The sequence below is a fragment of the Schistocerca serialis genome, chromosome 1 (genome assembly GCF_023864345.2).
Source record: "Schistocerca serialis cubense isolate TAMUIC-IGC-003099 chromosome 1, iqSchSeri2.2, whole genome shotgun sequence".
Lineage (NCBI taxonomy): Eukaryota > Metazoa > Arthropoda > Insecta > Orthoptera > Acrididae > Schistocerca > Schistocerca serialis.
This window is the reverse complement of record NC_064638.1, coordinates 185,077,335-185,221,513: the sequence shown is the minus strand read 5'-3', so window position 1 is coordinate 185,221,513 and position 144,179 is coordinate 185,077,335. Positions and strand designations below refer to the sequence as shown.

The following is a 144,179-nucleotide window of genomic DNA, read 5'->3' as shown; positions in this document are numbered from 1 at the left end:
TCTCTTTGCCCTTTTCTCCACTGCGACGTTTGAGACCTCTCTTCCTTCCTTTCCCTTTGTTTTTTCCCTTTCTCTTTTTTCCTTCCAGTGCGTGTCTGAAGGCCGACCCACGCGTTTCCATGCGTAGCCGGTGACGGGGTTACGCGTGATTCCCCGCCCCGGGTAGACAGGTAGGACACGTACATACCCCCTGGTAACGGCTAGGCCCAGGGAAGGGTGATTACCCGGGCTGATATCTTCCGAAAGTGCCGATTGGTCCCTCCGTCCGTTTCTCAGGAGGTGTGAACAATCACCTAAGGCGGGAGTGCCCTCAGAGAGGGCCCCCACAAGGGATGAGCGCGCCATCGGAGACGCCGGTAATCATAGGGGATACTTTCGCAATGGTTTACTCTTCTTCCACTATGTTTGCTCAAAAGCGTAAGTTCAATGAGTCTCAGCCACAGACAGTCCTTCCATCGTTGCCACAGTTCCTTGTTGTTTCTTGGTCTGATGAAGGTCACGACTTCTCCACGGTCAAACCTTTCATTATTCAGAAGGTGTCGACGCAATTGCAGGTCCTGTAAAGTCTTGTTCCAGATTAAGAAATGGCACCTTGTTGTTAGAAACAGTCAGTGCCCTCCAGGCACAAAAATTGCTGCATTCTTCACTGCTACACACCTTCCCTGTCCGGGTGGAACCGCATCGCACTTTAAATTCATCACGTGGGGTCGTTTATACACGCTCCCTCAACGGATTATCCGACGAGGAAATTCAACACTGTCAAATGTCAAGAAGACAGTACGGGTTGGAATGATGTTCGTGTCAACCCTTTTCATGATTCGAACAGCCGTTACACCCTGGTCAGACAGGTAAAGTTCAACTCCCATCGAAAACCAAAGCAGGCTATGAGATAATTTCCGTTCGCCCTTACATCCCAAAACCCTACGCGTTGCTATCGGTGTCAGCGGTTCAATCTCACCAGCCAGTCCTGTTCCAACCTGGCCAAATGTGTTACGTGTGGCAAGTGATGTGCTGGCAGAAGAGCCAACACCGTGTTGCTAGAGGAGGCCGAAATGCACGCGTTTAAGCTGACGCAGACTGGCGTGAGGTCTGGAACAATTAAAGGAGTTGAGTCTAATAAATAAAGTACGAAGCTCTTGGAATACTTAACTTTAATCCATAATTGGAGAACATCGCTCTTGTTTATACATGAATTACAATCTCAATATAAACTGGTAATGGCGCCTTGCTATGTCGTAGGAAATGACGTAGCTGAAGGCTATGCTAACTATCGTCTCGGGAAATGAGAGCGTATTTGTCAGTGATCCATCTCTGGCAAAGTGTGCTGTACAACTGGGGTCAGTGCTAGGACGTCTCTCTAGACCTGCCGTGTGGCGGCGCTCGATCTGCAATCTTGCAATCACTGACAGTGGCGACACGCGTGTCCGATGTATACTAATGGACCGCGGCCGATTTAAAGGCTACCACCTAGCAAGTGTGGTGTCTGGCGGTGACACCACAGCAAGGATGCCCATGAGGGTGCTTGTCCATCTCCATCCCCTCGTTGCATCAACTGTATGGGTGACCACGCTGCTTCCTCTCGAGATCGGCCCATTTTTAAAGACGAAAAGCTCATTCAGGAAATCAGAGTGAGAGAAAAGGTGTCGACCTTCGCTGCTCGAAAGTTATTCGCCAGTCGAAAGCCCACCGTGCCTAGGACAGGAAAATACAGCACTGTCCTTGCCTCTCCTCAGCCAACAAAGGAGGCGGCTATGCAGACTTGTGATCTCACCGTTAGTGACACGGTCGTCAGATCGGCCAGCGCAAAGATCGCCCGTTCAACCTCCCCATTTTCGCCTGCTCACTCTATAGCTCACCCCTCATCGGGTTCTGCTAAATCTCGAGCCCAAAAGTCAGACACTAGGATTTCGAAAAAAGACCATACTCGTGAAGATTTTTTACGTACCCCAACTTCACAACCATCGGTTCCTCCTTCCTCTAAACATCATACTTCCAACAAGGCTACAAAGAAACCCAGTTCCTCTCCTTCTCCGCCAAGGCGTGTCCCATCCACAGCACCACCTGGCGGTAATCGCCCTCGGCCGTCTTCTGTGTCGCCGAGGCGCACTGCTGGCGGCCGATCAACCGGTCGATTGCTTGTGGCAGAAGCTGTTCCTGAACAACCTATGGACCAGGATCTTCTGCCTTCGGCCGAATGCCACTCCATACTGTCGATCGCAAGCTCTGAGCAATGGTTGAGTTGACGGCTACCTTGGTCACATTCCTCCATTTTCTGTTCACCTTATGTTAATTATCCACTGAAATATCCGCGGCATTCGAGCCAATCGGGATGAATTGTCGATCCTCTTACGATCCTACTCGCCAGTCATCTTCTGTCTTCAGCAAACAAAGCTGCGTCCCCATGACCGCTTTGTTCTCCCCCATTTTCAGTCCGTCCGATTTGATTTTCCCATCTGTTGAAGGCACTCCAGCACGTTATTGTTACAGCTGCGGAACGTTCAATACCATGCACATCCGAATTGCCCCCCGGCGCCCCCCAGTTCCATGGTGGAACGAGGCATGCCGTGACCCAATACGTGAGCGGTGACGTGCTCTTCGCGTTTTCCGCCACCATCCTACTTCGGCCAACTGTATCCGCTATAAGCAGTTCCGTGCACGATGCCGTCGCGTCATCCGCGATAGCAAGAAGGCTAGCTGGGACTTCTTTACTAGCTCATTTAACACCTTCACTCCCTCCTCGGAAGTTTGGAGTCGGATTTGACGGTTATCAGGCGCGCCTAGTTTCTCCCCAGTCTCTGGGCTCACTGTCGCGCATGATACATTAGTGGAGCTCGTCGCAATTTCTAACTCATTGGGTCAACACTTTGCTGAGATCTCGAGCTCTTCAAATTACCCGCCAGCGTTTCTCCCGGAGAATCGTGCAGTGGAAGTGCAACCTCTTGCTTTCTCCTCTCAAAATCGCGAAAACTATAATATCGTTTTCTCCATGTGGGAACTCCAACATGCACTCTCTTCTTCTCGCTCCTCTGCCCCAGTACCGGATGGTATCCACATCCAAATGTTGCTGCATTTATCATACCAGAGTCTGTGTTACCTCCTTCGCCTTTATAATCGAATTTGGACCGACAGTACTTTTCCCAGACGATGTCGGGAAGCTATCGTCGTTCCTGTTCCGAAACCTGGAAAGGACAAACATCTCTTGGGGCTTTTGCGGTTAGTTGCCCCTTTTCCTTCGCGAATTTATGGCAGAGCGTACCTTCTCCCAAGAAAACGGTGTACCCCAGGGCTCCATGCTAAGTGTTGTACTGTTAGCCAGTGCCATAAATCCAATTATCGATTGTCTCCTTCCTGATGTCTCGGGCTCCCTCTTTGTTGACAATTTTGCGATCTACTACAGCTATCAACGGACAAGCCTTCTTGAACGACGTCTTCAAGGATGTCTCGATCGCCTCCACTCGTGGAGCATCGAAACCGGCTTCCGTTTCTCACCCAGTAAGACCGTTTGTGTTAATTTTTGGCGTCGTACGGAGTTTCTTCCACCTTCCTTACATCTGGGACCTGTCAACCTTCGGTTTTCTGACGTCGCTAAATTCTTGGGTCTTATGTTTGACAGAAAACTGTGCTGGTCCTCCCACGCTTCTTATCTTTCGGCTCGCTGTCTGCGATCCCTCAACACCCTCCGTGTCCCGAATGGTACCTCCTGGGGAGCGGGCCGAGTGGTCCTTCTCCGCCTCTATCGCGCCTTATTGCACTCGAAATTAGACTATGGAAGCATAGTTTACTCCTCCGCTCGGCCGTCTATTCTTCGGCGTCTCGACTCTATCCTCCACCGTGGATTACGTTTAGTGTCTGGAGCTTTTTACACCAGCCATGTGGAGAGCCTTTATGCTGAGACTGCTGAACCCCCGCTGTCCAATCGGCGAGCAGTCCTGAGTCGTTATGCTAGCCATCTGTCTTCCATTCCTGCTAATCCGGCCCATGACATTTTTTTCGACGCCTCATTGGATGTAGGATATGCAGGCCGCCCTTCCCTCTACTACCACCGGGAGTCCGCTTCCGTCATCTGCTCCATTATATTTCCATCCGCTTTCCTAAAACCCTCTTTACAACTTGGGGTACAGCACCGCCTTGGCTCCGTCCCCGGATCTGCCTGCCCCGTGACCTTTGTCAATTTCCCAAGGATGGTACCCCTTCACTTGCTTATCGTCGGGCATTTGCTGCTCTATGTGCACAAATGAAGGAAGCCACATTTATTTACACTGATGGCTCGAAAACATCGTTAGGTGTAGGGAGTGCCTATATTGTTGGCGATACCCCAAATCGATTTCGGCTTCCCGACCAGTGTTCGCTTTATACTGCGGAGCTTTACGCAGTTCTCCAGGCTGTCCAATACATACGTCGCCATTAGCGGATACAGTATGTTATTTGTTCAGATTCTGTCAGCTCTCTCCTCAGTCTCCAAGCTCTCTACCCTGTCCACCCATTGGTCTACCGGATTCAGGACTGTCTGTGCTTGCTCCATTTGGGGGGCGTCTCGGTGGCGTTCCTCTGGCTCCCGGGACACGTTGGTAGCTGTGGAAATGAGGCGGCCGATATAGCGGCCAATGCTGCAGTCTCTCTTCTTCGGCCAGCTATTCGATCGATTCCCTTCGCCGATGTACGGAATGTTTTATGTCGTCGTGTAGTTGTTTTATGGCACGCACATTGGTCGACACTTCCCCATAATAAATTGCGGGACGTGAATGCCCTTCCCTGTGCTTGGACCTCTTCCTCTCGAATGCGTCGTCGGGAGGAGGTAATTTTAACTAGACTCCGGATAGGGCACTGTCTTTTTAGCCATCGACATCTTTTAAGCGGCGATCCTCCCCCACTCTGTCCCCACTGCTCTCAGCTGTGGAAGGTAAGACACCTTTTAATTGAGTTCCCCCATTTTACTCCGTTACGCGCCCGTGTACAGCTGTCGCCTGATATATCGTCCATTTTAGCAGATGACACGCGCTCGGCCGATCGCGTTGTCGAGTTTATTACTGCCAGTGAAATGACGTCAGTCATTTGAAGCTCTTTTTGGGGACAACCGACCCCTTTCTGTAGTGGATTTTTAAGTTTTCCTTCTGCTTTTAGTTTCTGCAATTTTTTGAGTTTCGTTCCCGTTGCTGCTGGTTTCCATTTTCGTTTTTTACCGTTTCCTAAGTCACAGACCTGGCGCTAATGACCATAGCAGTTTTGCGCCCCAAAACGAAAACAAAAAGAACACCCAATGACCACGAAGTATCTAAACAAAAACTTATGGAATCTGAACCACTGTATTGGCTTGAGGGCTGGCATCTCTTCAATGGTGTAATGCTAATTTTTTTATAAAAATATTTTATGCGAAATGTAAGTGATAAGCAGGATAGCACAAAATAGTTAATGCAGTGACTATTTGTGACACGCATCCAGTCATGAAGAAATCAATGGGCGACTACGCGTCAGTAATATGGAGAACTTCTGATTAAAACTAGTGAAATATGTACGCATGAGGGGGTAGTTAATCCGTTCGAAACGTGTAACACATTTCCTTATTCAGTGTTGTCTAAACGAAGTGATATCTTCACCCATAATTCTATCGGTAAATACTGATAGGCGAATTTTTTATTCTCAGTTGCCAATAATTTGTTACATATTGCACGACTGGTTTCGAGGAATACAGACTTATCTTAAAATAAAATTACGTATGAGGACATACTTGTGTAGCGGTCACGCCAGTCAGTCATGGGGGCTTCGCCCACGGGAAACAAGAGCATCAGAACGTAGGACCAGCAACTGCGGCGCCCACATCGACACGGAAGAGTTTAGTGTCTCGATAGTTATTTGGTGTCACCCGAAAGTGAAGCTTTATTGTTTATCGCACGACCGGTTTCAAAACCTAAAGTACTGGCGACTGAACCGGATTTTTTTATTCTATCAATAAGTTCGAAAACTGCCCATGTCCGCCAGATCAGGTGTTTTGTATCTTCATTTCGCATTGTTCGTTACATGGTTAGGTTAGAAAGGGGTTTCTCATTTTCAGCGGATTAATACGTAGACGGATCTATAGCGCACAGCATGGCTGCAATTAGAAAATTCATACTACTAAACTTCGATGCGATTTCCATGCAATAAGGCATTCCTATTATTTACATGAAATATGCTAGTGCAATTCGCCTACTGCAAAACAAATACGTCATATTAAAAAATTTGCTGCTATTCTAGTATGCGGTGAAAAAGGTGTCAGGTATCAGAGAAAAGTATGTCTTAAAGAGCTCATATTAGGACGTAACAATAACACAGCTTTTTACCTAACGGGGTGGTAAAAAGATTTCTTGTCATAGCCGCAACCCATACACTTTACGTACTATTCACACACTAGCATTCTGTAGGTGACTGATTAAAACTGAGGCCAAGGAATTAGGAAACGAGGGTCCATAATTCGAGAGTGAGGGATAAACGGTTAACAAATAATAGCCTGTGTATTATTACAAAACTTATCTGTTGTAAAGTTGCTACATCTCGAGAAGACACAGAACGAACGGAGGACGAACAGGATTTACGTGGAATTGATAGGTATTCTGGCGTGGCGATGAAATTTCGTGCGGTGACGTGATAAGAGCTCAAGGTATGACATGCACGTTGCAACGTGATGAGAAAACAATAGGGATGTAAACGGTCATCCAGAGTGAGCAGCATTCGTTTCAATGAAATTCAATTACACTACTGGTCATTAAAATTGCGACACCACGAAGATGACGTGCTACAGACGCGAAATTTAACCGACAGGAAGAAGATGTGTGAATGCTCTGAAAAGGTAATCATTTGCAAATCACAGCAAGGTTAGCGCCGGGGGCGACACCTACAACGTGCTGACATGAGGGAAGTTTTCAACCGGTAACTCATACACAAACAGCAGTTGACCGGGCGTCGCCTGGTGAAACGCTGCTCTGATACCTCGTGTAAGGAGGAGAAATACGTACCATCACGTTTCCGACATTGATAGAGGTCGGATTGGAGTCTATCGCGATTGCGGTTAATCGCATCGCGACATTGCTGCTTGCGTTGGTCGAGATCCAATGACTGTTAGCAGAATATGGAATCGGTGGGTTCAGGAGGGTAATACGGACCGCCGTGCTGGATCCCAACGGCCTCTTATCACTAGCAGTCGAGATGACAGGTATCGAGATGTGGCTGCACGATCCGTTACAAACATGCAGATAAGATGCCTGAGTCAACAGATGGGGACGTTTGCAAGACAACAACCATCTGCACGAACAGTTCGACGACGTTTGCAGCAGCATGGACTAGCAGCGTCAAGGGTAACCGCAGCCATGGTCTCCGAGCTGAATCACAGACAGGAGCGCCTGCGATGGTGTACTCAACGACGAACCTGGGTGCACGAATGGCGAAACATCATTTTTTCGGATGAATCCAGGTTCTGTTTACAGCATCATGATCGTCGCATCCGTGTTTGGCGACATCGCGGTGAACGCACATTGGAAGCGTGTATTCGTCATCGCCATACTGGCGTATCACCCGCCATGATGGAATGCGGTGCCATTGGTTACACGTCTCGGTCACCTCTTGTTCGCATTGACGGCACTTTGAACAGTGGACGTTACATTCCAGATGTGTTACGACACGTGGCTCTACCCGTCATTCGATCCCTGCGAAACCCTACATTTCAGCAGGATAATGCACGACCGCATGTTGCATGTCCTGTACGGGCCTTTCTGGACACACAAAAGTTTCGACTGCTGCCCCAGCCAGCACATTCTCCAGATACAAATTGAAAACGTCTGGTCAATGGTGGCCGAGCAACTGGCTCGTCACATTACGCCAGTCGCTACTCTTGATGAAATGTGGTACTTTGTTGAGAATGCATGGGCAGCTGTACCTGTACACGCCATCCCATCCAAGCTCTGTTTGACTCAATGTTCAGGCGTATCAAGGCCGTTAGTACCTAAAAGAACCACCTTTGGCCGTAATGAGTTCTCAGGATCTATGCACCCGAATTGCGTGAAAATGTAATCACATGTCAGTTATAGTATAATATGTTTGTCCAATGAATATCCGCTTATCATCTGCATTTCTTCTTGGTGTAGCAGTTTTAATGGCCAGTAGTGTAAATTCAATTTGGTGGTCACTTCAGCAGCTCCATAGCGCTCTCCGAAGTGGGACAAGGGCTGGGACTGACGTTGGACGTCCACCAGGGCAAGGCAATGGAGGCCTTTCAGACGCGCTTTCTGCTGAGTTTTGAGTCACAGATTCAGCGACGGAGTTGTATGTTTCGTATAATTATGTACGCTGAAGAGACGGTAAACACCTTCAAGCCACATTTAAAACGTGTAGTGTACAATAGATTTTATGGTACGTGCAAGAATGAAAGTGAATATTTCGCACTTTGGCTGAGCAGCGGTGGTCTGTAAATAACATTGATTCCACCGCAATGAAAGCAACAACATCTTCAACGAATAAGAAAAACCAGAGGAGCCGAAAATAAAATAAGTATAGCTAAAGACAAATAGACAATAGTGCTAGCACGCTCCCACCCATGCACGCACGCACAGGCGCACATGCACGCACGCACACACACACACACACACACACACACACACACACACACAGGCGCGCGCAGTTGAAATTGATAACGTCCTAAAGAAACAACGAATAAAAGCAGTAATGACCCCTTTTAAAGCTGGAGGCTGACACTCACTGATTTTAAAAGCATCATCCATTATCCGGGTGGAAAATATGACATACGTTGTTTGTAGTAGAATACTAGTATGGGATAACCTTTCGGTTCAGTGTGAAAATACCACTTCCATTGTTGTGGTCCCACTCACATGTCGAAAGTACGGATCTATCGTCTTGATACAACGCACACCTCTATGCAGTATGTGATGTTCAAGTCACATACGTTAGAAGCTGTTGGAAATAAGTATATTAAGGACACAGCACATTAACAGTACACGTCTTTTCATATCCACAATATTTATAAAAACATTGGAAGTGTATGTACGAACCAGGAAAATTTACATAGAGTCGGTGCGTGCAAGTAGAAATCAGTCATGGCAGATATATTAAATGGAAATACAGATTTGTGCAGCAGGTGATTTTTGGGCAGTTTCAGTTATATATGAGGTGCTACTTTTACCATCGTGACATATAGCAATACCACAAAAGAAAATTAATGTGAACTACAATACAAACTAAGGTCACCAGACCGTTGTGCGCTTTTCTTATGTTTCCACTGTTTACTATTAAATCCAGCAGAGAATATGGGTTTGAGAAACGTAACTGATTCAGGGCTTGTAGAGGGCTGACGAGAGCAAATTTTGTGATACCTGTGTAAAAATGACTGAAGACTGCTAGTAGATTACCGAATAAAGAAAAATAAATAAAAAAACACAGAGTGCTATTTAAAAAAGACGAACTGTATATCTTCCTTATGAATAGCAACACAAAAATAATAATCGTCCTGTTAGTGTCCGTATCATAACCAAACATGACATATCTTTAATTATGCATGACACTAAATTCCAGCCACAAACAAATTTAGTGGAGGAATAGATGTATGACGCTAATGGGGGAGAAGGAGGGGGGGGGGGATGAAAGAATTTAAAGATTGGTGTCGTGGGTTCTTGGTTTACAACAAAAATAGAGATTTATGTTTCCAGTATAGTAGATAATGACTGCTTTCACCACTTACTTGTATCCTAGTTGACGTATTTCTTATTCATCGAAGATCTGCTATAACGGATGAAATAATCGAATGGTGCAAGTCCTTATCGGTGTCGATTGTAAAAACTTGCTAAGTGATTTAAGAATTTACTATTATGTCTATTGTTTGAACCCTGACATAGTTCTAATTCTTATCTCAGTTATATTATGCGTAAAATTTCGTATAATGCCGCCATCATGAGCAACGTGCTTACTTTAAACTGCCAAGGTTGTTTCTTCCTTCCTGCAGAACTCTAGTAGTTGTTTGATCAAGTAATGTAGTCTACTATCCAGGTTGTTCACCTGATACATTCATTTGGTAATTCTTCAATACAAACTATTCAAATACCAGATACTTTCAAAATGATGGTCAGAAACCCGTCAGACTGACCATTTTCTACAGCTTGTTCCTTGGCTCAGTTCAATATCTACAAAAAGTATTTATAAATATGAGGCAAGTGGATTCTATCTTTCCAGTTATCTCCAGGAATGACAGTTAAATTCAGCGTTCTGTTCTGCATTCATATCCTAACACGTTTGTTTAATCCAATTTTCACTGAAATCACACAGATCGACAGGTATTCAATACGAATATAAACAAAATAGAGTAACTGCATGTATGTGTGTATGCGAATACCCACACTACACGCTCCTCTCAAATGGTTCAAATAGCTCTGAGTACTGTGGGACTTACGTAGTTCTAAGGACATCACACACGACCATACACCAAGGGACGATTCGAACCAGCGACCGTAGCGGTCGCGCGGCTCCAGACTGAAGCGCCTAGATCCGCTCGGCCACACTGGCCGTCTACGCTCCTATCTTCGGAGTGCAAAGTATGGCAAAACACCACTCGTTTTCGCACTCGACTGTCAAATGCACCCGTGGTGTAGTCATTGCTGTGTTCCCTCAGAAACATGACCCCTTGTACAGGCAAATCACTAATCGCCCTCGAAAAACTTTTCTCAACTGCGCCACCCCGACTACCGTCGACCACATCTCCCACAGCATATCCCCGAAAAATCTGTCAGTTCCTCCCTCTTTACGACATTTTCGCGCCACTGCCGTTCATGAAACAACAGTAGTGTTACGCACGTGATTCTAGCCAATGAGGAGAATTTCTATTACAAAACATGCCACCAATGATCACGCGTCTCTGCTCAAATCCAGTTCTACAATTATATCGTCTACCACTACCAAAACGAAGGGAACATGTGCTGAATGTACTAACTTCACCATCTCTGCATCAATGGCTTCCTTTCGTTCGTTGAACTCTTTAGTCTCACGTCAGCAACCTTCCCTACAAGAGGTCAACGTTCTGGACCGAGGACCACCCAATTGTCTGCAAGCGCCTAAGTGCTTTATTTCCCCCAGAGATTTTTATCTGTCCTGCTATCTAGAAGTGAATTCAAGTGTCTCCCGTCGCGTCCCCGTGGCCTAAGGGCCGAGAAGTCGCCTCGCTTGATCGGTGCACAAAAGGTCGGGGGACGGTGCTTTTTCAAGCATGAGCTGCGTGTCCCTCTGCCTCCCAGAAAAGGCTCTTCGCTAACTCCGCATCGTAAAGTGGCTGCCAGACGGTTTTTCCGTTTCTTTCCCATGCAGGCAACACCAGCCTGGCTCTGTTGACACAAGTCAAATGCGGCGATATTCAGATTCTGCGTTTGCCATTATTGGCCGGGAGCCCCCTTTACGGGGCAGGTCCGGCCGCCTTGATGCAGATCTTATTACATTCGACGCCACTTTGGGCGACCTGCGCGCCGGATGGGGATGAACACCACGTAGTATGTAAATACGGAAAGGAGATGTTACTGACGAGTTCCTGATCCAACGTAAGCGCTGGTGTAACTGCAACTCGGTGACTTAACAGAGAGAAAAAATATCCATGAATTATATTTAAAAGTTTTGTTTTTCTTTCTAATATGAAGTAACTACGAAAGCCGGTTGCCAAAGGAATGTTCTACCGTATCTTCCTTCGCCGTCGGCGTTGTCGTGGTTACCGTGAGACACCGTTATACCAAGAGGAAAGGCGCGTCGATCTTAGAGCACGACATATGATGACCTTAAGCCATTGACAACTCACAACGGTCATGGTAGCACCTGATTCCAGAATAGCTGCAGTAGTTAAGATCTACGAACTATCCCCTGTTGACCAGGTCCCCAAAACTTAACTCGTAACGAGATCTCTTCAAAGCAAATTGTCATAACGAACGTCTATAAAGGCTTCGTACAACGAGAATAAATGTTACGGTCTATGGAATAAAAACAGATACGACCAAACTGTCTTGTCTCTTCTGCTTTATTTAACATTCACTACTCATTCATCGAAACCCTTTGATGAACAGTTTTGGTTGCTTAACGCCAACAGTCAATGATGATACAGCTTTTCTCCTTTTTATAAATTGAAGCCCGCTCTCCGTGATGTAATAAAAAAAAAAACGGTCTCAATACCGCGTCCCTCGTGAGATGCGAATAGAAATATCCCGGAATTGACCGCCCTGTAGGTGTACTCAATTTAATGACCACACTTCACTGTCCGCTATTTCGCGTAACTGAATGTCCATTTGTTAGTCTGATTATACACTGTAGCTATTTAAAATTCGCCCCTATATTTTTCACAATGCACAATTAGCACTTCATTACTTGTTTTCTTTTTTTTCTCTTCTAAGAGTAAACGGAAAAAAAGACGCCGTATCATCGGCTTAGTCGATATAAAGCAAAACACCTTAATATGCCCAATTTTACCTCTTCTTATAGGATCGGCTACCTTACTCATTAATTTATTACATACACTCCTGGAAATTGAAATAAGAACACCGTGAATTCATTGTCCCAGGAAGGGGAAACTTTATTGACACATTCCTGGGGTCAGATACATCACATGATCACACTGACAGAACCACAGGCACATAGACACAGGCAACAGAGCATGCACAATGTCGGCACTAGTACAGTGTATATCCACCTTTCGCAGCAATGCAGGCTGCTATTCTCCCATGGAGACGATCGTAGAGATGCTGGATGTAGTCCTGTGGAACGGCTTGCCATGCCATTTCCACCTGGCGCCTCAGTTGGACCAGCGTTCGTGATGGACGTGCAGACCGCGTGAGACGACGCTTCATCCAGTCCCAAACATGCTCAATGGGGGACAGATCCGGAGATCTTGTTGGCCAGGGTAGTTGACTTACACCTTCTAGAGCACGTTGGGTGGCACGGGATACATGCGGACGTGCGTTGTCCTGTTGGAACAGCAAGTTCCCTTGCCGGTCTAGGAATGGTAGAACGATGGGTTCGATGACGGTTTGGATGTACCGTGCACTATTCAGTGTCCCCTCGACGATCACCAGTGGTGTACGGCCAGTGTAGGAGATCGCTCCCCACACCATGATGCCAGGTGTTGGCCCTGTGTGCCTCGGTCGTATGCAGTCCTGATTGTGGCGCTCACCTGCACGGCGCCAAACACGCATACGACCATCATTGGCACCAAGGCAGAAGCGACTCTCATCGCTGAAGACGACACGTCTCCATTCGTCCCTCCATTCACGCCTGTCGCGACACCACTGGAGGCGGGCTGCACGATGTTGGGGCGTGAGCGGAAGACGGCCTAACGGTGTGCGGGACCGTAGCCCAGCTTCATGGAGACGGTTGCGAATGGTCCTCGCCGATACCCCAGGAGCAACAGTGTCCCTAATTTGCTGGGAAGTGGCGGTGCGGTCCCCTACGGCACTGCGTAGGATCCTACGGTCTTGGCGTGCATCCGTGCGTCGCTGCGGTCCGGTCCCTGGTCGACGGGCACGTGCACTTTCTGCCGACCACTGGCGACAACATCGATGTACTGTGGAGACCTCACGCCCCACGTGTTGAGCAATTCGGCGGTACGTCCACCCGGCCTCCCGCATGCCCACTATACGCCCTCGCTCAAAGTCCGTCAACTGCACATACGGTTCACGTCCACGCTGTCGCGGCATGCTACCAGTGTTAAAGACTGCGATGGAGCTCCGTATGCCACGGCAAACTGGCTGACACTGACGGCGGCGGTGCACAAATGCTGCGCAGCTAGCGCCATTCGACGGCCAACACCGCGGTTCCTGGTGTGTCCGCTGTGCCGTGCGTGTGATCATTGCTTGTACAGCCCTCTCGCAGTGTCCGGAGCAAGTATGGTGGGTCTGACACACCGGTGTCAATGTGTTCTTTTTTCCATTTCCAGGAGTGTATTATTTCCAATAACGCTAAACAGGTATCGCCGTTATATTTTAATTGTATTCAAAAGCATGTTACTACTATTATGACCGACCAAATCGTAACAAATCACGCGGCGTGCGTTTTTAACGATAACTTTACGCTATTCAAGTTCCGTTACAGCTGTCTTGAATCGTAATGTTACACGGCCCCCCAGACTGTGATGTCTTGAAGAGGGTTCCAGACAGAACAGGCTTTTTTTTTGTGTACTGTGACAGGAGAGGGTATTTGTTTCGGCGAATACACTCACTCTCAGATTCACTCAACAAGTCAGTACATATATTCTACCATATTTAAGTTGAGTTAATGGGCCTAGACAAAATGCCCTTAACTAAATTCCACATTTGTTTATAGGTTGTCTTAGAAACACTTCGCACTGATCACTTCATATTCATACCACATTTTTTTTCTTGGATGAAGCCCTCATTTCTTCAACCACCTGTGCAAGGCAGGGATCACAGCCGGGTTCGACGATTGGCATCCTAGGCCAAAACCCTTATCAGGCCACTTGTTTAACCAGAGAGGATTTGGTCCTTTTCTTTTCCTCTTAATTCCACTTTTAAATCATCCATCCTCGCTGTTCGGTGAGAGGATAAATCGTATTTCAGCGTCATCATTGTTGCTGATACCAAGAAGGTATCTCACGGAAGTCGTCGGTACATTCTTTAATTTTCTTTGTAAGTTAGTATAAGTACGTATTTAGCCATTGGTGCTTTTATTTAGTCCACTGAGTGTAGTCTTGGTATCATTCAGTGTTTCTTGAATCTATATTTTGCTCATTATTGATAATACTTCTTCAGGTCTATGTGAGGGAACAAGCCTTTAGTTACATCAGTATCACAATCTGCCAGGAGGTAGCTCCCTTCATGAGGTATTTTCATTATTTTATATGGACCTGTATATAAATATTGCCATTTCTTATTCAGTCTTTTCCTGGTTGATGCTTTTGGGTGATTTCTCAATAAAATTTCTTCCCCTACATCATATGTGACTACTTTCTTCACATTTTTATCAAAACGGGTTTTTCTCAATTGTGCTTGATGCTTCAGGTTTTCGTAGACCTTCTTCACCATATCTTCTTTCTTGGTAATCTTTTGTTCTATCGCAGGTAATTTCTTCATCCATTCTGGCACAATACTTTCATCAAATACTATTTGGTTAGGTGAATAACCTGTCGATAAGTGTGGTAAGTCATTATACACTTTCTCAAATTCATAAATCCAATCGATCCATTTATAATGTTGTTTGGGTATGTACGTCCGTAAAAATCGGTTCAACTCTCGGAAGATTCTTTCAACCGGATTTCCACAAGGGTAAAATCTTGAGATGTAAATGTGCTGGATTCCTTGTTCTTTCATAGTGTCTCTCCATACTTTGCTTGTATAATAAGCAGCGTTGTCTGTCAAGATCATTATAGGTTTGCCAAGCTCAGTTATATAGTTGTTGATAAATTTGCGTAACATGGGTCGAACGTGGAGATTTTTCAAAGGATATAATTTCACATATTTTGAAAAGAGATCATAGAAAGCCAATACATATTTGAACCGTCCACATGTCACGGGACATGGCCCATAGACATCACATGACACCAACATTAAAGGTTGTTGTGGGATGATAGGATGTGATTCTATCTTCCGACAATAGTTTATGGGTTATGCCTTCTGACATATTTTGCACTTCTTAATAATATTTGTAGCTATATGTCCCAAATTTGGATGATAGCAGTATTGTGCTATTTTGGCTGTACATTTAGCGGAACCAAAATGACCCCAATTCAAGTGAGTGTATCATACTAGTGATTCTAAATATTTATTTGGAACACAAACTTTCCAATCATCTTCTTCGTCCTTCCTCCGATACAATATTCCAGATTTTAATTGATACTGTTCTTGAGATTGACTTAGCGTTTTGCTTTCAACAGCATGCCTAATGGCTTTCCACAACTTATCATCTTCTTGCAGTTGTGGAAGACTTCGAGATAGCTGTGAAATCTGCCTCTCACAATATTGCCTTGATAAATTGATGACTTTGAAGTCAATAGTCCGTTCTTCACACTCGTCGTCATTCTTTCTTTTCGGTAGTCTTGAAAGAGCATCGGCTATGATGTTGTCTTTCCCTCTGATGTATTTGAGCGTAATATCATATTCTTGCAGTAGCAAGGCCCACCGGGTTAAACGTGAATGGAACATCCTTCCTGTTAAAAAAAAGATAAAGCTTTGTGGTCGCAGAATACAATGATCTTCTTTCCATATACAGAATAGCGAAACTTTCTAAGGGACCAGACCACGGCCAGTACTTCCAGTTCAGTAGTACAATATGCATTTCAGAAGCATCCGCAGCAATATAAAAATCTTAATCAAGTCTCGGATGATGTAACAGTGGAGCATTAGTCAAAGCATTGCGGATGTTATCAGAAGCTTGCGTGCATTCGGAATTCCAGTCCCACATGACATTTTTTCTTAACAGCCGTAACAAACAGTTTTGGCTTCCTAACTGATTACGTAAAAATCGTCGAAAAAATGAAACTAAGCCGATAAATGACTTTAATTCCGTTCTATTCTTTGGATAAGCACATCTGTTAATCGCATCCATCTTTTTAGGATTTGGTTTTATCCCTTCAGGAGTGATTATATGTCCAAGAAATTTCAATTGGTTATGAGCAAACTTGGATTTTCTCATATTTACAGTAACTCCGTATTCCAAAAATTTCGCAAAAACTCTTCTTAATAAGTCCAAATGTTCCTCCCAAGTTTCAGAAGCAATTAGCAAATCATCCACATATAAAGTAACTTCATTCAAAAGGTCTCTGCCCAGTAAGGTATCTAATGCCGATATGAAAACACCACCGCTTATTTTCAACCCAAATGGCATGACAGTAAACTGGTAACTTCGGCCCAGAAAAACGAATGCAGTATATTTTCTAGATTCTTTCGATATTCTAGTTTGCCAATATGAACTACGCATATCCAAAGAAGTTAAGAAGCGGGCACCATAAAACTTTTGTACTAACTCTTCTAGGTTCTCCGGTCGCGTTTGTACAGGTATAATGATCTTATTGATCTCTCTGGCATCCAACACCAATGTGATGTCACCATTGGGTTTAATTACCACCACAAGAGGGTTACAATATTCAGAATCTGAAGGCTCAGTAATACCCCATTGTAACGTTTTATTGATTTCCTTTCTGACTACTTCTTTCTTTGTCCATGGGATAGAATAGGAAGTACGACAAAAGGGTTTATGTGCATACGTCTTTATATGGTATTCAAAGTCTTTTATTACTCCCGGACGTTAATAAAAATTGACTGAAGTGCTTCCAACAAGTAGTACAGTTCATCCCTTTGGATAACAGATAAATATTCTGATTCTAACACCTTTTCCTGCAATGACATTTTATCCATCATTTCTTCAGAACATTCAATAAGGCATATATCATACACATTTTCATCATCAATACTGACATATTTTACCATTAGATTCACACACAATTGATTTGGAATTACTCGGCCCTTTCTCAGGGTGATTGTCAAAACATTACCATTTGAATTAAATATACATTCACCTTTCTCTAAATTAATGATTGCACCGGTCTCACATAAAAAATCCAAACCCCAGATACATGGTACTGTCATTTTAGGAACGACCAGGAATGTACTTTCTATTTGAGCCCCCTGTATTGTAACGTCAACACGTACCTGTTTCACAACTTTTTGCATTTTTGCGCTGAACGCGCCAGACACGGTACATCCTGTGATAGGAAAAGTGGGCATTTTTACCCCTCGGCTTATCTGTTTTAAACAGTCCAACGTCATGACACTAATAGTTGCTCCAGTATCAATTAATATTTCAACATCAACATTATTTATAGTTGTTGGAATTATTGCCTGTAAAATTTTTCCACATTTATTAGAAACTTCAGGTTTTTCTTCAATTAACTCATTCCTTACATCTTGATCATTATTGTACCTTAATACTCTCACTTCAAATTGATACCTGCCTTCCTTCTCCTTTCCAGTCATCCTAGGAAGGCATTTAAACTAATACCAGTCACCAATCTATCTCGTTGAGTCATCGGTGGGGGTTCATGAACTTCCACAATCCGTACAGTATGATCCGAGTTATGGTATTCACCCCGTCGAACATTGGAGGCTCCTTCGCCCATTGGTGTAACTCCTTGTGCTGGATGAGGACTCGAGGCATTTGTTCCATCCTGCCGATGAACATTATGCTTCGAATTATCTTCCCAAGGTCAAATACAATTGGGTTCATCACTTGGGTATCTGTTACTCTTATTAATATCAATACTATGCACATTCGCGTCACCATATCGCGGTTTACCTCTAGCGCAGTAAGTATCTCTTCTATATTTATTATAATCATTGTTTTTATTGCATCTATAGGATGGAGATTGTCCACGCTCCTGTGATGCGGGTTTGACCTGGTTTTCGGTATTATTATTATCATCATACATTAAATTATTATTATAATTATTCGTATTACTATGAGTGTGAGTCGACATTTGATTACTACTCATTTGTCTTGCGTCTTCCATAATCATATCCATAGAGTCCATCACCGACAAGAACTGTTCTACATCGTGGTCAGGAACATTTATTAACTTTTCACGTATATTTATGGGCAACCTTCCCTTCAAAATACTGATCACTTCCTTGTGAGAAATTGGATCACTCCAATAACGTGTCTTATTTATGTACTTTTCAAAATATTGCCTTAAAGTACTCCTTTTACTGTTAAAATACTCAGGTTGGTAAACCTCTTTTCTTAATTTCTCTTGTTTACTCGACGACCAGTATTTAGCCAAAAAAAGTTGTTCAAACTCAGCGCAAGTATGGCAGCTTTCACTTACTTCGGCGGCCCATAATGCGGCTTCTCCGGTAATTTTGGATACTATAAATTGAAGTCGGTCGTGTTCTTACCAGCTACGCGGAAATATTCTTTTGAAATTATTGATAAAGATTTTCGGATGCAGGTTGTTCTTTTCAGTGGAGAATGTTGGGAATTGTCTACTTTTAAAAATGCTGTTCTCCACCTTTAAAGAAGACAAATATCTTCGCTGACCTAAAGAATCATCATCTTTACCAACCGAATCATCAACTTCCCAATGCAAATTTTCACCACAATTGTACTTCGTATTATCACATGTTCGGTTGTTTTTCGACCTATTCTCCGAACGTTCGTCCTCTGTCAACAAATTTTGTGATGACTTTCGTTCTAACTCGGCCAATTTATGATTGGTTTCCTTTTGCCATTTAGGTAACTCATCAACTATTTTCTCTTTTATTTTCTGAATTTCGCTAGTGAAGAGCTTAATTAATTCATCATTTCTACTTAGGTGCTCATTGATATTTTCATTTGGCTGGGATCCAATAGTAGTCTTAACCTTGTCTACAATTTCATTTCCTTTTATTTCTATCCATTCAGATAGATCTTCGTTAAGTCTTTTAGTTTGATCTACTAAATACTTGTCAATCCCCTTACGAGCATCAGACTCAAACTCGACTATTTGTTTCGAAAGCTCTTCTATCTGTGCGCTAGCATTGAAACAGCTGCTTTCACACTTAGCCATCCTATTGGACAGGCCATCATAACTCTTCGAAACTACCTCGTATTTCTTTTCTACGTAATGAAGTTTTCCCATTAAATTATTATATGGCCTTTCTAAGGTGTTAGAAAAGTCTACATCTAGTTCTCCAAATTTCGCATTTAATTGAGTCTCCCAGTCGGCCTTTAATTCTTTCTTAGTATTTTCCAGTATATAATCAAAGGTGTTCAGTTTGCTTTCCAAAGAATCCATTTTAACTTCAAATGAACCAAATTTGGCCTCAAATTTTTCATTTAACTTTTGATTGTCCTCTTTTAATTGCTTATTATCTTTTTCTAGTGAACCAAGTCTTCCATTCATTACACCCATTTGAATATTTATTGATACCAGCATATCAAACATTTTTTGATTAATATTTCCATTTTGAGGATCAGCTTGCTGATCTACTTCCGAAACCTCAAGATCTTTATGTTCTCCCACGCTGCTTACCTTACTTATCATTGTATTTGAATCTCCTAACGGCTCTAAATCAATAACTGTATTATTATCTGTACATGTCTCCTATCCCACATTGAGCTCATGGGATGCATCATCCCTATCCTCTTCACTTTCCTCTCTCTCTCTCTCTCTACTCATTACTCTACTCAACTGCACATTATCATGTATTCTTTTCGTTCGTTTTGACGTGATTATTCACTACCAAGATATACACTTATTTTCACTATGTATTTATCTATTGAAATCACAAGTCTCAACTTCCTTTCTTTTATAATTATACAGTTATTTTAATCATACCTGGTAGTATCGCTCACTTTTAGCGATTATTGAAGAATACCTCTTTCATTGGACAGACTCACTGGCTGCTACAATATTTTCCAACTCTAGGATTCGTGAATCCGGAAGACACTCGACACGATGCAGCAATCCTCGATCGAGCCGCACGTTGTGGCGCCACATCTACCGTATCTTCCTTCGCTGTCGGCGTTGTCGTGGTTACCGTGAGACACCGTTATACCAAGAGGAAAGGCGCGTCGATCTTAGAGCACGACATATGATGACCTTAAGCCATTGACAACTCACAACGGTCATGGTAGCACCTGATTCCAGAATAGCTGCAGTAGTTAAGATCTACGAACTATCCCCTGTTGACCAGGTCCCCAAAACTTAACTCGTAACGAGATCTCTTCAAAGCAAATTGTCATAACGAACGTCTATAAAGGCTTCGTACAACGAGAATAAATGTTACGGTTTATGGAATAAAAACAGATACGACCAAACTGTCTTGTCTCTTCTGCTTTATTTAACATAACTTCGTTCACAGTTTCATTTCGCATTCACCACTCATTCACCGAAACCCTTTGATGAACAGTTTTGGTTGCTTAACGCCAACAGTCAATGATAATGATACAGCTTTTCTCCTTTTTATAAATTGAAGCCCGCTCTCCGTGATATAATAAAAAAAAAAGAAAAACGGTCTCAATACTGCGTACCTCGTGAGATGCGAATAGACATATCCCGGAATTGACCGCCCTGTAGGTGTACTCAATTTAATGACTACACTTCACTGTCCGCTATTTCGCGTAACTGAATGTCCATTTGTTAGTCTGATTATACACTGTAACTATTTAAAATTCGCACCTATTTTTTTCACAACGCACAATTAGCACTTCGTTACTTGTTTTCTTTTTTTTCTCTTCTAAGAGTAAACGGAAAAAAAGACGCCGTATCATCGGCTTAGTCGATATAAAGCAAAACACCTTAATATGACCAATTTTACCTCTTCTTATAGGATCGGCTACCTTACTCATTAATTTATTACATATTATTTCCAATAACGCTAAACAGGTATCGCCGTTATATTTTAATTGTATTCAAAAGCATGTTACTACTATTATGACCGACCAAATCGTAACAAATCGCGCGGCGTGCGTTTTTAACGATAACTTTACGCTATTCAAGTTCCGTTACAGCTGTCTTGACTCTTAATGTTACAATGTCACCCTCCAACAGTTCCCTCATTATCAATATTTTTATGTGCTCGAATAAAAGGGATATCGATCTTTATGAGCTTAAAATTTTTATGCATTAAAATCAGCGACTACACTAGTATTACAGATCGTAGTTATGATGAAAATAGTATTTATTCTGTATCCTTATGGACTGCAATAACATGTCACTGTTAGTACTAGGTACACAAACAAAAAAATAGCTACAGTAACGAACGTTGTAGACAAGCAGTCGCCGTACTCGAAGGCCCCGATGTAACGTACTCTACCATTTATATCACAGACACCACGCCACTGTTTAGAAACTCAAGTTCGTCCTCAATAGTGGACGCAAATCTTGCTGGTAGATGTGACTTCGCAGTTCTTCAAATAAACCGAGAGTGCAGCATCACATTTCTCTTCGGAACGTATTTCAGTCGATATGAAACAAAATTCGAAGTTTCTATAATCTCACAAGGATATCTCTGTTGTGTGATAAAAGATATGGAGATGTGGAATAGCCACAAACCAAATGGCATGCCAAGGCGTCAGGTGTACGAGAAAACAACATTACAATCAGTAGTTAAACTACGACAGCCATCTATTTGTCGATATCATATTACTTTGATTCATCTAGTATACGTCTGTCATGTGTATAGGTTAGATACGAAAGTAGGTCAACTATTAAAAATAAAAAATAATCCTCGCATAGTGACCACATAAAAATAAACAATAAATAATGAAAAATAAATGATACATCGTCCAAGGTACGACAGCACACAGCGATCGTAATGCGACTAACAGCAGAATCGTCCTGTCGGGTGTAAAATTGGGATATTACAGATGTACACACGTAGTCAGATGAAAATTATCGTGGAACCGTAATTGAGAAATAAAACTACGTTCACACAAAGGTCATACACCAGTTCTCATAACGAATCAGTAACAACTCACTGCTGCTGGAATACCAACATCACATGGCAGCTGTGCCAATATCTGTACCACTTCATACAGATTGTTACAGATAATGGATACTTCGATCAGAAAGCCAATTCAAATTGTAACGTACAAAGTGATAAATTTGTTGATGTTGTAGCGAGGTCAGTTGACACTAACCCACGCTCTTGAAGAAAATGTACGAAACTATCTTTGCAAATGAGGAGAGACGAAACATTCGAAGTTACACATTAAACTACGAAGTGCATGTATAGAAAAACGGCGTACATACAATCTATTCAGTAACTTTACGCTGTAAGAGGGAATGACATCAAATATCTATTCCTTCAATAGCATATGTGTTGTGTATTTTGTAACAGAATTCGTCAGGATCTGATAGCATCAAACACTTAGTATGGAAGAAACGTGTTAAAAACATACGCCGTTGTGCCGGACTCCCAAAGTTAGAAAAAATGAAAAAAATTAACTTAAACCTCGTACTTCAATGTTAACGGACAGATGTTTCCTTTTTAGTAACACAGTTCGGATTACCGGCATCATTCTCTTCAAGACTTACGTGAAACATCTCCAAAGGGGCTCCAAGAATCATGATGGAAAAGATCTCTACCAACAGATGCTCTGATGTTCTCCAATCACTGCTTTAAAACGAAGAATACTCTTCACAACGCAGTTTGATAAGGCCTGTGAGAGATCAAGTCTTGCTCCTACATGGAAGAATACTGGGGAACAGAGACACAATAGAAATAAATAATAATAATAATGAGTGTGTGTTGGAGTAACCTGTGGTGTCACCGCCAGACACCACACTTGCTAGGTGGTAGCTTAAATCGGCCGCGGTCCATTTAGTACATGTCGGACCCGCGTGTCGCCACTGTGTGATCGCAGACCTAGCGCCACCACAAGGCAGGTCTCGATATACGATAGAGCACTCGCCCCAGTTGTACGACGACATTGCTAGCGACAATACGGACGAAGCCTTCCTCTCATTTGCCGAGAGACAATTAGAATAGCCTTCTGCTAAGTCCATGGCTACGACCTAGCAAGGCGCCATTAGCCTTGCCTAGTTTGAGAGTTATCGTATAAATGTCTCAAGAAGAACGCTGTATTCATCAAAGAATAAAAGTTAAGTATAAAGCAGCTACGTACTTTTCTTGCTACCATTCAATAGTTATCCTGTTCCAGACTTGACACCAGTCGGCGTGTGTGTACGCGTGCCTTTCTTTCGGCTCCCTTCCCAGTGTGGCGTAGCAAGCTTGTTACGCCACAACAGATTGGCGACGAAGGAAAAGTGTTTTTTTCTGATTGCTTACATTTACTTGTGTCATGGCTTCGCCAGATGTACTGTCCGAATTTTATCGCTTGCAGAATCAGCAGACGCAGGCGTTATTGGATGCCCTTGGACAGCTCGTCCAGGGTCAATGTGCACTGCCACACGATGCGGCAGCCGCCGCTTCACCGCTACCGCAGCCACAACTCGCAGTTGCACCGCCTTTTATGCACTACGACCTGGCGCACGAATCGTGGACGGAATGGTCCCGCCAGTTTGCCTTTCATCTAGCCGCCTACAGAATTCAAGGTAATGAGCGGCAGCCGTTTTTGCTTTCTTGTGTCGGTATGTCCACCTACCGTGTGATAGTGAAATTGTTTCCCCGACGCGACGTAGCAACTCTGTCCTACAATGAGATTTTGTCTGCTTTAGATGCCTATTTCCAAGAAACAGTTAATGTGGTTGCCAAACGGTATACGTTTTTTTGTACGAAACGTACGGCCGGTCTAACTAATAGGGAGTGGGTTGCAACTTTGCAAGGACTTACTAGGGAGTGTGCCTTTGAATGTGACTGTGGCCTTTCTTATTCAGATACAATGGTGCATGATGCAATTGCACAGAACGTTTGTGATGTTCGCATACGGGAGCAAATTTTGAAACTAGTAAATCCCTCCCTTCAACAAGTGATAGACATATTGGATAGACAAGACAAACTTCACTGTGATCAGGAATCTTTTGAAACTTCGCCAGCTGTGTGTGACATTAACCGGCCCACCGGGCGCGCTCGCGCTACGTGGCCCGGTCAACTGCCCTCGTGCACACCAACGCAGCTGCCACCACACACTAAACCAGGTGTGCTGCGCCAGCACACAAATGCAGTGAAATCATGCCCGCGGTGTGCTACTAGACATTCGCGTGAACATTGCTCGTCACGCCAAGCTATTTGCTTTTTCTGTAATACGAAAGGACATGTTCAAAGTGTTTGCCAGAAAAAGCTCCGATCAGACAATCACAATCATTCCAGGCCCTTTGCTTCGCGCCGGAATCGAACCAAGGACACTCAGGATCGTGGACCTTCGCCCATGGACATTCATGTAGTTAATTCCGCTTCGTCCAGTGCCACTCTTTCTACCAGTGACTGTGTTCGTCCCGCAAAACGTGTGCGTCGACGTCGCCGGAAATCGCGTCAATTAGCAAGTGATTCTGTACCAGTGTCTGTTCAAATTGCCCAAAACAGTCGCTCTTGTCGTCAGAAGGACAATAAACTTTTTGTAGATTTGGACTTTAATGGCAAGGTCATACCATTCCAGCTCGATACCGGAGCTGCAGTTTCATTGCTCAATCACGACACGTACAAACAACTGGGCGCACCTCCGTTGCGTGCCGCAAATGTTAAGTTACATAGTTATTCAGGACAGAATATACCTGTGTTAGGACGGTGCACTCTTCTTGCAACATATAAAGGACAAACAAAACTTGTGTCATTTTACGTTCTTCGTTCTTCTACTGCAGTGAACTTGTTTGGTTTCGATATATTTCAGTTGTTTAACATGTCTATTGTAAATCAGGTCCTATCAGAGAATCAAACTGTGCCTTCAGACGGTGTTTCTCGTCTGTGTGACGAATTTGCAGACATTTTTGCACCGGGCTTAGGTTGCGCTACAACCTATGATGCACATTTGGAACAGAAAGTCAACGCGCAACCGAAATTTTTCAGAGTGCGCAATGTTCCCCACGCAATGCGTGATGAGATCGCAAGAACATTTAACGATTTAGCATCACAAGGTGTGAGTTAATGTGCGCAATGCCTCTTCCCTTTCAGCTCCGCTTCCTCGCTTACACTGTACCGGTGTTCCGTTTCTCTGGACGACGGAATGCGAACGCGCTGTTCGCCAGTTGAAATCGGCGTTGCTTTCTAATGCTTGCCTTACGCCATTCGATCCCCAGAAACCCCTTTTGTTGATGGTAGATGCATCGGATTTCGTGATCGGTGCTGTGCTTGCGCACAAAGTTGGCTCGCATGATCGCCCTATTGCCTTTGCGTCAAAATTGCTCTCGTCTGCGCAAAGAAATTACTCACAGATAGAGAAAGAAGCTTTGGCTCTCGTCTTTGGTGTTACTAAGTTCCATGATTTCTTGTATGGTCGTCACTTCACCATCATCACCGACCACAAACCTTTGACATCGCTTTTTAACCCGACCAAGCCTGTACCACCACGTACATCGCAGAAATTCATTCGCTGGTCTATTTTCCTCTCGCAGTACCGCTACGATATCTTGTATCGCTCCACTGCTAAGCACGGCAACGCTGATGCGTTGTCCCATTTGCCTGTTGCTGAGGATCAAGCATTCGATTCTTCCGAACTTGCTTGCCTGTTCATTGATTCGGAAACCGATGAAGTGGTCGAATCGTTTCCGATTGATTTTCGTCGTGTAGCTACAGCCACAGCTGCTGACCCTGTCCTTGCTACCGTTTTGCGTTTTGTTGCTACGCAATGGCCTTTGTCACAGTCTCAGATTGCGGATCAGTTGGTTCGCCGATTTTTTGCTCACAAGGAGAGACTTTTTGTTCGACGTGGTGTTTTGTTGTTGCGTTCTGATAATGATCAGTCCAGAGTAGTGGTCCCACGTTCGTTACAGTCCTCTGTTTTACGGCTTCTTCACCAAGGACATTGGGGTATAGTGCGAACGAAACAACTTGCTCGTCAGCACTGTACTTGGTTCGGAATCGATGCTGCGATTACGAATATGTGTTCTTCTTGCATGGCGTGTGCCGAACAACAATCCGCACCGCCGCGGAAAGTCTTTGCATGGCCAAAAGCCACTTTCCCTTGGCAACGCTTGCACGTCGATTTTGCTGGTCCATTCTGGAATGCTCGATGGTTGGTTCTGGTCGATGCCTTCAGTAATTTTCCTTTTGTTGTCCGGATGTCTTCCACGACGTCCTCCGCCACCATCCAAGCGTTGTCTGCTATCTTTTGCATTGAAGGTCTTCCGCAGACTATTGTTTCCGACAATGGCCCACAATTCATGTCCACAGAATTTCAGTCATTCTGCCAGGCCAATGGTATTCAACATCTGACATCCGCGCCGTTTTCGCCTCAGTCAAACGGTGCCGCTGAACGATTGGTCCGCACTTTCAAGTCACAGATGTTTAAATTGAAAGAGTCGCATTCTCAGGAGGACGCATTGTTGCTCTTTCTGTCTTCGTATCGCTCTCAGCCCCGAGATGGTCGCTCGCTGGCTAAGTTGCTCCACGGTCGTCCTCATCGAACCTTGATGTCTTTGCTGCACCCGCCGCATCAGGTTCATGTGCAGCGGCAGACTTCTGCTTTTGCTCCAGGCGACGTTGTATTTTATCGCAACTATCGAGGTTCACGGTGTTGGCTCGCAGGGCGCATCCTTCGCTGCCTCGGCCGCGCGATGTATTGGGTTTTGGGGGCCTCTGGTGAGGTGCGTCGGCATCTCAATCAGCTGCGCCTCTGTTGTCGCACGGGTTCTGCCGCTCCCCGTCTGCTTTCAGCGACGGTGCCGTCCGGTCAGCGCCCTGGGGACCCATCTACTGGCTCGCCTCTTCCCCAGGTGTTACCGACGATGCCTTCCATTTTGCCCCATGGCGACGCGCCGCCGCAGCAGCCGCCGCCGCCGCCGCCGCCGCCGCCGCCGCCGCCGCCTGTTCTCCCGCCGGCGCCGCCCGCATTCGATGCTTCGCTGCAGCCGCCGATCGCTTCCCGTGACCAGCCGTCCTCCGCCATGGACCTCTTGCCCGCTCCGGACCACATGGCGTCATCGCGCGTCGGGTACCCCGACGCAATGGAGGTCGACCCTTCGGCCCCTCCTGTACCTTTACGGGCGCATACACCGCATGTTGACGTGCACCCTGGACTAGGTTTTCAGGCGTTTCCTAGCTCCCCTCGGACCGAATGGCCGGGTGCGGGTGGCACAGCCTCGCCTGTTGTTAGGCTCCCCACCTCATCGCATACGTCAACATGGGATCCTCCCCACGGCGGGCGGAAGCCTTATAACACGACCGTTCGCCGATTTGCGGGGGAGGAATGTGGTGTCACCGCCAGACACCACACTTGCTAGGTGGTAGCTTAAATCGGCCGCGGTCCATTTAGTACATGTCGGACCCGCGTGTCGCCACTGTGTGATCGCAGACCTAGCGCCACCACAAGGCAGGTCTCGATATACGATAGAGCACTCGCCCCAGTTGTACGACGACATTGCTAGCGACAATACGGACGAAGCCTTCCTCTCATTTGCCGAGAGACAGTTAGAATAGCCTTCTGCTAAGTCCATGGCTACGACCTAGCAAGGCGCCATTAGCCTTACCTACTTTGAGAGTTATACTATAAATGTCTCAAGAAGAACGCTGTATTCATCAAAGAATAAAAGTTAAGTATAAAGCAGCTACGTACTTTTCTTGCTACCATTCAATAGTTATCCTGTTCCAGACTTGACGCCAGTCGGCGTGTGTGTACGCGTGCCTTTCTTTCGGCTCCCTTCCCAGTGTGGCGTAGCAAGCTTGTTACGCCACAACATAACCAACCCTAAATACACGGTTTCCCTTTAAAACAACAAGTGGATTCATCGAACTGATTTCAAACGACACATTTCACCATATAAGGTGACGTGATGCTGCAGTCACTGTAGTGAAATCTGATGAATGCCTATGAAGACTCGATCAGTAAGTGTAGGTGCGTTTTCTGCATCTGTTTCGTCAGTATGATTCATCGTGCTACATACATCGATCTACCTTTCTAAGACTCGATTTATCATATATTCAGTGATGTCACAGCTGATGTTCACTAAGGAAGATACTTTTATACTAGTTTTAAAAATGGTTCTAATGGATCTAAGCACTATGGGACTTGACGTTAAGTAACCTATGGGACTGATGACCTCAGACGTTAAGTAGTTCTAAGTCTAAGGACATCACACACATCTATGCCAGAGACAGGATTCAAACCTGCGACCTTAGCAGCAGCAGCGCAGTTCTGGAATGAAGCGCCTAGAAACGCTCGCCACAACCAGCTGGCAATACTCATTTGAACGGCCCAGCAATGATAATGAGAATCTGTAATACATTTGACTCAATGGGCTAAGATTCTCCATGGGAAGGCCAATAGATTCTAAGAAAAATTTCATACCCATCTTTCCCTGTAGTGTATGCTTTTAGTTTTGAAATTAGACTTCGACACAAAATTCAGTGATTTAGACACAGAACTGACTGTCAGTCAGAACGTTCATAATACGTACGAGTATATGATTATTGAGCTGTGGTAGGAAAACGCATGGATCTGAATTTGGTGTGGAGTTTGATGGAACATCCTTTCCGTTCTGATACCGATTTATATGGTCAATAGCATCCATCTAATGGTATGTCATTGCCGCATTGTGGTAAGAATTCTCAAAATCATAGTTTTCTCTATAAACCGGTAACGTGCCTGCTGTCTACAAAAACACCAACGAATGTTTAAATATGATGTATACGTGTGGCAATAGTCGAACTCCAATAGCACATTTAGTTTAAATGACAATGGTGGCAGTCAGAATAACCTAACTCCGTCGAGTCTGAGAAGATTCTCTGGCAGAATAATAGGCATAATCAAGATTATCGGCGGATATTGGTGTGGGTAATGTGTTTCCTTAAAAATCGCTCTCTGCTATAAACATATGCATGTAATTTTTCGTTGCAAGCTCCATTAAATGAAGTGCAGTTGTGTGTACATAACATTTTTGTATATGAATTGTCTATGGTGACTGTAGATATTGCTGCTTCAAATAAGTACCTATTCATTGTTAATTAAATATATCAACTTGGATTGATACTAAAGGGGTGAATAATTTATTTATGGAGATGCTGAATGTTGGCATTGGGGCTGGCTGTGGCAGTGGAGGGATGGTCGTCACGAGGGTGGAGGGGGACGGGCAAGGGGGGGGGGAGGAGGGGAGAGGAGGGGAGGGGAGGGGAGGCACGTCGCAGGAGCGACCTGCGCTGCTGGCGTCAAGGGGGCTGTGGGGATATATGGCAACTGAAAATTTATGTAATACGAAGTTTTGTTGCAACATTTTTCTTAAATAGGACGAATTTTTAAAGGATTTAAACATAGTGCAGTGGTTGACTACGCTTTTGGATATGGAGTTCGTAGCAAAGATATAGATATTTTAGCATTTATCCGTAGTCCAGATGCTATGTGACAGACATCACTCGTGCGAATTAGTTGAAAATTAAAAGTGAAGCCAGAAGACTCTGTATTTGTGTCCCTTCAAAGATGTGTAACTTACGGCAACTTGAAATCTTGTGACGTAATATGGTATGGTCTAGGATTGCACAAGGACATTTAGCCTTTTTACCTGTCTATGTCCTTGACTGCACGTGGAAGTAGGTGAGCCATGGTTGGCTCAAGTCATTCTTGTCTTGGTTTAAACCTGATCTGCAGGAGAAATAAAACCACAGGACTGCGACCATCACAATAATGTTGCTGTCCTCTCGGTGAGTGGCAGCAGCAACGTGTATCGATACTAGTACTGCTGTACTATCTTTGGTGTGGCGGATATAGTTTCCGGCTGGGCAGTGTGTGACAAGTCAGTCGGTTGGCGTGGAGTATCAAGGGAGTCACCATCGCGCCTGCTCTGGCCGTGGCTCCTGGCATTGTGCACGCGGGGTTGGAGTGCGAGGTGCTGCTTGCGAGTGCTACGACGTTCGTCACCCACCAAGCTTGGACATGAAAGTTGGGACCTCACTTAACCTACAATCGAGCCTCAACTGTTTACATTTCTTCGTTTGATCCTGGTTGTCGCTTTGGGACATTCCCGAGTGCAACAACTTGGCTAAGATTCCAGCCGTCTTCCTGTGGAGTTTAACTTAATTTATTCCCTGTTATTGCAGTTGACCAGCGGTATATCCTGCCTTGCGGCCGTTTATGTTCCGGTTACCTGCCCTCGTCGTTGACGTATTTTCGGCGGTGTATTATCCTCGTCGTGTTGTTGATGTCCAATGCGACGTGTAGTTCCAGAGCTAGGGTGTTGGTGGACGTTGAGGGAGCCAATATTCTGTGTGTCGTAGTATTGAAATCTTGTGGTAGTTTTGCTAGTTGCGTAGAGTGGAACTGATTCTGTTAATTGGTCGGTTGGCTGTCTGTCGTTTGGGTTACCTTCATATTAAGAAGTCGTTGGACAGGCTGCCTGTCTCACCTAATCGGGCATTAGTGTTACAGTCTCAGGCCAACCCTTGCAAACTTCTGTACGCTATCCCTTGTGTGTTACATAGTAATTTCCCTGTTGGGTTTTAGTTGTTTATATCGGCTGAAGTCTACACACTAGCCAAAGTTAATCAAAGGAGGTCAATTAAAGTTCTGAGTGTTTCGCATCCTTGTTGTAAAATTGTGTGTTGATGTACAACGTTTGTATGTTGAGTGCAACTGACAGGAACCTAGTTTGGCCCCTTTCCATAGCCTAATCCGCTCTGTCCTGCTAGCCCAGGCACTTCAGTAGGTCAGTGTAATGACTTTGGAATGCGCATCAACCGTCAATTGTCGCCAACCCCCCCCCCCCCCCACTACTACAAGCAGAAATATACAATGGAGTACAAGCCAATAAAATACGTGTTGAAATACAGAAAGAAATATTTATTCTTTCCTTTCCAACGGTATTAACAACATCCTGAAGCTTTTCTTAATAAGTTTCATCCATTAGTGTGAGATACTTACATATTCCATTCATTATTTCTACTTTCATTTGCCCTTGGCTGGCGTCAGTGACAGCCAGATTGGACGTCTGGTACAGCAGTGAAGTGAATGAAATGCAACATTACACACTTTTGTATTTACCTTGGGAACACACAGACGAGGAAGTATTTTGACAAAACTTGCAGAACAATAATCACATGAGTATTTCTGATCATTTCCGAGAAGAGGGAAAATATTTTCTGAGAATAGCACATACAGGTAATACGTACCGTTACAGTGCAGATCAGCTACGGTGACCATCTACCAATAAAAAACATAACTTGCAGGCTTTGTATGTAAAGAATCTCGTATTGTAATCCATTGTTTTTCTATTTGGCCATAACAGACATATTTTTCTGGTTAAAAATTTTGTTGTCTGTTGTATTATATGAAACTGTAGGTGTGACAGAATTCTGCTTTAAATGAATGATTAGCTTCCTACTCTAGGAAGGTCAATCTCCATCAGGATTGACTCTGTTTCACTGATATTACACACTCTGTCGTGGCATGTAATAGCTGCAAGAGTACTATTCGTTCGATAATGGCAAGGTTAAATATCTACACCAAATTGCTTTCGGTAGAGTAACGTTATGAGCCGTGGTGAATGACTAAACAGGCTACTCATGAACGCATCATTGCTTCTGTGGAGGAAAGGTATTTGACTGAATCACAGGCCGGAACACTGTGCGATGTTATTGAGATACTGGAGAATGCAGTAGGCGCTTGGCATCTACATTCTGGCATGTTAAGAAAACCTGTCCAGAGCAATGACCTTGTCAACACGTGACACCAGACCCCTTTTTACTTGAGGTGCTCTTGAAACTGCGTATCTCGGTCGGTGGACTCGGTTCCGATCCGTGATGATCATCGACTCTATGCTGGGCAAACGATAATCCATGAAGTCCATTGCAACTGGCAGATCGTAGTGGCCCGTCATCGTCGGAAACTGCAACGACTATGGAGGCTTCGAGGTGTCCGTTCCGACCAAAAATACTTCCATACCTCATCCCACAATGGACGTGCGTCTGTGTCAGGTTGGGGCTCGATTTATTCCCACCGAATAGGAATGCTTCCAAAAATAGACAGTCGACTTGATACTGCTCAGTATGCGCATATTCTGAAGAATATTATGATCCCATGAGTACGAGAGCAACCGGGTCTGTTTTTTCCAACGCGTACAAACTCTAGGGATTGATCTATGACAATAGATGCAGTGAACCTACGTTAGGAAATGCATGGTTTCCATGCTAGAGAACATTTTGGCTCTGAGCACTATGGGACTTAACATCTATGGTCATCAGTCCCCTAGAACTTAGAACTACTTAAACCTAGCTAACCTAAGGACATCACACACATCCATGCCCGAGGCAGGATTCGAACCTGCGACCGTCGCAGTCGCGCGGCTCAGGACTGAGCGCCTAGAACCGCTAGACCACCGCGGCCGGCTGGAGAACATTTGTTCAATCGTACTTTGTTACAGAGACTGCGGTCTTATATGCGCTGTGCTACGCAGCCAGTTACAGTACGGGAGGTTTCCTCCTGGAGGGTGTTGCTCATAGGTCATGCTCTAGCGCCCATTCCTCCCATAGCAAGAGAAGTGAATCGGCTACAACATTACCACTTACTGACTTATATTGTAGTGGATATGTCACAGCAATGTACACGGTAGTTGTGTACTAGAATCGAGCGTTTGCCGAACGTGGTGCTTATTTACGGAAAGGCAAATGACAATACAGGCGGTGGGCAGCAAGGTTGTATCAGGAGACCCATGCTTGTTGTCGGCGGGTATAGGATTCAGTGTTTCTAACAGTGTTTCGCCGTTTGTCTGAGGCAGGATCGTTTCATAAAGCATTACATACCCGAAATATTGGGACACCAGGGAGGGAAATGTGTCCAACACTGCGAAAGGCGAACGCCGTGTCAGTACCAACCGGTTGGCCCGCCAGTGCAGGATATGCCAGACGATCATGCGGAAGTTCTCCGTGACAAATTTTGCTATCGTTATGAATTACAGCGTGTGCAGGGCTTACTGGCAACAGACTTTCCACATTTGGAGCAGTTTTGTCAATGTTTTCTTCACCAGGCAACCACGATTCCGGGATTTGTGTCGTCTATCCTAATCACGGATGAGATCACCTTTAGGCGGAGTTCTATCTTAAGTTTTCGCCACAGTCATGTTTGCAGTAGTATACAGAACCCCCATGGTATGGTGGCAGCAAATCATCAGCACCGGTGCAACCGGAATGTGTGGGCCAGGATAATTTGCCGCCGCATTCTCGGATCAGTCTTCCTTCCTAGTCACCCAACAGGCCGGAACTATCGGCGTTTCATGCTGGTGACCTTGCTTCCCTACTGGAAGAAGTACCATTGATGATTTGAAGGGTTATGGGGCTGCTACAAGATGGTGTCTCAGCCCAATTCACCGCTAACGTCCAGACGCATCTCAATCGTGCCTTCCCTACTTTTTCACTAGATATCAAACTGCGCGATTTCTGAATATGGGGCCATCTCTAAAGCATCGTATATGCAGAGCCCATTCCGGATGTGAAGACCTGGAGCAGCGTATTCACGCTGTCTTTGCCACTGCTCGGATGCCGCCTGGTCGATGTGAACGTGTGAGACAGAACATGCTACTGTGACTACACGCACGCGTTGAGGCACATGGAAAACTTTTTCAAGACATGCTGCACAACACTGTGGCTGCATGGTACCGCGCATATTAGACTCCAGTCTATGTAGGAACGTACGAGTCAATAAATGGTCTCTAGCATGGACATCATGTATTTACGGACATTTTTTGTTCTGGTTCCTCTCATCGATCAAGCCCTTGAGTTTGTACACGGTGTAAGAAATCACTCTGTGTATCCGGAAGGAGCAATCTGTTTTTCCATGGACGATTCTTCTATACACAGGTCATCGATTCTGCAGGAATGGTTTGTAGAACAGAGCGAGACTGCTCTTCTAGACCGTCCTCCTGCACCAGACTTAAACCTTATTGAAAACGTATGAGCAGGGAAGAAGCGGTCGCTGCGGGGTAACTGGTACGACCCCGCGCTGAGAAACTCGTTATGTCCTTTGGAACGTCAACTTCGGTGCCTGGAAGAGGTACCATAAAATGAACGATTTATGACCCACCTCACTAACTCGCTTTCTCTCAGACTGCAGACAGTCACTGATGGTGAAGGCCTTTGTGGGGGATATTAAGTGGTAGAAACAATACACACTGTGCCCTCTTGAGGGCCGAAAATATCTTAGTTGAACAAACATTTCATAAAAACTACAAATTTCGTGTTTCTTCTGGTTAAATAAATTAACGATTTAACTCAAAACAATCGTTAGAGGGAAATAGGAACAAAACCCTGACTTCAGGCAGTTAGACCTTCCACTATGATACTGCGCTACGAACACATTATGGTAAAACTGCCGACATTTCGATACTTTGTAAGAGGTCCGAGCAGATGTAATTTCGATGTATTGCTCATGCGCTGCCTGCGATATGCAAGGTCTCTGACCAGAGAGCAGTGTTGACTGCAGTAGGAACTATGTAGCTGTAGCAGTAAGTTGTTGCTCGTCTGGAGTCTGCTCTGGTCTGGTCTGGTGTATCGTGTTGGCTGGCCCGGTCGCGGTGCAGCGATGCCGGAGCCTGAGTAATATTGTATAATACATATGCGCGAGGCTGCTTTTTATCTTAATGTTATCTTAAGTTTCATGTAAATGTTTTAAAACTCTCGTAATAATAATCTTCCTCATAAAAAGTAACTTTTAACAACCATTCATTTCAATTTAAAGAATTTACTAATTTCTCCCATCCATGATCATCCCGATTATTGCAATAGAAAAATCAGTTGCGTCCTTTCATAAATGACAGATAGGGCGGCCAGTATTGCACAGAGTTGTGCCGGAAAAATTTATTGTAAGAGCAGATATATCCGGCGACTTGATTGAGGTAAGAATTTTTCCTTTTTTATTCAGAATGATCTTTCAGGGCCATGACGCAGCACTGCTGTCGTCCAAAATTTACCAGGTTAAATTCACAGTGAGTTATTGAAAAGTCATAAGTGAGCGACAATTTAATTGAGAGGTTTAGGAATTTTTCTGTTTTGAGGTTACGCTAAATGTGAATGAATTTTGAGCTTAGATTAAATCAGAAAGAGTTTTGTGTGGAGGTCAATGTGAAAAGAATTTTGTAGGGAGGTTACAAATGAGAAAAGAAATTTGTGGGGAGGTTACACTAAATTAGAATCATTATTCATAATATTATTTTATATTATTGTGGAGAGGTTAAACTTCTAACCGCTCTTCACTTGCAGTCACGAAGTTAAGTGCATTTACTTGGCATCCGATACTACAAATGATGTGGTGGAGTTTTCTTTTGTCTGTTTAGATTGTCCATTCGTATCTGAGTGCCAAAAGGCTTACAATCTTTCTACTACGCTCATAACTACAAGTGTAGTTTACATTCACGAGCAGATCAGTGCACTCCGCAATATAATTGGTTGTAATCGAAATTCGAATTACTCGCTATGTTATTCAAGAATCCGTTTTTGTGCTGTCATATGTATGTATTTTATTGAAACCGACCTTCTTTACCGTACTTTGTTACAGTATGAAACACTTTACATGTTGTGACGTTCCAGGAAATCAAATATACGTCTATATGTCTGAACAATTTTCTTCAGTAAAGTTCAAACAACTATTAGTGTCATGGAATCTGAGAGAGGTACGTTCGCACGTTTAACGAAGAGTATCTCAAACGAGCTCTTCGCAGTTTTTTTTTTTTTTTTGTCGTTTTAGGGCGCACAACTTCAACGGTCATTAGCGCCCAGACTACGTTAGGAATCCACCGCGAGTCACAAGTTTAAAACAGCAACGAAACGGAAAACACGATAAAAGACAGACTGACAGGCATAGGATTATAAAAAAAACAGCATTATCAAATGTCCTTAGAGAGGGTTGTCAAGTTGATAAAATGAAGAACGCGAGCAGCTGCTCGTGGGTCATCCGCTAAAATGGCACCTAGAGTACATGGCAGGCCAAGATCAAGACGCAGTGTGTTAAAATCCGGACAGGACGTTAAAATGTGGCGGACCGTCAGCAATTGCCCACATGGGCAGAACGGCGCCGGCGCAGCCGTCAGCAGATGGTGATGGCTGAACCGGCAGTGTTCAATTCGTAACCGTGCCAAAACTACCTCCTCCCGCCGAGAAGAGCGTGACGAAGACGTCCAAGCCGCGGGAAGAGGTTTCAAGGCCCGAAGCTTGTTGTCTGTAAGTGCAGCCCAATCGGCATGCCACAGCGATAAAATGCGCCGACAAATGACCTTGCTACAATCTGACGAAGGGACACAACAAGAAGCTGTCCGAGGCTGGAGGACCGCAGCCTTGGCCGCGGCATCTGCAGCTTCGTTCCCAGGGATACCGACATGGCCAGGAACCCACATAAAGCTAACCGGAGAACCGACGTCCACCAGCTGCTGAAGAGAGCGTAGGTTCCGGTGCACGAAAGGGTGAACCGGGTACGGATCACTGAGGCTCTGGATGGCGCTCAGGGAATCGGAGCAGATGACATATGCAGAATGTCGGTGGCGGCAGATGTAAAGAACAGCCTGGTAGAGGACAAAGAGCTCAGCTGTGAAGACTGAACAGTGGCCATGGAGCCGGTAATTGATACTTTGTGCTCCGACAATAAAAGAACACCCGACCCCGTCATTGGTCTTAGAGCCATCTGTATAAATGAAGGTCATATTAATGAACTTCAAACGAAGTTCGACAAAACGGGAGTGGTAGACCGAACCGGGGGTAACCTCCTTTGGGAGCGAGCTGAGGTCAAGGTGAACGCGAACCTGAGCCTGGAGCCAAGGTGGCGTGTGGCTCTCGCCCTCTCGAAAGGTTGCAGGGAGTGAAAAATTAAGGTGTTGAAGGAGGCGACGAAAGCGAACTCCAGGGGGTAGCAGGGCAGAGACATACAACCCGTATTGACGGTCGAGAGAGTCGTCAAAAAAGGAACGATAAGACGGGTGGTCGGGCATTGCCAGTAGCCGACAGGCATACCGACAAAGCAGTATATCGCGCCGGTAGGTGAGTGGCAATTCACCAGCGTCAGCATGAAGACTCTCGACGGGACTAGTATAAAACGCTCCGATCGCAAGTCGTAAACCCCGATGTTGTATGGAGTTGAGGTGGCGTAAGATGGATGTCCGTGAAGAGGAGTATACGAAGCTCCCATAATCCAGCTTGGAGCGGACGATCGACCGATATAGGCGAAGTAGGACGATTCGAACCGCTCCCCACGGCATACCACTGAGAACACGGAGGACATTTAGAGAACGGGTACAACGGGCAGCCAAATATGACATGTGGAGACCAGCTAAGTTTCCTGTCAAATGTAGGACCTAAGAATTTTGTTGTCTCCACGAATGGGAGAGCAACGGGACCGAGTCGTAAGGACGGTGGGAGAAACTCTTTGTAGCGCAAAGTTAATACAGACCGTCTTCTCGGCAGAAAAACGGAAGCCATTGGCGACACTCCAGGAGTAAAGACGGTCAAGAGAACGCTGAAGACAGCGCTCCAGGAAACACGTACGCTGCGCGCTGCAATAGATGGTAAAATCGTCCACGAAAAGGGAGCCTGATACGTCAGCTGGGAGGCAATCCATTACTGGATTGATCGCTATGGCGAAGAGAGCGACGCTCAAAACTGAGCCCTGTGGAACCCCATTCTCCTGGCGAAAGGTGTCTGACAGGACAGAACCCACACGTACCCTGAACTGTCTATCCATTAAAAAGGAACGAATAAAAAGAGGGAGGCGACCGCGAAGGCCCCATGTATGCATGGTGAGGAGAATGTCCGCCCTCTAACAGGTGTCGTAAGCCTTCTCCAAATCAAAGAACACAGCCGCGGTCGGTCGCTTCCGCAAGAAGTTATTCATAATGAAGGTCGAGAAGGTAACCAGATGGTCAACAGCAGAGCGGCGCCTACGAAACCCACATTGTACATTGGTAAGTAGGCGTCGAGACTCGAGCAGCCAAACCAAACGGGAGTTAACCATTCGCTCCACCACTTTACAGACACAGCTGGTAAGCGAGATGGGTCGATAACTGGAAGGCAAGTGCTTGTCCTACCCCGGCTTAGGGATCGGGACAACAATAGACTCGCGCCAGCATGCGGGAACATGTCCCTCAATCCAGATGCGATTGTAAGTATGAAGAAGGAAACCTTTACCTGCAGGAGAAAGGTTCTTCAGCATCTGAATATGAATAGAATGAGGCCCTGGAGTGGAGGACCGTGATCGGCCAAGTGCGTTTTCGAGTTCCCTCATGGTCAATGGGGCATTATAACTTTCATGATTCGAGGAGCGGAAGTTAGGTGGCCTAGCCTCCTCTGCCTGTTTGCGGGGGAGGAAGGCAGCGTGGTAATGAGCGGAGCTCGAAACCTCTGCGAAAAAGCGGCCGAAGGCATTGGAGACAGCCTCAGGGGCCACAAGGACGTCATTCGCGACCGTCAAGCCAGAAACTGGTGAGTGGAATTTAGTGCCAGATAGCCGGCGCAGGGTACCCCAGGCAACAGAAGAAGGAGTAAAACTGTTGAAGGTGCATGTGAAAGCAGCCCAGCTGGCTTTCTTTAATAATACGACGACACTGTGCACGTAATCGTTTATAATTGATACAATTCGCCACTGTAGGGTGGCGTTTAAAGGTGCGTAAAGCACGTCGACGAGCACGTAAAGCGTCTCTACATGCTGCGGTCCACCAGGGGACCGGTACGCGACGTGGAGAAGAAGTAAGGTGAGGGATGGAATATTCAGCAGCAGTGAGAATGACTTCCGTGAGGTGTGCGACCTGAAGATCGCAGCTTGTGAAGGTTTGATCCTGAAAGGTCGCCCTGGAAGAGAAGAACCCCCAGTCTGCTTTGGAGATGGTCCAACTAGATGAGCACGGAGAGGGGGTATGCTGCAGGAGATGGATAACACACGGGAAGTGGTCGCTCGAATATGTATCAGAAAGTGCATACCACTCAAACCGGCGTGCAAGTTGGGGAGTACATATAGAGAAGTCTAAATGGGAATAGGTGTGAGATGTGTCCGAAAGAAAAGAAGGGGCGCCAGTATTGAGGCAGACAAGATTGAGCTGGTTGAAAAGGTCTGCTAACAGGGAGCCCCTCGGACACGATGCTGGAGAGCCCCAAAGGGGATGGTGGGCATTGAAGTCTCCATTTAACAAAAATGGTGCAGGTAGCTGAGCAATAAGTTGCATCATGTCTGCCCTGGTAACGGCAGACGACGATGGAATGTAAACGGTACCAATGGAAAATGTAAAAGTGGGGAGAGTAATTCTGACGGCAACTGCCTGCAGGCCAGTGTGCAATCTGATGGGATCGTAGTAAATATCATCCCCGACCAGCAACATAACACCTCCATGAGGCGGAATACCTACCACAGGGGGTAGGTCAAAACGCACAGAGGTGTAGTGTGCCAAGGCAATGTGATCGCATGGGCGTAGCTTCGTTTCCTGGAGGGCTACGACGAGCGGACGGTGCAAGCGGAGCAGCAACTTCAAGTCCTCTCGGTTGGAGCGAATGCTGCGAATATTCCAGTGAATAAGTGCCATCGTAAGAAGAAAAGGAAGATGAAAGAAGGGGTTACCTCGAAGGCCGCTGAGGGCCTGGCTTCGAGCGAGCACTGCCGCCGCTATCAGTAGGCGGACAGTCATGGTCCATTGGTTCTATAGGTTCATCGGCTATCCTGGTAAGATGGCCAGGAGGGGGAGTTTCCTCCGTCGGTGAACGGCCAGATGTTCGGCTACCAGCGGTGCGGCCAGGCGACACGGATGACGGCCTGGGGCGGCAACCGCTGGGTGGAGCAGGAGAAGAAATGCGCCGTGGCGGAGAAGGAGAACTGTGCCTCCTATGAGCCTTCTTGGAAGGGCGTTTGGTGGAAGTACCGGTCGATGGCTGGGAGGTCGAGGTACATAGGAAGTCTGCACGGGACGATTCCTTCTTGAAGGCCTGTGCATCTGACTTTTGGGTCTTCGTCTTAGCAGAAGCTGATGAAGGGGCTGGTGTCTGTGGGGTGATGGGAGGAAGAGGAGACGTCAACCGCGCGATCTTAGCACTAGCCGAACGGACGACCTTGGTGCTGAAGGTCAGATCCCACGTCTGTGTTGCCACCTCCCTGGTAGTCCGAGGAGAGGCGAGGACAGTACTGTATTTCCCCGCTGGGAGCAGCGTGGGCTTCCTACTAGCCAATAGCTTGCGAGCAGCCGAGGTGGACACTTTCTCTTTGACCCGAATTTCTTGGATACAGCATTCTTCCTTATAGACGGGACAGTCGCGGGAGGATGCGACATGGTCACCCTGACAGTTCACACAACGAGGAGACGGAGGTGGACAGTCACCCTCATGGGCATCCCTGCCACAAGTGATACATTTAGCTGCATTGGAACAAGACTGTGGAGTGTGATTTAAACGCTGACACTGGTAGCAGCGCGTAGGTGTCAGGACTTAGGGGCGAACAGAAATAACCTCGTAGCCCGCCTTGATGCGCAATGGCAGCTTAACACTATCAAAGGTCAAGAAAAGTGTCCGGGTCGGTACAAGGTCATTGTTGACCCTTTTCATGACCCTATGGACAGCCGTCATGCCCTGCTCAGCGAGGAAAGATTGAATCTCCTCGTCAGTCAATTCATCGAGGGATCTAGTATAGACCACACCACGAGACGAATTCAAAGTTCGGTGAGCCTCCACCCGGACAGGGAACGTGTACAGAAGTGTGGCTCGAAGCAGTTCTTGTGCCTGGAAGGCGCTCTCAGTTTCTAGTAATAAGGTACCATTACGCAACCTGCTACAAGATTTGACAGATCCGTCTATGGCATCTACGCCCTTCTGGATAACGAAACGGTTGACAGAGGAAACATCCTTTGCATCCTCAGATCGAGAAACAACGAGGAACTGTGGGGTAGGCGGTAGTACTTTCGTCACTGGGGGCTGGTCATGTTTCCGTTTGTGGGCAGAAGTCGAGAGAGAAGAAGAGAAATCCATTGGGGAGGAATCCCCCATGATTGCCAGTGTCTCCGATGGCACACTCCTTCCTTAAGGGGACCCTCTCAGAGGGCACTCCCACCTTAGGTGAATGTTTACACCTCAGGTCACACCTCCCAAGAAACAGACGGAGGGACCAATCGGCATGGTCAGAAGGTATCAGCTCAGGCAATCATCTCTCCCTGGGCCTGGCCTTTACCAGGGGGTGTGGGCGTGCCTTACTTGTCTACCCAGGGCGGGGAAATACGCGTTACCCCGTCACCGGCTACGCGTGCGAACGCGTGGGTCGGCCTTCAGGCGCGCACAGGGAGGAAGAAAGAAGAAGAAAAAGAAGAGAGAGAGGGAGAGAGAGGACAGACTGTCTCAAACGCCGAGGCGGAGACCAGAGAAGGCAAGGAGAAGAAGGCAACGAGAAGAAGGCAACGAGAAGAAGGCAAGGAGAAGAAGGCAAGGAGAAGAAGGCAAGGGAAAGAGTAAGGAAGACAGTGAGATGGAGAAGAACAAAGAAAGGAACCAACCAAAGAAGGAAGAAACGAGAAGTGAAAAACCAAAAAGACCACAAATATAGGTTGTGGGACCGTCCGTCTCCGGACGCAGGCGCTAACTACCCCCTTGAGAGGGATGGACTCCTTTTAGTCGCCTCTTACGACAGGCAGGAAGACCTCGGGCCTATTCTAACCCCCGGACCCGCAGGGGGCCTGTTCGCAGTGTAAGACTTTTCAAACACTGTGTTCTCTCTGCTAACAATAACGCAACCTTCTACATCATAGCTGGTGATTGTTAGTCAATCAACTGTTACCGTACACAGTATCAGCCCGTTAAAGCAGTTGTGAATTAATGATTTTATTTGGTATACTTCGTGCCTCTACTAATTAAATAAATAGTCTCATCAAATCTTTTACAGTATCAATGTATCGTCAGAAACCTTTAATATGAAATTCGTGGTAATCAGTGTCTTTAGCGTTCAGATGAATCGACCAGAACTGAAGCTTTCATATTTCAAAAACACACGCTTAATTGTTAATTTTGTAATTCCACATCAACATTTTGAATGTGATGCCATATCATTTACAAATTTCTAATCCATAGAAAATTAATTATATACATTTACTTTCATTCCTTATGCCGATGGACGGAGTATTTCTACACAAGGTGCGCAGAAAATAAATTGGTCTTCTTCCGCTAATTTTGTATTTTTTGAGAGTGTCGGAGCCATCAGTCTTTCTATTGGTTTGCTGTAGAATGAGATGAATACATTATCACAAGAAACAAATCGTTTAAGAGTAGTGGTCACGTTTCAGTTCAGTCGTTCTACATATTCTATTGTCTGTCTTCCATACAATTATAGCACTCAATTTCCTTCAGGAACTTTCAAACCTATTCCCAGATATTTTGGCAACTGCCATATCATCTCATCCCTTCTTCTAGTGATGTGTTTTCCATACATTCCTTTCCACGTCGACTCTGCTGAGTACCTCCTCATTTCTTGCCACTACACTCAATTTCCAGCATCCATCGCCACATCCATCGCAACATCCATCGTAACATCCATCATGGCTCAAATGGTTCCAATCTCTTAGTTTCTGGTTTTGCCATAGCTTCGCTTCCCACAGATACACTTACATACAACGATGCGCGTCAGACGTGCATTCTCAGATACATCATTCTCAAGTTAAGGCCTATGTCTGAAATTTGCAGATGCATTGGCGGAGAAAATAAGGTCTTGCTAAAGAATTAGTCTTTACCTTATAACCTCCCTGTTCTTCCCGTCATACGTTATTTTCCTTCCCTTTGTCTACTACGTGGCCCCTATTTAAATATTTAAGTTGCCACTAATCTTTCATTGATTTTCTCGGTCTGTTTTGTGTGCAGCGGGCTGTTGCGTCCATGCAAAAATTGCTCACTTTTACAGATGACGTAAATGATGTCAACGAATCTTAACGCTGTTAGTCGTTCACACTAAATTTTATTCGCACTCCTAAGCGTATCTTTTATTTATTTCATTGTTTCATTTTCAACAGAGGAGGAAGACTGCCTTACATACTCGAGAGGACAAACAAGAGAGATGGGTTCTAATTATATTCATTTGTATGTCTTGTTTTACATACAAATTGTTTATTTTTCCTTTTAAGGCTATTGGTGGTCCTTGCAACCTGGTGTGGACGTGACGTCGCAGCATGGAAGGCATTTTTTGACATGAAATTTTATTATCTCCGAATGTAGTTCAGGCAGGAGTTCTTTCGTCCTCCAACATACCTCTCGTCTTTTATTTTCCCTTCAGTGATGAGATAGCGGTAAGTGGTCTTTTTTGCGTCTTATAACGTATCCTAGGCATTGAGGATTTACTTTCTTCTGTAGTGACCAATAGTTTCTTTTCCTGTTTTCCATCCGATCAAGGACTTTTGCTTGGGTGCTGAAAAGTTCGACGTAGGAGACGGCGATACATATATATTTCTAAAGCATCGAGTGTTCTCTATAGATATCGTCAAGGATCGAGCTTTCGCTTTCGTAGAGTAAAATGGAGAACATTTTGCAAATTAAAATACGAATGACTCGTTGCAGACTAAGACCCGATCTTATGAAAAGTTTCTTCATGCTAATAAACTGTCTCTGGGCCTGTTCTAGGAGTATCATTGATCTGTTCTTCTTCTAGTACTTCAAGTAGTATCAATAAAAGGAAATAAGATTTGTTCTTGTTCAGATTGCTTGAATTCTTCTGTTACTATGGAAGACTAGAATTTAGTCTTGGAAGTGTTCACAAACAGGCCAAATAAATGAAGGCAGCAATTGCTGTATTCCTGAATAGTGTAAACATACTTGAATGAGCAGTGAAACTAGGCCATTATGACTTCTGATCGCGCTACAAAAATAAGGACTACTTAATTCATCCCTTTTCTGCCACAATACAATCAGCACCGAACAATGTTGTCTGTTTGGCGGAACTGTAAGTATTCATTGTTGTACGATGGATAGACATGATTACTGCCCGTGTTCACTTTTGGCAATTGCCGTACAATACAGCCCAGCGATAACATCAATTTTGTGCGGCGTGGAAAGACGCACCGCGTCTCGTGAAAGAAGAGAAGCCTTTTGAAATGCCGTGCACCGCTGGTAATGGAACCGAATGTTATTCGTGACACGTAGCGCTTGATGGTTATAGCCTCGTTTATTGCAAAAAAGAAAAAAAAGGAGAATAACTGGTCGCTGTGTCTAAGTGGCTGAGGACACGAAGCGATCGTTGGGGCGTTACGCCTCTTCCCTAATCTCGTTAGAGCTGCGGGCCTGGAGGGCGGTTATAGCGCTCATGTCCTGCAGCCTATTAAAAGTCCAGAGCGGCAGCGTTAGCAGAATCCCACGGCGTCCGCTGGGTGACTCTGATAGCTGTTCCATCTCACGGTTTGCTTTATACATAAACGTCGTTATGCATTCTGATTTCAGAATTTTGTTCGTGTTGGGATCCACAGCCTCAAACCTCAATATATTTAAGAATGGAAACATGTTCCAAGCAAGTTGTAATGGATTTATTCTCTGTTCATTTGCCTAATTTCGTCCGACAGTCTTTCCGAGCACTTATCACAAGCTTCAAGCTACACAGTACAATCTCAATATCTTCTAACCCGCTCGGATGACACTAGTCATCCACACGACTTTCCCGCTACATTTTGTCTGACTGGGCCTGATTCAGTACGCACAATTTTTAGTACCTTTCTATAAACTCTCCGGCGGTTAGCTCCAATCATGGTTGTCTTTCAGTTACGAAAGATACATTGTTTCAGATTGTGGCAGCAGAGCTTGCTCGGATGACAAGTCTCCTCCAGACTGTTTCGTAAACGAAGTCTGTATTACTTTATTGCTTTCCTAGATTCACTCGATCTTTCATGTGCGTAAATTTAGACGTATTGAAACTGTTTGCAGTTACCTTCCACGTTACCTCGTATTCTCTTTATTTGTAAATTGTGGAAGAAATGTCAAAGGCAAACAAATTCGAACCGAGTTTAATAGAGATCCTAATGTATGGGTGGAATGGTTCAGTGAGCTGAGTGATGAAGTTGCTGATAGTCTCTTGATTGAGAGCTGTCACTGAGGATTCTGTTCATGAAAGCGGTCATGATTTAGAAACATAACAAGAAGTGTCAGAAAATGATGAATATGAATTACAGGAAGAAGTAACTCAAGAGGATGCATTTTCTTAGGGAAAGATGTAAATGTATTTTTGCTCCGTTAAGTTATTCCAGGATCTGCTTCTAAAACTGGTAGAATATTTATTATGCATTTGCCTGGTCCAAAAAATCAAGCTCGTATGAAAAAGACAAATAGAAATTCTGAATTGGTTCTTGGTTGAAAACATAATTTTTTTTATACATTAGTGCATGTTGCCATATTGCTTATTAAGTTCGTGGTAGCTTCCCTAGGGAAAGGGACGCTAAAGAAACACATGCGATAGTGATCAGAGCTTTCATTGGTTTGTTATATCTACGTGGATCTTTGAGTTATTCTACGATTTCAATATACTCTTCCTAGAACAACTCAAAGAGAAACGGACGTGAATGATGTTATTTGTGCATAACTGAAAACCGATTCGGGTGTTTCTATTGAGAAGTCTGGAGCTTGATAATACTCGTGATAGAGGTGTTCGCAGATAGATTGACAAGTTGCCTACTATCAGAGCGGTACTTGAACTATTCACGAACAATTACCAAAAATATTTTTAACGTAGTGGATATTTTACTGTTGACGAACAGCTTTTGGCATTTAGAGGAAACTGCCCGTTCAGGCACTATATTCTTAGCAAACCAGCAAAATATGGGTTAAAAGTTTTTACTTTGGTTGATGTAAAAACAGCTTACGCTTTGAATTTAGAACTGTACGTCGGTAAGCAACAAGAGGGACCATGCCATGCCAGTAATTCATTCGAAGATATCGTTCTTCGAATGGTCAAACTGTTGCAAACATAGAATATATCATAATACAATTAATATTTACACACAGTATATTTAGATTTGATAACAAATTATAAAACCAGTCATAAAGCTCCTTCAAAGCGTACGAATACATCGCTTGCTTTGTGGACGACACCAGTCATCCGCGCGAGTGACGATGTCACGGATTCTCGCGCGAGTAATGGAGGGTTGAGAGGAGTGGGAACGCCCTATCCCGACAATGTAAATTTTAGTGACTTGGCTTCCCTGTATTTCAGGAACCACTGAAGCCATTGACATCAAACTTTTACAGGACATTACACTGTGTGTTCTGAGTCTGCTGAATTACAATAATAGTATTTTAGCCACTGCTTTTAGAAATAAAACTTAATGACACGGTTAAAATTTTGTGTACCTTTTTATTTGTTATCCTAAATAATTTCAATTGTATGTAACATTATGTTGTTCTTTTAGTTCAGTAGAGGTTGGATATGTATGTTATTATTCCCTGAAAATTGAGATTTAGGGAAAAATGCAACAGAAAATTTAAATATTTTGGAACGGCTTCTGAAGTTTAATTCACTTAATATATGCTAAATTTATTATTTTTACAGCCTATTTAGTCAAACAAAAGCACCCTGCACCATACTGTATATCATCCTTTTGGTATTATTCCAATTTTTTTCTCTTTTCTCCTTTCTAGACTCCTTAGTGGCCAACTGTACTGCATTTTCTGCTTTATCAATGCGAATCTTGTCCATACTCTTAAGTTCTCTGATGCAGTTGGCAGGAGGGCAGAGGTGGTTTTTCATTAGTTGACGGTCTGTGAAAGAAAGTAGCCTATACTGCCTGCTTCTTTTGCAACAAGTTCTCAGTATTATATCTAATGGACATCCCATAAGAATGCTGTAGTTCAATCATTTGGTCTGTCAACCTGCCTCTTACAGTTTTAAAATCAGAAAGTTTCTTGTCTCGTAAACTTTGTTTCAGTTTTCTCAACCTGCTGCCCATCTTCTTCTGGACATGGCAAACACGTTCCAGTTTCGTGATAATCTACTCACCATAAGGCTGAGCGGCTACTATACTGTTATACGCTTTTGTGTCTCCATCACCTAAGAACTTAGTGTAACACTCTCCCCTTTCATTCACAGATGTTGCAGAGGCCTACATACCTCCACTTGTTCCTCCATGATTTCTGTCACAGACATGCCCTTCTTCATTCCATGATTTACACTTATAACAGTATTTTGTTAAAATGTGGACATATATTAGCTTTCCAGTATCCACAATGGTCACCATAGCAACAGAATTCTCAGAACTGTAGCCACACTTCTTCCAAGTGCCCTAAAATGTTACTTGTATGTCAGTTGAAATGGTATAACAGCTTCTTTTGCAGCACCATTCATTGACACACATGCAACCGATTGCAAGCACCTCCAATAAATCCTACATACTTGTCGATTTTACAATGTGTCCGTGGCATATTCATCACGGCACACATTCTTTCTGCTGCAGGGTGTCCTTTGATAGGTGGTTTTATGGATTGACATTACTGGCATTTACTTCAAAATAATTATCTTTATACTTATTACATTACAGTTGCCACCATTAATGATAAGTATATTTACATTTAGCAATTCTGATAAGTTTCCTGGCTAGTCCATTTGATACCTCACTGTCTAACTGGCCCTCCACATATTTTATAACTCACACGTTCACCTAACACCCTTGTTAGGACGTGTAAATGGTAGGTTAGTTTATATTCTGGCAACTGTATCACCACGTGTTAATTAAATTTTCACAAAGCACTAACGGGCATTTCTCTAGATACCGACGAGTTTGCCTGTATTTCACAGTCTTTAACTTCACACTCCACATGTTGAACACAATGTTCCCCTTCATTCGAAAATCTATTACCATGAAACCCACGTTTCTTAAAAACACTTCGTTTTTTCGTCGTACTTCACTTTTTGAGAGATTTACCAAACTATTTGTCACTTTTACTCGGAAAAACGTTAGCACTTCGACATACAACGTGTGTTTATACTATGAAACGACCCGATACTGAGATTGAGAGTGCTATCAATGCAAACACGAAATTTAACCTTATAACACAGCAATATACAGTCTTCTATATAAAAAAAATCACCGATTTTATTAGACCTTGAAGTATTGCACGCAAAAAATGTTTAATCTACACCGGTTGAAAATGTATATTTAAAAATTGGAATACTTCTCATGTGAGTTTATAAGTGATATCAAATTTGTAGCTTTCCGAATAAAATAATTTATACAACAATATAAATATATGGAAATGTGAAAAAAAATGTTGATCGTGCTAACTCCTCTTAACAAGGAAAACAGACTAAAATTAGCCAGCTGAACAGACAAGAATAAGAATAGAGCCTGTGATACGTTTTCGCAATAAAATTTTCACTCTGGAAGACAGTTTCAATACGTTAAAAAATTTTCACATCAGCACAGAGTGAACTGCAGACAGTTTCGAGCTCCGTATCTTTATCTCATATCTTGAAAACAAACAAAGAAGCAAAGGTAAAGTACTGGCTGATGTAAAGCTGTGTGGATGGATTATGTGTCGTGCTGGGGCAGCACAGTCGGACGCCGACACGGTAGCTCCATGTGGCAGATCAGAGGGCTACCTGCCCTTTATCATTCAATATTTCACTCAGTTTTTTTATTGCAAACTTGAAGGTGTGTCATGTGACGTCCGCCCAGACCAAATGACAGAGAAAAACAAAAAAAGCTCGTGTGTAAAAACGGAAAGGTGACGAGATCGACTCTCGACCAAGAAGAAAGGCTTCTTAAAAACAGAATGAGAAAGGCTGGGGAGCACTTGCCCGTTAAACTTTGAAGTTTAGAGTTCTAGTCGTGGTTTTGCCAAGAAAGTTTGCATACATGTTGAAACGAGTTGGTGAAAACTGCTTTCCGTGAAACTTAAAATTTACTTTACTGCATACACGTAAAAAATAATACTTGAGTGATTTGTATATTTAGACTCAAGTCAATCTCGTCTTTTACTTTTCATTTACAGTATTTGCATACGACCAGTATCTAAACAGATACTATGATAAACGAAGACTACACCAAAGTCAAAGAGAATGTTACTTGATGTTCATTTGCCATCACTGTATGTAAGTACACAGTAAATATGAACAATGTTTTCTTTCGTAAAGACGCATACGAAACCAGAGAGTGATTGGTGAAATTAATCAATATGTTGTTCTTGTTGTAGTCTTTGCTTCTTTGGTGGTTATAGCAGCCACACAGCGTGCAAAGGAAGACGTAACACTTACAGATGCCATTCATGACCCCATTATTCAGATATTAATTTCTTCTGTGTGTAACATCAAGTAGCAAAAATAATACATAACTTTTTTGGTGTATTTGTAGGGTCACTTGGTAACAGCAGATTTGTATGTAGAAATATATACAGATACAAATGAGTTATAAATGTGTCACGCTTCAATGCAATTGCTATTCAGAAGATGAAGTATCCTGGCCGCTAAGAATGTCTGTAAATGTTATTCAACCGGCAAACACACACAACTGGCTTCGTGCAAGAATCTACTAACTTAAGCATTCCCGCCACTGCAGCTTCAGAGAAGCAATGCTTGCATATCGTTGGCAGCTTTGTAATCGTTCGTGGCAGGCAGCGGCCTCGTGCCGCGGTGGCGGTTGTAGTAAACGTAGCAGCCTAACTGACGGCGGTCCTATTTGACTGTGCTGCCGACCTCATAGCAGCCGATACCGCAGGCTTCAGTTCTCCATTCTACTCTATCCGTGCAAGCCGTTTCACTTCCGAGTAAAAACTGCAACTTATATCCACCTGAAACTGCTTACTCTTGGTCTTTCTTTATAATTTTTATCCCCAACCCTCTCTCCATTTCTTAATTGGGGATTCCTTGACGTCTCAGAAGGTGTCTTACCAACGGATCCCGTCTTACAGTTAGGATGAACCACAAATTTATTTTCCCGCTAACTCTATTCATAATCTTGTCTTACGTTACGTGATCTACCCACCTAATCTTCAGCATTCTCTTCCAGCACCACATTTCAAAACCTATTCTCTTCGTGCCTAAACCGTTTGTCATCCTTGTTTCGCTTCCATACATAGCTACAGTCCGCCCCTCGTGGTCTCGCGGTAGCGTTCTCACTTCACGAGCACGTGGTCCCGGGTTCGATTCCCGGCGGGGTCAGGAATTTTTTCCTGCCTCGAGATAACTGCATTCATCCCCATTACGGTCGGAGGAAGACAATGGCAAACCACCTCCACTAGGGCCTTGCCTAGTAAGGCGGCGCGGTTCTCCCGCGTCGCTCCCCTACGCTCTGTAAAGAAGTATGGGACTCATCATCATCATATGGCTACACTTCGTACATACACTTCATTCAGTATTTCGTGTTAACAAATATCTTTTTTCCAGAAACACGTCCCTTGATGACGGAAATAGAAAAGATATAAAGTGCAGACTGCCAGTACCATCAGTTACTCTGCTGCCCAAATAATAAAACTCGTCTACAACGCTAAGTGTCTCATTTCCTAATTTAATACCTTAAGCATGTCCTGATTTAATTGAACTTCATCCCCCATTATCCTCTGTTGGCTTTTGTTTATATTAATCTTCTATCCTCCTTTCAATACACTGACTATTCTATTCAGCTGCTCTTCCAAGTCCTTTGCTGTCTCTGACAAAATTACAGCAAAGCTACCTGAGGCTTACATTACATTTTGAAGCATTCCTCCTCCTGCCTCCCCCCTCCCCCCAAAGACGCACATACGACATTAACCATTACCTAATTGTAACCCGTCATATGGACGTATGTAAGTGTTGTATGCCATCAGCACAAAATCTGAAGGAATCTTACAGTTAATGACACTGCCTATTTGATGGTGTTACTCATAAACCATAATGCTGGCTACAGTGGAGATCATGAGACCTCACAAAGCTTAAAGTGAAATTGCATGTCTCCTTTTTAACGATAGAGTTACAAACTCTGGCATAATTGGTATTACGTACTAAAATTCACAGTTCTCAAATAGACAGGTTTTTTACCTACAGTCTATGTATATAGCACTATGAGATCGTCAGTTTCTGAAAGTGGATGCTGTGCTGTGTGAATTTCAGACTGCCGTTGTTCTTCACAGAGTTAATCTAAATACAACGTTATGCCCATTGTATTTTTAAATATGGTCCCAGTATGTCCCAAGTGTTTATCATTACGCAAGGTGCAAGAATTTTCTACCCATCTAATTCGTCACATTTGTTCGTTTCTCTCTCTTGTCTTCACCAAACTTGTGTCCTGGCATGTATCTGCTTGAAACGCCACTTTAACGTTATATATTTCGAGAATGTTTACCATTTTCAGTTCTTTGAAAAAGACTGCATAGATCCCATACAGCTGCTAATTTTCATTGACTTCCTCTGCTACTTTAGTCTTCGGATCAGATTTTCCACCAGGCTTTTCTAAATGTCGTTCACCAATTTCACTGTTTAATTACGAAGACGCCTGTTTCCCTGTCGTCCTAATCATTAGGACGTTCCTTTGACATCTGGGAATATATTCTTTCTAAACTTTCAGACGCTGAGATTTTCTGTTTCTTAGTGTCTCCACTATCGCAGGCGTTCTGTGAACACTAAAACTGAGTGCGGCAACCCGTCTTTTAATATGTTAATTTAGGAATCGCTTGCCATTACTTTTATGTTCCATTGTCAGTTACGCTTCTTGGTGTAAAATGTTAAATTTACATTAATGAACACAAGCATGTCATGAGCATAATGTTTTCGTTATTGGATATTACCCACTGGGTCTGGAGCATATCACTTTTAAATTTTCATCTCAGACAATAAATGAAAATTCTTACTGACATTCGTAAGCGCTGTAGTCTATAGCCAATCCATTTTCATGAGTAGTTGTCCAAAATTCATCTCTGTAGAAACCACATAACTTCAGACTAGGTATACTAGTAATTATTTGTACCCTGCTATTCCTCACACCAAGTTTTCGAATAGTTTGCTGCTTATACATGTATCTTTATCAGTGAGTGAAGCCATGATGCTGCATGATTCTACAGTACACATGGCCTCTTGTGTGCTTCTATGAATATGAAAATGATTCCCAGTTCCATCTGTAACTTCTTTGCTCGATATTTCTCTCTTTCATAACATTTCCTCTGAAATATTTTCTTTCAATATATTTGGTTCATGATACGCAGATATTATCCAACACAAATAGTGCCAAGGAAAGCAGAATTTTACCGTTTTTCTGAAATGTCTGCCTCGCAATAATCAGAAAATCTCAAAGACTAAAATTATAAATGTGTCACAAGATGGACACTTTTTCTTCCAAATTGTCACTTCGAATTATTCTCTCAGAGCTATTAAGTTTGGTTGAGTTACCAATTCAGTGCTGAATATGATATCACACTGCTACTGAGGCTTGGATGAGAGTAAACGAAGTCCTTGTGCTCATGATTTACCACAATGAATAATAGCACAATGTGAGACATTACATGCAGGTATTACTAAAAGACTGATCTCAGCTAAAGCTGCCAGGGGATGGTGTTTAAAATAGGACTCAGATCACAGAAACAGTTCATTGAATTAGCAAGACAAGCACTCAGACTTGTTTTTTCGTAGATTTCGTAATTCAATGGAAATAAATGAAGATAAGAAGCATTAGAAATTGTTTCTGTACTGCTAGGTACTGACATTTTTTTTTTCAACTCTGCTTACAGTTTTGTCACGTGGAGTACTACATATTTCGTACAGACAGTGTCAGAAGGACGAGAGTGTTTTTCCCACAGATTATCCGTAGGTGGCGCAAAATGCAAGTTGGAAGCACGAACAGGAAGCAAGCTCCATGTCATTCCCATCTAAAGTGGCGGCTAGTAATCTAACCCGTTCCTGATGGATGACAAGGAACGTAGCATAGTGCATGAAGGGTCTCCGCTATTGTATCAAAAATGTACTGCAAACGCTGCCATCCATCATGACATACTTCCTGTTTCTGGTGTCACTAATCTCAAACAATAGGATTCCCAAGCCATACGCGATATCATAATTCGGAGAACAAAGTTCCTTTTGTTGGTCAAGAGGCGCCAACATATTTACGACAACAGTGCTTGTTGTCCAAATTCATCTTGACACACACTGTACTTCCTACATGTGTGAAGGTTCACTATAGCATTGAGTGCATCACCCGTCATACCATTATTTCCTCTTAAAAAGGATCTAATAATTGATCACAGTAAAAACCGGTGCTGACGTACTTGCCTCACCCTATTCTATCACCATGCACACAATTTGTCTATTAAAGTAATTTTCTTGTGATCTGGTTACTGTATCGGTAATGTTTATTTAAATGGCGTTATAAATCCAATGCGACGCTTAATCTTCTACATGTTAAGATCTATAAAGTGATTTGTTTTATCCAAATGTCCTAAAGGTTGACTAAGAATAGCAACTTTGCACCTTTCTCAGTAGACTCAGTCTTTTCTTGTCTTTCTACAATGGTAATGTATTATCTTCCAGTCCGTATGTGGCATAACAACAAACCAGTGCTTAACAGTATTGGTTAAAAACAGTCTTAGTAAGCATAAACTAAATTTGCAACCACCTGAGCCCCCATCTTACTGTTACTCGCTCCTGTGAACGGGAACGTGCCTCTCACGTCCATCTAGAAAAGGTAACTTGAAGATGCCTAAACAGGCTGTTACAAAAAGGTACGGCCCAACTTTCAGGAAACATTCCTCACACACAAATAAAGAAAATATGTTATGTGGACATGTGTCCGGAAACGCTTACTTTCCATGTTAGAGCTCATTTTATTGCTTCTCTTCAAATCACATTAATCATGGAATTGAAACACACAGCAACAGACCGTGCCAGCGTGACTTCAAACACTTTGTTACAGGAAATGTTCTAAATGTCCTCCGTTAGCGACGATACATGCATCCACCCTCCGTCGCATGGAATGCCTGATGCGCTGATGCAGCCCTGGAGAATTGCGTATTGTATCACAGCCGTCCACAATACGGGCACGAAGAGTCTCTACGTTTGGTACCGGGGTTGCATAGACAAGAGCTTTCAGATGCCCCCATAAATGAAAGTCAGGAGGGTTGAGGTCAGGAGAGCGTGGAGGCCAGGGAATTGGCCCGCCTCTACTAATCCATCGGTCACCGAATCTGTTGTTGAGAAGCGTGCGAACACTTCGACTGAAATGTGCAGGAGCTCCATCGCGCATGAACCACATGTTGTGTCGTACTTGTAAAGGCACATGTTCTAGCAGCACAGGTAGAGTATCCCGTATGAAATCATGATAACGTGCTCCATTGAGCGTAGGTGGAAGAACATACTGACGAAAGTAAAATGAGCTCTAACATGGAAATTAAGCTTTTCCGGACACATGTCCACATAACATCTTTTCTTCATTTGTGTGTGAGGAATGTTTCCTGAATGTTTGGCCGTACCTTTTTGTAACACCCTGAATAAGGCGAAACGCGTCGTTTAAAAATAAAATAAAAACTAATTGCAACAAAGACTGTTTTTAACCAATAGTGATAAATGAAAAGAGGAAGGTTAGATAATATATTTCATACTCTTTTCATTTGTGTCTGAATATACCCTCATTCTAACATAGCTAAAATTTTCCACATAATCACCTGGCTTGCTGACCTTCCGCCGAGCTACTTCATAACTTCGTCCAGGTTTGAAATTACTCTTAAAAAATAAAGAAATGAATTATCCGAATGGGATCAAAATCCGTGTGAGATACATGGACAGACAAACAAATCAACTGTTACAATTTCCGAAAAATTGGATGATACATTCAAAAAAAGAACTTCACAAATTGAACAAGTCAATAACGCATTGGTCCATTTCTGAACCTACGCAATCAGCTGTTCTCTTTGGCATTGGCTTACAGTTGTTGAAGGTCATCATGACGGGTATTCGGATTTTGACGATTTAATGCACCACTTGGGTAAAATATAGCACGAGATTCTTGGTGAACGAGGCTGGAGTGGTATCCTTAGAAAGTGAATGAAGGCCAAGGATAACATGGACCGCTTCACGAACCTAAGGTTGTGTTGGTTCACAACCACCAGGAAAGTTGCAGGTAGTGTGAAGTTAAGCCGCTGTAGCAAGTGCCGTAGGATGACTCCAGGAGGTAACAGGAAAGAAGGATGCGCCCCGTACTGGCGATCAGGGAAATCATCAAAGGACATAGTATAGGATGGGTGGCCACAAATGGCAGACAAACGGCATGCATACCCACTAGGAGAAAGTCTCTGCATAGGACAGCGCTAATTCGGCAGCTTTAGCATATACACCCTCAACCTGGCTAGTATAATAGTCGCCAGTGACCAAACGGATGACACAAAGGTGGACAGAGTTAAGCGTAAGAGGGATGGTCGTTCAGGTGCATAAACAAAGCACCCATAGTCGAGTTTGAAACGGACAGAGGACTGGTACAAACGAAGGAGGGTGGTTCGATAGGCACATCAGAAAATACCATTGAGAGCAAGTAGGACATTTAGGAACTATGCACAGTGGGCTGCCAGGTAAAACAGATGGGAGGACCAAGAGAATTTTCTCTCGAGCATGGGCCTCATGAATTTTGTTCTTTCAACAAATGGAAGGGCAACACACCCAAGATGTAAAGATGGCGGGAGAAACCAATTGCGTCGCCAGAAATTCATACAGACGGAACTGTGAATGGAAAAGCGAAAGCCATTGTTGATGCTCCAAGAGTAAAGACGATGAAGACATCGCTGAAGTCGCCGGTCAGTGAGACTGATCCATGGAGAACTGCAATAGAAGAAAAATTGCCAACGGAAAGTGATCCGAAATTACCCGAGAGGAGACGGGCCATTATAGGGTTAACGGCAATAGCACAGAGGATGACAGTCTGGACGGAACCCTGAGGCATACTGTCTGTGTGTGGGTGTTATGCTGACGACGTGCACAATGGATTCATCTGACAAGTACCCTTTGGCTCCACCTAGAAGCAATTTCCATCCCACACTACTATAGAGGTCAGACAGACGCTCCTAACCTACCAAAAAGAAATGCCTGAAAAACTTTCAGCAACATTCTTTTTCTTACATAACTAGCGGGATACTTGGGTACTTGTGTACTGCTAGTTGGTGTAACAAAAACATTTAATGAACGGAAAATATTATATATAGCAAAAGTTACGAAAAATCAAATGAATATTTATATACTGATAGACAAATTTCCAGGTTTTTCGGCATAGGAGGTTACCTCTTATGGATAGGAATCCTGTTAATAACATTCATAATCAAAGTGTTGGAAAGCTCTTTTATCCCTTTTCTTTAAGAATGTTATTTAATCGGCAGAATGGCTGAGAGCCGAACCTACTCAACTTTAATAAGCATGCGATTGAATTTTTCTAAGTATGGTCGAGGCTGCCGCGTGAGAAATGTAATGGAGTGACGTGAATAAAGTATGTTATTTCTGATGGAGGAAAGATGGGGCTCGCCTACGCTATAGCGCACAATACCGTGAGCTGCGCCGACTGCTGCCTGCGTCGTTCGCCACTGAAAGATAACAAAATGCACTCTCCCCCCCGCCTCCCGCCTCCCCCCTCCCCCCTGTCCCCCTCCCCCCTCTCCCTCCCCCACTCTCCCTCCCCCCGCCAGCCTCCCCCCCTCTCCCTCTCTCTCTCTCTCTCTCTCTCTCTCTCTCTCTCTCTCTCTCTCTCTCTCTCGACCTTCGCCAATCGAGCTCTCACTACGCCTTGATGAAGTCAAGGACTCCTATCTGCCCCCTAGTCTAACTATTGTGGACTGATTATCTGATCAGTGTACCATGCCATGTTCGCTCACAGGCGCTATCTGTCTGTTCACACTGCACATTACGTGTTGCGGCCAACACAGTGAAGAAACGCTTCATCGCGAGCGATTAAGTACAGAGTATCACTCTGTGGTGTCACCGCCAGACACCACACTTGCTAGGTGGTAGCCTTTAAATCGGCCGCGGTCCATTAGTATACGTCGGACCGCGTGTCGCCACTGTCAGTGATAGCAGACCGAACGCCACCACACGGCAGGTCTAGAGAGACTTACTAGCACTCGCCCCAGTTGTACAGCCGACTTAGCCAGAGATGGATCACTGACAACTACGCTCTCATTTGCCGAGATGATAGTTAGCATAGCCATCAGCTACGTCATTTGCTACGACCTAGCAAGGCGCCATAGCATTTGATATTATTTTATATTGTGGTTATAACATGTACCGTCAAGAGAGATGTTCTACAATTGTGGATTAAAGTTAAGTATTACATCAACTACGTACTTTATTTGCTACTATTAATTCCTTTAACTGTTCCAGACCTCACGCCAATCTGCGTGAGCTTAACGCGTGCCTTTCGGCTTCCTCTCATTGTGACTTGGCTGTCTTGCCAAGTCACAACACACTCAGATTCGCTAGCGACGGAGGTGCTCTCTCAGTGCAGTACTGAGTAGAGATTTTGTTCCTCGCTCTCTGCGTACATGCACGAGCCCACTCGCTCCCGCTGTGTGTTCCCGCTACAACACCGTCACCAGAACGACTTCCTTCCATGCAAAAAGCAAAAGGGTTTATCGTCTGTTGTCTTTCCCTCACTCCTCCGGCTCATTGCGTCAGAAATAGTCCCCCAATCAGCAATACTCTTACAAATGGGAGAATGGCTAAGCCGACCAATCCGGAAATATATAGCACCTGTGTTAAGCTTTTACTGTCCACCTGTGCGAACTCTGAAACTGCGCACTAAGTCTTAAAAAAAAAAAACAAAAAAAAAAGCACATCCAGCTGTATTGGTTGGGAGAGCCCCAGCATACGCACTTTTTTTTTTTAAGGCGAACACGCCGGCCATTATCCCTTTTCTCTGACAAAAACTGTTTTGGTCCATGAGCGGTCGGCTGGCCAGTGCAGCTGCGTGCTAACTCACCCTCCTATGTACTTTCCAACTGGCTGGTTGCCTCTGCGAAACAGAAACTCCTGTGGCTGTCGTGTCTTGAATGTTTGTGTATGCCAGCCTCGACTTTTTAATCTTGGTATGCACTTGCGATTTATTTATTAGATCTGCATATCGATTAAATGGAAATATCTGAAACTGACTCAACCCTATCGAGTTTGGGCTCGCATCAAACATCTTGATACGCAGAATACAATGGTGAGGTCGTAATATGTAAGAATTTAAGGTCAGGAGACCACGCCACCTGACAACACCCTTCACCTGGATAAAGGTGTCTGACAAGGCAGAACCCACAGGCACCTAGGAAACTCTGTCGCTTAAAAATACTTGGAGGAAACAGGGCAGGCGACCACGGGAGCCCCATGTGTAACGGGCATGTAGGCGACCAGTCCTCCAGCAGGCCTTCTCCAAATAGAAAATCACGGCCACAGTCTGGGATTTCCGCAGGAAGCCGTTATGACATGGGTGGACAAATTAACTGCAAATGGCTGCTCTTGAAATCCACACTGTGCATTCATCTGTTAACTGCGAGACTTGAGCGAGCATACCAGACAGGCATGAATCATATGTTCCATCATGTAGCTGGGAAGAGAGATAGGGAGGTAGCTAGAAGGACGATTTTTGTCCTTACCATGCGTAGGTATGGGTAGGACGGTGGCTTTACGCCAGCATCCAGCATGTGTGCTCTCTGCCCAGATGCAGTTGTGTGTGTGAAGCAGAATGTGCTTGCCTGTAAGAGAAAGGTTCTGCAACATATGAATCTGGATAGCGTCTGGCCTTGTGTCGGACGATCGGTGTGAACTGAGAGCTAGTTCCCTCATAGATAAGGTGACAGTGTAGCAATCATGATTCGGAGAAGTATCGCACGAGCCGCCTACACTCCTTTCCGATGGAGGAAGGCAGGGTGATGTTGGTTATAGCAACAGGGTCCATTATGACATCGTCTGCCACTGTCAGGGCAGAAACTGGGGAATGGATCTTGGTCCTAGATAACTGTGGAAGGTTGACCCACACGACAGTGGAAGGGGTGGAACTGTTAGAACAACTAGTGAATGAAATCTAGCTAGCTATTTTGCTATCCTGAAGAACGCGATGACACTTTGAACGTAATCTGTTTATAATGTTTGCGGTTTACCGTCGTAGGACTACAGTTAAAACCGCGGAGAGCACGTCTCCGTCCACGAATTGCGTCTCGGCGTGCCTTATTCCACGACGGGACAGGAACACGACGTGTTAAAGAGCAAGTATGACGAATGGAACGTTCTGCAGCAGTAAGGAAAACGTTTGGGTGGTATTTCACCTGGTCATCACAACTGGAGAAATATTGTTCTTCGAAGGTCGCCAGGGAAGAGAAAAGCTTCGAGTCACCCTCAATAAGCTGCCATTTAGACGTGCATACACATTGGGTAGAGTCAGCAAACGTACAGCACACATACAGCACATTAAAAATGGTCGCTCAAGTAGTTTCAGAAGGAACGGACCACTCAAGATGATGAGCAAGCTGGGCAGTGCAAAAGGATATGTCCAACAGGGAATAGGTGTGCGAGAAGTCTGAAACGGAAGTGGGCCCACCAATGTTAAGGCTATAGAGGTTAAGTAGGTCCTGGGAGAAGCCCTAAGAGAATGAAATGCATTAAAGTCACTGAGTAGGAAAAATTGGGGACGTAGCTGAAGGCAGTCTACCCAGGCGACATTGAATGATGGAAGGACGTAAATGGTACAGACGGGAAAAGTCAGTTGGGGGAGGGAAATTAGAACTGCAACAGCTTGAAGATGGGCAGTCAAGGAGATGGGTTGACTATGAATATCATCCCATATAAGCAGCATGATGCGCCCCCCCCCCCCCCCCCATGAGATGGAATGCCGACCTCAAGGGTATGATCAAAACGAATCGATAAGGAATGTGAAAGCTCAAATGGTTGTGAGGTCGTCATTTCGTTTCCTGAAGGCAGTACAAGGGATACTGCGATGCTAAAAGCAGCCGTAAATCCTCTTTGTTGGACGGAAGGCCGCGAACGTTACATTGGAGGAGAGTCATGATGAGGTAAAGATGTAGGCGTGTCACCTCTGAGGCTGCCGAGTGACTGCCCTCTACAAGCAACTCTTCACCAGCTGAGAAGGAGGAGGATCCTGTTCCATAGGGGCCACAGGAGCATCGACTTGCTTGTGCGGTCGGTCTGTGGAGTCCAACGCAGTAAAACAGTTGTTGGAGGGCTCCAGCGACATGGAGGCCGGTCGGGCTAAGGTGTCAGGAGGCGACACAGTCGAAGAGGATCTTCGAGTTGGCGAAGGAGAAGACTGTTTGCTTTCTTTCGACTTCATCAAGCCTTTCTGGTTAGAGGAAGACTCGGGTGTTGTTTGGCTAGAGGGACAGAGGAAGTCTTCACAGGAATACTTCTGTCGTTTCCAGGCCACTGGTTGTGTAGCTGGTGGCTTCGCCCCTTGAGGAGAGAGCTTGACAGCTTGTTGCACAGCTGGACGGGGGGCTCACGATGCTACGTCATCATCACTGAGCGATTTGGCAACCTCAGAGCTAAATTAGAGGGCGCCTGTCTGCGTGGCCATCTCCTTCATGGAGCGAAGGGTAACAGAAACAGAACTATAGCGACCAGACGGGAGAACACAGGGTTAGCAACTACGCAGTAAGTTGCGAGCAACTTACCTGGACCTCTTGGACACCGCGCTCATCAAGATACACAAGGCAATCCCGAGAGCAGGCGGCATGGCCACCATTGCAGCGGGGTGAAGGAGGTGGGCAATTGTCCTCATGAGCAGCCCTCCCACAGGTTTTACATTTGGCTGGGTGTCGGCAAGACGTTCTCGTGTGGTTGAAACGATGACACCGGCCACAGCGCATCGGGTTCGAAATGTACTGCTGGACTGAGATCAAAGCAAGCTATGGAATTGTCAATCTCCATAGAGTGGTGCTTCTGTACAAAGGTGAGAAAAAGGGTATTGGTGGGCTCTATGTAACGAAAAAGGTAGATTTCTCCTTAATGGACGGCAATGACACCGTTATCAGAAAGGCAAGATTGGGTTTCGGCCTCCATCAGATCGTCGAGGAGCCTGGTGTAAATTACAACACGGGAAGTCTTCGAAGTTCAATGGGCCTCAACTCGAACAGGGTAGCTGTGGAGAGCTGACGCAGCAATCAGTATTTTTGCTTGCGAATCACAAGTAGTCTCTGTGGTGTCACCACAAGGCACACTAGCAGACCGAGCGCCGCCACTCGGCTGGTCTTACGAGACAAGCTAGCACACTGTCCAATTCTACAGCCGACTTTAATACGAATGGTTCACTTATTATAGCTTCAAAGATCTCTTATTCAGAATTAAAGGTACGTATTTAATTGTATTCCTGTCTACTAACTTTCTAATCACCTAACATGTTCCAGATACATCCCGTCAAGTATAGTTCATTGATCCTCACGTCAGCCTACGTGATAAACGCGTGCAATTAATGGCCACACCTCGCAAACAGACTAAGAGTCAAATTGCGTGACTCAGCTGTGTCACCTTTTTCCATGAGGCTCATATTTCCGCCTCATACATAACAGTCCACAAAAGCAAAGTGAAATCCTGCTCTCGTTCATGGAGTGGCACAGGGCCAGCAATTTCATCTACACCTTTCTGAATAAAAAATGGATTTACCATTGTGAAAGACTAACCGTCTTCAGTACGTGAGACCACAAGGAACCGTGGTGCAGTGCGAACGGTCTTTGATTTATTAGCCTCATTACGTTTACCTTTCGTAGTGTTGATTGGGAAGATGATTGGCAATCATAGCGAATTTTCTCGCAATGAGCCAGTATCTCCGATAGCACGCTCCTTCCCATTGGGGGTCCCCTTCGCAAAGGGGTGCACCTAACTTAGATGATTGTTCACATCTCAGGTCACACCTCCAGAGTACCCGATAGAGGGACCATGGGAAGTTTGGGAAGGTTGCCGATCAGGCAATCGGCCCTCCCTGGGCCTGGCCTGTACCAGTGGGTACATGCGATACCTACCTGTCGACCTAGGGCTGGGAATTACGCGGTACCTAGCCATCTGATACGCATCAGACATGTGGGCAGGCCTTCAGGAGCGCACAAGGAGTAAGAAGAAAAGACGAACCTCAGATGCCGGAGATGAGGAACGAGAGGAGAAGGGAAACAAAGAAAAGAAAAGCAAGTGAAAAACAAAGGTGAGACTGTTCTTATGTCAGCGACAGACAATGCAGAACATTCCCATTACACCCCAGCCATGTTTCCCAAGGGACGGGAGAAAGAATAGCAAGAGGATAGACATGCAGCACGGAAGACAAAATATTAAAATAATTTAATGTAGGAATTTCTTAATGAAAGGAACTGTGAACATCTCCACAACAAGGTTAGTTTCATTTCATACTACTAATTTTCACACATTGTGGCTATACATTACATGTTGCAAAAGTGTGTGTCTATGCGCACAAGGTAGTCTCCCAGACGACTTCTGTACTCAGGACTTAATACTGTCCAACCTGCAACGCGTGCTCGGTTCTGTTCTGCATCGGCCTAACTGCCAATAACAATGCTATTACTGTATAAGAAGCAGGAAGAGAAAAGGTTGTACTGAATGCTACAATTTACCGCTCGTCTCGAAAGACAACACGCTATTCACTCGTTGTTCTGTTCATTTGTTAACAATGCTCTTAGTGCTCATTGCATTCAATACGTACGTCATTTAAGAAAATGGTGAGGATGATTATAAACCAAGGTATACACACGCGAAGACAATTGGGAAATACGGGAAAAATGCTGGAATTTCTTCGTCTGGGAAAAATCTCTAAAGTTCCTAGAATTTTTCATTGTTTTAGTCTTCAGGTAAATTTCTGTAATTTTTGCTGGTAAGATGTGATATAAGTAATTTTACTGTAGCTCACTATTGCAGAATCATACTGCAGCAATACAACATACATGAGATAATAATAAATTAAAACGTTATTGTTGTAAATTGTGCATTTTTTGCAACTAAAGTACACGGCACTCAAAGCGTCTGCCTACCGCAAAATGTCTAAGGCCTTAGGACGAAGAGGGTACAATACCTCGTAACAACAAACTGGTCTCTATGAGCCTGATGCAAAAACTGTTTACACTTTAACAGGTCGCTGGAAATTATTTGTAATGGTGGTTTGAAAGTAAATTTCATTTTAAGATTTGAAATCTGATTTCGCAGGACAGAGCGGATTAGGGGCCAAAGTCTATTAATGTTAGTTCTACATGAACACTCAGAAAACTGTGCACTGATCTGAGGAATAGAGTTCTCTTTGGAGAAAAAAAAAAAATCACGACTGAGGGCCCAAGTAACTTCTCCAGAATAAGTTTGAATTATTGATTTTAAAACACCAGGATTTAGAGTAACGGCTGAAGGCCTTATTATTTCGGTCTCTAGCCGAGACGATATTGTAATTTTACTAATATATTTCAGATCAGCTAAGGAAATTCTGTAAAAGTCAAGCATTTACAAATACCGGCTGGAGGCAACATTAAGGAAAATTCAAGTTAATTCTTCGGCTGGAAGTCCAATTAAAAAAAATTTCGTTACATAATGGAATAGAGACTTTAAAGATAAGTGTTTACCCAGTACAACAGAAAAAACATATTAAGAAAACTTTAATTATTCTTGAGTAATTGCGCGAGCTTTCAGCCAACAAAATACTTATAGACCACCTTAAGATAAATATCTTGAATTCTTGAAACGGCCAGCCGTGTTCTGTAAATGTTTAAGATATTTAATATGCAATTCCTAGCCTGTAACGTTTCTCTTTAAGGCCACAGATTCTGAAAACAAACGCAGCTGAAGGCCTAAATACAGACCAACAAGAATTGTAAATGAAACACCGCTGACGGTCTAATCTTGAAGTTGTTATGGCGTTCGGATGAAGGCCATGTATTAAACATAAAACAGACAATATTTATACACGGCTGAGGGCCTGGCACAGTTCCTCCGACCAAATAAAATGACAATCGCAGACAACAAGAAGTGGTGCTCAGAAGTGTTCCAAGGGTCGGCGTGGGAAGGAAACTTTAACGACAGTTTAGGTGAGACAGCCAGCCAAGCGTTACCACTAAACAAGCGGGTTGCAACACGACCTACGGATGGCTGACGAACCAACCAACTGCCTAATGAATTCCCTTCCACCCGACCAACGGCACGACAACCAAAGGTACCTGCGAAGACGAGGATCGCAGCAGGATTATGTCTTAATATTTGTCTATTGTGCCTTGACTGTGTTTAGACTGTGTTTAGACTGTGTTTAGACTGTGTTTAGACTGTGTTTAGACTGTGTTTAGACTGTGTTTAGACTGTGTTTAGACTGTGTTTAGACTGTGTTTAGACTGTGTTTAGACTGTGTTTAGACTGTGTTTAGACTGTGTTTAGACTGTGTTTAGACTGTGTTTAGACTGTGTTTAGACTGTGTTTAGACTGTGTTTAGACTGTGTTTAGACTGTGTTTAGACGCTACTGAAAGAGAAAAGGAGAACACCACCAAGCTGTCGATCTACACGTCTTGTAGGACAGCATAAACACGACGAGAGAAACACACACTGCCATAAAACTACCCTACGATCACGGCAGGAACCCGGAACGTTGACGGTCCCAAGGCGGAAGATACCGCTGGTGCACTTCACTAATAAATTCTAATCATTTCAACACCATACAAGGAGACGGTGTAACATTTTGCCGACTCCAGCACACCATCACGTTGCTGCTTGTCCTGCAGCCAGGATGCAACAACCAGCAATCAACGAAGAGATGTCACAACGGTTGAGCTTTCATGACAGGTTCACTGATTACTCAACTCCATTATGCAGGTACAGTAGGCGACGAACTTAGCAGGTCTCACAGCAAGTGCCACACAACTACGACAGCGCGTGCACGCTGCCAGCTGCCCCGGCCTGATGATACACCACAGACTTCCTCGCCGCACCGCCGCAACCGATGAACTGCCACACACAGCATGACACCGAAATATATCTGCCACACCAAAGAAGTTACAGCAGTACTAGTATCAATAAATGCTGCTGCTGCTGCTGCTACCACTGACGGAGGCAAGTGAACAACTCGTTCAGATAGTAACTGAGGGAGGAATAAGACGCCACTCGGTGACAAAATAGCCAAAAGGAAAAATGGCATTACCGCCAGTCAACCACTGCTCAAGATTAATCACGTTGCATATGAAAATGTGCGATCACTTTCTTAAATCACGGAGCGTTTGACTCCCATTCGAAACTAAACACTTTGAGGGCCAACCACATAGAACAATTTCGGGCCCCAGTGACTAGCCATTTATGGCATTATTTAAAACGTTACCGGCATATATTTTTTTTATATACACATGTAAAAAAATGTTTCGCATCACCACGGTTCCTAGAGTTCCGGAACCTGTACCGAAAATTGTAATAGTGATCAACATAAACAACAGTTCCGCCCTTTTTATTGCTCATGAAAACCACACACTGCATGTTGTACCACCACACAGCGAGATCTTCAGAGGTGGTGGTCCACACTGCTGTACAAACCTCTAATACCCAGTAGCACGTCCGCTTGCATTGATTCTTGCCAGTATTCGTCGTGGCATACTATCTGCATGTTCATCAAGGCATTGTTGGTCCAGATTGTCCCACTCCCCCAGGTCTATAAACAGCCCTTTTCAATCAAGTCCAGGCACGCTGGACTGGAGTTCATGTCTGGAGAAGATGCTGGCCCCTCTAGTCAAGTGATGTCGTCATTCTGAAGGAAGTCATTCACAAGATGTGCACGATGGGACCGCGAATTGTTCAAATGGTTCAAATGGCTCTGAGCACTATGGAACTTAACATCTGTGGTCATCAGTCCCCTAGAACCTAGAACTACTTAAACCTAACTAACCTAAGGACATCACACACATTCATGCCCGAGGCAGGATTCGAACCTGCGACCGTAGCAGTCGCACGGTTCCGGACTGAGCGCCTTAACCGCGAGACCACCGCGGCCGGCCGGACCGCGAATTGTCGTCCATGAAGAAGAATGCCTCGCCAATATGCTGCCGATATGGTTACACTATCTGTTGGAGGATGGCATTCATGTATCGTACAACCGTTACGGCGCCTTCCATGACCATCAGCGGCGTACGTCGGTCCCACATAATGCCACCCCAAAACAGCGGGAAACCTCCACCTTGCTGTAATCACTGATCCGTGTGTCTAAGGCTCTCAACCAGACCGGAATGCCTCCAAACACGTATCCAACGATTGTCTGGTTGAAGGCATAGGCGACACTCTCAGGTAAAGAAAACTTGATGCCAATCCAGGGTGGTCCATTCGACCTGTTGTTGGGCCGATTTGTACTGCTCTGCATGGTGTCGTGTTACAAAGATGAACCTCGCCGGGGACGTCGGGAGTGAAGTTGCGCATAGTTAGGAGGTCGTGTTACCACTCTGAGGCTGCGCGAAAAGCATTATTCAACATGGTGGCGTTGCTGTCAGGGTTCCTCCGAGCCGTAATGCGTAGGTAGCGGTCATCCACTGTAGTACTAGTCCTTGGGCGACATGAGCATGTCATCGGCAGTTCCTGTCTCCCTGTGCCAGGAAGGGCTCACACAAGGGAAGTGTTCGGACATGGAGGAGATAAACTAACAACGCGGAGGCGATGGTACAGCGGTATAGACCGTCTAGGCATGGTTGATATGCAGACAACACGTGTCGTGTATCTCCTTTCTGGTGGAATGACTGGAACTGCTCGGCTGTCGGACCGCCTCCGTCTAACATGCGCTGCATGGTCTTGTACATCTTTGGGCTGGTTTAGTGACATCTCTGAACAGTCAAAGAGACACTGCGCCGCTGACTGTCTGTGATACAACATCCAATCTTCAGGAGTTTTGGGAATAGGGTGTAATGCAAACCTTTTTTGATGTGTGTGCCTTAAATCATAGCACACGATAAGAAATACCATTATTGTATACGAAATCATAGATTTTCTTGTAGGTATACTGTATGTATATTAATTTCAACCATTAACTTTTCCTAGTTGTGTGTTCGCGCTAGTTAACATGGATCTTTCTGTTGGCTGACCGTATCAGCTCTCCTGTGCTATGAATATCTGATATCATTGGCTGGCAACGTGAGGTGACCTGAGCTGTTCTTGGCTGGCAAAAGTGCACCGCACAGCGCTATTTAAATTTCAGTGCTGCTGAGACTACCGAGTTGTATTTAGTGGAATTCGTATTTCTACTTTCGTAATATGAAATTATGTAGTGAACACATTGCCGCACATCTAAGATGTTTCCAAAAGGTATAGTTTTGTGGTGGTTTTCGTTTCCTACATCACTGTGAAGGTTTACGCCGGCTTATGAAAACTATACCATTTAAAGAATTGTAAGTTTCACAGCTCCAGGGGGGCAGTATATTGTGACATAACACGAAGAATATGTAGTTTCGCCCATGAGGGCGTGTATTTTCACCTGAGATTTGTTTTCTTCTTCTTGTATACAGCATGTAAGCGATAAATTAAATGAGTAGGAACTTATTTAATTTTCTCCAAATTGTAAATCTAACAGTTAAATTCCTTTTAATAAAACTACTCATTGTTTTAACCCTTTCCCTAACACTGACACCAATTTGAGACTTCAATGATGTTTAGTTTTACATAATTAAATCGGAATTTCTTGTAACTAACTTGCAAACACTTTGGACATGTGACAAAAATCGTCTTCAATATCTATGAGTCGAAAACGGTGAACAACGTAAATTAACAAACTGCATCAGTCGCCAAATGAATCCAAAGCAGTGCAACAAGTAAATATTGATTGGTAACTAATTTATCGATCAAAATTGAATTACAAAAATCTTTCTTGCGGTAATATTAAATTGTCAGGTGTTCTCTACTTTTCAAAACGTCTCATCTTCAAAAGGAAACTACTTGCTCTGACCCGGAGCTCCTCAGCTAAGCCAACCGATTACCGCCACATCTCGTCCTAGACTCCGACTATCTCTCGCCGGTGCTGCTGTTCGGCCTACTTTGCGCTAAAGTCGTGCTAGACCGATGCATTACAAATACTGTCGACAAACAATTTTTGTAATTAAGGTTTCTTCGGTAATATAAGTGGCAGACGAAGTTTTTCTCCAAGATTGTCCTATAATACGAGTCAAATTCAGCTACGAAAACCTTCAGCCTCATAAAAAAATAGGTGGCTTTCTTAGGAGACTGTGAATTTTGAAAGGTTCATGTACTATTATTTCCAGTCATATACCGACCTAACGTCACCTTTTTTCCAATTTCTCAATTTCCTTCCATATCCTTGTCAGACACACACGCAAGTGCCATGAACAGATACTGCAGGCAGTTACACACACACGCACGCACACACACACACACACACACACACACACACACACACACACACACACACACACACACACACTGCGTGTGTGCGTGTGTGTGTGTGTGTGTGTGTGTGTGTGTGTGTGTGTGTGTGTGTGTGTAACTCCACATGAGCTGTATATGTTCCTTACAGGTTCTCTCGCAGTTATGCTTGTCTGGAATACCTGTTGCAGTGTGAATGCGAAGGTGCGCAACACCAGCCTAGCTACGCTCTCACACGCTTTCTATAGTAGCTCATTCTTTCGTTTGAATTTATTTCTACAGTCTGTTCTGAATCACAAAGGAGTTAAAATTAGTTTTCGAGTAAATCATACCAGTATCTTATCACTGATTAGTCGCAGTTACGAAAAATTGTCATATGTAATTTAAACATTGATACAAACATAAATTATCTAAAACTACGTAATACTGCTCTCATATTTTACTGCACGTAGTTGCATTTGTTGCGTTCTCGTAGACCATACATTGTCCTAGTTGCTCCTCCCAGGCGTCCACTCCATAATCAGGCTTTCTAGAACTACATCACTTAAACGTGTCAGCAAATATGTAACGTTCAGCGTCACATCAGTAAAGTAAGAGTCAAACACGGCTAAAATATTGCCGCTCTGACCGTAATTTGATATGTAATATATAATTACATAATCTCATTCTCTCAGTAGGTTATTATGTTAACAGCAATAGCTTTTGCGCTCAGGACGGGCACGTATTTATCTTAAAACAGTTATTTCGCTGCATTCAGTTGTTAGACGTTACTTCTGAGATCCTCCCTCAGTGCTGATTTTAAACTTACTGGCAAGTTATTGACTGCCTGCAATGCCCAATACGTGCTATAGATTAAACGTTGCTGGCCAGCCCGGCTATACAGAGTTTGTTATTACGAGGTGATTTCACAATTAGGCATGATGCAAATTTGTAGAAGTATGAATTTTAGGTAAGGAACCCTCGTCTGGAAACTACGGTTTGGAAAGGTACAAAGGAAAATCTGCTGAGGTTCCCTTTTAGCCTGGCGCAGCTGTCAAACTAAATGCTCCTCATTCACAACCCAATTAATGACGCACCGAAATCCTGCTGATTGCTCCGCAATACCCACACATAATTTGTAGCAACGCCCCAGTTAGCTTGATGTCAGACAGACCATAAATCGTAAGTCCACAGTACAGTAATAATGAATTCCATTTACCTGAGCAAGTTTGGCAAGCCTCTACATTTAAAATGTTGTCCAAAATACTGTTCCCCAGCGTCATGCAGGCACGGTATCGTCCCACGAAGTTCGGTCGTACCCGTCACAAAAACTCCGGTGTCGTTGAAACTGTGTGACAGGTAGCGAGAATTGTTGCTAGGAGGTCCCCTTATGTCTGGACAGGCGTCTTTTGCACAAGACTTTTGACATGGCGCCATAACAAGAATACAATTGTAGAGGGATCAGGTGAACACTCTGGCCACGAAACACAATCTGCTGTGACTATCCACTTTTCAGCGAGTGTTTGATCCAAATCTTCGTCAGTCCTCAGTCCAAAGTGAGGTGAGTCGCCGTCATATTGCAACAATATCTGTTGACGAACAGCAAGTGTGATACGGTGGAATAACCTTGGTAGAATGTCTGTGATGAACTCTGTATACGCTAGTGCATTTAAGCACGGAGAATGGAAAAACGGTCCTAGCACGTAATCACTGACTATGCCTGCCCATACGTTGACATAATGAGGGTTGATGGGTTTTGACAACTATGGCTAGCGATTCACATAGCTCCAAACGTAACTGTTGCCACTATTTGGCACACTCTGCTGAAATAGTTTTCGTCTTTGAAAAGCATAGTACATAAGCAGGAAAGTGGTTCTTGCAGCTGCTTATTATCGATCCTCACTCTTTAAATACGACAAGAAGTAAATATTCAACGCGTGCATATTCTGAGAATGGTTCGGATGTAACTGCTTGTCGTATACTCACCGCGCAATGCTCTGCGAAACACTCATTTCACGGGTGTTGATTGCTGGCATCTCATCTACTCGTGCAGGCACTCCATCCTCTTCGTGAAGTATCGATAGCAACGATGCCACGGCATATGTGCAAGTTCATAAGTTGGCACTACGAGACACATACGAAAGCGCCCCCTAGCAGGCGCTATGGAGCTCTACGTGCGTCGCTCCGAATTCAGCCCATTTCATTAAGCGCAGACGGCCTGGAAACATCGTATCAAATTCTGAATGTGTTGGCTTGCTGTTGAGACTTTGTACTACTTACGACGGGAATACAGTTTCGCATCTACGTGCTCCTCGTCGCAAAGTTATGTAACCATTTATTAACTTGGTTTTAGCCTCTAGTAAACATGTATAATTTTACACGCAGTACCGACGAGTTTTACCTTTTCTTGCTCGTACGCACTTCATTCATTCTGCCAACATTTGATTTCAGGAGCAGACCCACGCGCCGCTTTCCAGGCGGGATACGAAACTTCGTCTTCACCCTCGAGCATTGTGCTGCAGGACCAGTTGGCGTTATTCGGCTAAGTGAAACAGGTCAAGTTTCCAAGACCGTTAAAGTGACTGTACAGGATCATATATCCACAAATAAGACAACCTCTGCTGCTTCCATTTGCTGGTCTGTATACGAAAATTATATCTGCGAACTCTTTCACCGAGTGCAATTCCCTCTGTTTACTAGTGATCAACGCTAGTATTTCAACTTACACAATGCCCGTTCTGTTGTAGACTGCAATATGCTTTTACAATAGGACTGCTCATTTCAGCACAAATTACGTCATCGGCATTGCTTTAGTTGAGTTCTTATCCCGACATCTACACCTAGCTGGTGTTGCCTGCCTCACAATAACTGTAACAACAGGATTGTCAGAGGTATTCGAACGATTTTCGCTTATGATCTTTAACACAGTTTCCCGACCAGGATCCCTTATCTCCAATTGGTATATTTCCCTGAAAGTTTGTATTATCACCAAGAAACCACACTGTAAATCTCTATACTGCTGAGTGTCCTAGTCTGTTTCTTTAGAACGTTCTCAGGGCTGCTAGGCAACAAGATCGCTGCTTGTCCGTATGAAAACATTCCAGATGTACTTCCCATCTTCAAAGGAGATTTTTGCGATTATCACTCCTAAATCGCTTAAAGCGTAGTCTTCTACTATCAAATTTGTCACTTCTTTGTTTTTACTAAAACTGGTTTACTGTCATTATCAGATCCCGTCATACTTTGACTTCCCACGTCGCCATCGAACTTTCGAACTGACTGCCAATGTCAACGTCACTTGACAGCTCACAGAAACAGTAGTGCTAGCCGAGAGCTGGCGATTATGCTGAATACGCCCCCTACATTGTTTTACTCTCCTCAAAAATATTTAAGGCTCCAGCAGGTTTGTCAAATCTCAAGCGTAATCTTAAACTTCATTGAACACACTCGAACCTGCACACTAGTCAGAGTAAAAAGATGGATGTATCATGTACACTACTGGCCATTAAAAATACTACGCCATGAAGAAATTCAGATGACAAACTGGAATTCATTTGACAAATATGTTATACTAGAACTGACATCTGATTACATTTTCACGCAATTTAGGTGCATAGATCCTGAGAAATCAGTACCCAGAACAACCACCTCCGGCCGTAATAACGGCCTTGAATCGCCTGGGCATTGAGTCAGAGCTTGGATGGCGTGTACAGGTACAGCTGCCCATGGAGCTTCTACACGATACCACAGTTCATCAAGAGTAGTGACTGACGTGCTGTGGCGAACCAGTTGCTCGGCCACCATTGACCAGACGTTTTCAGTTGGTGAGAGATCTGGAGAATGTGCTCGCCAGGGCAGCAGCCGAACATCATCTGTATCCAGAAAGGCCCGTACAGGACCTGCACATGCGATCGTGCATTATCCCGCTGAAATGCAGGGTTTCGCAGGGATCGAATGACGAATAGAGCCACGGGTCGTAACACATCTGAAATGTAACGTCCACTGTTCAAAGGGCCGGCAATGTGAACAAGAGGTGACCGAGACGTGTTACCAATGGCACCCCATTCCATCACGGCGGGTGATACGCCAGTATGGTGTTGTCGAATACACGCTTCCAATGTGCGTTCACCACGATGTCGCCAAAACCAGATGCGACCATCATGATGCTGTAAACAGAACCTGGATTCATGCGAAAAAATGACGTTATGCCATTCGTGCACCCAGGTTCGTCGTTGAATACCCCATCGCAGGCGCTCTTGTCGGCTGCAGTTACCCTTGACGCTGCATCACAATGCTCTCCAAGCTGATAGTACATGCTGCTGCAAACGTCGTCGAACTGTTCGTGCAGGTGGTTGTCGTCTTGCAAACGTCCCCATGTGTTGACTCAGGGATCGAGACGTGGCTGCACGATCAGTTACAACCAGGGGGATACGATGCCTAACATCTCGACTGCTAGTGATACGAGGCCGTTGGGATCCAGCACGGCGTTCCGTATTACCCTCCTGGACCCACCGATTCCATAATATGCTAACAGTCATTGGATTTCGACCAACGCGAGCAGCAATGTCGCGATACGATAAACCGCAATCGCGATAGGCTACAATCCGACCTTTATTAAAGTCGGAAACATGATGGTACGCATTTCGCCTCCTTACACGAGGCATCACAACAACGTTTCACCAGGCAACGCCTGTCAACTGCTGTTTGTGTATGAGAAATCGGTTGGAAACTTTTCTCTTGTCAGCACGTTGTAGGTGTCGCCACCGGCGCCAACCTTGCTGTGATATGCAAATGATTAGCTTTTCAGAGCATTCACACATTATCTTCCTCTGGGTTAAATTTCGCGTTTCTTCGTAACGTTATGAGACTTTGTACGTGCGGGTAACGTTTTTGTTACTTAAATCATTCTTAACCTTGGGTTCGCATTACATTTTAGTATACGTCTTATTTTAACCTGCACCAAACCGTAGTTTCTGTAGAGATATGTAACAAGTGATAATTTGATTTAGTTTTGACACCTGAGTAGAGCTTCATGCATCAATTTTAAAGTGTTCAGCCATTTAGCTCCCTTACAAGAAACAGGTTAGTTATCCAAGTTCTCATTGAGTACCTCCAATGCTGATTATCGTTGCTGATATCTAGGTATTTGGACCTATGTAGTTTCACGCAGTCGACAAAAGCTTCATAGCTTAACTGGACATCTTGGGTGACGATTGGAACTCGTTGCGTTGGCGACGACGGGACATTGTGACATATGCTGTTTGGAAGAGCTATGTCAATCTAGAGTGACAGCTTATCACTCCTGGAACATGCCCCAACCGAGAAAAACGTTACCACTACCTTCTATTGAAATGACTAATTACTGGGCCTGCGGTAGCGTTCTCGCTTCCCGTGCATGGGGTCCCAGGTTCGATTCACGGCGGGGATTTTTTTTCCTGCCTCGATGATGATGTATCGTCACCATCACCATCACCATCACCATCACCATCACCATCACCATCACCATCACCATCACCATCACCATCACCATCACCATCACCATCACCATCACCATCACCATCATCACCATCACCACCACCATCATCACCATCACCACCACCATCATCACCATCATCACCATCATCACCATCATCACCATCATCACCATCATCACCATCATCACCATCATCACCATCATCACCATCATCACCATCATCACCATCATCACCATCATCACCATCATCACCATCATCACCATCATCACCATCATCACCATCATCACCATCATCACCATCATCACCATCATCACCATCATCACCATCATCACCATCATCACCATCAACAACACCCTGTCATCTCATCATTCATCCCCATTAAGGTCGGAGGAAGGCAATGGCAAAGCACCTTCACTAGGACCTTGCCTAGTCAGGCACTGCGGGTCTCACACATCGTCCACTACAAATGTTCAAATGTGTGTGAAATCCTATGGGACTTTACTGCTAAGGTCATCAGTCCCTAAGCTTACACACTACTGAATCTTGTAAGAGGTCCATGATTAAGGAATTTGTTGTTAGCGCACTCGAGCAGATGTAATTTCGATGGATTGCTCACGCGCTACCTGCGATATGTAAGCTATAAGAGAATCTGAGACCAAAGAGCAGTGTTGACTCCAGCAGGAACTGTGTAGCAGTAGGAGTTAGTAGTTAGTAGTTGCTAGCGAGCAGTCGTGTGTATGGAGTTGGCTGGGCAGGTCGTGGGGAGCGATGGCGGAGCTTGAGAGTTGTTGTATAAGGTAAAAGCAGCCTCGCGCATATGTGGTGTTGTTATATCAAGTCCCATCTAAATGTGTCTAAAGAATTTCTTAATAATGATTGATTGTCAAAAGTTACTTTTTTATAAGAAAGATCATCTCAATTTAAAGAATTTACTAATTCCTCCAATCCCTGGTCATCCCTATTATTGCAAAGAAAAATCAGTTGTTCTTTTTATACATGACAAATCTATCGGCCAGCATTGCACTCGGCTGTGCCAGAAATTTTTTTATAGGAGCAGATATATATGCGTTATCCGGCGACCTTATTGAGGTAAGAATTTTCTATTTATTCAGAATGATCTTTAAGGACCATGACGCAGCACTGCTGACGTCCTAAATTTACCAGTTTAATCTCTGAATAAAATTATGGCTCACTTATAACCTTTCAATAATTGACTGTGAATTTAGTCACATTGTATTATTGATAGGTTTCGGAACTTATCTGTTGGGCACTGAATGTGAATTATAGATTTATATTATTTACTGTTGGGAGGTTATTAAATAAAGATCTTTGGGAGGTTACTGTTATATCCTAGCCAGTAATGCCACCCGAGCCCGCTGCCAAAAGGTTGGCAGCATCAAAGTCCGGACGCCGTCCGCATAAGCAGCGCCAGCGATACAGGAAATCGCCGCAAGTCTGCGCGCGCCACCGCTGGCTTCTGGCTTCTGGCTTCTTAAGCGCTGGAGTCGCGAGCGCTAGGACAGTTCTGGATTCGCCGCTCAGTTGTATACTCGCCACCGAATTGTGTACTTGCTAGTCAGTTGTGTGTTCATCGCAGCAGAGTAGTTGTTTGTCGTCAGCCGACGCTGACCTAGCCGCTCCGACTCGAACTAGACAGATTTCTGTAGACACGGAGTTCACGACCTTGTTTCTGTATCTTCGTTAATAAAGAAAAGTACCGACTTTTAATTAATCAGAGTGTTTGGGTTTTCATCTTTCTGTTCACTGTTCCAGCGGACCGGTCGGCCCGCTATTAAAGGTGTGGCGGTGACTTCGTAAGCCGTTTCTACAGCGAATTGTTTGTCGCTACGAACACCGCCACAAAAGTTACAACCTCAATTATCCCAAGGACAAATACATACACACACACACACACACACACACACACACACACACACACACACACACACACACACACACACACACACACACACACACACACACACACACACACACGCCCGCGAGAGGACTCGAACCTCCGAGAAGCGTAGTGGACGACCGGCTGAGTATGGGACCTCGGTATCATCATACTGACAAAATATGTTCCTGTCGGCTGTACGTATTTCCCATTCTCGACCTTGAACAGAAGCAGTTTGTTTCTCTAATGCCGAACTCCTATCGTGACCAGTTCAAGTAGTCTATGGTCCGTGACACTAGACCCCACCGAGTCGACCAGCACTCAGACAGGTCTGCCGCCGTTAAGATATTCAGGCATCTACGCAACAACTGTCGTTTAGGACGAATTTCATCTATGACGGCCTCACATTCAAAGATGATCGATTCGCTCACTTTTGCTGAAATCGGCCGCTAGGCGAGCAGCTGGTACCTCAGTACAGCGACGAGGAAAGGGTATAGCGGATTGCGCAACAACGTCGTCTCTCAGCTAGAGTACAAAGGTATGCAGTGTTTTGCTTATAAGATGTTTGAGAAGTGTCGTCAACACATATGCAGTTCTACTGATTTAGTACCTCACGTAAGCTTATCTGCGAAATTACTGGTCAATTTTGATGTTCTCTCGTTCATCCCCATGGCAACCAACAATTTTCGTCATGATTCTGATGGGCAAGCACTTGTCTCAGTTGGTTTTGAATCTACGATACTTTGGCATTGACCTGTCAAATTCTTTCATTAGTGCTTTTATCTTAAATTGCATTTAGAATAATTTGTAGCATCCAGCGATGCTAGTATTTTTGCAGACACGTTTCGCTTTCGTCGCTAAGAATATCTACGTCTAGAAAGTCTCCTCGGATTTTAACAGGGACAGTGGGTTTCGTCTTAGCAGGACGTGGAATCCTTTTCTATTCCGCTTCAAAACAGAACGTTCTACGGTGCGGCCAGTCCGAGTTTTCGAATATCGTCCCTGAGTGCGATATATTGTTGCCGCCAGTGTTCTACTAAGGTAGGCGCCAACTGTCCAGTCATGGAGGGCAGCAACGGTAGTGGGCGGCTCATCCGCCGTGTACGGTACGGTGGGCTATACATGACGTCGATTTGCAGCCTGGCGTCAGTTCTCAGCGGGACTCTTCAGCAGAGGCAGCATTCTCATAAAGATGGCGATCAGTTGAACCACAGAAATATCGAATCGAGTTGATTTTAGGATCCGGCGAAAACCCGAAGATAATTTCAAGACTCATTATGCCGGGAAGGCCTACAAAGTCGCGTATCTCCGTCTAGCTGTTACGAAGTGTCACTTGAAAACTTATTTCATCATTAACTTTGTATATCTTATTTAAATAATGGATACAGCATTGGTTGAGTCCCGAAAAAATATCCTAGCCCTCACTTTCATTGAAAGTGTACTGCAATATAGTCCATAACAACTCGATAACGTACTCGTTTCATTTATCTCGCACAGAAAGGTGGGAAACTTTGTCTCTTTACTAGACTTAAATAGAGCTTTCTAACCGGAAACGTCATTCATAACATTCCTCTGGAAGTAAACTGTGAAAGATCTTCAAAATTATTTTCGTTCACTTAGTAATAACTTTATCACAAATGGATATACAGCGCTGTGATAGAGCCACGTCTGAAACGTTAATAACGTAGTTAACTGAATATGACCTGTTCGTGGCTAGATCTGAACAGGAAATGAATACATATTTTAATTCATTTCGATTCAAAACTGTAGAAACCATTTGTCTTCATTATTAATGCGGAGTCGGGCCAGTCGGTTAAAGAATTCTTCATAGGAAAACGGTCGTGCTTTTACGCCAATGTAAAACAGAAAGCCCGACAGCGTAACGAGAGGAAGACTGGTGCCTCTGTCGTGTATGAGGCGGAACTATGGGCCTCACCGAAAAAGGGTTACCCGGCTGAGTCACGCAATTTGACTCTTAGTATGATCACGAGGTGTGGCCATTAACCGCAGGCGTTTATCACGTAGGCTAAAGTGGCGATCAATGAACTATACTTTACGGGATGTATCTGGAACATCTTAGGTGATTAGAAAGTTAGTAGACAGGAATACAATTAAATATTTATCTATAATTCAGCATCAGCGGTGAACGTCGATTTTGAATATGTATAATAATATTTACAAGCGCAGTTAGAGACTGAAACAGTCAGAATGGTAAAGAAGTATTCGCATTTCACACACAGACATCAATTGTCAATGCATAAACTGTATGTGGTGCCTGGCTAGGTCGTAGCTACTGACTTAGCTGAAGGCTGTGCTAACTAGCGTCTCGGCCAGTTATAGCTTCAGAGATCTCATGTGCAAAGTACACCAGCTTGTCTCGTAAGACCAGCTGAGTAGCGGCGCTCGGTCTGCTAGCGTCGACAGTGGCGACTCGCGGGTCCGATGTGTACTGACGGACCGAGGCCGATTTGAAGCCTATAACCTAGCAAGTGTATTGCCTTGCGGTGACACCACACGTCCCACCACTGCCACGCTACACACTCATACTACAAGAATGTATGTCCTTTTTCCTGTTTCATAGTAAAACTTACAATACAAAACATACAAACTGTTTCAATTTTAAAAGTTATAAAATTTACAGCTACTTACAGTCCATACGTCGAGTGGCGGAGACTGACAGATAGTGCAGTTTTGAAGTTACTGTATCAGCAAAATAAACATGGTCGTTTTTTTATTTTTAGACGTGCTAATGCGACGCAAGAATGTCTGTCAAGTCATAGTGTATCAGACCCAGATAATATGCCAGTGGAATTGACACATGAAGAAAATATGCGTCTGCGGAATGGTTATGCATATCATCAAACGCACAGGGCTTACGTACGTATTAACGATAGAACCAAACACGCACTCAGGGTAACAGTTTGTCACATATCGAGAATCTTTATCCTCATGTTTACCATTTTGTAATGTGCACTTTTGTCTTTCAGCGAAAGTACCTGCACTTTACAGGATCGGTCAAAGATGACTTGGTGCTGCGTGATGTGTGGTTTTAGACAACAAAGTTGAGTGCTGAAAACCGCATCAGTGACGAATCTGGAGCGCATTGTGGAGCATATGCGAGCCCGCCCGGGTTAACGCACGGCTTTCCGGGCGGGAAGGAGCGCCTGGTCCCCGGCACGTATCCGCCCAGCGGATTTGTGTCGAGGTCCTGTGAACCGTCTAGTTGTGGACGGTTTTTAGGCGGTTTTCCATCTGCCTCGGAGAATGCTGGCTGGTTCCCCTTATTCCGCCTCAGTTACACTATGTCGGCGATTGCTCCAGAAACAAGTTCTCCACGTACGCGTACACACCATTACTCTACCACGCAAACATAGAGGTTACACTCGTCTGGTGTGAGACGTTTCCTGGGTTCGGTGTGGGGCGGCGGTTTGGTGAAGTGGACTGCGGTAGTCGTCGTGGGGTTGTGGACCATTGCGACTGCTGCGGCGACGGAGCCTCTCCGTCGTTTCTAGGTCCCAGGTTAAAATATAACGCAATACAATACAATGCAATACACTACAATGCAATACACTACAATGGAGCATATGCTTAATACCAGTCTCTGCAAAAGCGTGTTTTCTGGTTTGGCAGAGCACACAATTTTCACCATTTTATTGACTACAGTCAATCGAAACTATGTCCAAAACAGTTATCAAATGGGACTGAATGATGAAGTGCGATTGTCTGACGTGAACGGTAGTTTTCAGATGGACGTAAGATGAAATCTTGTACGTCAGAAACTTATGCTAGTCGACTTGCAGAATAATAATTATCGATCTGATACCGAAAATAAAAACTTTTTTTTCAATGTTGTTAATCTGTCCGTTCACATATGGAATCAATATTAGGTGAGAGAGTAATTTGTCCTCTCTCAATGTGTTTTTCGCATACATAAAATTATTAAAGGTTTTATTACAACCTGATAGACGTTGAGTGATACTTCACAAAGATAACGGCCTGAGCAGAAGTTGATGGAACCTGGTAGGGGGCTAAAAGCACGAGTTATTTTTATGATTCTTACCACGTAGGAGCGGCTTGTCGGGAGTTGAAAGCATTGGCGGCGAGCCCTTGCCTTAGTAAATCTTGCTGGACAGGCCCACAGCCGTACAGGGCAGAAAGGGCTCCTGCAGAACAATACCGCAATACCTGCCATGGCGCCAGCGGAAGCCTGGGCAGGGGCGGCAGTCTGAAGGAACACGTCTACCCAGTCCAGTCGTAAAGCGGGCATTGTGTGCAGAGCCACGTGTAATAAAAATTCGTGTTCGCTCATACTGCAAGAAGGTTAGTGAGCCGCTCCCCTCGGCCACGCCTGTTGTTGTATCTTTATTACATCTCTAAACGTTTCGCAGATGCTGGAATTTTTTATACCTCATAGCTACGACTAACAAGCGCCAAGGCATAGCCGATTTCGATACGTATCTTTCGCTTGTTGCCGCGGGAAGTGACACGACTTCGGAGAAAATCATCTCTTCCCTCTCTATGGAAACTTATAAAAAGAAAACCACCAATTACAGGCTTTTTTGTTTTTGGTTTTTTAGCTACGCAGGTTTCTTAACTCATGGTTCTAGAGACGCTACATCTTCCCTCCCACAAGACAGCACAAAATTATGTGGAACCAGGGCATGTCATTGGTTCAAGATAGGGTGAAGACTGAGTCGTTCGTTACTTTGCGGAATTTTTCTGGAAAGGTGCGAAACACTGGGATGCGGACGTTGACCAGAAGCCCCTTACAAGAGCAAAGCTCTGCCATGTGTGGTTGGTACTTGGGACCTGTCCTGAGACTGAATTCACCATAGGCTCCCCAGTCTGATACACTCGCAAGTGAAGTTGTTACTGTAGCCAGAGATGTTTGAAGACACAGTGTCGGTACTCATTTGCCGAGGGCAAATTTTTTTTTTTTTTTGTAAACCAAAAACAAATGGCTCTGAGCACTATGGAACTTAACTTATGAGGTCATCAGTCACCTAGAAATTAGGTTAGTTAGGTTTAAGTAGTTATAAGGACATCACACACATCCGTGCATGAGGCAGGATTCGAACCTGCGACCGTAGCGGTCGCGCGGTTCCAGACTGTCGTGCCTAGAACCGCTCTGTCACCCAGGCCGGCAGGAAGAAGAAGAAAGAGACAAATTAGTCATAAAAACGGTCACAGACGGTATAGAGGGCGTCAAGAAAGAGTTCGTAGGAAACCAAGAAGAACTAGAGAATGTGAAATAAACGACAGCAGAAACGCACGAGGTCGCAGACCAAACGAAGCACGATGCCAAAACAACGCGATTGGTGGCGCAAGTAGCACGAAAGGACGTATCAGTGGCCAAAGAAAGAGTTACACTGGAAAGAACCGAGGTGTGTAAGACAAGGCACTTGCAACTCTCCAAAACCAAGACCGAAAAAAATAAAGTTCAAGAAATGTATGGAAAAAGTGTGAGTGCGAAGCGAATCGAACACACAGAAACAAAACAGGACGACATCTCTGAAGTTAAAGATCAACAGACCCGAGTCGCCGCACAACAAAACGAGTTGGCAAAGGACGTTCGGCAGGGACATGAGCGGGTCGCACAGGCGCAAACACAATCTCGTCAGGTAGAGCGCCATCGACAGCGTCACAGAAGAGAAGAAAATGTTTTGCGACTCTCCGAACCGCTATATGAGGACACACCCCTTGCACATGGGAAATATACTCCTATTACGCGTTTCATCGCGTCAGAACACGCTACTTCGGTAACACGTAGATGTCAGAGACCGAACCGGAAAAAAATTATGACCCCCGTAGACGTGCACAAATATTATTACGTGAATCTGACAACACGAGAGGATACCATAACAGTGCACGAGGATCGTTTGGGCACGGATACGTAGAATCACGCGCTGCAAACGAGAGGTAAAATTAGTACGGCGGATACGTCGAACCTTTCGACCACGAATTTTCAAGTCTGCAAGGAGGCAAACAACGCATTCCATTAATAGACCTAAATGGCACAGTACGATCACGTGCTAGCAAAATCTTGGCCACTGAAGTGCAAGCTCCAGTTCATCGGTTGTTTCTTAGACGGGCCGATTGCAGATCACATTCGCGGAGCTGCGGAGAGTTGCCGCTCCTACCGAGAGTTTAAGGACGCATTTCTTAGCAGAAACTGGTCGCAAGACGCACAGGAAAGGTTAAAACAGGCGATCATGTTAGGAAAGGACTTAGGACTGCGGAATGCTACGCTTCTGTCAAATTCTTTGAATCTCCGGTCAAGAAAAACCGATTCTTGCATAAACCGTACAGTCCCAAGGAAATTCCAAGGCACTGCTACATTAAATTACCTTTACGTTCCCATCAAATGCTCATCGGTAGTTGTAGTGATTCAATCGAAGCTTTGAAGAGTGCGCTGTACGAACTGAATTACGTGAATGACATTCATTATTTAAACTTCTTTCCCTCGTGTTTAGATCGTAACTGGCCAGATTCGCTCGAGAGGAATGACGGTAGACGAAATGGGGGAAAACATCGATCGAATTGAAACAAAAGTTCAAACTTTAATTGGAATGACCAGCCATCAAGGGAAACTAGAAGATGACGAGGAAATTTTAATCATAACAGCAACAACAACTACTACTTCTACTACCGACGAAACAGAAACTGGAGAGAACAACAGAACTCGAACCATGATCAACAGGAGTCTATGGACCAAAAGCAAAGCAATAGCAAGACATACATGGGTCGAGGTCAATGGAATGACCAACATAGCGAATATGTGGAATTGAAGCAACTTACCCCATCGCATGGATCACGCAGGCAAAATTCAAACAGGAACTAATACAGAACCGTTGCGGACTCGGCTCAAAACATCGCTCATTCAGATAGTTTCTGCGGAAATGTTAACTTGTTAGAGTACGAAGATACAAAAGAACTGATAAAGAGGAGATCATGACACAACCGGATTAACACCCCATAATTCAAATCACAGTCGGAAGGTCAATCCAACTGGGGTTTTGGACACTGCAAGCCGAGTGACGGGGATATCGGATTCGGCATACAAGAAATGCGCAGCGAATCATTCTTGACCAGCACTCGCGCTGGAGAGAACCAAAATCACCGGCGCTCTGAGAGGGAAGCATACAGAAATGCAGTTACAAACTAGGTTGACGTTCAGATGCGAAGGGCACACCTTAGAAGCTAACATTCTGGTCGTCCCTTCTTTGGCAATTCAATTCAGGTAATATTTGACATGGATTTCCTAAATCAACAACTGGCCGTATTGGACGTAGGGCGAGGAGAACTGACTTCACATAAAGACCACGCCATGAAGATTTCCTTCGTCGACCACGCAATATGTGCGCGAATCTCTGCCGTATGCGTCAATCTAAACTACACAGAAAAAAAGACAGGAAAAAAATTAATAGTGGCACCATGAGTGTAGCTGCAACACCCAACATGCCGAGCAAATTCGACGAGATATGGCGCGATGCTATTGACCACATGCAAGGGAATTTAGTAAACATCCCGACACAGGAGAAAGAAGAACTAGAAGGAATATTAAAGGAAAACGCAGATAAAATTTAAGATTGCTCCCGTTTTCGGTAGAAAGTTATGTATACGTTACGGGTACGGGAACACACTAAATTCTTCGTGCCTCCCTCCCAAATCCCACACGCCTACAAGCAGAATATTTTCTCGAGATCAAAAGGATACTTGATGACGACATCATTGAACTAGCAAGCTCCACGTACCACAACCCACTCACAGTGGTAGAGAAGGCTGACGGCTCGAACCGTTTCGTGCTGGATTCGCGCCAAATCAATACAATCATTGAGCCAGAGACAGATCCTCGGCAAAAGCAAGAGGAACGCCTGCAAAATTTCCATGGTGTTACGGTTTTGTTGTCCAGTTTCTGGCAAATTATGCTCCACCCAGACTGCAGTAAACATCCGGCGTTCCTTGCAATCGGGGAATGCTATCGATTTAAACGTCTACCATTCGGGCTAAACGTGTCTTCATCTTCCTTCAGCAGAGGACTCCATAGCATGTTAGAGGATTCCATTAAGCAAAGCATCACCGCCTACGTGGGCGACCTTTTGATAGCGGAACCGACGTGGAGAGGACACAATGCAATCCTTAGAGAAATCCTACAGTTCTTCAAAGAATGCGGCGTAAGTCCTGTATAGGAACATCACGAGTAAAATTCCTCGGACATTCCTTCCGCGGTAATCATACCAGACTCGGACAAAATAGAGGCAATTACGAAATTTGCCACGCCAACAACCAAGAAATAACTACGTGGCTTCCTTGGAATGGCAAATTTCGTCCATGTGAAGAAATTAGGGACACCACGGCTATGCCAGGTCACAGCAAACAAGACGCAGTGGGAATGCGACGACATGGAGGAAAATGAAGTCCAAGGCCTCAAAACCGCGCTGATTAATGCACCAATTCTTTCGCATCACAACCTAGAGGAGGACGTTCATGCCGTCAGACAGCTCCCACTTGGAAAATCACTACAGCAGTCTCCTCCTTGCTGATATTGTTGGAAACATGGTGCACAAAACCATTGCTTTTGGAAGCCGAGTCCTCAGTCACCGAATAATTTCTTTCACACTTGCTGAGTTAGAAGCTTTGGTGGTTGTTTCCGGTTTCTAAAAATTAATTTTTTTCTTGCATGGGAGAAAAAACAAGAGATACACCGACCACAAAGCCTTAGAATTCGTACTCACGGCGGAACCCCGAAACAAACGTCTAACGATATGGGCACTCTCACTCTAGGAGTATGTCCCACACATACCAATGAAAAATAACGTCACTGCGTATGTGCTGTCACGTTCACCTGTGGGGCTAGAAACCAGCGAGGCCAACCCATTGGAAGACGAACACTACAGCTTGTTCCATACGAAGGAGCTTGCATTTGAGAATTTGCAACGTCCCCTTTGAACAATTATACATGACTGTGCCGCGCTAAAAATATTGTGTGTCAGTTTAAGCACAATCTGAATTTCAAAAATCCCTACAAACATTAACCTATACCTTTCACAAATCACTTACCTCACCAAAAATCTCCGTTACTCGAACTACTGCAATACAGCGAGCGCCACTACTGCCAGCTAAATAAAAGATTCAAACTACTGAAGGCACTAACTACTAATAGACATAGTTAGCAAATGAAAGTTTTTGACAGACAACAAACAATGTATTTACCCCAATATTGTTCAAAAGTCACAATGTATATAGCAGTTCATGACATCCAGTCTTACAAATTTCAAAACTCCACCATCTCTCTCCCCACATCCACCGTGGAGTTTCACACGCTTCTACGTGTGCTTTCCTGATGCTTTTTTACTTCAGTGCCTGCAACGGTCCAGAATTATCTGCAAGTTTATCAATGTCCGGGGGCTCTTCGGAAGATGTTCAGAAGACGCGAGGATATTCGCCAGAATATCGCGTCTCCCCGCCTATTGAAAGGCCTATTTTCGCCAAGACATCGAAGGTAGGTTGAAGTCAGCACTAATTATAATTGTGTTACTGGGGTATGAATTTGATGAGACACTAAAGTATTCTTTGAACTATTCAGCAACTGAACTACCTGATTCGCGCGAGTGTGCGTGTGTAGGGGAAAGGGGGGGGGGGTGGTTGGAATCGGTAAAAGGGACCAATTATTATTTTATTCCAGTTTTCAAGTGTAGATATTTCCTGTGAGTTAGTGCAGGTAGAGATTACTTCAATTTCGCTACAAGATAAACTATTTGCAGAAGCAACAAACACTTCACCACCAATTGTATTTAACGAACCCTTTCTGGACACCTTTAGGTTCATTATAAAAATATTCGTTCAATTTATCACTGACTTTAGTAAGCTTTTGAGTTAATGCTTTCTATTAGCTGTGTTGGGCGAGAACCAGTCTGATTGAGTGCAGAACAAACAAAGGATGTGGGTGGACATAGCAACAGAGGCATAAAGAGGCCTAGACAGGCTAGCGAACCTAACTCACAATGAAATATTGGTAACAGTCATCTCTGTCAGTCAACCTAACAGCCGGCCGTTTGGCTAGCAGTTAAGTTCAGTTTGAGACAGTAAAAAGTTTAGTCGGTTAGTGTTTAAATAATACGAAAATATAAAACCCAACTAAAGTGAGTGACAGTTGGAGAGGAGAGGAGTAACGGATTCTCGGTACCGGAATCCCGCGAAAAATAAGGCAATAAACCAAGAGGAAACTGTGAGAAAGAGTGCAAAAGTCAACGAGCTGTTAAAAATTGTACACAGCCAGATGGAGTTGGAACTAACACGTGTCTGCGAAGATCAAGAGCTTAATAACGTGGTGAGCAGTGTCTAAAATAGAGCTGTGAGTGGTTTATCGGAGTCAGGCGTTTCCAATACTAGAAACGTTAATAATGATGTGGATACGATCACTGTCATCAGTTGCCTGAAATGTCGCATTCAAGGCAATTCAAGTTATTCAGTTTCTGACGACCCTGCGAACTGGATAATAAATTCAATATAGCAGTGATTACGTTATTCCATTTACGATGCCAAGTTCTTCGGATATGCATGAATATCCGAAGGAACAGCCACCTCTGGGACTATAACCGTTATGAACTACCTGAAATGTTTCCAGAACGAGATTTTCACTCTGTAGCGGAGTGTGCGCTGTTATGAAACTTCCTGGCAGATTAAAACTGTGTGTCGGAGCGAGACTCGAACTCGGGACCTTTGCCTTTCGCGGGCAAGTGCTCTACCACCGAGCTACCCAAGCACGACTCACGGCCCGTTTCATAACAGCGCACACTCCGCTGCAGAGTGAAAATCTCATTCTGGAAACATCCCCCAAGCTGTGGCTAAGCCATGTCTCCGCAATATCCTTACTTTCAGGAGTGTTAGTTCTGCAAGGTTTGCAGGAGAGCTTCTGTAAAGTTTGGAAGGTAGGAGACGAGATACTGGCAGAAGTAAAGCTGTGAGGACAGGGCGTGAGTCGTGCTTGGGTAGCTCGGTTGTAGAGCACTTGCCCGCGAAAGGCAAAGCTCCCGAGTTTGAGTCTCGGTCCGGCACACAGTTTTAATCTGCCAGGAAGTTTTACAAGAAATGTATTTGCAATTATATGGATAACCATTAGTTGTATAATGGACCCAAACACATGGTAGCCGACATAGGGAAGTTGGGTTCTGGCCTTGAGTCTTAACTAGTAGGAGAGTGCAGCACACTGTAGTCCCTTCCGTACTTTCCTTTTTGTGGGACTGTTTAATGACAAGGTGTACAGCAATAATCCTAAAACCAATGCTGAGCTGAAAACAGCCATTCAAGAGGTCATGCGGGTCATGCAGAATTTCGCTATTCGCCTGCGCCACAACATCGATGTGCTTGCCATCATTAGCGAACATGTCACAACCGACATACGAATATCTGTAGTGACGTTTACATGTTGAATGAAGTGTGTTCACTCAATAATTTGAGTTATATGAAAAAAAAACGTAAATTAGTTGCAATTATAACCATCCTGTACTTGACAGTGTACAAAATAAAGCTGAAGGACTTGTTTTGCGGAGGTGTATTGTAATGGTTGGTTGGTTTAAAAGAGGGAGAAAGGAACCAGACTAAGAGGTCATAGGTCCCTTATTCCTAATGAAACAATGCCGCAATTGTGAGAAGAAAACAGACGAGGCACATAACGCAAAGAAAGGAATGACCACAAGAACGAAGGAAAGGCAACGAACACTAAAAGGAACAAACGAGGACATGAGAAAAAGAGAGAGATGCAAGGAATACTTAGAAGAGAGTAAAACAAGTGAGCAGATTACAGTGGCTGGCCAACCACGAAAATAAAAAGGAAAAGCCAACCACCCTGCAAGACATTAAAACCTCCAACCGAAAAGCACTAGGGTGGAGGACACAGAGGGACAATGGACAGGTGCTAAAACACAGATCGAATAATAAAACCCACCATTACGGACAAACGTAATACCAAATCAGCCGCTGAGGCTTTGTCTGCTAAAATCAATTACAACTAGACCGACAACCGAAGATGAGGTAGCAGGGCAGCCAAAGAAGGACGTAGCAGAGCATATGGGCCACTGTCAACCGGGCGCCGCGCATTCTAATGTATTTGGTGTAGAAGTTTGACATCTATCTGAAATTCAGTATTGCACTGAGTTAACGAATAGAAGAGATTGACAACAGAAGAAAACGGTACCTCTCACCACATATCCGTGAACCACGTCTTAATTCCTCTTGCAATTAGAGATTAGTCGTATAGGGTCACAAAACCTAGAAAAACTTTATTTTAGTGTCATTACAGAGATTATCAAAAAGTCCTTGAAGCCACACTAATACAAACGTAATAAAGATATTATATATACAACCAGACTGTACGACCAACGGTCTTGTTTCATCGGGCCGGCCCGTGTGGCCGAGCGGTTCTAGGCGCTACAGTCTGGAATAGCGCGACCGCTGCGTCGCAGGTTCGAATCCTGCCTCGGACATGGATGAGTGTGGTGCCCTTAGGTTAGTTAACTTCTGAGGTCATCTGTCCTCTAAAACTTTGGCCACTATGGGACTTAGCTTTAAGTAGTTCTGAGCTATTTGAACCATTTCTTTGATCGGACTACTCTTAATTCACCTACAACACTGATGTAACTTAATCTCAACATACGTCAACCGGTTCCAGCATTTATCTTCATATATGTGATTTCGGCCGTGTAATATGTTACGTCAGCTCTACTTTAACAGGTCATTTTGTGCAGCCCATAGATCAAAAGGTGGTTGCATGGACAATAACCCGTTGTCTTAAAACTGACGTTTAACTTTGACAGCAAATACTATGTAGCTAAACATAAATATTGCTAATATCTGTGAAAAATAATTGCCCTCTAATCGTCTCCAATGCCTTCAGTACTACTCAGCCCCCCCTCTATATTTTTTCCCGTGCCAAGCGCTTAAGGGGAACGCTGCTGAATTTAAGCTGACGATGCTTGAAAGCTGAATTTATGTGCCTTACAAATTGGCCGTTGAAGATGAATGGCTAAAGCTATACGTCCCACAATTGGAAGGAGTCAGGGCTATAAAGCAGGGCCGTTTATCAGAGTTCCTCAGAAATTTTATACGTCTGCCTCTAAGACGGAAATAAATGGCTCTCCCTGAGAGGTACCGTCGTTCTTAAGAGCAATAGTAAGTGCAAGGCCTCACCTTGAATGCACTGTGATGCTGGTAACGCAGTAAAAATGCGAATACACTTTTCATTAACTGAGAGTGTGTCCAGTGACAGACCTCTGAGCATATATTCAGTCAATTGTGGCTACCCAATGATAATACAGAAACTAATGTCACGTTGGTAACAATTGCATTTTCTGGGATAGGGTGATCAAGCAAATATTCCATTGGCACGTCGATGGTGCATTCATTTCTACCGCTGACAGAACTATTTTCTATGTACAGCGAGGGCACAGACGCGCTTTTAGCGCTCACATGAACTGGTGCTTACTGGAAAATGTATTAGTATAGTTTGAATCCTTCGATTCCTACGTGACGAATCGCGTATGTGCCAGGTCTCAACATTTCATCGCAGGAATTGTTAGTGACAATTATATCTGCTTTTGATGTGTTCGAATAGGTAGGTTTTCTTCTTTTAATTCTGTTTCTATCTTATTTCTCAAATTTGGAGTACCATCGTTATTTTACTGTAGTACAAAATGGAGGCGCTAAGGTGGATGGTCAGACAAATGTCACTAAAATTTAGGATGTCCATCGAAGAAGATAAATTAAAAGTGATTGATATCTCAAGTTTACTAAGGCACTGATGATTTGATATCTAACAACACAAGTTTTAGGTATTGGGGATAAGATAAGTGTTTGGAGTTAGAACTTGTATAGCGTGGAAGATGGCTGGAATATAGTCAGCAAGAGTAAGAGACAGTGCAGTTCTGTAGTCAAATCCAAGGTCGCTGGTAATGTAAGACAATACTTCTGGTGGCAGGGGGAAAACTTTTGGGGATTCTGTTCTGGTATCTACGGGAATTGGCTTTGTTGTCTGCAAGGCAAGCATACATCCCAACGCTGGGTCAAATCATCACATACGTCCCTAGGGTAACTTTGTGTGTGTGTGTGTGTGTGTGTGTGTGTGTGTGTGTGTGTGTGTGTGTGTGTGTGTGTGTACTACAGGATGTAACACAATACCCTGGCCATGCACCATGAGCATTACTGTGACCAAAAAATCTGAGAGAAAGTGAATGTCACCTATCCCACCTATCTCCAACATTTCTCTGGACCAACAGGATGTCTTATAGAAGGTGGAAATTCCTCCGGCCTATTCAGTTTCTCTCTAGCTACGTTGCATGAATCTTATCAACCGACGCCTCGTGTTCATAGTGAGAGGAACATATTTGCTGTAAGAAATAATGAATTGATTTGTTGATTACCAACAATGAATTCAGCATTTTGTCTCTGTAGTTCAATTGCACGAGAATCACTAAAGAGTACGAAATTATTAAAGGATAAGGTTCATGTATAAACTATAATAGTGATTTAACAAATTATGTAGTGGATTACCGAGAACAATCTTTTCTTTTGTTCACTTTTTGTTATATTCATTAACAATTTGCTTTCAAAGCTTTCTCTTAATTTATGGTTGATGTAAAAACTAGATGCGATGTTTTCTCCATTATTTGCTTTTCATAGAGAAAATCTTCTGATGAACAAAATTTTTATTGACGTATGAGTTCAAAAACCCAGCGTTGCACGCGTACTTATTTTTTTTTTTTTTTACAAGCTTTTGTTTGGCGATTTCCTTCAGCTTCCGCTCCCTCTTTTGTCCACCTCCACCACACCTCATCCCTCTACTCATCCTACTCAACCGACCTCTCCTCACTCCTCTCTGTACCCATCCACCCTGTCCCTGTCCATCATCGACACACTTTCCTCTCTGTGTATTTACTCCAACCACACCCTGCTCTTTCCCTCCTGCCTCCATCTCTGTGTATCTACTGTTCCTCCCTCTCTCCATCCACTCCATCTCCTCCTCCCCTCTAGTCCCATATCCTTCCTCTCTTGTCAGTTTCTTCCTCCCCTCTCTTCTCCATTTCCCGTTCACATATCTCTATCCATCTCTATCTCTTTCTCTCAATGACTATCTCGTCCTTCCCCCTTGCTGTCTGTTCATCTCTTCATTCTCCTTGTCTCCCTCCCACACGTTATCCCACGCACCCCAAACGGGGCTGGTTGTTCTTACGCAAATGATATTTCTATGCAGATTGTAACTGTTTTGGTTGGCAGGAGAGCCAACACCGTGTTACTACAAGGAGGCCGAAAGACACGCGTTTTAGCTCACGCACGCTGGCGTGAGGTCTGGAACAGGACAAGGAAATTAGAAAAACGAACGTAGCTGGTGGAATACTTAAATTTAATCCGTTAATGAAGAAATTCTAACGTCGGTCTTGGCGGTACATTATTCACAGTATCAATAGCAACTGCCAATGGCGCCTTGCTAGGTCGTAGCAAATGACGTAGCTGAAGGCTATGCTAACCATCGTCTCGGCAAATGAGAGCGTATTTTGTCAGTGAACCATTGCTAGCAAAGTCGGTTGTACAACTGGGGCGAGTGCTAGGAAGTCTCTCTAGACCTGCCGTGTGGCGACGCTCGGTCTGCAATCACTGATAGTGGCAACACGCGGGTCCGACGTATACTAACGGACCGCGGCCGATTTAAAGGCTACCACCTAGCAAGTGTGGTGTCTGGCGGTGACACCACAGTAACAAATGTGTGTACGAAAGTTGATCGAAATTGTTCCATGGCCGCAGAATTGGCATTTTGACCCTGGTTTTTTTCTCACGTAAGCACATGTCAAATATATTGCACAGATATGTAACGTATTTCACGTGTATTTGCACACGTATTTCATCTGTATATCTAGCGAATTTGGCCCTGTACTTTTATTTACATGCAGCTTAATGGTTATGACGTCGTATCTCCTGAACTATGAGAAGTAAAATGATATAATCTTGCAGGTACATCCAGTGGTATACATGCATACTCCCCGCGAAATGTCTTGTGAATGAAGATAACATAAAAGTTATAAGCTACAACTGAAACGTCCCCTAAGTTTCAGGACAGTCACGTATAATTTTTCTGACACACAATATTTTTTAGCGCAACGCAATCTGACTTTTAAAAATCCCTACAAAAGAATCGCCCTGACTAACATTAACCTATACCTTTCACAAATCACCTACCTCACCTCAAATCTTCGTTACTCGCGATACTGCAATACAGCGAGCGCCACTACTGCCAGCTAAATAAAAGATTGAAACTACGGAAGGCACTAACTACTGATAGGCATAGTTAGCAAATGAAAGATTTTGATAGAGAACAAACAATTTATTTACCTTGATAGTGTCCAAAAGTCATAATATATATAGCAGTTCATGACATCCAGTCTTTCTCTCCCCACATCCACCACTGCTGGCGGCTCACCTCCAACTGCGCAACGCTACGCGCTGTTAACAGCCAACTGCCTAACACTACAGTGGCAGACAACAATGCAAGCCAGCCACAGACTGCACACAGCACAGCCAGTGATTTTCATACAGAGCGCTCCGTGGCGTTACCAATAAGAAAACCTAAACAGCCTACTTACATAACGTCATGCATGATGCCGAAGTTTCTCACCCATCTCAGTGTTTGTACCTGTATGAAACAAAGAGAGATGAAGTCACAGTGATATGTTTTTGTAGTCAGCGGGCTGTGTGGATACTGTCTGTGAAGAAGAGCTGCTAATAGAGTTGGGAGCCAAGAAGTAATAAATTTAAACGTTACTCCCACAGTGATTCTTTCGAGGTAGTAAATTATATGTGCAAAAAATTTAGTTGAAAGGAGTCTATTGGTTTAGGAGAAAGTGTGGAACGTACATGGATCCATACACACATGAGTAAAGGCATTAGTATGGATACAGTCAGCTATCAGGACACTTCTATACAGAGATACTATTTACTTACAATGTAAGTACTGAAGAAGAAAAATTTACGTTTCCCGTTTAGTCATTACTTTCAGAATGCTAGTTTTCTACGTACATTTATAACTCTTGTATACAATATTTATATCACACACACACACACACACACACACACACACACACACACAAACCTCTGCTATGCACACCGTACATACATCTATGACAGGTGCTTCATCCAGCTATTCTAAAACACGCACGCATATGATCACGTGAGTGAATTGTGTTTGATTGGGAGAGCCCGATCTCCTCCTCACAGTTGGCGCTTTTGTTATGAGGCCGCAAGAGACCATCTGTTAGCTGTGATGCAGTGTCTCATGGCCTCACGATCGAAATGTTATGGGAAATAGTTTATGTGGCTGTAGGGGTCAGCTCTAACACCAACAAGTACACTCTCCTTGTTATCTTCTATCGTGGTAACCTTTGGGGGCACACGATGCATTCTCTTAGCTTCTCATGGCGCCTGCATCTACATGATAAGCATACATTTTAGAAGCGAACGCTACAGACTGCGATCTATTCATCTCATTTTTTTAAAAGCTGTTATGCCATAATGGATACCTGCGACATATCCAGACGTGTCGGGATGCCACCTAACTACTTCACATGGACTGCAGCTTTTCAGCCAGTAGATGGATGTGTCTGTAACATTGTAATGTAACTTGTGATTAGCGAAATGTAGCTTCGCAAACTTAACGTGAAATTCGTAGATATGACTTCCGTTGCGGTCTATAATACTCATATCGACATAGACAGGTTCTAGAATTGCCCCGAAACCTTAGTCGTCTCCAGAGCCACTAGTCCTTGATTGAAGTTACTGGCCCATGTAAAATTTGGATTGGAGATATGGCGAAAGGGATTATAACACCCCTTTCAACGCAAAATTAAATGAATTTTGTAACGTTTGTTTGTGTAACGTTTTCTATGGTTTTGCCGGAAACGGCAACTTTTCAGAATCTGCTAGTTTCGCTGTTTATATGAATGTACTCCTGTAAGCACCGGGAATGAGGGAGATGCCTTGGGTTTCATCTATAATTTGAGACATTGCTTGAGATTTATATAACGCAGAATGTAGCACTGTTTATTCCCCAGTGTCGTCATCAGCCAAGGGACAGAATCATTGTGGAGGACTAAGCGCTCTGGACACAGAAGCTGCTCACTGTTCACAGCATGCAAAATAGTAGGATATGCCGGGTCTGCCTTCATACTGTATGCTTCAACAGAATTCTAAATCACATGATGGAACTCATCGAATATTACCGTTTCTTTCTCAGACAGCGATCGCAACCCTCCAGTAGGCACGCCATGCAGCAATCTCGTTGGATTGAAGTTGTTTACGTTGAAGTAAAAGATGCAACTCAAATCGTCGGATGGCCCTTACTACCCCTCACTGATTCGCGGGTTATCCGACTTAATGTAACTGTTTATACACTGGCAAAATCGCCGCCAGTCCCACGACTGAAGAAGAACAACATGGCCGCATCGGCCAGGAGTTCGATTCTGTCACGTGTGGTTTTTTTTAACATTCCATGCATCTAAAGCGCTGGCGCGGTGTAATAGAAGACAGATTCCACTGTGCTTGCATAAACCCCGGAATTTCTTAAAAAATATCTGTGGCAGACATACATCGTTGTTCACAGTGCTCTGGTTGATTAGCGTAGATGATCACCTACCTACTATCGATATATATATCCGTCCACGTAACACCAGCGTCATCTGGCGAGTGATGACTGCTTGTCAGATACGCGCATGGTGGACGTAGTATCACTGTGCGCGTTTTCCGTGTGTAGAATGGGTAAGGCGCATGATCTGAGTTTGACCGAGGGCCAATTTCATGGCTCTGCGGCTCGGCAGCAGGATTTCGGAAACTGGATGACTTGTAGGGTGTGCTAGAGCGCCATTGTGAATGTCTGCAACACGTGGTGAAGCCATGGTGAAATCACGTCCAGACATCGCGGTGTTGGGTGGCCACCCATCGTTACGTATGTCAGGTGTCGTAGGCTGGAGAGACTGGTGGAGGAGGACAGGCGGCGAACTGTGGAGGAGGACAGGCGGCGAACTGTGGAGGAAGTAACATCACATTTTAATACTGGGCAGAATACACGTGCGTCTCAACGCACAGTACACCGCATACTCCTAACGACGAGCCTCCGCAGCTAATCACTCACTCACATTCCAAAAGTTAAGACCACGACTACGCCAACTGCGACTGCGACTGAAATTGGGAACGCGAACATTGACTCTGGACATTGGCACAGTAGCCAAGCATTGCTTGGTTTGATGAATCCAGATACGTGCATCATGACGATGGGAGAGCTCGAATCGATTGTTTTCCAGGGAACAGCTCCTGGACACCTGTATTGCGGGACGGAGACACCCTGGCGGCGGTTCGATAACGCACTGGAGAACTTTCATAAGGGCATCTGTGGATCCAGTGGTGCATGTGCAAGGCACCATGACCGCCAAGGAGTACCTTACACTGCTTGCAAACCAGAATGTTCGTTAAATAAAGTCGGAAGACTGCCAAAAACGTAGGGTGAAGTTCACGACGTTGTAGCCTCTCACGGAAATGCGTGAGACGTGGCTGGGCAATATTCTTTGGATGGACCAAGCACTTTGGTTTGCACAGTGACGTTAATGTACAGAAATTTGTCAGATGGGTTTCTACTCAACCACATGTTGTGCAGTAATATCCTCTGCACTTAGCTTACGTACCTGCGTGGCAGTGTTTGAGGAACTCCTTCATTCTCCATCAGTTTTTCTTCGAGGACACAGTACCTCGCAGGCCTGTTAGGTGTAATGTGACATCTTCACGTGATAAGGATCTCCTTGTGCAACACTTATTGCGTTTTTACAAACATAGAATCTTGTCCAACCAGCATTTCCATTCCAGCTGGGGCAAAACTGCATGTTGCTATGCAGAAGACAGATGACGCGGCCGTTACCGAATCAACCCTGAGTACAATGTCTGTATGCGTCGCCTTCCAGGCGACCCAACCGAAATCCATGTGACTTCGGCTCGTAGGTATGTATGACGGATACATAATATATGCCGACTCTGGTTCATCTAAAGGATAGTATACGACGACATATCGCTGTGATTACACTGGCCATGTTACGAGCAACTGTCAACTATGACAATTCGGGAGTCAGCATCTTGTAACATGTGATTCACCTTATGAGAAAGGATTTTTGTATAGATATCGACCGCGTGTACCTGAATGATGGCAAATCAGACTTACACCCACTCTGTAATATCAATGATCCGTCAAGTAAGCCCAAAATGCAATTACACGTCAAGATGGACCAAAAGCAACACTGAAGATGCTACCAATTTGATAATACGGTCGCTAGCCTAATTAGGCATTAACTGAGTTTCTTCCCTATACAGGTTGGTGTATATTCATGCTAAACAACATGTAGTAACACTGCATAATATAGTAGAATTTTAGAACCAGAAAGTCTATTGAACTGATAGTTCCACGTTCTGCACTCATATGGAAAAACCACGAATACATAACATTACACTATAATGTATACTACAAAACTTTGTACTGTCAATTGATCTGATTACAATTGCTTAATTAGGTCACGCTAGAAATAGCACTTTCGAGCCACACACAAAATGTCAATTTTGATTAAGATAAAACTTTGGTTTGACCAGCAAAAGTTAAAGTCAATGTAAAAGTCAAAATTTATCGAAGTAGAACACTTCAGAATTCAAATGAATAAAAAGGGGGGCGGAAACTGTTATGATCACTGTATTAAAAAATTTATTACTGAATTTATTATGCGTTCAAGATTTCCAGTATATGAGGTACTACCTTTGTTTTCTTATTTACTGTTCATTTAAAAACCTTTATATCTGTCTCGAAATAATTGAACTTCATTACTATATGAATATTAAAGTATCTTCCAACTTCGTTAGACCTTCGTTATTCATTTACTGGTTCATTAACAAAACAGTTCATTAAACACCATTCCAGCATAGCTAGGTCTGCAAGTAATTATTATTAACACAAAATTTAATTTTTCATTTCGGGCCACTCGGATTGCACAACATTTGGAAAGGATCCTGTCTAGGTTAGTTGTGAGGATAATGAAATGAGGAGAAAGTTCTGGTAAAATTTAGGTTAGTATTGAACAGTTCACTCTATGGTCCATACGAATACAGTACTAAAAGTTTCGACCTGCTTGTATCGATGCGGCGGTTGGCGGGCGGCGAGATGGCGAGGCACAGAGCACACATACAACCACAGCTATGGCTCTTGACGTATCGGCACTTTAATTCTTCTTAGCGTCGCAATATTTTTCCATTTAGTGCCTATGGAAATTTTTCATGCTGTGTGGGCGTTGGAACAGCATACCCGAGGCTCAGTGAAACTACGTCTTCCAGGAGAGCCTCCTCGCTCCAGAAGGTGTTGCTCAGACCAATGCCAAACTCCAAATACTACTGCTGAGCCCGTTGTGCCGTGCAGTGCCCGCGTGCATTTCCCCGCGCTCGCCTGCCATCCACCTTTTACCGCTCCCTGACAGACCGGGTATTCACCCGAGGTTTTGCATTCAACATATCCTAACACATTGCCTACGTATGAACCAGACGCACAGTTACAATTTTAAACATTTTACAACAGTTTCAACATTTGTTACATTTCAATTCTATTACAGTATTACTCGACATTTGACATAAACATTAATATTCACATTGAAACTTGTCTACAGTTTTCTTAACACAATGGCATGAAACAAAAAAAAGAAATGAAATCAGAACATCAATTACACAAGTGTATCAAACAATCAGAAGAAAATAAATTATTTGTATGTACAATAGTACAGCGTCAACGACAAACTGTTCTGGAGACAGAATCTGCCAATAACGTTGTGTCATTCTGCACGAAGTACATACACGCAGAGTCGCATTATTTCCTGCAGCATCGGCGTAAGAATTTTTCTCACGACCCAACTTCCATTTTTAGAGGCGTAGCAACGTGTACAGAAAATAGTTTGAAACATTCTTATTAGAGATTGTGTGTGTGTGTTTACTCTCGCAATGAAAAGATAATTTCACACACACACACACACACACACACACACACACACACACACACACACACACACACACTTACTTCGTCTTCACAAAAAACACAAATGCAGGAACACTGAACTCTTCTGTCTAACTCTAAGAAAGATCTGTTTACATGAACGTAGGCTACCCTGAACACATATTTTGGAAAACAACTACGTCCATCTCATTGTTAAATTTGATGAACTGGAAGTTTGCTCTTGAAGGTCTCACTCATTTACATGAACATCTATTACCATACATAGAAATCGTCTTCACGCTAAAGATGGTGGGACTACGGTGTGTGATCATCTACATCTGTCACAGATGACTTGAAAATTTGGCTTTCAAGCCTTAAGTGACCTTTTTCCCGCAATATGATATTTTTGTGCTAATGACTACGATTCTCAGTCCCCAGAAACAGTATGACATACTTCAACCTGTTCATCCACATATACATACATCCAGTAGCATTCCTCTTGCCCCTGCAGCATCATCATACAGTCATCTTGACGCGACATGTTGCAGCCGTCTGTCTAACGATGATATTAAGGTTAGAATGCTGTTTCACAAGCCTCACCAGTTGCGGTGAGGTGCATGGGTAACAGGAGAACCCTCTTGAAGCACCCGTTAAGTGGAAGACGACATGTCGGACAGTGAATAAAGTATCCACCCAACATCATACTGGTAAGTGCGTCAATGTTTGTATCGGTCTCTCTCATTCCTATAGTTTATCCCGAAATATGGATCCCGCTGTATTTCATGATTTTGCAGGTTTTATTTATTCTAAATCAGTATGTAGGTACAGTAGTAAAAAAATGTAAGGGCACGACGTCGTGTGTGTCTCATGACTGTGCATCTTGTGGACTTTTTTCTGTGTGTTACCGTATTTTAAATTATTGTATAATATATTTGGGCAAATGATAAGGCGGTTCCTACTTTCTACCCCAGAAAACGTGTGTAAAACCACCTAAAAACAACAGTCAGGGTGGCCGAAGTACCAGGCTAACCCACCTCGCAGATTCTGTTCGGAACTGCCGCATCTAGTCATGGGAAGAAACGATTGAAAACAATTGATTAAGTCGGTTGTAGTCTGGACTATTCTTTTATTCTTTTGAGTGAAATCAATCGACACTTCAGTCTGTGCGAGCAACAGTACGAAGACAATCGACTCAGTTAGTTGTAGTTTTGTGAATCAATTGCATTCTTGAATAAATTTTGTACAGTAAAACGGCGGAATTTATTAAAGTACCCTGCAATCATTACTTAGACTTCATAGCCAGTATCAACTGCATGCGGAACTGCAGATTAACATTTGCATGTCATACAATACAAAGAAGAGAAAGAAGACGACTTTAGTGTTTGAAAATATTGCTTGCATGCTACAATACATCTGTCCTGTCTACCTAACGTATCATTGTCGAGGAAACGTTTTTCTGGCCTTACAGATCTGTTGTATTACGGGATATCAGTACGTATCACTGATATATAAGAGTTAATATGGCTGACATTGTTGTACAGTGAATAAGACACAGTGCGGGATTTTGACTGACTCTACAGTGCTGTGATATGCATTCATCACATTAGTGCATGAACTGACGTTAACGTGAAAGCTTTATCACACAATGGAGTCACTGTGTGAAGTGGTATAACGAGTGTGTAATACAACGACAAGTTCAGCACTCGGCCAAATAAATATTCACCTTCCCTTGCCTGGTAATGGTTCTCGTAATCCAAATATGTCTCAGTCAATATACAATGTAATACTCCGTATTCCGAGTATAAATGTGAACATTTTTTTATGTACTACAAAATCTGACCTCAAAAATGTTCGCCTAGATGCGGTATTATAAAAACGTAATTCGCTGATTTCTGGAAAGCTTTATTCATCCTCTCTCGCCGCAGTTGCACTCAACTGCCATTCCCAACTACTGGATTCGAAAGACATGTATATCTTGGGACCAGTTTCAGTCCCACCCCACATTATCCTTACATATTCAACTTCCACATTCAACCACACTTCTGAACTTTGCTCGCGACCTGTGAGTGCACCGCCGGCCGGAGTGGCCGAGCGGTTCTAGGCGCTTCAGCCTGGAACCGCGCGAGCGGTACGGTCGCAGGTTCGAATCGTGCCTCGGGCATGGATGTGTGTGATGTCCTTAGGTCTGTTCGGTTTAATTAGTTCTAAGTCTATGGGACTGATGACCTCGGCTGGCTCTGAACACTATGGGACTTAACATCTATCACTGCACCATCATCATGAGAATGATGCCGTGGAGTAAAGGTGATACTGTTGATAAATGAAAATAACTCACAATTAAAATATAGTCACTGATGAATGTAATATAAAATCACAAAACGAAATGTAAAAATGATGATGTTCCACCTATATGTTTTTCTACAAAAATTTGCCTATTGTCATTCGTGTTTATGCGAAAATCGTATATGTCTTCTAACAACGTGTTTTTTACAAAATCATGTTATCTTTAAAAATATGGTTAAAATATACAAAAGTACCTGTAAGCAACCTGACTGAAGAGCGATTATAGTTCGCTATCAGTCTACTCTAGTTGGGGGGGGGGGGGGGGGGGGTAGAGGGGAAAGGTGATTAACGGGAGATGGTATGTCATTACGCTGATTTATATATTTGACCATATACTTGAATTTTATCGACATATGAATAATATTAGTGTTTGTGTTATATTAGAACAAATAATCCCTCGGTCACAAATATTAAGTCAAAATTGACCAGGTTTGGACGCTACTATGAGCGTCGTCATCAGGATTAGACTAACTGTTCTAAAACATATTGGGTATATAATACATTAATACAATTAGTCTAATTCTGAAGACGACGCTCACAGTAGCGTCGAAACTGTCAGAATTATATTAGAACAAATAAGCCCTCGTTCACAAATATCAAGTCAAAATTGAACAAGCTGCTAAGGGTCAGTGACCTGGTCGAAGTTTTCGTGTTTGTGTGATCCCACAACTTCTAGCATATGAAGGTCTGAACGAAACGTACCTAAACCATATCCTGGAAAATTACATGTATTTAAATAAATATAAATGATATCTTGCTACATAAATCAGGTGGAGATCTGAAACAAGAAATTATTTCTATATTTATTTTCGAAGGGAAAATCAGTAATTGGATTATTGATGCGTTTCAATCTCGTGAAACCAGTCTAAGGGCGCAACCGAAATGAAACAGCCGACACCGTGTTGTATTTTCGCATACTGCCTGCATGATTCATATTTACATTTCTAGTTTAAAAGTTGTAGTTTTTCTGTCGTTCTTTTGCCTGCAACAACTGCTAGTGTTTCATCCCACTGAAGTATCCACTCATTCTGCCGACTGAAAGTGGACTGCAGTACACTATGTGATCAGAAGTATTCGGACACCCCCAAAAACATACGTTTTTCTGTTAGGTTCATTGCGCTGCCACCTACTGCCAGGTACCCTATATCAGCGTCCTCAGTTGTCATTAGACGTCGCGAGAGAGCAGAATGCAGCTCCGCGGAACTCACGGACTTCGAACTTGGTCAGGTGATTGGTTGTCACTAGCGTCATACGTCTGTACGTGAGATTTCCACACTCTTAAACATCGTGAAGGGACAAGTTCAGCACAAAAGCTACCGGCCGTCCTCGTCTGTTGACTGAAAGAGATTGGTTCCCTTATCCCTCGAACCAACCAAACTACAAAGTCATCAGTCCCTTGTTCTAGGAGCAATCAAGGCTCAGGGTAAAACGACTCTCAAAGGAAAAGCGGGAAAATAAATGCGAAACCACACCTAAAAAGAAAACGTAGAATCTAAAAACGGGGAAATCATACACCATAAGGAGAAGTAGAAGAAGGTATTAAAACCATAGAGCAGGTGGTCTGAGCTGGCTGATCACAACATATCGTGATGTCCACCCCAAAGCGCAAGGCGAGATGAACACTTGTAGGGAAGAGACGAACCCAAACAAATGCAAGCAAAGGGCGACAGAGTTAAATTGGAGGGAGGGTGTAGGCCACAGAGAGAAGTCCAAACACCCACCTTTAGATGGTACGTTAAAAAACCCCATCATAAATAAAACTTAAAACAAAACCTGCCGTAGAGACCTTGTCACCCAACACCGAAGGTAGGGTGCTGGGAAGGTTAAAAGTCCACCAGAGAGCAGCTAAATTTGGGCAGTCAAGGAGGATGTGCACGACAATCAGAATGGAGGCACAGCAACACCAATGTGGTTCCTCGCAATGGAGGAGGTAGCCATGTGTTTGCCGGCTCTAAATTGGCCAGGTTCCATGTGAGTGGCTCACATGGACGACCACCATACATTCACCGTTCCCTTGATAGCATGAAGTTTATGTGGTGTACTCAGAGTGTGGCATTCAGTGTCCCACATCGCGAAAACTTTGAGGCAGAAGACAGCTCGCTAACCGGTCTCAAGTGGGCCAATCTCCAGAGATGGTTTACTGGTAGCCAGTTTGGCCAGGTGGTACGCAAATTCATTGCCAGGTATCCTGAAATGGCCTGCAGTCCAAATGAAGGTCACTGAGCGTCCACAGCTGCGGAGGGCATAAAGAGACTCCTGGATGAACATTACCAGAGCATGCCTAGGGAAGCACTGGTTGAGAGCATGTAGGCTGCTTAAGGAGTCACTACATATGACGAAGGACTCACCAGAGCAGGAGCGGACATGATCAAAACCGCGATAGATGGCAACCAACTCTGAGAAATAATCTACACTGTTGGATCACTGGCTGACTGCAACACTACAGTCCTCAAACTGGCCAAGAACGATAAAATGCTGACAGAGAGGCAGAACTGAGCCTTTGGGGCCTTGCAATAGTTCCAGACAAAGCAACGATCGAGGTATGGACCATAGAGGTGTACGGAAGTGAGCCTGAAGGAAAAGTGGTAAGGGAGAAGCACTGCATTCATGAAGTGACCAGAAACGGTTGGCGAAGGGAACTAGAGCTCTAGGCCGCCACTGCAGTGATGGATCGCCGTGTTACAAACTATACTGCCCACATACATAATTTGCGAGTAATAGCTGCCGCTGGAGCCACAATGGAGGAACGCCAGCTTCCACAAGTTGGCCGTTCACGGAGCTACATTGGAAGGCACCTGTCGCAAGGCGAACTCCACAATGGTGGGCAGGATCTAGTAGACTCAGTGTACAGGGGGCTACTGAACCATATACCAAGCTTCTGTAATCAATACGGGATTGTACGAGGGCTTGGTACAGCTGCCGCAGTGTACAACGATCAGCACCCCAGTTGGTGTGGCTCAGGCATCAGATAAGATTAAGGTGTCGCTAGCACTTGTCCTTAAGCTGATGAAGATGGAGAAGCCAACTTAAACAGGCATCGAAGACCAGTCCCAGATAGCGGTAAGTCTCCACAACATCTAGTAGTTTGTCATTGAGGTAAAGTTCTTGATAGGCGTGGACGGTACGACGACGACAAAAGTACATCACGCAAGTTTTGGTGGCCAAAAACTAAAAGTTGTGAGTGAGGGCCCACGATTATGCCTTCCATATACCTCCAGGCTACCACGTTCAGCTGCAACAGCAGAAGAGGAGCAGAACTAAATACAAAAATCGTCAGCATATAGGAGAGGAGATACTGACGATCCTACTGCTAATGCAACACCATTGATGGCAATTAAAAAGAGTGGGACACTCAGGACAGAGCCCTGCAGGACCCCACTATTTTGTATATGGGGTGCACTATGGGAAGCACGGATGTGAACTCTGAAACTGTGGTGCGATAAAAGGTTCTGTATAATAATGGGAAGAGACCCCACTAATGAAAAGTAGCGATGATGTGATTTCGCGAAGTGGTATCGTTCGCCTTCGTGAAATCGAAAAAGACAGCAATGAGGTGTTGCCGCCGCGAAAGGCTGATCGAATGGCAGACTCCAGGTACACAAAGTTGTCAGTGGTGGAGCGTCCTTGGCTTCTTGAGACTCGGGACCTTCTGGTTCCATCCCAGGGCGGTTTTCGCCAACACAACCACCAGCTCATCACACGTTCACAAGCAACTGGCACAGAACTTTGTTGAGACTGATGGGATGATAGCTGTCAACATCTAGTAGCTTCTTCCCAGCTTTCAGCACTGGAATGGTGAAATTTTCCCGCCATTGTGATGGGAATTCGTCATCGCTCTAAATGCGGTTGAAGACAGCCAGGAGATTGCATTGGGAGTCCACTGATACACGTTTCAGCATTTGCAAATGGATGCCATCTGTGCCACGGGGTGTGTCACGACAGTTCTAAAGGGCACTAAGGAAATACCACTCACTGAAGGGAGCATTGTAAGGCTCAGGGTGGCGTGGAGTGAAAGAGAGGTGTTGTTGCTCCACCCTCTCTTTGAGGATACGGAAGGTGGGGGTGGCAATTCACCGATGCAGAGATGCGAGCATAATGCCCAGCAAGATGATCAGCAATAACGTTGGGATCGGCGGATATTGCTCCATTTCTGGATATTACAGGTACACCTGCTGGGTTCTGATAGCCATAAAGTCATCAGAACTAGGAACAGGAACCTCACCCTCTCAGATATGGACCAACGATAGAGACATAGCGTTCCAAACACTCCTGCTTCCTTCGTTTGATGAGGGGAACCTGCGCTCAAAGCCGTTTTAAGGCAATAAGGTTCTGCAGGGAAGGGTGCACTTCTGGCGTTTGAGGGCCCACCTATGATCTCTAATGGCTGCAGCAATTATAGGTGACCATCAAGGCACTGACTTCCGCCAGGGGCAACCGGAAGAACGAGAGATTGGTGATTCAGCTGTGGTAACAATTGTATAATTGTATAACTGATGACATGGATCGCTTCATCTATGGTGTCATGCAACGATATTCGGGAAAGTGAAAGTGTTCCCGTCAGCTTCGGGTAGAACCCACCTTGGTAGACGTCGAGATGAGGGATGCTGTGGTATGGATAGGAACTGTGGAAAGTGGTCACTACCACACAAGTCGTCATGTACTCTCCACTGGATGGGTGGGGAAGGCCAGGACTGAAAACCGAGAGATCAACGGCCGAATATCTGCCATGTGCCACACTGAAATATGTGGGGGCTCCTGTATTTAGGATGCAAAAGTCGACACAACTGAGAAGGTCGTCAACATCTTATCTATGGCTGTGGTGTCACCGCCAGACACCACACTTGCTAGGTGGTAGCCTTTAAATCGGCCGCGGTCCGTTAGTATACGTCGGACCCGCGTGTCGCCACTGTCAGTGATTGCAGACCGAGCGCCGCCACACGGCAGGTCTAGGGAGACTTCCTAGCACTCGCCCCAGTTGTACAGCCGACTTTGCTAGCGATGGTTCACTGACAAATTACGCTCTCATTTGCCGAGACGATAGTTAGCATAGCCTTCAGCTACGTCATTTGCTACGACCTAGCAAGGCGCCATTATCATTTGCTATTTATCTTGTGATTCATGTACCGTCAGACCGATGTTTACCAATTATGGATTTAAGTTAAGTATTCCAGAAGCTACGTACTATTTTTGCTACTAGAAGACCTTGACCTGTTTCAGACCTCACGCCAGCCTGCGTGAGTTTAAACGCGTGCCTTTCGGCTTCCTCTCATAGTGGCTTGGCTGTCTTGCCAAGTCACAACAATGGCCATCAACCTTGGCGCCACACCACAGAGGGTTAAGGGCATTAAAATCAACTAGGAAGAAGAAAGGTGGGGTGAGTTGCGAAATGAGAGCAGCCAAAACGTGGGTTGGTGCTTTACCATCTGTTATTTCTACATCCCTCCAGATGGTGATTTTCTGTGTTGTCCCCACCCTGACAGCCACAGCTTCTAGAGGTGTTCGTCTGAAGGGGCACAGGTTCACTATAGACAGTCAGGTGCTGTATGTATTTTTGTCCTTACTTCTGTCACTAGCAACAGTTTTTGTAGTACCCCTGGTTGCCATGAATGACAGGGCTCCACATTGCGGGAAACCATGTCTCTTGGACGACAGGTGTACTGCATAACAGTTGATGTAACTCAGCCAGATGGGAGAAAAAAACGCGGCAGTTCCACTGGAGAATGACGCTGTTTGGGGTGGCAGGGAGGTACGAAGGACGCAAATTAGGACTCAGCATCACCCGTTGAGTGACACCTCAGATGCCATGTACTGGATGTGAACTGTGAGAGCTAGACCCTCAAGGGAGGCCAGAATCTCCACCTCGTTTTCAGTTGCAAAGCCGTGGGGGACTGCTGGTGTAGGAGGCACTGGAGGCACTAATTTCTTGGCGGACTTTTTCTTTGAAATTCTGCCCTCTCGCCACTCCTTAGGGGCTTGCTGGAAAGGCTTCTCAGAAGTAGCTTCAGGGACAGAGGAAGACTAAAGTGCCACTAGCTGCTGGTCGAAGGGCTTCACAAACCACTGACTGGTGTCCACGGCGGGGACTGAGGCAAGATGGGTCCCTTGGGATGCTACCTTCCAATGACGAGCCGGAGGAGACTGCCCCACAAAATGCCGGGGATATCAGTCCCCTCCCACAGCCAGAGAAGCAACAATGTTCCCGAAGTAGACGCTCTGGGAGCAACAGAAGAAGATATGCCCCAAAGGGTGCTGCCTACTATTCTTAAGAGTGAGATGGTGGTTCTTATGAATGTTGCCTAGCAGAGGTGATTGTCACACAGCATAGATGATAAAGAGTGCATCCTGCAGAAGATCCATGGCAGAGAGTGGTTCCTACTAATACGGCATGGCAGTTTTTTCGTCCTACGAAACTCTCATAGGACAGAGTGCTTCCTACGAATGTTTCGTGGCAGAGGGTGCTTCTTACCCGTTTCATGTGTGACAGAGCGCTTCCACACAATGTTGCATACCCGACAGAGCTTGGATGCTTCGAGATATCCATTAAAATAATTACTTACTCACATTCAAGTATTTTGGTATCTATTAAAAAGAAACTACCACTTTATCTTGTTCTCTGCTAACATTGTGTAACGTCCCCTTCTACCACGCACCAATTAATCGTTGTCAATCAAACCATCCACATTCATTCACTTTGGAAAAGAATCTGATCTGATTTTCTCGTAACATATGCGGCGACAGCTAGACGACGCCAAAGTATTTTCTAGCGCGTTTATTCTTTGAAATAACAGAATGCATATATGCATTCTACATGGTTGTTAGAGTGGTAACTAGGACAGCTTCTGGAGTAGGGATTGAGGGATTGACGTATTTCTGAGATATATATATATATATATATATATATTCTGATTTTCTTCTCGCTAAATCGAGCGAATTAACTTGTGGGCCACTAGCGGTTTGTTTGAATAGAAAGAGAGTGTAAACGGAAAATAATTAAGACGTGGAATCACTGGAGATATGGACATGTAATGGAGATGGATTTAATACACAGTTTCCTTCATAACTAAGGTTTGTGACTTTTTGTTCCGGAGTGAATGAACGAATGAGTTTTTTCTGAACCATTTGATGATCACATTGGCCCTGTAATTAGTGGGGAAGTTTCAGTTTTGTCGAAGAGAGCCTGCAATCACTGAGTCTGTGTTAAATCGTCCAAAAAGGCTTCGTACACATCTGGAATTCGCAATCTTTCGTAAAAGGAACAAATTGTCCACACGATTGATTCTCCCGACTGAATACAGTGTTTAACAGTAATAATAAATGTAAAGATCTTTTACAGCAAGCCAGCCGCTGATTACCAAGACGAAGGACTCCACCAAAGATCCTATTTGGCTGATTTCACGTAATAAAATATTATACTAATGGAGGATTATTAATATTATCTCTATTTTCATTCGCTCTCTCTCTTTCTCTCCTTTATCTATCTACAGTTTTTATTATAACTTTTCGCCTGTCGCATCACGGATCAGCCAAGACACGGGAGGCCCTTACATTACTTTATAGATTTGTGTGTGAAGGTGAAAGGGTCTTAAAGACAACAGATACACGTCTATACAGACAAGACATTACACAAAGTTAGCGGCTTACTGCATTCATCATCTATTCATAGAGGAAAAGACAACTTAATATTATTAGCTTGTTAAAATGGCCAATCCGTGACAGAGAACAAAATTATTTTAGGAACGTCTAAAAACGTGTCCTGTTTCGTGTCAACTACGACGAGCTAACCTAACTGACGATTGGAAAAGAGAGGAAAGACTCGCGGGTGATATAACTGGATCTACAAATAAATCCGAAAGACAGGACGCTGGGCGCAGAGAAAATGCCAAATCTACATTTTTATTAATTTAGCTTGCTAGTATAGTTGAAGTATACGCTTTTCTTTTGGTGTTATTGGATTTTTCAACATTGATTAATTCTGTTCATGTTAGATGTACACTCCTGGAAATGGAAAAAAGAACACATTGACACCGGTGTGTCAGACCCACCATACTTGCTCCGGACACTGCGAGAGGGCTGTACAAGCAATGATCACACGCACGGCACAGCGGACACACCAGGAACCGCGGTGTTGGCCGTCGAATGGCGCTAGCTGCGCAGCATTTGTGCACCGCCGCCGTCAGTGTCAGCCAGTTTGCCGTGGCACACGGAGCTCCATCGCAGTCTTTAACACTGGTAGCATGCCGCGACAGCGTGGACGTGAACCGTATGTGCAGTTGACGGACTTTGAGCGAGGGCGTATAGTGGGCATGCGGGAGGCCGGGTGGACGTACCGCCGAATTGCTCAACACGTGGGGCGTGAGGTCTCCACAGTACATCGATGTTGTCGCCAGTGGTCGGCGGAAGGTGCACGTGCCCGTCGACCTGGGACCGGACCGCAGCGACGCACGGATGCACGCCAAGACCGTAGGATCCTACGCAGTGCCGTAGGGGACCGCATCGCCACTTCCCAGCAAATTCGGGACACTGCTGCTCCTGGGGTATCGGCGAGGACCATTCGCAACCGTCTCCATGAAGCTGGGCTACGGTCCCGCACACCGTTAGGCCGTCTTCCGCTCACGCCCCAACATCGTGCAGCCCGCCTCCAGTGGTGTCGCGACAGGCGTGAATGGAGGGACGAATGGAGACGTGTCGTCTTCAGCGATGAGAGTCGCTTTTGCCTTGGTGCCAATGATGGTCGTATGCGTGTTTGGCGCCGTGCAGGTGAGCGCCACAATCAGGACTGCATACGACCGAGGCACACAGGGCCAACACCCGGCATCATGGTGTGGGGAGCGATCTCCTACACTGGCCGTACACCACTGGTGATCGTCGAGGGGACACTGAATAGTGCACGGTACATCCAAACCGTCATCGAACCCACCGTTCTACCATTCCTAGACCGGCAAGGGAACTTGCTGTTCCAACAGGACAATGCACGTCCGCATGTATCCCGTGCCACCCAACGTGCTCTAGAAGGTGTAAGTCAACTACCCTGGCCAGCAAGATCTCCGGATCTGTCCCCCATTGAGCATGTTTGGACTGGATGAAGCGTCGTCTCACGCGGTCTGCACGTCCAGCACGAACGCTGGTCCAACTGAGGCGCCAGGTGGAAATGGCATGGCAAGCCGTTCCACAGGACTACACCCAGCATCTCTACGATCGTCTCCATGGGAGAATAGCAGCCTGCATTGCTGCGAAAGGTGGATATACACTGTACTAGTGCCGACATTGTGCATGCTCTGTTGCCTGTGTCTATGTGCCTGTGGTTCTGTCAGTGTGATCATGTGATGTATCTGACCCCAGGAATGTGTCAATAAAGTTTCCCCTTCCTGGGACAATGAATTCACGGTGTTCTTATTTCAATTTCCAGGAGTGTATTTTCATTGACCAGTCCCAGTTGCATGTATCTGTATATGTACATTAAGAAGGTAGACACAGAAGTACTTTTGTGTGAACGGAGTTACATATAGTGACAGTAGAAGGAAGTTACATATAGTGGCTGTAGAACATTTATATGGTTTTAACTAGGGCTATGTTTAGGATGAGACAAGCAGAGCAAAGCATCACGCAACAGCTTTCAGCTGTTAGCACTGATAATAATGATGTAGTAAGAAGTGTTGTAGGACCGATTGCTACAGATAGCGGAATAGAACGCCCTGTAGACACGGCTGGAGGTGTAACAGTAAGTACACAGCAGGGATTAGATCCATTGGTAATTATCATGAGACAGATGCAGATGATAACCGAGAGCATGAATACTTTGAAAACCGATATTAACGCGAAATTAGCCTCAGTTACTGAAGGGCAAAATGATTTGAATACGAAATTGGCCTCAGTTACTGAAGGGCAAAATGATTTGAATACGAAATTAGCCTCAGTTACTGAAGGGCAGGAAAATTTGAAAACCGATATTAAAGCACAATTAGTGACAGTCACTCAAACACAAGAAGAAATGAAATTAGTCCAGACTGAGATTAAGCAGCAGTTACAAGACAGTTTTTCCGAATTAGAGCAGCGGATAGAGGCGAAGACTAAGGAACTCAAAAATCCGGCCGAAAAGACGGAACGAAAATGAACTGCACAAATAGAATTGGTGAAAGTACAATGTGAGGAATCTACTCACCGCGTACGTGTCGAAATGAAGGAGTATGTGGCTATTAAGATGGATACTGTACGGGAACAAGTGGAAATGGTTCCGCAATTAATACAAAAGCAAGACGCCATGTCATGTGCAATTGCGCAACTTCCTGAATTGGCACGTACACAGGCTAACCTAAAGGAAAGCGTTGAACATCTGACAGAGCGTCAAGAAGTTATAGACCACCAAATTAACGTATTAACGGGTAAATTATCCGAAATCACATTAGAAAACAAAAGGCTAATGTGTGAAAACGTTGAGCAAAATGTTAAGGCAGCATTCCAGAGTTTATCTGGCAAACAGGAAGAGAATTTGTTTGCGAAAGGACTTGAGGAGGTGCGACACCAGTTAGGTGCTGATTTGGAGCATTGGAAACAAACGATAGAAGAGTCGATACGCGTTTCACAACAAGGCTCAGAACAAATGAATACAGGGCAGCAGCAGAAGTTGGCAGCGACTATACAGCCAGTTACTACTCATTCGCACACAATACCGACTTGTGTAAGTAATTCAAACATTAAATTGCCACAAGCTGGCTGTTCGCGTGAAGTCTTATCTAACGGAGATTACGAAAGCCTTTGCCATGCCGAATAAAAAATGATAAAGCATCGGCAATTCCAGATTTTTAACCCTCAAAAAAGGGGGATCCATCCAATTGTTTTTATTCGAAGTTTCAGAGGCGTGTTACCCAGAAATTGGTCGGAGTGGCAGAAGATCAGTTTTGTTACAGGATATATACAAGGTTCGGGGGCAATCTGGGCCTCGGACATGACTTCCGTTTGCTCGACATATGACGATTTTCAGAAGGCGTTTTTAGCAAAGTTCTGGTCATAAGGGGTACAGGAGCGCCTAAGGCAGGAGGTGCTCTACCCAAACCTTTCTCCTTTTCGAAAGGAAGCCTTAGAAAGTATTTCGAAAAATATATAAATAAAACAAGATACTGGGACAGACCTATGCCTTTGCCAGACATAATAAACATACCTAAGGCGAGACTACCAACTAGCATCCGGAATCAATTGATTTATGGCAACGACAAAGACTTGGAGTCGTTCCTCACGACGTTAGACCATATAGATATTATCGAAGAGAACAACCAGAAAGCCCGTAATAACAGATTCCAATATAGGGAGATAGAACCTCCGCCAAACGGTAGGCAAGGTGGAAGTATGTGTTATGCCAATGGCGATCAATCGACACTTAGAAGGAATGAACAGAGATCGTTAAGTAATGGAGAAACCCCTAAAAATCTCAATAGTAATCCCGGCAATGGTCTTGCGAGGGGCTATGCAAGGAACAAAAGGAACGGGAAAAGATACAATCCCGTGGGGAGGAACGAAAGAAATTTCAGACCCCAAGCCTGGAATAATAACGATAATAGGAAGTGGAATCAACCGGGAGGAATGAATTCAAATAGCCAACATCAGTGGGGACGGACATCTACGAATCAACCGGTAATTACCGAAGTGACGGATGATGTCAACCAGCAGACAAATCAAAATCCAACAAACTTGTAAGGACCCACTCGTGCGCCGGAGGAGCGGTCAACAATTGGTTGAGGGGCAACAGGATATGTGTACCCATGTTAACGTATAATGATGGACGATTACTGGTAGATGAACTGACCGAGGACTTAGAACCACAAGATGAGGATAAGGAACAGGTGGCAGTAGCCGAAGTGCAAGTCATTATGGAGACCGTACCCATAGTGGCGGTTTTAGACACAGCTGCAACCACAAATGTTATTTCGGAGGCACTATTCAACAGGATCAGAAATATGAGTACCAATTTTTCCAGTTCAAAATTGCAGAATAATAGGCGCCGTTGGGGCTCGATCGGCTAATGTAAAGGTGCAGTCACTACTTGGTGTGGAAGTCGGAAATGTAGCAATATTAAGCACATTCCTTGTTGTGAAAAATTTGGTGGTAGATTGCATTATCGGAGTCGACAGCCTACGTCAATACGGATGCAGAATAGATTTTAAAACAGGAAAAATTTGGTTGAATGTTAATAAACAAGAAATTGAGTTGGAGTTGTTGAGAAAAAAAAGCCTTACAAGAAAATATAATTGTGGGATCAGTGTGCAAGTAATCAGGACGGCCCAAAATTCGAAAGAGCACGTAATTAATGAGTTCCAAGTCAAAGAAGATTTCGGTCAATTAGTGTTTGAAAAGTTAAATGAATCCGACTGCATTATCGAAGATCAGAAGAAGCAGCTCAATGAATTATTAGGAACGTATGAAAACGTTTTTGATGAAAGGCCAGGAGTTATTAAGGGATACATATGCCGTCTCTACGTTAAGCCGCACGAAACGTATTGTAGAACTTTCTATCCTGTTCCCTGGAGGTTAAAGGCTCAAGTTCAAAAGGAAATAGATCGCATGTTGAAAAGGGGTTTGATCGAACCCTCTACAAGCCCATACTGCTCCCCATTGTTAGTCGTGCCAAAAGCAAATGGGACAGTTAGACTGGTACTCGATGCCAGAGAAATAAATAAAATCATAATTCCAGTGAGAACACATCCGGAAAACATAGACGAACTTATACAACGGTTCCAGGATGTTCAATATTTGACGAGCATTAATTTGCGGAGCTCTTATTGGCAAGTCAAGCTGGATGAGTCATCAAGGAAGTATACGGCTTTCATTTATTCCGGAAGAAGTTACGAAATTACTGTAGTTCCTTTCGGACTCAACATTAGTGCCGGAATCTTTATAGCAGCTCTAGATTATGCACTAGGCCCAGAACTCAGAAGCAGAATAACAGTGTTTGTTGATGATTTGCTTATTGCATCGAAAACTTGGGAGGAGCATATTACCTTACTGAACCAAGTGTTGGACGTGTTCAAAACCATGGGAATAACTGCTAACCTACAGAAATCCCATTTTGCAGTAAACAGAATCAAGTTCCTGGGGCATATAATTGATGCAAAGGGAATTTTACTCACCAAAGAGAAGCTAATTGCGATTAGTAAGTTTCCAACACCCAGGAATAGGAGGCAATTAAAAGGGTTTATGGGTCTTGCCTCATTTTTTAGAAGATTCATAACAAATCAGGCGATGAACGCAGCGGCTCTAAATAATCTGTTGAAGAAGGATGTGCCCTGGCTGTGGACATTAGAGTGTCAAGAAGCATTCGAAGAGATAAAGAAGCAATTAGTAAATGCACCGCTTTTGTACCATCCGGACATGCAAGAAGAATTTTACTTGTCAACAGATTCTTCGAATGTGGGTATTGGAGCGTGCCTTTTCCAAGTACGCAAGATAAATGGAAAACTCACCTTCTGTCCTATTGCGTTTGCTAGTCGTGTTTTGTCCAACTGTGAACGAACTTATACGACGACAGAATGAGAGGCTCTTGCGGTCATCCGGGGATTTAAAAAATTTCATTATTATCTATATGGGTCAAAGACTATCGTATATTGCGATCATCAATCATTAATGTTTTTACAAACGTGTAAACTGTTACACCCCAGACTGGCTAGATGGACTCTCGCTCTGCAACAATACCAATTTAAGATCGTGCATGTCTCAGGACAGCAAAACTTTATTGCTGACGCTCTATCAAGGTCACCACATGGTTTGACCAAAGAGATTGAAGTAAATAACTCAGAATTCCCTGTATTGCTGCTGCAGGAAAATCCATATAAGATGTACTACGTCAATTTGTGTGCGCATATGGCACAGTTACAGAAAAAGAGATGCTCAATGGGGAAGTGTCATTCAAAGGTTACAACAGCAACCTTCGGATCAGATGGCAAATTATTACAAGCTGGTAAATGGCGTATTATTTTTCCGCTGTGGAAGGCCAAACAAAGTCCGATGGTGTGTTTGTATACCTGAGGCGCAAATAGAGAAACTCGTATGGTTCACCCATTTAACCTGGGGACATTTCGGTGCGACAAAATGTGCAAACAAGATAAATGTGTACTGTTATTTTCCCAGCATAAAGCGCAGAGTGCATGAGGTCTTGAAGAAATGCATAATCTGTCAAAAAGCAAAGCCGGATTCAAAAGGGAGTAAGCACCCATTACGCTCTATATTAGTCCGAGAACCAAAAGAATTAATTTCGTGCGATCTGTGTGGACCGTTACCTACTTCAAGAGGAGGTGTTAGATATGTGTTGGCATTTCTCGATGTGTGTACGAAATACGTAAAGCCTTATCCGATAAAGGCGGCTACAGCCAAAGTAATTGTATTAAGATTGATAAGCGATTATCTTCCACATGTTGGTATACCTAGGGCGATAATGACAGACAATGCTAAGATATTCACGGGACTCCGATGGAAACAGGCTATGTCTCAAGTCGGTGTGAAACACATACTAACATCATTTTACCACCCACAAGGCAATTTGGTTGAGAGAATTTTTAGTGAGTTCAATCGATTTATGAGGACCTATTGCCATAATAAGCAGACTGCGTGGGCAAATTATGTGGAAGAATTTGAACAGATATACAACAACATGCCCCACTCCTCCAGTGGATATACACCTAATGAATTGATGTTTGAGGCAAAAGAAGAAAACTTCTGGACTGAACATATGCCCAAAACTCAGGAAACTGAGATGCCTTGGGAAGAAAAAATAAGGCAAGCCATCATAAATATGACACAAAAGGCTGATCAGAGAAAAGAACAATATGACAAATTAATAAAAAGGGTACAGGCGTACCACGTCGGAGAGAAGGTACTAGTCAAAAGACATACCAAATCATCCTTAATAAAGAAGAGTATAAAGAAATGGGAGTTATTATATACTGGCCCATTCATCATTCTACAAATTCCGAACCCTGGGGCTTATCTGTTAGCATACCCAGGATACAACAAAGTTAAAGGGTTATTTTCCCATAACGACGTGAAAAAATTTAATTAAGATTAGAAGATAGGGAGGAATGGTGTTGCGAGTGACAGAGATGAACGCTCCAAAAAACATAAAAATGAACTGTGTGTGTTTAGTGTTAGAAAACTTTAAACTGAAATAATTAATCAGTGACACAGATTGTAGAAATAGTGACTGAGTATTACTATCGAGTGCTGCAAAGAAGACAGTGGAGATAGGCTTCACCCGTGTTTGGGTAAACATGGAACTTTAGCATTGCTAATGTCATCAAGATTTATAAAGGATCTGAATGACCTTCAAGAAGAAAGAAATTTTTTCCGAAAATGACGCTGCATATTCAAAAGAGGATCCCAGTGAATGTTCATATATAATTTCAAGTGCACGCTTAGATGTGTAAACGTGTGAAGTGATGCGTTTAGGCAGTGAATCATGAGTGACGGTTAACGCCGAAAGGATAATTTCCCGCGCAAAACAATTGATGCCGGCGCGAGAGTTAGAATCGATATAGACGACACAGATATGCTTTGTAAGAGACTCGCATCAAACGAGAGGGAAACTGATTGATGTTGAACTTCAGAAAAGTGTCATAATTAGACGTTAAGAGTTCTTCATTTATTGTTGAATGTCAAAAGAAAGTAATATTCATAGAATTAGTAGTTATTTAATGGGTCTTATTCACTTTGGAATTTTGTTTGAAAATCCATTTCCATATATGTGCATGTATGAATGCCGTATGAATTAGAGAATAAATGAAAGAAGAGAATCCACATTCCTCACTACTAATAACTTTTACATTACAGCAATCAAGCGGAGAAATATATGTATTTAGGGTAAAATTTTTATGAGTATAGATAAATGATATGACTTTTCAAGGAAATGATGGATTATGTCTTTGTATAAAATGAACCATACTTTCCATTATTCGATGATTTGAATCCAAAATCTACTGCAAGTTGCATGAATCCTTTAAATTACGAAGAACAAATCATTGACAGAAATGTGTCAGAATTTTTGGACTTACAAGCACAAATGGTGATGCGAAGTCCAAAAGAAAATTCAAACTAGAGTAATTATTATGATGTTTTCGGCAACAGCATTAGTCAATGGATAAATGGAAACTTTAAGTCAATGGCTAAATTCCTTGCAGTACATCGTAAGAAAAAGGATGCATGAAGCCATAGGGATTTTGTTTTCCTGTAAAAGAACTGGTTAGGTTCCACCGTCCAAGATTCTCCTTTTTGAAGAGTTTCCCTTTCGGTCATTGCTAATTCTTTTGGAATGATTGTTGCATGTGAAATCTGGTATCCCTGTTCCTTCTACTCTTTCCATTGTGGGCCGCGTAGAAGACAGACTACAAATGTGGACGTCGGGGACATGCAAGATCCGGGGGAGTTTCAGCATCGCAAGGTATTGTCCTGGGAACAAGATTGTAAAAAAAAGAAACGAGTTATTTATTGTAAATTTTTTTTGCTAGAGGCACAAATCACTCTTCTCCAAATCGTTATATAAATCGATACCTATCTTTCCTTTAGATATCAATTTCAAAATTATTTTTTCTCTTCTGTAGGCTTTCCTGTTTTCTATGTACCGTAGGCTGGGGGTCTAGGCTTAAGAGGTTTTCCAAGGTTTTCCTGCTTAAGAAAGTTCCCGAATGGGTAGACCCTGATAACAGTCTCATGAAAGATCATCTTCCTTGGTTGTGCACAACAAACATAACACCTTGATGCACGTAAAAGCAATACAGCCGCGGTACCTGTCTCTTCATTTCTTCTGTTTCCAATGTTTATTTTCTTCGTCTGTCTTAAACATAATTAATCTTTTTCAGTCGGAGGACTGACACTCATCACTTCCGGGTTACCCACACTAATAGATAGCTCGCGAAGTGTGTTCGTTAAATCAAAATTAGGCTCATAAACTTCGCTCGCTGCGAGGGGCATTGTAACGTCCCCCCAGAAAATACCCTCTACCATGCACCAATTAATCATTGTCAATCAAACCATCCACATTCATTCACTTTGTGAAAAGTATCTGATCTGATTTTCTCGTAACATATGCGGCGACAGCTAGACGACGCCAAAGTATTTTCTAGCGCGTTTATTCTTTGAAATAACAGAATGCATACATGCATTCTCCATGGTTGTTAGAGTGGTAACTAGGACAGCTTCTGGAGTAGGGATTGAGGGATTGACGTATTTCTGAGAGATATATATATATATATATTCTGATTTTCTTCTCGCTAAATCGAGCGAATTAACTTGTGTGCCACTAGCGGTTTGTTTGAATAGAAAGAGAGTGTAAACGGAAAATAATTAAGACGTGGAATCACTGGAGATATGGACATGTAATGGAGATGGATTTAATACACAGTTTCCTTCATAACTAAGGTTTGTGACTTTTTGTTCCGGAGTGAATGAATGAATGAGTTTTTTTCTGAACCATTTGATGATCACATTGGCCCTGTAATTAGTGGGGAAGTTTCAGCTGTGTCGAAGAGAGTCTGCAATCCCTGAGTCTGTGTTAAATCGTCCAAAAAGGCTTCGTACACATCTGGAATTCGCAATCTTTCGTAAAAGGAACAAATTGTCCACACGGTTGATTCTCCCGACTGAATACAGTGTTTAACAGTAATAATAAATGTAAAGATCTTTTACAGCAAGCCAGCCGCTGATTACCAAGACGAAGGACTCCACCAAAGATCCTATTTGGCTGATTTCACGTAATAAAATATTATACTAATGGAGGATTATTAATATTATCTCTATTTTCATTCGCTCTCTCTCTTTCTCTCCTTTATCTATCTACAGTTTTTATTATAACTTTTCGCCTGTCGTATCACGGATCAGCCAAGACACGGGAGGCCCTTACATTACTGTATAGATTTGTGTGTGAAGGTGAAAAGGTCTTAAAGACAACAGATACACGTATATACAGACAAGACATTACACAAAGTTAGCGGCTAACTGCATTCATCATCTATTCATAGAGGAAAGGACAACTTAATATTATTAGCTTGTTAAAATTGGCAACAAGCAATTTAGGTTTTTATATAGAATTTTGTTAGAGTCACAGTGGATTCCCCTATTTACATATTTCAGCGTTTCAATTTACTTTATCGCTTACGAAAATACATGTGGCTAACATTTGCAGGTTGCTCGTTGCCAAGTGCATCTCAAAGTTCGAGCTTTGTACTTACAAGATGGAGGCACCATGGAACCTTGTATGGCATGTCTCAATTTCATGTGTATAGCTCTTCACTTGCACTGTAGCAGGGGAAACTGATTAGTTGGTACACAGGGCAACTTGCTACATGTGTATTTTGAGTTAACTGCACGTAGCTTTGCAATGTACTAGCTGGTCCTGGTATCAATAGATTGCTAAATTCTCCTGTTTTTGCTGGAGGTCGGTGGATTGGTTGGTGTTATCACAATGTAATTTTTCACTGTTCCTATTGAATTTCGAATTAGTATATCTGTGCTCAGTCAGCAAGCTACTATACATCTCAGCACAGTCCCGCTTGAATTTATTTATTTATTTATTTCCACTTCAGTGACCTAAGAGATTTGCTCCTCAATTTGGTCCTACGGAACTTGAACGTATCAGTACAGTAAACTGCTACTTAAAAGTAATAATACGTAAACTTAAGTTTTACTTTTTGCGGGTTCGTTTGCTTAAAAATGAAAGGGTTTATGAAGTCAACAATACAAAAAGAATCAGCTCAATTTTTCAAGGAACTCCTCCACAGAATAGAAGGAGTGACCCATGAGGAAACTCTTCAGTTTCAATTCGGAAGCGCATGAATTACTGCTACGATTTTTCAATTCGTGTGGTAGGGTACTGAAAAATGTGCAGAAAGGTGTGTATTATACTTTTGAATCCAAGTCCGATCCAGATGCAGGTTTGATTTCTGCCAAGTATTAACTTAGTTTATTCTCAAGAACGAGCAGGTTTCACTAATATTGTTAACAAGGTATGACACTAAGGAATATATGTATATATTGAGGGGCTAGTGTTAAAATACCCAGACTCGCGAAGAGGGGTCGACAACAGGTTCATGAATTTCACCGTCTATTGCGCGAACCCCCGTTTTTGAGCAAAAATATCCTTTTAGAATGGGAAGAGTTACCCCAAGATATAATACCACACCACATAAACGAATGAAAATAAGCGAACGGTATCTGAAGTGGGTGATCGTTCGATACGAAAATTAGTCTACGTTGAATAGTAAAAATGGCAGCATTAAGTCTTTGAACAAGTTCCTGAACGTAGACGTTCCATGACGTTTTCTATCTGTATTTACTATCTAAAACAATCGAGTTCACTATTTTTTCCAGTGACTGTGGTTTCGACCACCTCCTCCTGATGATGAATCTGGTGGTGATAGTAATGATTAATTTTTTAACAAATATTTGTTAACTCCCACAAAGTATACAAATGTAATTAGTTAGCTATCTATCTGAACCCACAGAAATTTTAACTGTTCCCTTTCACTAATGATATAACCATTTTGTGAAATTAAAGCGTCAGGTTTTGTTGAATTGCGTCTTAGGAACTGTAAAAACTGAGTCTTACTGCGATTTAGCGTTAGGTCATGAACTGCACTATTTGAAACAGAAACAATGTTCATGGCTTGTAGAAAGTAATTTATGTTGCACACAGCATCCCTTACTACCAAGCTAGTGATCAGACAGACATGTTTTAGAGTTATATGCAATACTAGGAGGTATATCATTTATATAAATAAGGAACAGGAGTGGCCCCAGCACCGATCCCTGGGACCCCCACTCCCCCCCACTTGACTGTAACGCAAGCAGACCCCCCCCCCCCCATCACAGCCATTCTCAACATTATGAATAACGACCAATTGCTGTCTGTTGCTAACGTCAGAGGAACCACTTGTGAGCTACTCCCTCTATTTCTTGATGGTCCAACTTGTGGAGTAATATTTTGTGATCAACACAATAAAACGTCGTAGTTAAAAATACACTCCTGGAAATTGAAATAAGAACACCGTGAATTCATTGTCCCAGGAAGGGGAAACTTTATTGACACATTCCTGGGGTCAGATACATCACATGATCACACTGACAGAACCACAGGCACATAGACACAGGCAACAGAGCATGCACAATGTCGGCACTAGTACAGTGTATATCCACCTTTCGCAGCAATGCAGGCTGCTATTCTCCCATGGAGACGATCGTAGAGATGCTGGATGTAGTCCTGTGGAACGGCTTGCCATGCCATTTCCACCTGGCGCCTCAGTTGGACCAGCGTTCGTGCTGGACGTGCAGACCGCGTGAGACGACGCTTCATCCAGTCCCAAACATGCTCAATGGGGGACAGATCCGGAGATCTTGCTGGCCAGGGTAGTTGACTTACACCTTCTAGAGCACGTTGGGTGGCACGGGATACATGCGGACGTGCATTGTCCTGTTGGAACAGCAAGTTCCCTTGCCGGTCTAGGAATGGTAGAACGATGGGTTCGATGACGGTTTGGATGTACCGTGCACTATTCAGTGTCCCCTCGACGATCACCAGTGGTGTACGGCCAGTGTAGGAGATCGCTCCCCACACCATGATGCCGGGTGTTGGCCCTGTGTGCCTCGGTCGTATGCAGTCCTGATTGTGGCGCTCACCTGCACGGCGCCAAACACGCATACGACCATCATTGGCACCAAGGCAAAAGCGACTCTCATCGCTGAAGACGACACGTCTCCATTCGTCCCTCCATTCACGCCTGTCGCGACACCACTGGAGGCGGGCTGCACGATGTTGGGGCGTGAGCGGAAGACGGCCTAACGGTGTGCGGGACCGTAGCCCAGCTTCATGGAGACGGTTGCGAATGGTCCTCGCCGATACCCCAAGAGCAACAGTGTCCCGAATTTGCTGGGAAGTGGCGATGCGGTCCCCTACGGCACTGCGTAGGATCCTACGGTCTTGGCGTGCATCCGTGCGTCGCTGCGGTCCGGTCCCAGGTCGACGGGCACGTGCACCTTCCGCCGACCACTGGCGACAATATCGATGTACTGTGGAGACCTCACGCCCCACGTGTTGAGCAATTCGGCGGTACGTCCACCCGGCCTCCCGCATGCCCACTATACGCCCTCGCTCAAAGTCCGTCAACTGCACATACGGTTCACGTCCACGCTGTCGCGGCATGCTACCAGTGTTAAAGACTGCGATGGAGCTCCGTGTGCCACGGCAAACTGGCTGACACTGACGGCGGCGGTGCACAAATGCTGCGCAGCTAGCGCCATTCGACGGCCAACACCGCGGTTCCTGGTGTGTCCGCTGTGCCGTGCGTGTGATCATTGCTTGTACAGCCCTCTCGCAGTGTCCGGAGCAAGTATGGTGGGTCTGACACACCGGTGTCAATGTGTTCTTTTTTCCATTTCCAGGAGTGTATATGCCTCGCTTTCGAAACCTTTTGTTTAACCCATTCAGTACCTCAGAGAGAAAAGTGAACATGACGTTTTCATTTTTTAAGCGAATTCTAAAGCCGAACTGTACATTTAATAGCAAATCGTGTGATACTTCTATTTTTGCTAAATTTATTGAAAAGGATCTGTATTGAATGAAAACTGATCTCTTTGCAAGTCTAAAGTTGTCTACATTATCCCTTTCACCCTTTTTATCAAGCGACTTTACCACTGAGTACTTTAATCGTTCAGGAAACGTAACTTATCCTTCAGTAAGGGTGAAAGTATGGTTAAATACAGAGCTAACATGTACAGCGCAGTACTCTCATGGGTGTGATGAAGTGTGTAGTAGAAAATTCGAGTCCTTAGTAACTACAAGGAATCATACAATTAAATAACTGAAGGCAGAAATATTTTTACTACGAACTGTTGCTGCTAAATCAGATACACGTATGGTATTTGACAATCATTTTCTGTGCATTGCTGGTGAATAAAATAAAAATTTAGAGTTATATTGTCGACTTGCGCTGCGGACCAGACACTTCCTTCACAAGTGACGATATGGTTTTAATTTCATGCTGGGAAGTAGCTATTCTGCTTCCATACCACATACTCTTTGCCTTCCAAATAACATTTTTAAGCACCTCACAATACTGTCTGTAATGGGCTACTGAAGCTTTATTGTGAGTACTTCTACAGTTCTTATATAATTCCCACTTTATTCCTCATGATATCCTTCCCCCACTAGTCAACCACCCAGGCTGCCTTTTACTGCCAGTACCCCGTTTAGAATGTTCTAATGGATAGCAACTCTCAAAGAACATGTTAAATGTGTTAAGTAAAGCACTATATTTATCATTTATGTCATCGGCACCATAAACATCCTGCACCTCTTGTTCCCTGACAAGGATTAAAAACCCCATTGCTGCTCGATTAACTTTCCTACATAGTTTGTAATTATATGTGACATTTGTTTGAGTACAAAATCCTTTTAGTGTTAATAAAAGGATGAAATGCCTCTGAGACCATGATGCACAAATTTTAACAGAATGCGCATGTAGTAATGAATAAAAATTTTGTCTATGGCTGTGCTACTGCTACCCTGCACCCTAGATGGAAAATACACACACAGCATCAAATCATGTGAATTTAGGAGGTCTAACAACATCCTTTTTCTAGCACCTTCATATATAAAATTTATATTTACGTTACCATATATACGAGGGTTGGAACTTTAATAGTGACAACTATTTATTTACAGCTCTGAAACACGTATCTAATTTTTAACTGTTTTACTGACCTTCAAAGTAGTCACCAGAATTTTGCATAACCCGTTGCCAGCGATTTAGTAGTCGTAGGATACACTTAGACCGCGCCGCTCGAACTGTCAGCACAACTGGCACTGCTAATTCCTGGCGAATTTCAGTTTAGAAATCGAGTTAAGCTCTCGTGAGTTCATGTCAGGGGTGTGTAGAAGGTGGTATAGCATTTATCGCCTCTGTCACCAATTCTTTTGGGACGCAGCCTCTGACCAGCTTAGACACACTTTCTGCAGGCCAGTGTGCGGATGCAAGCTGTTACTGATTTGTTTGACTGATGGGGCTGCTGACACTTTCTGCAATACCTGACCATCATTTTGCAGGACAAAGCTCAAGGACATACAGTGCAAGCTGTTATTGAATTGTCCTCTTCGTGCCTTTAAACCTCAAGGTTTATCACGCAATTCGCGTAGAATTACTTATGGAAATCAACGTCGCCATTAATGTAGGCTGGTGTATCAATATCTACGTTCAAGGATCCCCTCCCATTTCCATTATACTGCCTGATGGTGTTTTTGATCGCTCAGAAGGTTTGCAATGAGCTTCCGATATCCTCTGCTACCTTATCGATTCTGGCAATCTAAATTAATAAAACAATGGGGGTATAGTGATTGGAGATATTAACAACCCTTTCAGAACCCGCGGGACATATGTGTCCCACTTCACTTTTTCGTGCTTCACGACCAAGGGGACAATAGAAACCCAAATCTGTGTGTGCTGCCACCTACTTGAAGCCTTCGCTAATATTTGAAAGCATTACAGACTTATTCACGCCTAACACCTGCATTCTGCTGGACGTTGTTCGATGCAGTGCACTTGTTTGATAGCTTCCATGAAAGTTTTTGGATATTTTTCACCTTTCCTTTTGTAAATAAGAAACAATTAATACGGTTATTATGCTTATCTTGCTTATCTTTTATTTGTAAATATTACGTGGCATTTCAGTGTAAAATGATTAGAATGACTTGGCAATTAGTTTTTAGTTTCTGACTGCATGAAATATCAATGAATATGTCCCACGTATTATTTATTTTTTGCTTATAAATTCGACATTTTGGCTTAATTTCTTCCTCTGTGTGATGATACATCACGTGGCTCGGAAATTTTATTATTATTATTGTATTCATGCAATAATAATAAAAATAATACTTTAATAACTACACAATAGTGTACCAGCCCAACTGCAGACCTTATTTCCGTTTTCTTTTTATTCTTACTAGACATATCACCTCTAATACTGAAGTAGTTCATATTTCACTTTTCGCTTCTCATAATGAAGGATTTTCCGAGGAAGAAGGTGATGATGCATCCAATAGTACATCTGTAGCTCAATGAAGACGGGTGAGTTCATCTATTGATACTACACCGCCTAGGACACTGGCTGAGCTAACTAGCTATGGTCATCACAACAATGGTTACAGTGCTATAGAATGGAGGTGGAAGAAAATGGTGTTGCGTGTGCGGTAACAGTAAATGACGCCGAAATTACCGATGAAACTGCAAATGAAGTTATTGTGTGTGCAGAACAAAAGAATGTTCCAGTTTCATTGGCATGGTCGGCCCCAGAGTGGACTGACGACGTAACGTACTTTGAAAACTATATCTGCACTCCATCAAGAGCTGCAAATAAAAGTTCGATTTTGGAAAAAATGAGAAAGTCATCAGTAAAAATTGTACAAAGAGATTCATCTGTTTGAGGAAACTCAAAGATGAGACTAACCTCTACACAACTCGAGTACGTGACAACATTGCTGGAGGTAAAAGGGTAAGACAGACCAGCTGCAATTGTAACGAAACTGGCAGTTAGGTATTTTATTCCTTCAACGTCATTCACATTCTAATGTGATTACATAGTGACTCAGCACATGTACCCTATTTGTTCGGTAATCCACTTGTAGATGCAATTTCTCAACTAATATACATCTACATGTACACCTTATTCTCCATGGTTACTCTGCAACTCACATTTAAGTGCCTAGCAGAGGGTTCATCGAACCATTTTCATACTACTAACCTACTATTCCGCTCTCGAATGGCAGGTGGGAAAAAGGAACACCTATATATTTCCGTTCTAGCTTTGATTTCTAATATTTTATTATGATTATCATTTCTACCTACGTAGGCGGGTGTCAACGAAATACCGGGTGATCAAAAAGTCAGTATAAATTCGAAAATCACGGAATAGTGTGGATAGAGAAGTACAAATTGACACACATTCTTGGAATGACATAGGGTTTTATTAGAACAAAAAAAAAAAAATCAAACAAAGTTCACAAAATGTCCAACAGAAGGCGCCGGACAGCAAAACGTTAGAGTGTGCCCATGACAATCGTGTGTAAAAGGAGCTGTAATGAGAGAGAGAATCAGATGCGCCAGAAGTCGCAGCATGCTGACGTTACCTGAAAAGGCGCTTTTAGTGAAGCTGTAATATCAGAATGGGGAATTCGCTAGTTCAGAGTTACGATCCTATCGCCATAAGAAGGGGATTCGAACGGATAAAGGTCCGTCGACAAATGCAGCTGTGGCGAGAATGATTTTGAAGTTCGAAGCTACGGGTTGTTTAGACGATGAACCCCCTACAGACTCCATTTCTTCCTGAGCTGTCTCAGCAGGATTGTGCTCGGTCGGTCACTACGGGGTCTGTCTATGCACGGGGAAGTCAGCGCTCGTGCGGTCGCACGTCGTACCGGTATTCCATACACTACTGTTTGATTGGCACTGAGGCATACACTCCGATGTTATCCGTACAAAATCCATCGGTATCATAAACTGTTACCTGGCGATTTGGTGAAGCGGAGGGCATTTGCGGTGTGGGCTTTTCAAAAGATGGAGGAAGATGACGATTGGTTGAGCAACGTGTTGTGGACCGACGAAGCTCATTTCACGCTCTTATGGTCTGTCAACGCCTACAACGGCAGAATTTGGGCTACCAAACATCTTAGAACTGTCGTGAAAACTCCATTTCACGACGAGAGAGTCAAAGTATGGGTTGGATTTACGACATCTGCCGTTATCGGGCCTTTTTTTTCCTTCAAGGAAAAGCATGATTCTGGTTTTGTAACTGTTACCCTGACGTGAGAGAGATACGCCGATATGTTACAGACTCGTATCATCCCCAGCCTGGCTGATAAACACCTGCTGGAATGTACGATGTTTATGCAGGATGACGCTCCACCCCATATTGTTAGACGCGTGAAAGATCTCTTGCGCGCGTCCTTTGGTGATGATCGTGTGCTCAGCCGCCACTTTCGTCATGCTTGGCCTCCCAGGTCCCTAGACCTCAGTTCGTGCGATTATTGGCTTTGGGGTTACCTGAGGTCGCAAGTGTATCGTCCTTCAGCATCCCTAGAGATGTCGGTCGATCACAACATCCGACGCCAATGCCTCACCATAACCCCGGACATGTGAACAGCACTGTAAAGCAACATTATTCCTCGACTACAGCTACTGTTAAGGTATGATGGACATATTGAGCATGTGCTGTGAAGAACATCATCTTTGCTTTGTCTTACTTTGTTATGCTAATTATTGCTATTATGATCAGATGCAGCGCCATCTGTCGGATATTGTTTGTATTTTTTTTGTTCTAATATAACCCCATGTCATTCCAAGCATGTGTGTCAATTTCTACCTCTCTATCTACATTTTTCCGTGACTTTATACACTTGAAAACTGATTCTTACGTTTTGATCACCCGGTATTTTCGCATTCTGAAGAGAAAGTTGGCGTTTGAAATTTCGTAAATAGATCCCGCCGCAAAGAATACCGCCTTGGTTTCGGGGACTGTCACTGATATGATACGCGAGTTGGGGTGGCACTCTCACCACTATTGCGCCGTAACATGAATCGAGCTGCCCTTCTTTGCACTTCTTCGATGTCCTCCGTCAATCCTACCTGGTAAAGATCCCACACCGCGCAGCAATATTCCAGCAGAGGACCGACGAGTGTAATGTAGGTTGTCTCTTTAGTTCGTTTGTCGCATCTTCTAAGTTTTCTGCCAACAAAGCGCAGTCCTTGTTTCGCCTTCCACAGAATGTTATCTATGTGGTCTTCAAATTTTAAGTTGCTCATAATTGTAATTCCTAGGTCTTTTATCGTATACCCAAAATTTAAGGGCTGTCAATTCGACTAATCTCTCAAATCTATCCGATTCCTTTTAGTACCCACGTGGATGACCTCGCACTTTACTTTCTTTAGTGTCCATTGCCACTTTTCGCACCATACAGATATTCTCTCTAGATAACTCTAGTAAAATCAACACACGATCAATTCTAATTACAGACTGTAAATTACAGCGTCATCGCGAAAACCTAGCGGGGCTGCTTAGAGTATCTCCTAGATTATTTATGTAAATTAGGAACAGCAGAGGGCCTATGACAACTCGATGATTTACTGTCTGTCACTACGAACCGTGGATTCGTGATTTCCTCTCAGAGTGGTCAGTCACACAACTGACGATACTCCATATGCACGTAATCTGATTAATAGTCGCTTGTGAAGAATCATATCAAAAGCCTTCTGGAATTCTAGAATATGGAAGCGATTTGAGATCCCTTGTCGACAGCACTCATTACTTCATGTGAATAAAGATATTTTCTGAATTCGTGTTGATTATGAATCACCTTGAAGAAAATGACTTAATGATACATAATGTTAGAGTACAGTATATGCTCCAAAATTTACTGCAAATTTAGATCAGTGATATGAGTAACCCATTGAATTACAGACCCATATGCCCTTTCTTGAATATTGCCGTGACCTGTGGTGCTTCCCAGTCTTTAGGAACAGATCTTTCGTCAAGTGATTGTTTGTATATGATTGCTAAGAAAGGCGTTATTGTGTTTGCGTTCTCTGAAAGGGACCTGATTGGTATACCATCTAAACCGGAAGAGTTGGCCGGCAGGAGTGGCCGAGCGGTTCTAAGAGCTACAGTCTGGAACCGCGAGACCGCTAGGGTCGCAGGTTCGAATCCTGCCTCAGTCATGGATGTGTGTGATGTCCTTAGAACTACTTCACATCTGTGGCCATCTGTCCCCTAGAACTTAGGTTAGTTAGGCTTAAGTTCCATAGTGTTCAGAGCCATTTAAACCATTTGAGTCGGGGGGTCGGTACAGGGAGCCATTATTATTTTGGTACGGCTGTTGAGAATAACCTCTGAAATAGATAGTTCCGGCGAATTACTATGGTTAACTTCACTACAAGATAAACTACTATCAACACACACACACACACACACACACACACACACACACACACACACACACACACACACACACACACACACATTTTACTTAATCTGTCCTTTCTGAACACTGTTGGCGCCTCTGTAAAAATTTCGGCAGAATTTATCTCCGACTTTAGCCAGCTTTCTGTTCCTATAACGATTTCAGATTCAGTTCTTTCTATCGACGCTTGCAGCTCTGGTACTTTTCCAACACAGCTACGAAGAGTTACAATACCGACTGTTGCTTGGTCGATTCTCATCGTTTCTTTGCCCAGTACCTTTTGAGACTGGAGCCCTTTTTTATCTTCCCCGAGACTGTCTACTACACGCAGGAGGCGGATACACGGGTAACAGGGGCTGTGTGGCGTGGACTGGGCGGTTAGACACCTGACCTATTTAGCAGAACCCGAAACACTCCCCTCCCTATAGCGCAAGTCGAGGGATCTACAGCCTACACGGTACCACAACCGTCTGAGCCTTTGATTCAGACCATCCACTCGGCTCTGTACCAAACGTCGGTCCTATCGATGATGCTGCAGATCGTGAACTCTGTCTTCATCTCGCTAGAAAGACTGGTTTCAGGCGGCTATTTCATTTGGTGAAGACTACCAGAGAGAATCTCTTCCGATCCATAGAGCCACACGTTATTAGTGCCGACATGAGTCACCACCTTGAGTTGGCTTCACCCTGTAATCTTAATGGCATCCGGAAGGACCATTTCCACATCTTGGATGACTCCCCCCAGTATGCACACGGAGTGCTCATTGGCTTTCTTCCCGTCCTTAGCTTCCATATCCCTAAGGAGCTCCAACACCTGCCTAACATTGGAGCTCCAAATGACAAGCAATCCCACCCTCTGCGCTTGTCCGAACCTCTCAGGAAGACCGGCCACTGCCGCAACAGGCGAGGCCACCTTGCTGGCTCAGAAATACTTCCAGCAGTGGCCAGTATCTCAAACCGGTAATGAGTAAAACCACGTTGAAAAACTGACTGTAAAAATTCATTGCGAAGACAATACTACAGCGGTATCAAGAGGTGAAGCTGGCTATGATCGACTACACAAATTACTCCCAATACTTGATGCTATAAATAACAATTTGAAAGAAGTATGCACTTCATCAAGTATCATGGCCGTTGATAGAAGTGTGGCCCCTTTCAAAGTGTGTTGTTCTACAGGGTGTTACAAAAAGGTACGGCCAAACATTCAGGAAACATTCCTCACACATAACATCTTTTCTTTATTTATGTGGACATGTGTCCGGAAACGCTTACCTTCCATGTTAGAGCTCATTTTAGTTTCTTCAGTATGTACTGCACTTTCAATTGGGCCAACTGGTGGTGAATCGAGGAAGGTAATGTTGACTTTGGTGTTTGTGTTGACATGCGACTCATTGCTCTACAGTACTAGCATCAAGCACATCAATACGTAGCATCAACAGGTTAATGTTCATCACGAACGTGGTTTTGCAGTCAGTGCAATGTTTATAAATGCGGAGTTGGAAGATGCCCATTTGATGTATGGATCAGCACGGGGCAATAGCCGTGGCGCGGAAAGTCTGTATCGAGACAGATTTCCAGAACGAAGGTGTCCCGACAGGAAGACGTTCGACGCAAATGATCGGCGTCTTAGGGAGCACGGAACATTCCAGCCTATGACTCGCGACTGGGGAAGACATAGAACGACGATGACACCTGCAATGGACGAGGCAATTCTTCGTGCACTTGGCGATAACCCTAATGTCAGCGTCAGAGACGTTGTTGCTGTACAAGGTAACGTTGACCACGTCACAGTATGGGGAGTGTTACGGGAGAAACAGTGCCTGCACACGCTGTACATGGTACGGAAACACCTATCAGCATCTGATTGTTGGATGAACTATTCGCAGAAGTGTATCTGTGGAGGTCAATGTGTCAATCCTCATTTCAGTGCAAATGTTCTCTTTACAGATGAGGCTTCATTCCAACGTGATCAAATTGTAAATTTTCACATCAACATGTGTGGGCTGACGAGAATCCGCACGCAATTGTGCAATCACGCCATCAACACAGATTTTCTGGGAACGTTTGGGCAGGCATTGTTGGTGATGTCTTGATTGGGCCCCATGTTCTTCCACCTACGCACAATGGAGCACGTTATCATGATTTCATACGGGATACTCTACTTGTGCTGGTAGAACAAGTGCCTTTACAAGTACGACACAACATGTGGTTCATGCACGATGGAGCTCCTGCACATTTCAGTCGAGGTGTTCGTACACTTCTCAACAGCAGATTCGGTGACCGATGGATTGGCGATTACCGGCGGGGTCAGGGATTTTCTCTGCCTCGTGATGACTGGGTGTTGTGTGATGTCCTTACGTTAGTTAGGTTTAAGTAGTTGTAAGTTCTAGGGGACTGATGACCATAGATGTTAAGTCCCATAGTGCTCAGAGCCATTTTTGATGGATTGGTAGAGGCGGACCAATTCCATGGCCTCCACGCTCTCCTGATATCAACCCTCTTGACTTTCATTTATGGGGGCATTTGAAAGCTCTTGTCTACGCAACCCCGGTACCAAATGTACAGACTCTTCGTGCTCGTATTGTGGACGGCTGTGATACAATACGCCATTCTCCAGGGCTGCATCAACGCATCAGGGATTCCATGCGACGGAGGGTGTTACAGTAAATGTTTGCAATGTCCTCTGTTAGCGAGGATACATGCTTCCAAAGTGTTTGAAGTCACGCTGGTACGCTGTATTGCTGTGCGTTTCCATTCCATGATTAATGTGATTTGAAGAGAAGTAATAAAATGAGCTCTGACATAGAAAGTAAGCGTTTCCGGACACATGTCCACATAAATAAAGAAAAGATATGTGTGAGGAATGTTTCCAGAAAGTTTGGCCGTACCTTTTTGTAACACCCTGTATATAGCAGTACCTTCCAACGAAGCCTGTTAAACGAGGTTACCAAATTTGGTGTCTTGCCGATTCAAAACATGTTTCATAATCCAGTTTGAGGTGTATAACTCCGCAAGATGGAGCGCATCATTTTCTCCCAAACTGAACCATGAGTCTTGTGTGTCCTTTACAGTATACATGTAGTCTCACCAACTAACTGTACGACGTGAAGAAGTTAACCAACACAATCTGATGAAGTCACTAAATAAAAGAGGATGTTTTGGAGTTGAGCCAGCGAGGACAAACAGGATGGGACTTCCAGGTACGATGATGAAACAAGACAAATTACAATGTGGGCAGTTTTTTCAAAACAAAGGGTTGTGTCTCAGCAATTTGCAACTGCTTTAGGACAGAATTCCTCTGATGAAGTACCATCTTTGTTTTGTTTTCATTGACAGAGTATAGTACATATACGGGAGGTGTGGCTCACTTTCGTAATTGACCTGGCAATTGTTAACAGCTTTATAATGTGGAACTGTGAGCATGGAGGAGGACAAAACCAGTTATCCTGTCGCCTTTAGTTTATCAGATAACTTACAGAAGAGGAAGAATACAAAATTTTCTAAGAAGAAACAAGCCAGGTGTCAAGAGTGTACCAGACTAAGATCGCCTTCCAGCCTGACAACATTTCCCACTAAAAGTCACAAGGAAACGCTGCAGGTTCTGCAGCACAAAGCAGAAGGAAGCACGAACCAAAATGAGGTGTATACATGGCCAATTTCCTCTACGTGCACATGCCCGCTTCGAAAAATTTTATACGGAACAGATCTTCCTGATATCGATATTGGTAAAATCAACATCAAACATCATTTGCAATATAACCCTTTTATTTGCTTAAACTGGAAACAATTATTTTTTTTTTTTGTAAAAGTAGCAGCTGAAATCAATTAAATGTTCTCTATTATGCTCTGATTGCTACGACCAGTGTTAGATCCCACTCAAAATATTCCAATGTGTCCCATTGGTCATTAGGTGGAAGTATTGCATAGGTTTGAATAAAAAATACACTTTTTATGCATTTCACTTTAGGAGCTATTCCTTAAGCAAAATGCAAAACAGAATTATGTTTTGCTTAGTTTTTATATTTTTGTCATTAAAGGGATAAGCGCGATGTCACAGGTCGTGATTTTGCTTTTAAGCTCTGGAGAAACATTTATTTATGAGGATTCCGCAAGCATGTCTGACAAAATATGATCACAGGTTAATGACTACACTGGGAGAAAAATATAGAACACCAAGAAGGAGTTACGAAATAAGCGAAAGCTGGAAGGTGTGTTTGTGGGTCTGAAAGATAATATCTATTCATATTTCGTGCCAGTGGCAAAAGTGCTCATACTAGCACAACTATGAGGATGCAAATTAGGTATGTTCAAAGAAAGTGCTGTAACGGATGTGAGCGTTAGTTGGTTTTAAGATTGGACGTGTTGAGTTGGTGTTAGCAGTATGGTGTTGATATTGGCGCCTTTGTCGGCTTAGTCATTCTTGACTGAGTATGAACGAGGTCGTGTAATACGGCTACGAAAGCTGTATGTTCCATATACCGCATTGTAGGACGACTTGGTAGGAATGTAGACAATGTACACGTATTCTCGTGTCAACCGCTGCCAGGAATCAAGGTCGCAAGAAGATCAGCCACTTGGCGAGAAGAAATACCGTCGTGCTCTGCGTACGGCTAGAGTCCATCGTAGTGTATCTGCTGCTGCTGCTGCAGCAGCAGAGCAGCAGCAATTTGAGCAGCAAATGGCATGGCAGTGACGAAAGTAACTGTTATAAATAGCTTACATCAAGAACAGCTCCGAGGCAGTCGCGCTGTATCGGGCGTTCCAGTAACCCCCAACATCCGCTAATTCTGACTACCGAGGTGTGAAGTGAGAGCTGACTGGAGGGCGGGATGGAGATCTGGTGTGCTTTCTGGTGAAAGTTGGTTCTGCCTCGGTGGTAGTGATTGGACTGTATTGCTTAGGAGGACGCCATTCGGAACCAATAACCAACCTGTCTGCGTGGTAGACATACTGGATTTATACCTCGTGTTACGCTCTGGGGGTGCTATTGCCTATGATAGCAAGAGCACTCTCGTTGTTATCGAACGCACCGGGAATCCAAAAGTGTATCAGTCTGGTGTTTCGACCTGTCGTACTACCATTCAGGAACACCATTACAGTGGATGTTCTCCAACAGGGTAACTCTCGCCCACATACCACTGTTGTAACCCAACATGCTCTTCAGGGAGTCGAATGCTACTTTGGTCTGTACAATAAAAATATATGTCTTCGACTAAGCAGGTAAGAGATATCGTCGGACGACAACTCCACCGTCATCCAAAAACAGCATTAACCGTCCAAGTACTGACCGACAGAATCGAACAGGCATCGAACTCCATACCACACACCGACATTCAGCATCTGTAGAACACAAATACAAGCATGCAAACCTGCGTGCGTTACCACTCCGGTGGCTACACTGGTTATTAATGCACCAGTATATCCTATTTGCGTGGGCTTTTCTCGGGATTACACTAACCTGAGATCTAGGTGATTAACGTAGCCACATGTGTTACCTAGAGAAATGCATTCACGAAATTTCATTACTCCACATGAATTTCTTTTTGGTGTTGTATACTCATATATAAAATTACGGAAGAACATCGCATTATCAATGTGTAGTTCCTCCTCAGTGTAATCGTAATCCGTGTACGAGATGTAGTTCAGTGCACTTCTTCAGCTTCCACATTATTACAATTTCGAAAGAGATACATGGGCCACGATTTCGACTCTCTCTCTCTCTCTCTCTCTCTCTCTCTCTCTCTCTCTCTCTCTCTCTAAGTCGTCAGTGTGGTTGGCAAGCATTTCTAGAAAAGAAAGAAAAACAAAAACAAAAAAAGCATGTCTGCATAAAGGCTGTTCGACCTTGACTGTTTTGACTTCCGGACAGTGAGTATTAACGACATTCAAATTTTAAATCTGTGTGCACACTGGTGCCCCTCCCATGACTTCGAACTTTGTTATTTCGAATACCGTCGCGAACTGAAATGGCAGCTCCAGTTTAGTTCTCTTTACAGATATTAAGGACGGATTTGAACCTCCGTATATACGAATCTCAGGTCAAAATCTCTTGAATAATTGCCACATTTACGTTAGTTCCACAGACGATATCTCTAAAACATTTTAACGTGTCAAAATAGTGTTACACAATACGTTCAGAGTATGTGTTCAAAAAATGGTTCAAATGGCTCTGAGCACTATGGGACCTAACATCTGAAGTCATCAGTCCCCTAGAACTTAGGTTAGTTGGGTTCAAGTAGTTCTAAGGACATCACACACATCCATGCCCGAGACAGGATTTGAACCTGCGACCGTAGCGGTCGCGGGGTTCCATTATTATCTATTGTCGCAACTCATTTGGCATAGAATTACAGATATCAGTATAACTATAGTGTATGGATATCATACATTAATATTTGATTATGTTATGTGTGTTATATGTACGTTGTTGTCGAGGGAAAAAGACTCAGCAGAAAGCGAGAACCTGCCGTGGCTTGCATAACCACGCAGTGAGCGACGAAGGTGGCTGGAGAAGGTCGCTTTTAGACATGTCGGCTGAATGGAATAACCTTTATTTTGGCAATAGTTGACCAACGCTGTTGTCCCAGTATGGTTTCACACACTGCAGGAGTAGTGCAATTCTGGACTCGGTACATAACGGCTTTCAGTCGAATACGGAGAGTTCTGCGCGTAGTCAGGGTGTGATGGTATTCAGGATTCAATGGCTAGGTCGAATTTCCCTAAACAATATCACCAGTAAATACCTCATCACAAGTCAAAATTTGTTTTCTTCTGGTTACGTAGGGTAACTTGTGTGAAGCTCATTATAAAGGGAGCGAGTCAAAGTTAAATCTTGTGCAGTTTTGGAAAGCTGCTCGGGCGTAGTTATTCGATTTAAATCCAGAAGAGATTTGGACGAGAAATGGTGTTGTCGCTAGCCGCCTTAATGATCTTCAAGTGAGTTATGCACCAACTTTGGAGTCCGTTTGGTTTCCGAATCTGTTACACGTTTTTACGCTGGTGTCCTGTTATGAAAACATCGGCAGGAGCCGCGCCGTCGGAGGCGTCCCCTCACGATTCACGCGGCTCCCCGCTCCTCCCCTCCCCCCCCCTGCCCCCCCCCCGCCCCCGCCCCACGGAGGTTCGGGTAGAGGTAGAGGTGTGTGTGTGTGTGTGTGTGTGTGTGTGTGTGTGTGTGTGTCCTTAGCGAGAGTTAACGGAAGCCGGTCGGGGTGGCCGATCGGTTCTAGACGCTTCAGTCTGGAACCGCGCGACCGCTACGGTCGCAGGTTCGAATCCTGCCTCAGGCATGGATATGTGTGATGTCCTTAGGTTAGTTAGTTTCTAAGTCTAGGAGACTGATGACCTTAGAAGTTAGGTCCCATAGTGCTCAGAGCCATTTGAACCGTTAACCCGCATAACGGCTAGTGTTAGTGCACACTTTCAGAGTATGTGTGGCGAACGGCTACTCAGCGAGAGAACTGGGGACAAGTATTGCAGAGTACATACAAACGCCTGAGGTGTCTCAGCTTTCATTAATTTGCCATTGCCACTTTGAGCCTTAAATGAAACAAGTTTAGTGTTTTGTTTTCTTGATTTATAGGTCAGCTTAATAAGTGGCGCACTGTCTGTAGTTACTTATTTTGAAAGATTAGCAACATCTGATGTGGACTTTAATAAGAAAAAAAAAAGACAAATTGGACAGACGATATGACAAGTCGCAACTCTTTTTTAACACTCCCACATGAGGGACAACCTGCGTTTAAGAACCCTTAATTACGCTCTATGGCGTATTTTGTTTAAATAAATGAAAGAGTGATTTACGTCTCCCTCGTTGCTGCTAATGACACACACTTGTAAAGGGAAAGGCGTGTACTCGTAACTAGGGGTAAAACCCAAGTGCAGTAACCAGTTTTGTAATGTGTAACATTTAAGTAAATATCGTGAAACATATTTACGTTAATTCTATCAGTTATTCTAGTAATTTAACAATACTATATTTAGTAATGATTAATTTACCAGTTTCTTTTTGCAGCTTTAGATTTTCTATGGGACTGCCACAACATGTCGGTAACACAGAGATGCTTTTGATCAGCAGAAATGGCCAGTGCTGTTATGTTTTCCGGCAATCTATTTGCTCTAAAAACTTAGTCTTCTGGAACGTTTGGTTCGAGGATTTGAAAGTCCGATGCCTTCAAATTATTCTGCCAATATTTCCGTTTCAAGTACAAGGTCACGGGATGCCTTAGAATTAGTTAAAGAGCCAATGACACAAACAGTTTCTTCATAAGGTTACAGGTCTTACGCAACGGCGTAAGATCGTGGGACCAGCTAAGTAAGATGTTTCTTTAGAACTTATCGTTCCATTTGAGCTACATTTTATTGCAATCACTAATTCAAAAATGCAATGTCCAGCCATTAAACCTTTGATAGGATCGTTGGTTATAAATCGTAACAATCTTTTCATGTCATCTCTCCTTAGAAAGAGAAAAGATGTAAACCGACGAAATACGCGAGGGAGGAAGAAACAGTTATCCCAAGTAAAAAGATATTTCAGTAACAGCACTTCAAAGAATCTGAAATACAATAAAGAGAGAAAAAGAAATAAGAAAGGAAGAAATAAATGAATAAGTGGTATCGGAAGAATACTTTAGTATTCACGATTTAGCACGCTGTCAACAATTGTCTTTAAAGGTAAGCTGCAAGGAAATTCAAAATTAAAACGCAAACACATATCGAAAGAAATTAAAGCTAGTGTAGTGGTACACAGAAAATGAGAGCTTTTCATTGTCATGTGTATACTTTATATGTTCGCTTTTCTCTTTATTTACAAATTGTAGAAAATAAACGGGTTAGAATTAAAGAAATCACAAATATATATTTACTTTTGCGCAGTAGTAACGAGCTACTGCGAGGGGGCTCTGATATATTGGTATGTAATCGATAGTTGACGTTTCTTTGCGACAAATATCAAGCTTAAAACATAGAAGAAGGAATAACGTCGTAATCTAAGGTATAAAAAGATAGAATTTTTTATATTCAACTCAATCATCACGAGAAATTCCTAGAGTTTGTATTACATTTAAACGATGAGCATTTGTTACTAAAGTTTAGCAGAGGTTCCCGGTAACTGTAGCAATTTCCAAGCAAACACACAATACTACACAAAATACTACACAAAATACTACACGGACAGCGTTATCGGTATTTCTGTACTCCTTTCGCGAATGGTTTAAGTATATAGGTTGGTATTTAAATTGAAAAATATTGTGAAAGTGGCACTGAAATTTGAATAGTGCGGGTATTATATGTCGGTACCTTGCTCTAGGCTTGAACATGTTTTGTAGTTTAAACCAAGTTAGCTCTTACGTAATCTCGAGTAAAGAACCGTGGAATTCTGAAGGTCTGTTCTGTGAAACTTTCTTATCCCGTTAGCTTATTGTTACGTTAAAATAAAATACCTTATCGGTAAGAAGTGCCATATTTGATCGAGTGGCAGAGTAAATTACCGTCAAAGGTAAATTCTTTACAATTTGTTGGAGTATTACGAGACATGTAAATCACTGAGATAGTAAGTTACTCATTGACAGAGAGATGAAGAAATAACCGTGTCCACGATTTGTATGTAAATCGTTACCATCCGTCGCATTACGGCATGAAAATTTTAATTCAGTTGTACCTGCTTATGTTGAATGCTTACATATTAAATGTTTACTAGTTTTCCATGATTGCTGAAGCCTTTTTATGATACCAGTAACGTCCAACGTATCCCCATCTCGGTCTTTCCACCAGCCGTCCCTATTGCATTCCTGAACATCAGATGAAGAAATGTGTACCGATTTGTGTTTTGTTACAGTTGCGTCTTGGTATTTAATTGCTTCGATTGTAGCTGTTCTGTAGCTGCTCTGTTACATCCGCTGGCCTGCCGCGTGCGATACGAATTTTCTGTTGTTAGGGACTCTCTTGGCCTAGACAAGTCGGAAACCTTCCTCGCCTATGTTTGGTAGCCTTGTCAGAAGCAGTAAACTAAACTGCTTCTTTTGTAGTATGACCACGAGTGCTAGCCACGCGGTCTGAGGCGTCCTGTCGCGGTTCATGCGGCTCCCCACATCGGCGTTTCGAGGCCTCACTCGGGCATGGGTGTTTGTGTTGTCCGTAGCAAAAGATGGTTTAAGTTCGATTAATTATTGTGTAGGCTTAGGGAACGACTACCTCAGCAGTTTGACTGCAAAACATAGTACAAATTTGGAATTTGTGGTAAGCTGTTACGGGACGAGAGTATCAGCTCCCTGACATAAACGTAGAAAATCAATCTTCTATGCCTTTTACTTGTTTTCCAGTCCTGAAGCTTTTGTTAGGAACTGATGAAACATACGCAACGTGTGTGTTAGTGCACCTCTCGTCTATTCGGCCTACATTCAGATTATCGCCTACAAAAACAAGTATTTCACAGGTTTTATCATGAGGCGAAACATCAGCCCGATCAGTGCAAGAATACCATTTCATCGTATGACGTCAGAGTAACTAGGGTTAACATCTGCTATGCAGTATCAACAGGGCGTTCGCTCTGACATGCAGCACTGGTTGGAAGCGCTTTCTGCCACCCAACACTTTTGCGAAGCCCTCTCTCTCATGCAACATGGGTAAGAACTACCCTTCACCATGTACTACTGGTGAGAAGCACCTTCTTCCTCATGACGCACGGTGGAGCATTTCCTACCTGTAACACTGGTATGAAGCAGCCTCTGCCATACAACACGTGCGAATCCCACTTCTCCAGGTAAAATAGGTAAAAAGCATACTGCTGTTATTTATTATGCCCATAAACGATTTATTTAAAATAACAATCCCCATTATCGATGAAGTCTTGCCTCTGTCAGAACCCATGTTAGTTCGTGCTGCACTTCGTTATGTGTGTTGGAATTTTCTGCATGTAGCAAAGATGAACGACACAGAGATTTCTCTCCCGAAAATACATTGCATTTTTACGAAGTGGCACATGGCACTGTATTCATCTTGAAGATCACCTTTTATCCGTTTCATCAAGAATAATTTTTATTCTGAAACAACTTTAACTATACGAATTCAATGGAAATTACCACTGATGACAATTGCAGGCAAAAGGAAAGTCCTTAGGTTACATTCACAGTGGCACCGTCAACAGACCCCATCGCCAGAGGCCGTCCACAACATCGGCACTTCTTGGCAATGAGAGGGGTGCTAGTTTACATTAGGTTTGAATTTATTGTACGTCTGAAGTAGGTTACATGTTATGCTCTTAGGGTGAGATGGATATCTCTGCTTCAATGCAGCACTCCTCTCGAAGCACAGTGAGGCATTTGCTATTACAAAGATGCGTAATACATGTGAATGAGCTATGTGTGTTTCAAAAAGAACGTGGTGAGTAACGTACATTTTGTCATCCTCAATCATCGGAACAATAAGAGTAGTTGTACGAATGCACCAAGTGACGGGAAAAACGTTCAGTTACATAGTCAAATGGCTCTGAGCACTCTGGGGCTTGACTGATGACCTCAGGTTAGTTAGGTTTAAGTAGTTCTACGTTCGAGAGAACATCTAAGGACATCACACACATCCATGCCCGGGGCAGGATTCGAACTTGCGACCGTAGCGGCCGCGCAGATCCATACTGAAGCGCCTAGAACTGCACGGCCACACAGGCCGGCAGATTGTAATATTGATGCATTAATTTGTTTTGAAAGCGGTGCTGCTATTCAAGACAATAAAAGCCGGTTAAAAGCCGTGAGCTATCTGGGGAAGTTAACCTTGCATTACTGAGCAACTGTTTCACCAGGTATCCAGTATAGCTTACCAAATTCCCATCCAGACTAACATTAATTATAATCTTTTAGTAGTCATCTTACGATAACCGGTCATATAAACTGATTTATCTATTTAATTTTTTTTTGTATATATATTTGGGTATTTATTTTTTCTTTTTCTTTTTAACATTGATCATTGGATATGAATCAAGTATAATATGCTGAAATTGTAACGGAACAAACTGATCCCTTATTTCGGATTGTGAAAATGTGAGTTTGTAATCTTACGGAACACATCAAATATTGAGCCAATATTGGGAGACTGCATACAACACTGCAGTCATAAAATAACACACGAAGAACGTTGAAACATATGCAAGAGCAAATTAACCACAACCGACCGATTCAATTTTCACCCAAAGAAGTTACGTTCATAGCGTAATACTGTCTGTCATGAAATTACCACACACTGGAATACTAAATTCCTACTAACTGTCTTTGAAATCTTCCGGAAAAGAATAGCTGAGGGCTACTTTGATGATTACACTACATACTTCACGTGGTCAACTTGGTTTCCACAAAGAGTGTACCTCCACAATACTTTTGTAAATTGCTTTTCGATCTAACTTATTTTAATTATCAAAAGAAAAACCTCGGTTACTATCGTCATACTATTAACCTGATGGGTCAAACAATTGAATAAGCACGTGGTACTGGTCTCACAAAGTACACCGCACGTGGGTTGAACATAAGGAAAAGTTGCTATATTGAAAAAAATTGTAAAGACGCGACGTTATAATCTCACGCACATTCGCATTTAAGATTGATGATCTTAGGGTTACGTACCATTCACACGTGGTTCCACTTTACTCACAAAATATCATCCAGTAGTTGCTTTGTCACTACTCTGAACGTCACATCCGAAGTACACTGCCTTGCAATTTAAGATAACATTAGATATTTTAGATATAAACCTGAAATAAAGGGATTAAATTTTCAGTTAGGCAGAACTTAAGAAATCCATTGTCCTACGGACTTGTAAGATCTCTGGCTAAGCGCGTCTCTTCTCACTTCAGACGCTCGCTGCGGACCGACTGCCGTGGGCCCCTACCAACGGTGCTTCCAGATACAAAACGGAAGTGACCAGAGAGGCAGCTTCCTATACCACCATGACAAGGGACGGACAGGACCATACTATGAATAGTAACCTCTTTGCCATTAGAGAGCGTAGCTACCTGTTCCGACGTAGGTCCTACTGTTCTCTAGCAGACAGGCTTGTCTGCTACCATCAAGCATGCAACTAGAAATAAATTTGCTCATTCATCCTTTCCCACAGAAGGGAAGTGGGATGACAATATTTTATCATATACAGTATATAAAGGAAAGCGGGTGTAGGTTCCATATGAGACTGTGACATGAATTACATATAAACTGTGTTTCCAAGTGTAGTAGTGTGACAGATCGTTCTTGTTTATGTGTAGAAGTAACACGTTCCACTGCTCAGTCTCCTCCCAGATAGGAACACCACAGTAAATTTAGAAGAGGAATTTATGCCGTAAATGACAACAGATTTAAGAAATTAACATGAAAGGTTCAAAATGGTTCAAATGGGTCTGAGCACTATGGGACTTAACTACTGCGGTCATCAGGCCCCTAGAACTTACAACTACTTAAACCTAACTAACCTAAGAACATCACACACATCCATGCTCGAGGCAGGATTCGAACCTGCGACCGTAGCAGTCGCGCGGTTCCGGACTGCGCGCCTAGAACCGCTAGACCACCTCGCCCGGCAACATGAAAGAAATCCACAGAGACCTTTCAAGCTACACAGTCAAGATGATTCGACATGACCTCCTAAAGCAGGTTTAGAGACACTCAATGTAAAGCTGTGCGGGTTTCAACGACTAATACAGCGAAACTGTCATTTACCATACGAGTAAGAGACAAGCATAAAGTTTAGAGTAAGACTCAATAGGCAAAGCACTGGAAAGTGGAAACACATACACCACATGTGAAAACAAATTAGGTGGGGATTCCCTTATACGAAGGTCATAAGAACGCCATTAATCTGTAATAATACACTCTTGTTCAGAAAAAAAAACAACAGAACACCTTGGACTATTAGAGGTAGGACACTCATATCTACAGGCGTTTTATATTAGAAACGCTAATCAATTCCACAGAATATACTGTCACCTTGGTTCAGCTTCTGTTGCCTAGCAGGCACATTGTACACCAAGGGCTCTAAAAGCTCCTTCCACGTGTGATGGCATCGACGCGTGTAAGGCGTGAATGGTGTCCTGTTGTGTAGCCATCCATGCTGCATTCACACGGTTCCAAAGTTCATCTGTGGTGGTCTGTTTTGATTCACAGCGCTACAACCGGCGTTTCAGCACGAAAGATCTGAGTCCATAGATGTCTCACGACGCTGCACTGAACAGATATTTAAAAGTTGTGCACCGTTAGTTGAATTTAGTGAAACTAAACTTCTAATTGTTGTTGTTTTTAGGTCCCCTAACTCCGACTTCAGAGCATTTCTGCTCAAGCTTGACAGGGGTCTTGATTCAGTTTGTAGTAAGTACCAGAAACTAGTTATATACAAAATTAAAATTGACATCTGCCAACATCCTTTTTCTCGCACAATCAAACGTGGTGATCTCCTAAATTCATATGATCTGATGCAAATTGTGTTTTTTTCCAACTAGGGTGCAGGGGAACAGTAGCACAGTCATCGGCAATATTGTTATCCATTTTTCATTAGTAGATGGGCATCCTGTCAGCAAAAGCGTAAATGGCCTTTCAGACTATTATGCACAAATTGTAATTAAATATGACATTGGTTTCAGTACAAAAGCCTTTTAGTGTTAAAAACTACGTAGGAAAGTTAATCCAACAGCAATAGAGTGTTTTGTTCCTTAACAAGTTTGAAAAGAGTGGCAGGATGTTTATAGTGCCGATAACATAGATGATAAATACAATGCTTTCCATAACACATTTCTCATGCTCTTTGAGAGTTGCTTTCCACTAGAACACTCTAAACGGGGTACTAGCAGTAATGAGCAGCCCGGGTGGCTGAGTAGTGGGATAAGGATATCATGAAGAACAAAACGGAAATACTATCAGATTGTAATGGGCTTCTGTAGCTTGATTTTGCCTTCTAATAACATTTTAAGCGCCTTACAATACTGTTTGTTAGAAGTAGTCACAGAGTATGTGGTTTGCAAATGGAATACCTAATTCGCAGTATAGAATTAAAACCATGTGGTCAGTTGTGAAGGAAGTGTCTGGTCAGCAGCACAAGGTCGACGATATAAAGTCAGTTCGCAGTAAAAATATTTCTGTTACTGATAAATCAGATTTATGTACAGCATGGAATAATCATTTCCTGAGCATTGCTGGTGAATTATATAGCAATTTCGTTTCTACAGGAAATCATATAACACTCTTGGCAAATACCTTTCCGAGATTGGTGTCTATATCACAGAGGAGTGATTCAAGAATTAAATCTACCTCTTGTCTGAAATAATCACAGCTAGACACTCCATCATAACCATGTGAGTCCTTAGTCTTCAGAGTATTGAAGTGCTGTGCTGCACATGTTAGCCCTGTATTTAGCCATATTTGACTATTCCTAAAGGAAAAATTGCAGTTTCCTGAGCGATTAAAGTACTCAACACTAAAGGCGCTTTATAAAAGGCCAGAAAGGGATAATGTAGATAATTTTAGACCTATGTCTATGCCATCATTGTTCGCAAAACTTGTTGAAAAGGCTGTATATGTAAGGATAATTGATCATTTCATGTCATACGATTTGCTATCAAATGTGCAGTTCGTCCTTAGAATACAGCATTTTCAGTTGTTAAACGACTTCTCTTTCCTCTGTGAGGTGCTTGATGGGCTTAAGAAAAATTTTAAACTCTTG

General features: G+C 43.7%; 1 protein-coding gene across 1 annotated transcript; it reads right to left on the bottom strand.

The window, feature by feature from the left end:
• Positions 1-42,176: 42,176 nt before the first annotated feature.
• On the bottom strand, positions 42,177-98,718 carry LOC126458659 (aspartate and glycine-rich protein-like). Its single transcript, XM_050095814.1, has 3 exons — positions 98,632-98,718; positions 74,223-74,589; positions 42,177-42,205 (listed from the first exon to the last, which is right to left on the bottom strand). Exons 1-3 carry the CDS (start codon positions 98,716-98,718, stop codon positions 42,177-42,179), a joined length of 483 nt encoding a protein of 160 aa, XP_049951771.1.
• Between the last annotated feature and the right edge of the window lie 45,461 nt (positions 98,719-144,179).

Bases quoted from the DNA above. Each gene is read 5' to 3' on its own strand.
- LOC126458659 (XM_050095814.1), bottom strand. From the start codon at position 98,718: ATGTCGCGTCAAGATGACTGTATGATGATGCTGCAGGGGCAAGAGGAA. The intron at 74,590-98,631 runs GTATGTCATACT...ATGAGATGACAG, and splicing joins ATGTGGATGAACAGGTTGAA to GGTGTTGTTGATGGTGATGA. The intron at 42,206-74,222 runs GTGACGATACAT...CACTGCGAACAG, and splicing joins TGGTGATGGTGATGGTGATG to GCCCCCTGCGGGTCCGGGGG.